We start from the raw sequence: 144,179 nt of genomic DNA on the forward strand, positions 1-144,179 counted from the left end.
CAGCCTCTTTTATAATTAAGAATGTTGTCACCTGCTAAAGTGTAAAGGGCATGCACAGAGAAAATTTGTATAAATCCTAGTAAGCCTCTGTTTCATTTAAACTGTAATCAGAAGCTATTATTTTATACATACAGTTGTGGCCAAAAGTTTTGATCATGAAACAAATATTATTTTTTACAAATTCTTCTGCCTCAGTTTTTATTCTTGCAATTTTCATGTATTGACAACATGCCAGGCCAAATTGCAAAGATTGACTCTGCATGAACTTGTATGTAAAAAAAAAAAAAATTTAATTGTCAATAAAAGTTTTTGACACTTACAAAAATGCTTGTAATTATAATAATATTATACAGTAACTGAAAAAAAAAAATTGAAAAACACTAAAGCAGAAGACCATGGTCTTCCTTGACCAAAAGGACATTCCTTGCCCATTCCTTGCCCTTTTGGTCAAAGCTTAGTGAGGTGAGCCGAAATGTTACTCTGTAAGGGCTCAAACAGTGCTGCACAGCAACTCATTTGATCAATGTTCTAATCAGCCAATTGTCCAGCACAGCAGTGCAAAAAATAATACAGGATGGGACCAGAAGCTTTAGGTAATATTCACTATAATCTTAGAATATTACAATTAGAAAGTAAATTTTACCCTTGCACACCTGTAGTGGCAGATGAGCTTGAAACAGATTTCAGTATCTGCTGATTTCCTGGGTTCTTCACATGCATTGACTTCAGTTACTGCCTATTACTACCTTCAGTTATAGCCCAACCCTTGACAGGTGCCCCGAGTGGGTGCACACAAGAACTAGGGTTCAAGACAAAGGGTTGTCAATGCTGCAGACCATCACAGGTAAATTGGCCATTTGCACACATCTTGTATTGTACACATGTTGATTGATTAAGTATACTGTTATGTAGACTTTTAAATCAATCTTAAATCTTTGGTACTGATTAATGATTAATAAGTAGTAAAATTTTGTGTATTGTCCCAAGGACAAAAGGGGGAATTGTGATGGAAATTTTTACTAAGAAGCTGTTTGTAAGGGTCTGACCACCTGTGTTTGTGACTAGAAGTTGTTTGTGACTACACATTCTATACACCATTAATCTTGGACTGATGATACAAAGTATTAATATTAATATTTGGCTGTAGCAGGAGGCAGGTTGTTCACAGAAGGGCTATAGTGCGGTACAATAATAGTGTCTACAGCAAAGCAAGTTGGAGGTTCCTTGCGAGTTTGGGGCTACATTTCAGTAAATGGAGTTGGAGATTTGGTCAGGATCAATGGTGTTAATGGCTTCAATAATAGGCAGATACATAAGCATCATGCAATACCATCAGGGATGTGTCTGATTGGCGCCAATTATATTCTGCAGCAGAAAAATGACACCAAACAACCTGTAAGTGATGGTTTTCCCCCACAGAGCCTTGATCTCAACATCATCTAGTGTGTCTGGGATTACATGAAGAGACCGAAGGATTTGAGGCTGACTAGATCTACAGACAATCCAAGATGCTTGAAGCAAACTACCTACTGATTTCCTTCAAAAAATATATGCAAGTGTATATAGAAAAAATTATGCTGTTTTTAAAAGTGTTCACACCAAATATTGATTTTATTTGGATTTCACTTCTGTTCATTTACTTTTCATTTTGATAATTGATAAATCTAAACTATTAACACTTAGATTTTTGAAAGTAGTCTTGCTTTACAGAATGTTTTCATGCATACGTAAAAATCTTTGTAAAGTACAATATATATAACTTTAGAGGAGAGGAAACAAAGTGAGGTGCACTATCTTCAACAGAACACTCGTTTACAGTTCATGATCTACAAAAATAAAATAAAAAATTTGTCGTGTGTGTGTGTGTGTGTGTGTGTGTGTGTGCGTGCATATATGCAATGTGTGTGCATTTGAATATGCAAGGTCCAAACAAACACAATAAGATTAATTCTGTGCTCACCAAAATAATCATTGATAGATGGCAAATCCCCCAAACAGTGTAAACCATCTGTGTTAATCCCATGGGTGAGTGTGGGAGTTATATACCAGACAATAAAGGGTATTTAATCCTTACTTTTTACGTCACTCTGGATAAGAGTTTCTCCCAAATGCTGTAAACGCAAATACACTCATGATTAACAGAAAGAATGCAGCGCAAACTCCAGAAGACTATGAGTGCCCCCATAATAGATCTTATTGATATAAAAAAAATACATACTGGCAGTTTGCTAACTATACTGCTAGAAGGACTACAAATTAATCAAGTTGTGTGTATTTGCATTTACATTTATGACATTTAGCAGACACCCTCATCCAGAGCAACATACAAAAGTAAGGTTTAAGTGGTTTGGGGTATTTTTATATATTTAGCAGGTAATAGGAGTCTCAGCACAATATACACTTTTTCTGTTCTCTTATTTTCTCTATTTCTCTTCAGAAATTCCTTTCACTTATCACCAGGAATTTTTCTATGTTCTGTTTTTTGTCTTTTGTATTTTCTCTCATTTGCTACTTAACTCTGCTCTTTTTTTAGAGCAATGTCTTTATCAAGGACAATCACATGCAAACCCTAAAAACCCCAAAACTTTATCAATGTGCTCCAACAATGAGTGGATTCTCTCAGACTTCACCTGCATGTGTCCCACAGGAACAACACTATTCTAAACAGTCTACCCGACCTAGACTCTAACTGTAACATTAGTAAAGGTACAATGAATCTCTCTGATAAGACTTGCCAAACTAAGGTACTTTGCTACACAAAGACTATTCATACTTAACAGATGCACCTAAACAATTTAAAATTTTATGCAATTGCTGATACTTAATCACTGTTTAGCATCACAGTTACCATTATTCCTCTTAAAGTGAAATGATACTCTAATCCTGCTATCGAATTCCTATAGGCTGTTCTTTACCAACTTTACCAATACTGCATACATTTCAAAACCTGAATTACTTATTATTAAACTGGTTACTCATTTTTCTCATTAATTTCCTTTTTACTATTCACAGATAAGGATAAAAATGATGACATCCTGACCGATGTTGGCTGCAAAACTGATCCAGTATAGGCCTCAACGTGTTCACTGTCCATATGCCTCCAATTACAAAAAATCACAGTATTATTCTGCTTGTATTTCACTCATGTGTTGTATTCTGGATATTCTAACTAGATATTCATACTTTTTGCACTCTGTTAGTGGCAAAGTCAATAATGTATTCAAATAACATGACTAGTCCCATGAATATGAATTCTTAATTTGTTTTTCATTCTGTTAAAAGCTCAGTAAGCTTATGTTTTAAACAACTTTTACAATTGCTTACTATAAAATTAAAAATAACACACAGTTAGTGAAACCTGATATTCAAGGAGCAAAACCTCTATAAGCCCAGATCTGCACAACTATAAGCATAGTGTCACATCATCCATCATCCGCCAACCCTCATCCGAAAACTAACACTTCTGGGTTACTCAAATTTGTTCCTGTTTTTAGTTATTTAAGCCATGCTAAATCTAAGCTAGGTGACTAAGTATTGTCAGTTCATCTGCTCTACCAAACCTTTTCCACTGTTCTTTGCTGTAGTGTTTCTGTTTATGATTCTTTGCTCTGTTTTCTGGTTTCCGGTCTCCCTTGTTGCTTTTTCACCTTACTCTACTCAACACTGCATATGAATTCAGCTTCCGCCTCCTCTAGTCAGGCAGGATCCAGCAGGTTTTCAAATACTTAGTGGAAGGAAGGGACATCTCTGTTCAATTACTGCAGTGGAGTCAGGGGGCAAGAACTGCGGCAGAATACACAGTTCAGTTCCGGACCCTCGTCATGCAGAGTGGGTGGAAGGACATGAGTCTCAGTCTACTTGCTGAATTACAAGGCAAGGATGCTTTTGCCTGTTAATTCGAGCACTTTCCTTTCCCAGTTCAATTCAACTACAATTCAATTCTGTTTATTTGTATAATGTTTTTAACAACCCATATTGTTTCAAAGCAGCTTAGAAGGATAGAAACCAGAATAAAAAAATAAAATTTAAAGTTTAAAATTAAGTTGCTAATAACATCTATCCCTATCCCTAATGAGCAAGATGGAGGTGACAGTGGCAAGGAAAATCTCCCTAAGATGATATGAGGAAGAAACCTTGAGAGGAACCAGGATCAGAAGGGAGCCCATCCTCATTTGGGTGACACTGGACAATAAATAATGTAAATTTAAATAATGTCCTTTCTAAACAGTTTATAGACTGCAAGAGCACCTGGGGGAACTCATGGGTCAGCACAAGTTCACCATATACCCCACACTGATTCCTTCATGCTAAAGTCTTCAAATGATTGCTTCAAATGATTGCCCATCCACAGCAATCCCATGAGTCACTGGCTGACCATGCAGATGAAGAAGTTTCGGAAGAAGAAGCAATGAGAGAGAGAGGGGAAGGAGGTATTAGGTATGAATGTAATCATGTGACGGACAATGTGCATTATGTACAAAGAGCAGACAGGGACTCTGGCCATACTAGCTATGACAGCATAAGTAAAAGGGATTGCCACAAGGTGACAGTCATGAGAGCTTCCTGGGACGTAACGTGTCCTACCACTCCACAGTCAGCAAATCTGAGCGACTTGGGTAAGGTGACAGCATCCAGACAGTCCAGTTCACCAAACACTCCATGCACATGAGCCCTCCAGATCTACTCCTTTACATAAGAAAAGCTATTCATAAAAAGCTAAACAAAACAAATGTGTTTTCAGCCTGGACTGAAACTGTGTCTGAGTCTCGAACACTAATTGGAAGGCTGTTCTTTAACTATGGGGCTCTGTAAGAAAAAGTTCTGTCCCCTGTTGTAGCCTTTTGTACTGTACTACCAAATAACCTGCACCTTTTGATTGAACGTAGGTGTGACAGATCATATAAAACCAAAAGATAGCCTAGGTGCTCTGGTGTGAGACAATTAAGTTCTTTATAGGTTAGTAATAGTATTTTATAATCAAGGTCGATGCAATGTGGGTAAGATAGGTGTGATGTGTTCGTATATTTTGGTTCTAGTTAGGACTCTAGCTGCTGCATTCTGGACTAACTGGAGCTTTTTTATGCTCCTACTGGAACATCCAGACAGTAAGAGGTAACAAATTAATGAACGAGTGTTTCTGCATCATGTAATGACATCATATTTCTTATCTCAGCAATATTTCTGAAAGAAGGCTAATTTTGTGATGTTATTTATGTGAGCTTCAAATCAGAGACTGGTTTCAATAATTACACCAAGGTCTTAATAATCACACCTTTTCTGCTGCACATGATGAAATAGAGAGACCATCCATGACCATTCATACTTTTGGCTGCATGTAAGTCAAAGCACTTTCCTCTTGTCAGAGTGAAGCAGAAGAAAGTTAGTAAGCATCCTCAGTCTTCAATCTTATTTAGCTGGTGTCTCACATCTGACTTAGATGTATAACAGTGGAAGCTAATACCATGTGTTAAAGTAAGAGCACTCTTATCATTTTTATTATGGTTATGTTTGAGGACATCATGCTGCTACGTCATCAGGTCATTATATTGTTTATGTTGAATCAAATCCAGGCATGTTCTTTTGCCATGTGAGTTAATAAAACAGCGGAAGTGGTAAAATGCAGAAGTGGTAAAAGTTATTGTGCAACGTTTGTTTGTTTTCCACATGAGTAAATGGTAAAACTGCCTAGTTCAACAGGTTATTGGCCCAGGAGAGGAAACAAGCGAACGTCTTGAGTAAGTCTGTTACGCAACGTATTACACGTTATTAAACTTAACAAAGAAAGCACATTAGTGAAAGTCTGAGAGTTTACAAAATGTCAATTAGGAAGACAGGAGGTCTGGCACCACAGCTTTTGTTTGAAGGATGCGAAGATAAATATGACCTTTGGGAAACAAGATTAGCCGAAGACAAAAAGCTAGCCGAAGACAGACGGAAAAATGCTGATTGCTATGCTGAGTTAATAAGACTGATAGATGACAAAAGCCTATCTCTGATAAGACCTGAAGCTGCTGATGATGGCCGGAAAGCACTGAAAATACTGAAAAAGCATTATTCAGGAAAAAGTAAGCCACGCATAATAAATATGTACACATCATTAACCAGTGGTGTCAAAAGTATTCACATTCATTACTCAGGTAGAAGTACTAGGGTTTAAAAATACTTTTGTAGAAGATGAAGTATCAACTTGAGCTTTTTACTCAAGTAAAAGTACTGGTTTCAAAACTATTTTAAAAGTATAAAAGTAAAAGTAATGCAAGGAAAAAATGCCCTTAAGGACAAACGCTTAGGCTGTGCCACAGGGGCCTATTGTGCACTACCCCACCTCCTCAAAAAACATATTTCTAAAGGCCATAATGACTATAATGTTATATTAATATGATAATGTTGAAAAATTTGGTATGCACTAGGCTACCTGTTTCAGCCGCATACTGTATTGAAAAAGAAAGCATTTTAGTACAATGCAAATACATTAAAGAACCATATATGTGTAATACTGGGCTGTGTTTCATGGAGCGGAATATATTTGGCTATAAGTATTGTAATGGTGAAAAAAGTCAAACTTCAGAAGCATGTCATCAATAACTTTTATTGAAACAAACACATTGGACTTAAACAACAACAACAGTTTAAACAACATGCGACAGAGTTACTAATATGCTTTGTTCATCCACAAAAGCAGCTGGTTCTCAAAGTTCTTTGAGCCAATGCATGCTCTTCTTGGCCTGAAGATCAGCCCTGCAACACTAAACAGTCTTTCACAGGCTGCTGAGGCAGGGAGTTCCGTACTTGTATACAAATGTTTGAAAAATATCTCCTGGCACTCACTGCTAATGAGATGCCAGACAAGCGGAAGCGTGCGCTGCTGCTTCATTGTTTGAGCACAGAAGGTCAGCGGATTTTTCTTACACTTCCGGATGTCAGTACATCTTACAAGTCTGCATGTGATGCTTTACAAGCCTCCGAAAGTGAACGTGGTTGGGGAGAGGAATAAATTTCGTCAGCGTGCGCAGAGGCACAGCGAATCTACCGTTTACGGGATTTGCTTTTGAACTGTGATTTTGGCACTCTCGCTGATGGGATTAGGGATCAGATTATAGAGAAAACGTCCTCCGAACGTATTAGAGAACGTCTACTTTTAGAATCGGATCTCACACTACAGAAAGCTATTACAATTTCGTCCCAAATTGAAACTGCAGTGACTGAGGCGAAAGCAATGGCTCCCGCAGCTCAAGCTACGGTCAAACTCGTTCAATCGAGAGGTGGTGCTGCCATACACAAACGTAGACCGACAACGAAATCAAATGCAACACGCACACACAATGGCCTGACTCACACTGCCCAATGCAAGACTTGTTACCGTTGTGGATCCAATTCACATTTAGCCAACAACTCAACATGTGCTGCTAAACATGCAAAATGCAAACAATGTGGGAAAATAGGACACTTTGCCAAAGTTTGTCGCAGCGCAGCTTCCACATGCAATGTGCAAGAAGTTACTGTGCCAGATCTTACAGTCTTAAATATTACTCCTATTTCAACTGTCACAGACAAAACGTCTTACCTGTACTGTCTCTTCATGTAAAAGATGGACAGTTACTTACCACAGATTTGCTTGTAGACACAGGTTCAGCAGTTTCCATTCTTCCAGAGCATGTTTACTGCCGAACGTTTCTGCATATGCCCCTTAAAAAGCCTACAGTACGTCTAGTGACCTACATGAAGAAACCTATTCCTGTCCTTCGATGCCTTCACCTTACTGTTACATACTGCAACCATAGCACGCAAACAGACTTCTACATTGTCCGTGATGGGACATATTTGCTCGGAATGGATCTTTTCACAGCTCTGTGCCTTCAAATTCAAGATGGACACGTTGAACCACCTGCTTCACCAGCAGAGGATTGAACTGCTGTCAACAACACTGCTACTGGATTTACCCACAAAGTTAAAATGCGTTCAGATGTGCCCCCAGTTCAGCAGAAACTTCGCAGACTGCCATTTGCTGTTCGTTATGCTGTTTCAGAGGAGTTGAAAAGACTCGAAGCAGAAGGCGTCATAGAGAAAGTGGACTTGTCTGCCTGGGTGTCTCCTCTGGTGGTCGTGAAGAAAAAGACTGGTGGCATTCGTCTTTGTGTGGATTTACGTGAGCCAAACGTGAGGTGGTGATAGACAGTCACCCTTTGCCACACATTGAAGAAGTCTTTACTGAGCTCTGTGGTGTTTCTCTATGTTTTCCACAATCGATTTGCAAAATGCCTACCATCAAGTCCAGTTACACCCAAGCAGCAGAGATCTTACAGCGTTTATAACGCATGAAGGACTTTTTCATTTTACAAGAGTTCCATATGGCTTGGCCTCAGCACCTAGTGCCTTCCAACGAATGATGTCTAAGATTCTGGCAGATAAAAAAGGTGTGCAATGCTATCTAGAAGACATCATAGTATACAGTGAGATGCCTGAGAGATGCCTGAACTTCATGACACAAGACTGAAAGCCGTACTTCACTGCCTACAAGAGAGTGGGTTGAAGCTGAACACAGCTAAATGCCATTTCAGGAAGTCTGAGTTGTCCTTTCTTGGGCATCTCATTTCTGCCTCTAGCCTACAACCAGACCCTGGCCATGTTCAAGCTGTGGCTCAAGCCCCCCCCCCCCCTCCCTACCTTCTTTTCTTGGCCTGACTGCTTGGTATTCAAAGTTCATTCCCAATTACACCACACTTGTAGAACCTCTTCGTGCTCTACTTCGAAAGTCTACTGTTTTCCATCGGACTGAGGAGGCTCAGGAAAATTTCTCCCAAGTTAAAGACATCATAGCTACAAGCCCTGCTCTTGCCTTGTTCAATCCTTCCTTGCCGACAGTCGTCACAACTGACGTGTCAGATTACGGCATTGGCATTGTGCTGACACAGATCCAGGGCCATACAGAACATTTGCCTCTAGAGCACTGACCGAGTGCGAACGCAAGTACTCTACAATTGAAAAGGAGGCCTTAGCGTGTGTCTGGGCGACTGAAAAGTGGCACACTTACTTGTGGGGTCGTCACTTTACTTTAAGAACAGACCACAGCCCTCTGACTACCTTGCTCTCAACCAAAGGCCTTGGACGTGCAGGCATGAGAATAGCCTGATGGTCTGCTCGTCTGTTGTGTTTTAACTATAATATTGAATACAAAACCAGGGCGAGAGAATGTTACAGCAGATTGCTTGTCACGTCTGCATCTTCCCATTACAGAAGAACATCAAGATCCTGAGCTGGAGATGGTGGCTGTTGTGTCAGCTGACTTTGCAGCTGTCACTGCTGAAGAGCTCTCAAGAGCCTGTGATGCATGCCCTGTGCTACAGAAGGTGAGACTTTACATTTCTAAAGTATGGCCTGGGAGTGCAAAAAACCTAGACCCTGTCATCACACCTTACTTTCGTATCCAGAATGAACTGGCTGTGCAGGATAGTTACATAATTCGTGGCACTCATCGTGTGATTGTACCTCAAGCTCTGCAATCAAAGCTCATTCAGTTAGCTCATGCCACACACCAAGGGATCGTTCGCACGAAGCAAAGACTGCGAGACTTGTATTGGTGGCCTGGCATAGATTCACAGGTTGAGTCTGCCATTAAATCATGTCACCTGTCTGCAGCATGACAAAACTGCCATCACCCGTGCTGCCCCACTACAACCTGTGCCTACTCCGACTGCAGCCTGGGAAAAGGTAGCTGTGGATATCGTGGGACCTATTCAAACTGCACCTCCTGACTTCCGGTTTGCGATAACTCTCATTGAATACTATAGCCGATGGCCTGAGATCGCCTTCAGCTCAGGTATTACCTCAATGACTGTTATGAACTTTCTTGCCACTGTGTTTAGTAGGGAAGGAAATCCACTCGAACTGGTCACTGACAATGGCCCTCATTTTGTTTCAGCTCAGTTTGACTCTTTCCTTGCTGACAGAGATATCAAGCATTGCCGCAGCTCCGTGTATTACCCACAAGCAAATGGGGAGATAGAACGTTCAACAGAGTATTCAAGGACTGCTTACAGACAGCCAACATCGAAGGTAAACCTTTGAAAGCCTTGTCACTGAGTTTTTACACACATACAGAGCTACTCCAAATGGCATGACCTCAGTGTCTACTGCAGAGCTACTTCATGGTAGACCACTCAATACAAAGCTGCATATCAGAGGTCTCCACTCCACATTGCCTCTTACAGAGCACACAAACCTGAAACAGAACATCCAGATGAAGCAACAGAAAACAAAAAGGTATACGGACAAATGACGTAGTGCAAAACCATCCACTTTCCAAGTTAGATCTTCTGTCCACGTCCGCAAGCCTGGGTTCATTGCAAAGGGATGTTCTAAGTTTACCCAACCTTTTAAAGTGGTAGCCCAGAAAGGTCCTGCTACTTACTTGTTATCCGATTGAAATGTGTGGAATGCCATCCACCTTGCACCTACATCCCCCACCACTTCAAGTGTTCCTACATCACAGCCTTGATGTAGATGCTTGTTTGCTGCCAAGCACCTATGAATCACCTGAAACTGTGCAATCCCTTCCCCTCTCTCCAAGAGTCCCAAGGATGTGTCCAGTATGGTCCAGGGACTATGTGATTAAAAAAAAAAGATAAAGTGATGTGAACATGTTTATTCTGTCTCTGTTCCCTGAAGATTGTATCTACAGTTCATTTACTAGCCTATTTTGTAATAAGATTGAATTGTGACACTAATTAGACTTTCTGTTTACATGCTTGTCGAGATTTGACATACCTATGGATTCTGTTATTTACTTCCATTTTCAGGTCATTATCGATATTATGACTTACATTTCTACAGATTTTGTTTCATACTTACTTGCCATGTGATCACATGTGAGATTGTTATTTTCTACAACTTGTGCTACTTACGGAAAAGACATGCTTCATGTTGTTTCAGTTTACATATATTGTTCATGAAGTTACAGTACAGAGTTTTATTTCTTACAAGAGAGGAATATGTGGTATAGTGCAATACACCTCCTGCCCAGTTAGTGGCATGATGCAACCTATGTTGTTAAACAGAGTACGTATGTATGCAGAAGAGCAAGAGAACTGTGTGTGTGTGTGTGAAGAAGTTTGGAGTAAAGAAGTTTATAGTTAACCTTGTCTGTGACTGCTTTGTTTTTCTACTACACACGCAACAGCATTCAACTGCTGGGTCGTTTCAAGAAGGCTGGTCTTCTTCACAGAGGAAAAGAAGTTTATTAGAATAAAGAAATTCATACAGATTTAAAACAACACTAGGATTAGAAAATGTTGACAGATTTTTTCTTTTTGGGTGAACTATCCCTTTAAAGTTGTTTTAGGACCACAAGCAGCTGCTGGTAAGACTGAAAATTAGCAGTAAAATCATTTTAAACAGCATTTGGCTAGTTGTCGGGCCTATTACCTCTTTACAAGGACCCATAGGGCCCCATACAGCTGCGTGCACTCTCATACACAGACAGGATCATGACTATCTTTAGTACATACCTTATCAACCAGCTGTATATTATAGCTTTGCACAATTAACTTACAAATATTGCATATAGTAACAATATAAGCTCAGATAACATTTGGTTAAAGTTGAATTTCAAATCTCACACCAAGCCACCAAACTAGTTTGCAATGTTGAATCATAGCCTGCTGGTAGCAAGCAAACCATTGGCATCTACCCAAGTTTGCCACAGCAAACATTGCAAATGTAGCATTATTAGTATGTTACTAGGTCACTACAATATTGTCAATAATCGACTGATAATAACAAAAACTATAGTTTTGCACAATTAACTTACAAATATAGCAATAATTTAAGCTCAGATAACAAAATTTCAGCTTACCTCAATATGCTTTTTTAAATTAGACGGCAAGTTTTTGAAAGCCATTAGCTCGTGGTATTTGGGTGCGCATAGATTACAGCGCATGCGCAATGACTTATTTTTCCATCCAACCATTTAAAACATTCTTCTAGGTATGGCTAGATGTATTGGGGTTGGTTGGTCTTCCTGGCTACCAACTTCCTCACTGGTGCTGGTGCTGGTTGTTGAGACATTGAGTTTTGAGCCTCTGCCACAGACACCTTCGTACCTGGCTCCGTCTGCTATGTCCAGCATTGGGTAACTGAAGTGTCATGTGATTTGTGTCATGTGCAGGTGTGATGGGTCGCGTACAAACCAATAGGGTGGCGGAATGGTATATGTTTATACTTCTCATCTAACCACAATCAAATTCACTCTATCCGGATGGCGCAATTTATCTTGATAGGTTTTTTGAATGATGTCAAACCGAAATGAAAACAAGCCGAAATGAAATAGGAGTTATGAGGCTATTTTTAAAATGTAAGGAGTAGAAAGTACAGATAATCGCGTGAAAATGTAAGGAGTAGAAGTAAAACGTATGCTAAAAAATAATTACTCTATTAAAGTATCTTTCATCTTCTTTCGGCTTTTCCCTTCAGGGGTTACCACAGTGAATCATCTCTCTCTACCTATCCCTATCTTCTGCATTCCCAACACTTGCACCCACCAGCTTCAAATCCTCATTAATTACATCCATATACCTCCTCTTTGGCCTTCCTCTTTGCCTCCTGCCTGGCAGCTCCATGTCCAACATTCTCCTACCAATATACTCACTCTCCCTCCTCTGAACTTGTCCAAACCATCTTAATCTGGCCTCCCAAACTTTGTCCCCCAAACGTCCAACATGAGCGGTCCCTCTGATGTAATCGTTCTGAATCCTGTCCAATCTTGTCACTCCCAAAGAGAACCTCAACATCTTCAGCTCGGCTACGTCTAGCTCTGACTCCTGTCTCTTTTTCAGTGACACTGTCTCTAAACCATACAGCATGGCCGATCTCACCACTGTCCTGTACACCTTCCCCTTGATTCTCGCTGATATTTTCCTATCACACAGAACTCCTGACACCTTTCTCCACCCACTCCAACCTGCCTGAACTTGCTTCTTTACCTCTTTCCCTATTGACGATTCGCATGGTTAAATTTGGCAATGTTTTACGCCAGATGCCCTTCCTGACACAACCCTCTCTATTTATCCGGGCTTGGGACCGGCACAGAAGTTCAGACCCTCATGGCTAGATTAATTACTCTATTAAAGTATAGATACTCAAAATTTCTACTTAAGTAAAGTATCGAAGTATTTGTACTTCATTACTTGACACCTCTGTCATTAACCCAGCTACGCATGATGGACAACAAGAGTGTTGCCGACTACTTAATAAGAGCAGAGAACATCATTACAGCTCTGAGAGATGCAGGAGAAACAATGAGTGACGGACTAACCATAGCTATGATTCTCCGCGGACTACCAGACTCTTTCAAGCCGCTAGCCATACACATAACACAAAATGAGGACAACGTTACATTTATTGACTTTAAAAGAAGATTACGGGTTTACGAGGAGGCGGAAAATTTGAAAAACACAGAATCTACAGACAATGTGATGAAAGCACACATGAGGCAAGGACGAGGCCCTTTTAAGTCACACATCAAAGACAGAAAAGATGAAGATATCAATGTGACATGTTATAAATGCAGAATAAAAGAACACAAAGCAAGAAAATGCTACAAAATAATATGGTGCAATCATTGTAAAAACAGTACACATGCAGAATTTCTGTGCAAGAAAAAGGGAGACAAAGATGGTGCTAGAAATGTCGCAGATGAACAAGACAGTGACCAAGACCATGTCTTCAAAGCAGAACACTCAGAATATGGAGGACCACCAGATAATGTAAAGAAGAAAGGCATAATGGTAGATACTGTAGCGACATCTCATATTGTAAACGACATCAAAATGTTCAAAAGTTTTGACAGCTTTTTTCAATCTGAGATCAGTGGATCTAGCACTAGAAATACTGGATTTTTTATTTTCTGGTGCCGGTCCCAAGGTGTGATTCCCCCCTGTTGAGATTTTCACAGTTCTTCAGCCCTGCTTTTGTTGTGCAAACGGCCCCATCACCTGTGAGGCCTGGCTCATTTGCATTTGTTCACTCAGAGTAGCTCAGATCCAAGGCAGGCCAAACCTCTGTCTGTGACGGAAACCTTCAAGGCCTATCTATACAAAATAGTCTGTTTAATTTATATAAAAAAATTGTGTGCTAAGGTTTGTCATTGCCATAGTACATATCATATTTATACAACCCTTGTGCAGACCTGGGGTCTATTTGACTCATCTGGAAAGTTTAATGTGTCATAACTTGGGTTTCCTTCTACATATTTGCCTGAAATTTACCAGGATTGTTCCAAATTATGAACTCTGCAAGTAAAATTAATCTTGTCTTCCCGGGTCAATTTGACCCGGCCACATTTAGTGGGGCAATTGGTCACACTTTTACCCTTTTCAGCGCAATGAACATACATACCTGTACAGACACAAAAATGCACACATAAAATGTCCACTAACACACGCACCCAAAACACACACACACACACACACACACACACACACACACACACACACACACACAAATTGGGCATTGCATTTCATTATGCCTTTTGATACACTTTTGCTATGCCTTTGCCTAGCAGAGGAGTGTGTATGAGACATGAGGAGTGTGTTTGGAACAGTAAGAGTGTGTATGAGACATGAAGAGGAGTGTTTATGAGACATCCCTTACTTGGGAAAGAATGAAAAGTTGCTAATACATGAATAAAATGAAAACTTGCAAACACTTCAGTCTCCAACATATGTTTGTAGACAAATGTCATAAGCTGAGTGAAGTTATGGTCCATGGCTTTTGACATGTTCTTACACATACAGAATAAAATGATGTAATTTCATTTTCATTGGCCATCAATGAATTATAACACCAAAAGTGAATTTTGAGAACAAAAACCCAACATGCCTCCACAGAAGATGCACCGTGGTATTGGGAAGCCCTGTCTGAGCCAGACGACAAAAGACGCCACTGTGTGGGTAGAGGAGGACATTGGAATGTCCAGTGCAGTAGCAAATCGCTTGTGATTCACTGCGCAAGCTGGACCCTGGGCGACTGGGGTACTTTCCCAAGTAAGGAGATGCATTGCAGACATATTTGGTCTCCAAATCCGTGGCCATCCAGAACTTGATCCCAAATTTGTCTGGCTTGGTTGCGATATACTGTGTGAATGGACAACAAACCATGGTAGGGAACAGTTGTTCATCTATGGTCATGTGTTTTCCTGGAGTGAAACTCTCAGCACAGTTCTTGTTGAAGCATGTCCAGATGTCGGAGACCGCAGCAAATTTGTCTGTTAGAAGGTGTTGTATAATTGAAATGAATCAATCTCTTGGCAATGTCTCTTTGAAAGCCAGGAGATTGTTTTGAAACCATTTTGACCATTTATAATGTCAGTAAATAATAAAACCTGTTTTTTCCAGGTCAAATTGACATGAATGCTTATAAAGTAAAAATTCTACAATGATCACCATTCTGTGTGATCAGCTTACATTTTGAACATTTTACACTTATGTCTATTTTGCCTACCAGATGCCATCTGATCACCCAAAAACGGGCTACGCACACACACACACACACACACACACACACACACACACACACACACACACACACACACACACACACACACACACACACACACACACCACTCAAAAACTTGGCATAATTTATTGTGAATAAAACTTCCTTTACACCTCTTATGCTTTTTATTATATTTAAGTTATAAACAATAAACCTCATGATATTATGCCATGATTTTAAGTAAAATAAGCAGAAATTATTAAATATTATTTTGGATAACCACTGGCTGGTGTATGTCAAACATCCCCAGGTCAAAGCTGACTGAAGCAACTAAATTCATGAATAAAACAGAGAAAACAAATATGATTTGAATATGAAAACACAACATCTGTGTGTGTGTGTGTGTGTGTGTGTGTGTGTGTGTGTGTGTGTGTGTGTGTGTGTGTGTGTGTGTGTGTGTGTGTTTGTGTGTGTGTGTGTGTGTGTGTGTGTGTGTGTGTGTGTGTGTGTTTCGGCAGATCATATTTTGCCCTGTGCTTTTCAAAGGCATTTCAAAAGTGAAATATTTACAAATATGTAGCTTTTTTTTCTGGAGGCCTAATGAGATGCAATGCCCAATTTGTATATATGTGTGTGTGTGTGTGTGTGTGTGTGTGTGTGTGTGTGTGTGTGTGTGTGTGTGTGTGTGTGTGTGGTGTGTGAGTGTGTGTTTTGGGTGTATGTGTTTTTTGTGTCTGTATGTATGTTCATTGCGCTGAAAAGGGCAAAAGTGTGACCAATTGCCCCACTAAATGTGGCCGGGTCAAATTGATCCGGGAGGACAAGATTAATTTTACTTGCAAAGTTCATAATTTGGAACAATCTTGGTAAATTTCAGGCAAATATGTGGAAGAAAACCCAAATTATGACTCATTAAACTTTCCAGATGAGTCAAATAGACCCCAGGTCTGCACAAGGGTTGTATAAATATGATATGTACTATGGCAATGACAAACCTTAGCACACAATTTTTTTTATATAAATTAAACAGACTATTTTGTATAGATAGGCCTTGAAGGTTTCCGTCACAGACAGAGGTTTGGCCTGCCTTGGATCTGAGCTACTCTGAGTGAACAAATGCAAATGAGCCAGGCCTCACATGTGATGCGGCCGTTTGCACAACAAAAGGAGGAAAACAATGGAGCTGTAGGGGTGCTGGTAGGTGTGAGGTCCAGGGATTTTACGCAAAATTGCGCAGGTTTAGCAAAGCTAGTGCTAGCCGATGGGACAAAATGCAGTGGAATAGCACAACAACGCGGAACAGCAGTTGTTTATTTCCTTGACATCGCTGGACGACACCACAGAGCACAACTAATGGACGGACTATACATGCCTTCGTACCCAAATGACATCTTCTCAGTAGGAAGAGGAAGGGGAAGGAAGGAAGAGGAGCAGCAATCACCTCCAAAAGAGGGAACAGTCACATGGTTACCAAAGACGGCAACAGGTTTGACATTCATGAAAGTGGAAAATTGTACTATTTGCCGACTATTGAAAAGACTGTTGACCAATGCAAAGTGTGTCATGATTTACAAACCTGGCATGCGATTTTGGGACATTGTAACTATAACTAAGACATACAAAAGTTGTAGTTAAAGGCATGGATATAAAAGGAAACATAAACAGACCAGATCAGTTTTGTGAAGTGTGTACACAAGGAAAATTTACTCAGAAAAGGAACAGGGAGCCAGACAGAAAGGCAAAGAAACCCATATGCCCCTTTTCCACCAAGGCAGTTCAAGTGCTGGTTCGGAGCCAGAGCCTAATTTAGAACCAGTTCTTTCTGTTTCGGCCGCCAAAGCACCGGCTCCGAACCAGGAAAAGTGGTTCTTAAGTAGCACCAAAACATTGCTGGTCTAGACTTAAGAACCGCTTGGGGCGGGAGCTGGGGGCTACTGTTAGCACATTTGATAATGTACCTTAAGTATACTAATGTTTAATACACTTTTACTTTACCGCGATATGATATATTATCAGCACACATGATAGTAGGTAGCTACATGCTAAGGCTAAATTTTTTTCTGTGTTAACGAAATAACATTATGTACTTTATCGATTACAACCTCCGTTTATACAGATTACACGGAGATGCATGTACACGTTTTATTCGCCGCGTTTGGATGCCAATGTAGGTTCGCAAAGGCATGAGCATTAACAGTAAAGCAACATCCGCCATTGTTGTTGTGTTTGTGTTTGCCGCTGCTGCGCTAACGTTGCTGGGACACGTGACACGTATACAGTGACGTCACACTCGGCGCTGTGATGGCTCTCTAGCCGGTGGAAAGGCAAACCTGTTCTTAGAAGATTCGCCAGTGGAACCAACTTTGAACCAGCACTAGCGCTAGCTCTGAACCAGCACCCGGTTCTTTCCGGTGGAAAAGAGGCATTAGAATTGATCCACACTGACTTGGCTGGACCTATGCCAATACAGAGCAAAGAAGGACACAAATATGTCTTTTACAGATGACTACTCAGGTACTATGTTAGTGTATTTCTAAGTCTAAAGGTGACACGCTACAAGCTACAGAAACGTTCCTAGCAGACATAGCACCCTATGGAGAAGTCAAGTGTATTCATTCAGCCAATGGCACTGAATTTATGAATCGAGACTTTCAAGCTCTATTAAAAAAGAATAAGATACGACATGAGACATCTGCACCTTATTCACCTCACCAGAATGGCACAGCAGAGAGAGGTTGGAGAACTCTCTACAACATGAGCAGATGCTTAACTGATAGAAAGTGAGTTACCAGATAACTTATTGAACTATGCTAGGCAAACATCAGCCTATGTGAGAAACAGGTGCTACAATAGACGTACAAAGAAAACACCATATGAGTTATTCATAGGCATAAAGCCAGATGTTTCCAAAATGCCGAAATTTGGATCAACATGTTTTGCTTACAAAGATGAAGGGTTTTCATCGGCTATGACAAAAACAGCCCGGCTTACCTAGTGTACCTAGCCTAGGACAACCAAAGAAAGAGAAACACAAACATCTGAAACCCACACAGAATATGTGGATATAACTCCTAAGATCATTGGCAGGGAGAAAAATGTTGATGAAGATGATGAAAATCCAAGCCAAGGCATTCAGAGTGGTTTTTCCCTAGACTTTGCCTGAACAGACGGAACCTACACAGCCAGGAAAACCATTTGAGACTATAATTAAAAGGAACCCACCATGGATGAGGCGGAGACCAACTTATTTACAGGATTATGTATTTACAGGATTATGAGATTGAGAATATGGAGGACAAACTGCAAACATGCATAGACTTTTGTTATAGAGCTGTATGCGATATGCCGATAACCTACCAGGAAGCCATAACATCAACGAAATCAAGGCAATGAAAGAATGCCATGGACAAAGAAATGCAATCGCTGGAAGAGAACAAAACCTTCACACTTAATTGCCACCAGGAAAACAACCAGTTGGAGGCAGATGGGTGTACACAATTAAAAGAGACATTGATGGATCTGAAAAGTACAAGGCAAGATTTTTTGCAAAAGGCTACAGTCAGAAACAAGGGACTAACTATGATGAGACATTCTCACCCACAGCAGATATGACAAGTGATGCTGACGTGCAAGCGGATGCTGAAGTGGTAAAAGTGTATTGTGCAATGTTTGTTTTCCACACGAGTAAATGGTAAAACTGCGTACTGGAGTTCAACACCATCTACAAACTGATAGCAATTCATACAAATAAGACCTGAGCCAGGAGAGGGCTGTCCCTTTAACACTAAAAACATGTTCTAGCCTATCAAGTAAAATAAGGCCAGCCACAGGTCATTTATAACTTTAACAATGCTGTCTCTGTGCTATAATGAGGCCTGAATCCTAACTGATACATTTCATGAATATTATTTCTATGTAGGTATGAGCACAATCATTTAAAGGATCTTGATATTGGCCTATAGTTGGACAGCTGGCTTGAGTCGAAATCAGGTTTTTAATCAGAGGTTTGATAACCGCTAGCTTAAAAGTTTTGAAAGTTCTATCCATCCATCCATCCATCCATCCATCTTCTGCCGCTTATCCGGGGCCAGGTCACGGGGGCAGCAGTCTAAGCAGGGACACCCAGACTTCCCTCTCCCCAGACACTTCCTCCAGCTCTTCCGGGGAATAACGAGGCGTTCCCAGGCCAGCTGAGAGACATAGTCCCTCCAGCGTGTTCTAGGTCTTCCCCAGGGCCTCCTCCTGGTTGGACATGCCGGAACACCTCCCCAGGGAAGCGTCCAGGGGGCATCCAGAACAGATGCCCGAGCCACCTCAACTGACTCCTCTCGATGTGGAGGAGCAGCGGCTCTACTCTGAGCTCCTCCCGAGTGACCGAGCTCCTCACCCTATCTCTAAGGGATCGCCCAGCCACCCTACGGAGGATACTCATTTCGGCTGCCTGTATCCGGGATCTTGTCCTTTCGGTCATCAGACAAAGCTCATGACAATAGGTGAGGGTAGGAACATAGATCGACTGGTATATAGAGAGCTTCGCCTTGCAGCTCAGCTCTTTCTTCACCACAACAGACCAGTATATCGACCGCATCACTGGAGAGGATACACCGATCCGCCCGTCGATCTTCTGCTCCATCCTTCCTTCACTCGTGAACAAGACCCCAAGATACTTAAACTCCTCCACTTGAGGCAGGAGCTCTCCACCAACCTGAAGGGGACAAGTCACCCTTTTCCGGCTGAAAACCATGGTCTCGAACTTGGAGGTGCTGATTCTCATCCCTGCCGCTTCACACAAGCTGCAAACCGTCCCAGTGCATGCTGAAGGTCCTGATTTGAGGAAGCCAACAGGACAACATCATCTGCAAAATGCTGAGATGAAATCCTGTGGTCCCCAAACCCCAAACTCCCTCTGACCCCCGACTATGCCTAGAAATCCTGTCGATATAAATAATGAACGGGACCGGTGACAAAGGGCAGCCCTGCCGGAGTCCAACATGCACCGGGAACAATTCTGACTTACTGCCGGCAAAGCGAACCAAACCAAATCGGTCATCTAGGCCCCGGACCCCATACTCCCAGAGTACCCCCACAGGTCACAATGAGGGACACAGTCAAATGCCTTCTCCAGATCGACAAAGCACATGTGGACTGGATGGGAAAACTCAAATGAACCCTCCAGCAACCTGGAGAGGGTATAGAGATGGTCCAGTGTTCCATGACTGGGACGAAAACCGCATTGTTCCTCCTGAATCCGAGGTTCGACTATCGGCTGAATTCTCCTCTCCAGTACCCTGGCATAGACTTTTCCGGGGAGGCTGAGGAGTGTGATCCCCTGTAGTTGGAACACACCCTCTGGTCCCCCTTCTTAAACAGAGGGACCACCACCCCAGTCTGCCAGTCCAGAGGCACTGTCCCCAGCCACCACACATTGTTGCAGAGGCGTGTCAACCAAGACAGCCCAACAACATCCAGAGACCTGAGGTACTCAGGGTGGATCTCATCCACCCCCGGTGCCTTGCCACCGAGTAGCTTCTCAACTACGTCAGTTACCTCAGCTTGGGGGATCGACGAGTCCACAACTGAGCCCTCAACCTCTGCTTCCTCAGTGGAAGACATGTCGGTGGGGTTGAGGAGATCCTGGAAGTACTCCTTCCACCGTCCGAGGATGTCCCCAGTCGAAGTCAGCAGAAACAATGTGTGCAGGGCACTGCTTCCCCCTCCTGAGGCGCTGGACAGTTTGCCAGAATTTATCCGAGGCCAACCGATAGTCCTTCTCCATGGCCTCACCGAACTCCTTCCAGACCCGGGTTTTTGCCTCCGCAACCACCTGGGCTGAAGCTCGCTTGGCCCTCTGGTACCTATCAGCTGCCTCCAGAGTCCTTGTTCAGCATGACAGCATGCCTTACTTCTGGGGTCCACCACCGGGTTCGAGGATTGCCGCCACAACCTTACAGCCACGGCTCTGAGTGCCCGTGTCGACAATGGAGGTGGAGAACATGGTCCACTCGGACTCAATGTCTCCAACCTCCCTCAGGATCTGGTTGAAGCTCTGCCGGAGGTGGGAGTTGAAGATCTTTCTGTCCGGAGGCTCTACCTCACAGTACGTTTGGGTCTACCAAGTCTGTCCAGCTTCCTCCCCCGCCATCGGATCCAACTCACCACCAGGTGGAGATCAGTTGAAAGATCATCAGTTGAAACTCAATCTCGGGAAAACTGATCATCCCAGTTGATTCATCCCCATGTCATAGCTCCCAACCTTGGGGTAGACATGGACAATCAACTGTCCTTTTCCTTGCATATTGCTAATGTGACACACTCATTTCAGTTTCTTCTCTACAACATCAAAATTATTCAGGCATTTTTGTCTACACAGGCTGTTTTTGTCTACACAGGTACTATTTCAGTCTTTTGTCACTGCAAGACTGGACTACTGAAACTCACTGCTGGCAGGTCTACCTATGAACCCAATTGGTCCTCTGCAAATGATCCACTGTGCAGCTGCACAACTTGTTTTCAGCCTGCTCACATACCAAGTCACTAGCTATCTTCAAACAACAAGTTTACACCTACCTCTTCCTGAAATACTTAAACTAGCACTTTTGCCTCTTTGACGTGATTATTTAAAAAAAGTAAAAATAAAAACAGTCAGGACAGGTGGGAAATGTAGGTGTTTTATTTTTAATAATTGCAAAGTGGTGGCAGTGCAGCTGGAATGTGGTGCGTTGGTGCTGCGGTACTGTGGAGCTGGAGCGGCAGCATCAACCCTGTAGCGGCATTGGCTGGCATGCGGGTAAGGCATCACATCTTCCCGTTGGGTCGGGGGTAAACAGAGGGATGGCGAGAGAACCACCATTAGTTTATCCCCATGAAAAGTAAAGCTTATCTCTCATAGACCTGAGCTAGCCTTCTCTACAGTAGTTCACCTACTCCCGGAGTGTAATGAGTTGGAAGCCGCTTCTGATTGGCTCCTTGGGGTTTGGCATGCTTTCACTGCCCTACCTTGCAGCCACCCTCAGCGGTGCTGTCCATGGGGCTGAAGTGCTGCTGTTTCTTCAGAACCACAGGATACGTGAGGTGAATTTTTTTGTTCAGCTTGTGTGCAGAGTGTTAATCCAGTGTGTCTTAACCCAACTAAGTCTTTAACCTAGTGAATCAGTGTTAATGTATTTATGAATAGAGACTTAAAAGCACTGTTTTAGGTTGCTCTGGATAATGGCGCTAAATGAGGTAAATGTAATGTAATGTAATGTAATGAGTCTAAATTATCATGAAATGCAATAAACACCAATGGTGCTTTGGCAGACTACATTGGATAAGGTAGAAAAATAGACAGGCTAGCAAATTTCATAGTGAAGTGGATAGCTAGAAGCCTTAGCTATGGCAGTGGCAAATAGCTTTAGTTTTACATTTAATTTGGTTACATTCTTGTTTAAGTTGAGAAATATTTTAACTGCATTTATGTAAAGGGAATACTTCTGTAAAAAAGCACCTTATTTGTTTTAAGTGTTTAGAAACCGAATGCTTTTGCACTTATAGCAGTAAATAAAAGTGCACAGTACACTTCATTTGAATTTACTATTAAATTTTGTGCATAACAATGTGATGAACTGCAGAAAAATCATGCGATTAATCACAATTAAAAAATTTAATCATTGCCCTGCACTACTAAAAAGGTTGCCTGTAAGGAAATTTACAATTACAGCATTTGACAAACAAGCTAAAGTAAATAGTGCGGTAGCAGTTTTATGAGTATCAGTTTGATCAAGTAAGTTTATCAATTGGTTTGTCTGTGTTGAGTGATTTCTTAAATGACCTGTTTTATCCACTTCAGTCAAAGCTGTTGGTTATTAATCAGCACCAACAATAATGGAGACTACAGCAAGGGACAGAGATTCTTCCTTCATAGCCTCCCAATTAAGGGATCGCCTTCCCTTAAGACTCAGACATAGTCACACATATTCCAACATAGACACCATTTAAGCTGAATACCTGATTTAGTCAGGCAGTTCATTAGGTCACTGGGGGTTTCATATGTACAGAGACAAACTGGAATGTTTTGATGCTGCCAATGTAGTAAAAAATTTATTGTAATGTAACTTTAAAGAAAAAAAAAGAAATATAAAAGTAAAATATAAAAAAGACCAAAACAAAAAAAAGAAAACAGATAAAAATACAAATGATACAAAATCAAATGTTCTGATTACTCAGTAAAAATGAGTAAATTCTTTGATACAAGGTTGTAGTCTTAGGATGTCCTAGGAGTTTCTAGTGACTTTGTGCATGTCTTGTTTTTCTTTTCTTCACCATATGTCAGAAAACATATTAGATTGAGATTAATGAGTCAGTCAGGAGCAGTCAATGCTGTGTGGTAGCTAAGAGGCACATCCAATCCCACCACAGGTCCTACCACGCTCAGCCATGTGGCAATGTAGTTTACTTTCCTGTAAAAACATAAAAACATGAAATGGGAAAAATATACACTAACTTAGTAGCCTGTTGGGGTTGTTAAGATGTTTCAGCACAGTCCTTATAGTACACCAGAAAAACATTTTTTCTAGAAACACTGTATAATATTAGTAACCTATTATATTGGTGATATAGGAAAACACATGGCAAAGCACCAGGATCAGGATTTATACAGTGCTGTGGAGGCAGAATATATATGGCTGGTCAGACAATGTAGCCTCTCACCCACCCCATCTGTCATAGACTCTCCCTTTCTTCATGCAGGGTGTGCGCATGGTGCCACACCTGTGACAAATCCAACAACTTAAGATCTAACAAATGTATCAAACAATTCTAGCTCAAAGTGGTAAGTACAGTATTATTAATTAACAAGAAAAATTTAATCAACAAGAAAACTTTAGCAAGAAAACGTAATTAACAAGAAGTCACTTTTATTGTCACATCACCACAGCACATGTGCCTTGGTGAGTAAAATTCTTAGGAGCGAACTCCAGAAATTGCAGAAACAATTAACATACAGATAATGAAATTAACAGGTGAAAATGTGCAATATGCTCATACAGTCATATAGTCAGTACACACAGTGTACTATTAGACATGCTTACAGTAGCACTACACATCATATGCAATATGTACTTATGTATATATATAAATATATATTATATATAAAATATGATAAGGTGCAACAGATTGTACGGATACAGAAGTGTCATGGATGTGCATCCAGTGGTAACAGATAGATTATTGTATTAATTGCAGTGTCTGTATTGTCCAGTATGTATAAATGCATTGTGTATGTATAGTCCAGTGTTGAACTGTTGAAGGTAAAGTGCAGTGTGTGGCATACCATATTGTGGAAGTATGCTGTAAGGTGTATTAGTTTTGACTGTTAATTAGTCTGACAGCCTGAGGGAAAAAGCTATCCCTCAGTCGACTAGTGCGGGATCAGATGCTGCGGATACGTCTTCCTGAGGGAAGCTGAGAGAGAAGTCTATGGGACGGGTGGCTCGAGTCATTGATGATCCTCCAGGCTTTCCTTATACACCGCCTGGTGTAGATGTCCTGGAGAGAGGGAAGCTCACCTCCAACAATGTGGCTGGCAGTTCGCACAACCCTTTTCAGAGCTTTACGGTTGCCAGCGGTGCTGTTTCCAAACCAGGCAGTGGTGCAGCCCGTCAGGATGCTCTCTATAGTGCAGGTTTAGAATGTTCTGAGGATGCTGGGGCTCATTCCGAACTTCCTCGGCCTTCTCAGGAAGAAGAAGCGTTGATGTGCCGTCTTCAGCACATCAGTGTGTATGGTCCAGGTGAGATCCTCACTGATGTTAACACCGAGAAACTTAAAGCTGCTCACCCGCTCCACAGGTGTCTTGTCAATGGGGATGGGTTTGTGCTCTCTGCTCCGTCTCCTGAAATCCACCACCAGCTCATTGGTCTTGTCAATGTTGAGTGAGAGGTGGTTCTCCTGACACCATTTAGTCAGGGTGCTCACCTCTTCTCTGTAGGCCGTCTCATCGTTGTCGGTGATCAGGCCCATCACCATTGTGTCGTCAGCGAATTTGACGATGACGTTGGAGCTGTGTGTGGCTGTGTACAGGCAGTACAGGAGTGGGCTGACGACACAGCCCTGAGGAGCACCAGTGTTGAGGGTCAGCAAGGATGAAGTGTTGCTGCCCATTCTTACCACCTGACTTCTGCCTGTCAGGAAGTCCAGACTCCAGCTGCACAGATATCTGTTTAGTCCCAGAGTCTGGAGCTTCGCAACAAGTGTGGCCGGCACTATGGTGTTAAATGCTGAGCTGTAGTCCACAAACAGCATTCTCACATAGGTGTACTTATTTTCCAGGTGGAAGACAGCAGTGTGTAGAGTGAAAGCAATAGCATCATCTGTGGAACGGTCGTTAAGATATGCAAATTGTAGCTGCTGACTGCCTCACTGGATCCGCTACAATTTGCATATCTTATTTCCCAGAGCAGATGTAATCTCAGATGAGTCTCTCAAAACACTTGCTGAAGATCACTTGCTTGGGTGTGAGAGCAACGGGCCTCCAGTCATTTAGGCATGTGATTTTGTTTTTCGTTGGTATGGGCACAATGGTGGATTTTTTGGAACCACAGACAAACTTATTACTGTATGTTGGCTTTGTAGAAGCCAACATTCTGATTTCCGTTATAAGCTTAATAATGGTGCTTGCAAAGAATCATTATTGTGATTTTGCATACTTATTATTATTATTATTAATGGTGCTTACAAAGCATCATTAATGTTATTCTGCATACTTATTATTAGTGCTTGCAAATATGTATAATAATAAGTAGAATTCCATGAAATGTCAAAACACTTAGTAGTCACTTTTGTCCAAAGTATTCGCACCCCACGGGGTATTCACGTGACGTCACATGTAGCCCCGCCCCCAAAACACTGTTCTATGCAGTATAATAAGTAGAATTCCATAATGACTGCAGTTTTGACATGAAATGTCAAAACACTTAGTAGTCATTTTTGCCCAAAAGTATTGGCACCCCACCGGGTATTCACGTGGCGTCACGTGTAGCCCCGCCCCCAAAAAAAGCGAAAACATAAATTTTGCACAACATGAACGTGCCATATGTCAAAACACTCAGCCCAATGAGGAGAAGTGCCTCACGTGGGTTTTGGTGACGTCGCGTGACGTCACGTGTAGTCCCGCCCCCCAAAATACTGTTCTATGCAGTATAATAAGTAGAATTCCATAAAGACTGCAGTTTTGACGGTATTCACGTGACGTCACATCTAACCCCGCCCCCAAAATACTGTTCTATGCAGTATAGTAAGTAGAATTCCATAGTGACTGCAGTTTTGACATAAAATGTCAAAACACTTAGTAGTCACTTTTGATCAAAACATGTAGCCCCGCCCCCAAAATATGTGAAATCATAACTTTTGCACAACATGGACGTGTCATATATCAAAACACAGCCCAATGAGGGGAAGTGCCTCACGTGTGTTGTGGTCACGTCACGTGACGTCACATGTAGCCCCGCCCCCCAAATGAGCAAAATCATAAATCTTGCACAAGGACATGTCATATATCAAAACACTCAGCCTGATGAGGGGAACTGCCTCACGCGTGTTTTAGTCACGTGACGTCACGTGTAGCCCCACCCCCGAAATAAGTGAAATCAAAAAGTTAGCACAACATTGACATGTTATATATCAAAACACTCAGCACGATGAGGGGAACTTGCCATGTACAAGCACCATTCACATTTTCTTCAGGAAATGTACATTCTACTTAATGTGCTTGCAAAGCACATTCTTATTCTCTTGCATACTTATTATTATTATTATTAATGTGCTTGCTAAAGCACATTCTTATTCACTTGCATACTTAATAATAATAATAATAATAATAATAATATTAATGTGCTTGCAAAGCACATTCTTATTCTCTTTCATACTTATTAATGTGCTTGCAAAGCACATTCTTATTCTCTTTCATACTTATTAATGTGCTTGCAAAGCACATTCTTATTCTCTTGCATAATTATTATTATTATTATTCTTCCAGACACTTTTTCGGTGCGTAACTTGTCCCACAGCTTTTGTCCTAGACCCATAAATGAGGTGTCAAATCGACCGGCTCATTGAGGAGAGGTGTGCTATGGATTTTATAAGCGATCAGAATTCCAGTGTGAGAGCCGAAAACAAAGGACGGACGTGGATTGTTGTTTACACATTTCGGTCAGAAACGCATTTTGGATTAAAGCGTTTTGGATTAAAAGGCTTACATATTCCAGTTCCTTAGACTTAAAAAATCTTGGGGATTTTTTACAAGCATTTGTTTTGGAAAATATTACCCCAGTGAAGAAAGGTAAGCGCCGCCTATTTCCGGTGACTATCAACTTGGATTAAATTAGTATGATGGCTATAAATCATATTATGCTTTGTGTGTGGGCTTAATAAAATCCTGAGAGTCTAAGCTTTCAAACAATATAACATTTAACTGTGTATTTAATGCTTAAATCTAGTGGTTGCATGCCTTGGACAGCACGGCGGTCACAAATGTTGTTGTTTCTGCCATTTGTATAACTTTTTGTTGTTTTTCAGTGTAGTTTTTATAATTTTTTATTTCACTTTGAACTAATGTCCTTTTAAGAGCAGCAACGGCTCTTTTAAGAGCCACCCATTAATTAAAATTAAGCACATTTTTTCTTTGTCTCCTCACATTACATAATTATTTTTTAAACATATGACACGTATATCACAAAGAATGATAAGAATGACTTTAATATAATAAAGCTTGGGTATTGTTTAAAAAATTCACATTAGTGAATTAATACATAAAACCGCAAAGGCTTCCTCGTCTTCCTGGATGGCCTAGTGGCAAGCGAATCTGTTTAGCATGCAGACATTCGGGGTTCGAATACACCCTTGGGAAGTTTTTTTTTCCTAAAACTTTATAATAAAGGTTCATTAGTTGACATTAGTTACCACATTACTTAACATGAACTAATAATGAACTGCACTTCTACAGCATTTATTCATTTTGTTAATGTTAATTTCAACATTTACTAATACATTATTAACACCGTGTTAACATTACTTAATATACTGTGAACTAACATGAACAAAGAATAAACTTTATTTTAACAAAGATTACAAAATACAATTATTTATTGCTCATGCTTAGTAAATGTTAGTTAATACATTAAATTTGAACTAATGATCCTTATTGTACGTGATTATATTTTTTCCCAGTAAAATCTCTGATTGATGCTTTAGTTCAAGATCTTCATGGCGCTTGTTTCAGGAAAAGATAAATGGATTTTCAGGTGTGCTCTTTTGTTGCAGGTGAGAAACTAGTCTGCAAATATAACCATAGTAACTGTGTAGCCATACCCTAGCAACCATGTAGTGCACCTTACGAACCATATTGCAATATAAAGAAGCCATATCTCAGTTACACAACATAGAACACAACACGATGAGGGGAACTGACGTCACGTGTAGCCCTGCCCCCAAAATAAGCGAAATCAAAAATTTAGCACAACATGGACATGTGACATATCAAAACACTCAGCACGATGAGGGGAACTTGCCACGTGCAAGCACATTCACATTTTCTTTAGGAAATGTACCGTTCTAGTTATTATAATTATTCTTCTAATTATTCGTAACCACTTTTTGCCAAAAGTATTGGCACCCCACCGGTTATTCTGGTGACGTCACTCGACCCCACGTCACGTGTAGCCCCGGCCCCAAAACAAACGAAATCAAAAATTTGCACAACATTGACATGTGACATATCAAAACACTCAGCACAATGAGGGGAACTGCCCCACAGGTATTCTGGTCACGTCATGTGGTGCCGTTCATGTGGGGTCACATCATGTGGGGCAGTCACGTGACATCACGTGAAAATTAAAAATGAGGGGAACTGCCTCACGGGTATTCGGATCATGTCACGTGCTCATGTCCGCTCGCCTCCAAAAGTATTTGCACCCTAGCAGTCCAGTAGCTTTCACAATTTTTCTGTCCACTTGCCTCCAAAGGTAACACTGACCCTTATGTCACTAGCCTCCAAAAAGCACCGGCCTTTGCGAATACTTGCAACTTCCAACATCAAAGTTTGTCTCAACGAACTTTACAAATCTAGTTGCTAACTTGTGGTTATACAATTTGCACAACTATATAAATTATGGCAGTAAAATTTTAACAATTTTAGAGCATTGAGCCATGAGTGACTTAACTACCACCGGGTAGTTTGCTAATATTAGCTACTCCATCATGGTAATTAAAGCTATGTTAGCTTAGGTTGCTAATGTACCAACTAAAAAAATCTGGTAAACAACAGTCATCAATTACACTTAACACATTTCATACTAGAGTATTTCAGAATTTAAGGTCTGACTACTACATAAACAGTATGTAAGTTTTGGTGTTTGAATGTTCAGAGTTCAGTCAAATTCCACTGAACCCAAGGTAGTTTTATGAGCTTTGAGACTATGGGTGCTTTCACACCTGCCTTGTTTAGTTCGGTTGAATCGTACCAGAGTTCGATTGCTCATTTGGTGCGGTTCGTTTGGGCAGGTGAGAATGCAGCAATCAAACTCTGGTGCACACCAAAAGCAGACTAAACAAGCGGACCGAGACCTCCTTGAAGAGGTGGTCTCGGTACGCTTTCAAACAAACTCTGGTACAGTTCGTTTGCGGTCAGACCTGGAGTTGCGAGGAGGTGCGAAGCCTCATAGAAATTTGGTCTGATGAACATATTAGATCACAACTTTCAAAAACTCACAAGAACAGCACGATTTTCTCTTTATTTAGCAAACAGCTCAGGGACAGGGGGTTCTGAAAATTAAGACTTTGCATAGAGTGCTGTATACAAGCGATGTAGTAGATTACAACCACGAACATAATTGCAGCGCACAGTCGTCTCTCCATGGTGTATTTTCCTGTAATTTCCTCTTTTTGTTTACTTCCGGACTTTCGTTGGAATTTCCCACACGTTTAATTTGACCAATCGAGAAGCAGTTTAGGAAATACGCTCAAAGACATGTGGCCAATGAGTGATGTGGATGTTATCACATGACTGCATTTTGGTTCGTTTCAACTGGTGCGTAACAGAACGATCAGTGTGGTGTGAAAAGGAACCAAAACTGCTAAAAAGCTACAATGTATAATTTTTTGCTTTTGGTCTGGACCAAATGAACCGAACTATAGATGTGAAAGCACCCTTAGATACTGCAATCAAAGATGACTCAATCTTTGAAGCAAACATAACCAGAGACCTTGTTTTTCTTACACCATAAATTTGTTAAAAGATTACATTATGACTTCAATAGTGCTCAAAACTTTAAAGTTAAGGACTTGTAACTTGACTTGGAATTTGCCTGTCTTGACTTGGGATCATAAGAATTTGGTAAAGGTAAATACAAAAAAGGCTTACATTTTAGCAGCCAGTATGGATATGACTGGTGCAACTCTTTACTCCCATAACCTCTGGTAAGTGTTAAGCTTATTCACTTATAGTGTTAGTATGCAGTACCAGCTGCTGCATGTTCTCAAGCCAACTCAAGTGCTTTTTAAATCAAAATTTATATATTTTTAGGTCTTCTCAGCCTTTGAAGGCTTGTACCTATGCATCTATAAAGGATAGACAGCTTTCCCTCTGTGATTATGATGCTTTTATGGTTTTATGCAGAACCAGCTGCCCCCAAGCCAGTGTCCCCAAGCCAGCTTCAGTACTGATTTTGTTAGCAGATTTTTTTAGAATTTCTGAGAAGAAATGAAATTTGAGCTTTGCCGGGACAGTATTAATAGTTCTTCTCAGCTTATAAAGACTTGCTACTATGAAGAATGGAATCTTGTGAATATAATAATTTGTTGTTCTCCACTGTGATGAAAATCCTGAACAGAACAGCCAGGTTGTTCCTGAAGCCCTCCTTAGCATCCCACACACACCTTGGGCCACCCATTCAAATGAAATAGAGCACACTCAGGTTACCCCATATGTCACTAAACTTCATCCCCAGTCTACTGTAAACAGTATCCACTATAAAGAGAGAGGAAAGAAATAATGGGTGACATCATCCAATCACTCCTTTCAGTGGGAATTCTTGCACCATGTTTGTCTCCTTACAACATATTAGGTTTCCAGACAGGGTTGACTAAGTATCCTTTTAGGTCATGGATGGTGCTTTGGGTCCAGCGGAGTCCTCTCCAGCTGCCTAATAGCCCCCTGAGATTGTATATATTTGCTATTATTTCATAATCTGTCTTAAGATATTTTATTTAATTGTACCAACTCTTTATGGTATATCAATAATTTGATATGCTATGTCCAGTATAAATTTTGTTTAGAAAAAAATTCACTTAAAATTTGAGTTTTATTTTCTACATTAAGATTTATAATGTCACAAAGTCACAAAGTTCACAATGAAGGCTAAAGTTGAAGTAAAGAAAGTTGCGTGTTCAAATGCAAATGATTACACCTTATTTAAAAAAAAGATTTTTGTATACAAGTGAGCAGCTTTGACAAAATAGCTAAGTAACAATGCTGAGCCAAAATAAAGTACTGTTAGTTAAATAATAATTTAATGCATTAAATAGGATTAAATAATATGCAATATGAATTGTTGAGTTATATGCATCTCATTTTGTAAAACAATGTGAAAACCTCATGTGATATAATTTTGCAACCAAGCTGCAGTTTTCCTAGGATAATTTCAGATCATACCAGCCATAACCAACACAGACAGTAGCAAAATATTACCTTTTTTTGGTATTTTCCATTTTCAAAATGGGTCTCATGAACTCTTCAGTGTGACAAGGATGGAGCATAAAGAAAGGCTGGCCTAGTAAAGGGTGTTCCTGCACGCGCACACACACACACACACACACACACACACACACACACACACACACACACACACACACACACACACACACACAGAGATTTTTAATAACAAGTTTGATTATCTGCAAACTCACTGTGTTCTTTCTTGAAGATAAAACATTTCCATGTCCACATAAGCAATCAATCATTCAATCAAGCAGATTCCAAACTCTCCAACATGGGCAAGACCAAGGATGCCAGGGACAAAATTGTAGACCTACACAAAGCTGGCATGGGCTACAAGACCATTGCCAAGCATCTTGGTGAGACAGTGACAACAGTTGCCGGTGCAGGTGCAATTAATTACAAATGAAAGAAACACAAAATCTCACTTCATGTTGTTTTAATGATCATGAGAATGGTGAGGCAACTGGAACAATAGTCACCAAGAAAACAATTGCTAACACACTACACCTTGAAGGACTGAAATCCTGCAGTGCCAGCAAGGTCCCTCTGCTCAAGAAAGCCCTCTGCTCAATGTACAGGCATATTTGAAGGGTGCCAATGAACATCTGAATGATTCAGAGGAGAACTGGTTGCAAGTGTTTTGGTCGGATGAGACCAAAAACAATCTCTTTGGCATCAACTCAACTCACTGTTTTTAGAGGAAGAGGAATGCTGCTTATAACCCCAAGGGGACAGGACAACTTCACCACATCAAGAGAACCTCCTTCCCTCAGCCAGGGCATTGAAAATGGGTCGTGGATGGGTATATTCTAGTACGACAATGACCCAAAACACACGGACAAGGCAACAAAGGAGTGACTCAAGAAGAGGAATATAAAGGATCATGAGATAAAATCATGAGATAAGGACCAAACATAAAACCTTGTAAAAACATGTACTTCTAGTTTGGTTCAAATCTATATGACAAATCATGAATTATTTGAATAAAACCACTCCACCATTAAAATTGATGAATAACATCTGTTTTAAATTATTAAGATAGGACAAAAATCCTAGGAAAAGTTCTCAGAAATAAGTTTTGTATAATATGCAAATTACCAAAAATGGATGGTGCTAAAGGTATTCAAATTTATTCAATTCAACTCAAGTATATTTGTATAGTGCTTTTTACAATAGACATTGTCTCAAGGCAGCTTTACAGAACAAAAACATAGAGCAGGAGGTAAACATAAGGAATAATAAAAAAAATAACGAATAATAAAAGAAAAGAATTAACAGAATAAAAAATTCAAGATTATATATATATATATATATATATATATATATATATATATATATATATATATATATATATATATATAGTTCACAATCTGTATGTATTTATCCTCCTATGAGCAAGTCTGAGGTGACTCAGGCAGCACTGGCAAGGAAAAACCTCCCTTAAACTCCCTTAACATTTAGGGGTTAAAGAGAGAAGGCATGGGGATCTATTATACCTTACTGTACAGGGTTAGGGTTGAGGGATTGTGCATCAAGTTAAGAGCCATGCATCCAAGTTGTGTGACGATAGCTGTTTTACAATCTTGTCAAAATGCTTGACTAAAACTGATTGCAGCCAAGTCATTTCTGGTATCCAAATCATCATTATTATTATCATCATCATCATCATCAAACACCCACTTGCATATTATCATAGAGATGCAGTATATCAAGCTTTTGGGAAAACCCAAAAAATAAAACGACTCTCTTCAGTGCTCTTAAAGGAGTTGGATTTATTTCAACCAACTGAACTAGATACCAAATTTTGTCTTGGTCCTGGCTGCCTATGATCTAGCAACACATAAGCAACATAATCAGCTGTACAATTTTTTATTCAGGAAATGCACTTTCAGTGAAGGAATGGTCTCCTCAGGCTATGGACACTCTAATAATAATAATAATAATAATAATAATAATAATAATAATAATAATAATAATAATAATAATAATAATTATTATTATTATTATTTATTTATTTCTATAATAAATGCTTTAATTGCAATTGTCTAAAAAAACTGTTTGTTTATAGATCTACTAATAAATCATATGCTGTGGGATCAAACATAACCCCATTGCATTATCATAATGTTGCCAAGCAATAGTGTGCCCAGATTATTAGTCTTTGAATATTTGATTTTTTTTACTCAGGCCCTCAAAAATAAGAAAATATGTTCTTTTATGAAAACAAAGTACCAGAGGACATGGAAGCTAATGTCACACAGTTAATGATATGAATGTTATATTAACATTGCTACCTGTTGAGTCAGTGTATCCCAAGGTCCTTGTAGTAGTCTTTGTCTGTAGTTTGGGTGAATATTTTTCCAAACCTCATCAAGGGACAATGGCTGTCCATCTGTACAATGGGAGAGAAAAGAGCAAATAAAAGCTAACCAGACAACTGTAAAAAATCCTATGCAGCTCCTACCCATTCCAAATTAATTAAATAATTTGCATGAGGTAACAATATACCTAATGTAGATGCTCTGAAGTAGAGTGTTGGCACCTGATGACCAAAGGAGTATAAAACATGGTATTCATAGTGCATTAAAACTTGGCTTTGGCTTTCACATTCTTTATAAGCCCCAACAGCATCATCATCCAACTAGATAGAGAAAGAACAAATAGATGAAAGCAGAAGAAAAATTTAATTCTAAATTTATTATTATTAATAAAATTGGTTGTGGGATATATTTTGGGTGTAGGTTGTGGGATATTTTTAGGCCTAGAAGAATTTGTGAAATTGCAAAAGATCAGGTGGCATAAAAAGTAGTTTTGAGCACCATTTCTGTTATTGAATTAATATAGTAAGGTAACATGTCAAGTAGGAAAAAATGTTTTGCTGCATCTGTTAAGCATAAATCGGCTTTGTGTAGCTTGTAAACTAACAATAACATCCTTAGTTAAGTGTAGTAGCCTAGTGTTTAAGGTGTTGGGCTACTAATCGGAAGGTTGTGAGTTTGATCCCAGGTCCACCAAGCTGCCACTGTTGGGCGCCTGAACTTAACCCTCAATTGCTCTGTTGTATAAAAAGAAATCAGATAATGTAAGTTGCTCCGGGTTAAGGGCATCTGCCAAATGATGTAAATGTAGTTTGGCAAATATGTTATGGAAATGTAAATTGCCCAAAGAAACAGCAGGTGAAGCGTTTTGACTCTGGGAATTCATGATGAAGTCAAATCAGATACCTCTATATTTAAAAATGTGAAATCCATGAAAATCCTGCAAATTCAAGAAAAAAAAATGCATCATACTCCTTGTCCCAAGTGTTTGTAAACATGTGTAAACAAGCAGCTGCATGTATGCACCTAGTTGAAATTGGACTGACAACTTCACACCAAAGTTCTGAGGAGAGTTTTTGAAATCTAGCAATCACAATTTGGATCTTGGATAACAAGATAATCAATATTATTCATTTCACCTGTCTGTAAATTTGATGTTCTATGTCATTTAACACACCTTCATAAATACAGTGGTTCATAGACAAGCCTTCTCTCCCCACAATCCTCTGTCTGGTACAATTCCAAAGAAGACTTGCAGCAGCTATACAGTGTATTGCAGCTTGTTGTGTACTGAATTATAGGGTGTACTATTTTTTCCCCAAGGTTTTTGAATGCTGGGAAATTTTGTTGGTCAATGACTACATAATGAAATTCACAGTTTTTTGCTGTCACTTGAGATTTTTATTTTTATTTCATAATTATGTACATGCCTACAGTGTACATAATAAGCTTGCTTGGCATGCGTTGGATATTGGAAGACTCAAACATTGGATGTTGGACGAGATAAATCTGAGTTTGAGTTTCACCTTGAGTTTAAACCTTTCTGATGGGCAACACAACTGCAAACTGAGTACATATTCCATAAAGAAGCCAAATCATTCCAACCACTAGTGGAAGCATCAGCAGAAAACAATGCTTTACATACTAATTCAGCATCACAAGAAATACTTTATTTTCTGACTGTGACACACTGGCAGAATCTGCTACAGTTGCCATTAAAATGGTATAATAAATTCTTGGCTGTATTTTAATGTAAAGTGTTTTGTGTTTCATGCTTAGGAATTTATTGTTTTAAGCTTCCAATCTTGTTCCAAGGCTCTTAATAGTGTTTTCACTATATTTAGGAAATTATCACTGGTAATAATACACACAGAGCTCATATAGACTATATAGAATTATATAGAGAACATATAGAAATTCAACCTATCAGTGAGAAAGTTTACCAGAACTACTCAGATAGTTGAAATGTGGCCACATCTATATACACAATTGTTTGCGTTTTCACAATTATAAAAGATAAGGAAAAGCTTCTAATATTTTTTTATTATAATTATTTTTATGCAATATTCACTAGGGGTGTAACCTATTAGGACAATAGGAATGGAGAATAAGTAAAACCTAGAAAAAATCATATTTTAGTGAAAATCATATCACTTAATGTATGACTTCAGGTCTGGAGACCGGGGGGCCTACAGCATCGCCAGAGCCAATCTGAGGAGGGGAATCTGCAAAGCCAAACATGCTTACAAACAGCAGACTGAGGAGCATTTAAACTCTGCTGACCCCTGAAGTATGTGGCAAGGAATACAGGCTATCACTGACCACAAACCACCCAACACCTGCAACCAGTTCTGCCTCACTCCCCAACGAGCTTGACCTCTTCTACACTCGCTTTGAAAAGGGGAACATGGAGCCCTTGCTCAAAACAAAGCCGTTACCAGGTGAGTAGCCACTTACACTCTCCACCTCTGAACTCTGCGCCACCCTGGGAAGGGTGAATGCAAGGAAAGCAGCTGGCCCTGATGGCATCCCTGGTCATGTACTCAGAGCATGCGCGGGGCAACTGTTCTTGGCCCAGGCAATCGTCCCCACCTGCTTCAAGTCTGTAACCATCGTGCTGGTGCCAAAGCACTCCACTGCAACAGAAATGGCTGACTTTCGTCCCGTCGCACTCACACCTGTCATCGCTAAGTGCTTCGAAAGACTGGTCCTCACCCACTTTAAAGCCTGTCTGCCAACCAGCCTGGACCCTTACCAATTTGCATATCACCCAAATAGATCAACTGAGGACGCCATTTCCACGGTACTTCATTCTGCCCTGACTCACTTGGATAAACCTGACACCTATTCCAGGATGCTGTTTGTTGATTTCAGCTCAGCTTTTAATACAGTTAGCCCTTCCAAGCTAGCCCTGAAGTTGGAACAACTTGGCATCAGCACACAACTCTGCAATTGGACTCTGGACTTCATTGGATCACAGTCTGTTCGTCTGAACACTGTCACCTCCTCCAGTCTCACCATCAGCACTGGGGTCCCCATGGGATGTGACGACACCACAGTGGTAGGCCTGATTGAAGGTAACAACGAGATGGCTTACAGAGAGGAGATCCAGCACCTAGTAGAATGGTGTGAGAACAATAACCTGGAACTTAACACCAAAAAGACCAAGGAGGTCATTGTGGATTTCAGATGTGCTGGCAATCACACTCATCCTCCAATTCACATCAACGGAACTGCTGTTGAGCGTGTAGCTAGCTTCAAGTTCCTTGGAATACACATCTCTGAGGACCTCACCTGGTCTCTGAACTCCTCCATCCTGATCAAAAAGGCACAACAGCACCTATATTTTCTGAGGAGACTTAAGTCTCGTCTGTGCTACAGGATACTGGAGACCGTTTACCGCTGTACCATTGAGAGTATTCTCACAAGCTGCATCTCAGTGTGGTATAACAGCTGCACTGCTTCAGACCGTAAAGCCCTTCGGAGGGTGGTGAAAACCATTGGTATTAAACTACCCACCTTGGAGGACATTTTCAAAAAACGCTGTTTGCAAAGGGCGAGGGGCATCATCAAAGATCCCTCTCACCACAACCACGGACTGTTTACACTTCTCCCATCGGGCAGACGCTACCGTTGTCTCAGGGCCAAAACAAACAGACTGGAAAATAGCATCTTTCCCGTGGCTGTTTCTGCACTGAATAGCTGATATGGTGTTAACAATCACAATTGTACTGTCATTTTTCTTCTGTGTTTTGCACTATTTTGCACCACTTTAAAATAATGCATCCTTGCACCACCCAAAAACTATCATTACACTTATGTATGCCCATCCATATTTATTCTGCTTATTCTGTGTATATGTATATTTGTGTGTGTGTGTGTGTGTGTGTGATATTATATATATATATATATATATATATATATATATATATATATATATATATATATATATATATATATATATATATGCATAATGACATTCCTTTTGTACAGCTATCTGTCATACCAGTTCATACTGTAACATACTTGTATAAAAACAACACTATATTTACCCTTATTCAGTTAATGTACATATTACTACAAATTCTGTATAACCTCATACCCTTATTTATTACACTGCCACTTGTAAATAAGCCATCTATGCACCTATTCTATTCTATATTCTATTCTGGTTAAATGCTAACTGTATTTCATTTCACCTTGCACAATGACAAAGTTGAATCTAATCTAATCTAATGAACAATTAATAAATATAAACTTAAAAGAACTGGATCACAATATTCATACTTAATAAATATACAAAAATGACATATGGACATTGCTGAGAGCCAAGAGAGGCATCTTGATGACTTGATGGGTTTTTTTGGGGTGGTGTTGATTATTTAGCTTCTGTAACCTAAATGAACACAGAAACAAGCAGAACACAGAAATTACTTTTACCTCATCAGCTCCAGTCAGAGCACTGATCCCATCATCAGCTTTCTGGTTAAGCAAAGAAGACAATCTTCCAGGTATTATAGCAGTTTTTTTTATGTAGTCCTCTTCACCACCCTGAATCAGAGAAAGATTTTTCCATTAATCATACAATTTAAACAATGTCTTAAAAATATATATTAAAAAATTGCAGGCTATTTAATTTCCATGTATGCTATAAAATTCCTATATTAAAAGGAGAACTTAACCACACCTTGACCTTTGCCCAACTCCATCCATCTTTGATGACAGCTGAGTGTTGTAGAAATAGCTTGCAGCAGATATAGAAAGCCTTCTCATCTAAGTAATACTTAGAAATGTTTGACTCTTCTCCACTTGACATCTGAAAGGGACACAATCCTTTGAGACATAGCCTTTTACCTTTTTATCGAAGGAAAATTATGAATAAATCCATTCCAATTTATGTATATGGATGGGAGATATATTGTGCAAATAAAATGTATACTTTGTCTTTTCTACATTATAACAAAATGCAAATTAAAAAATACAAATCATTTTGAAAGTTACAGCATGACCATACTGAGTTTTTGCACAAATCGAGGTCAATAAAAACATGGTATGACAAGTTTGGTATGGTGGAACTCCAGTGGTCTTCACCGCATTGCAACTTCAATCCCAGTGAACACTTTAAGTTGACTCGGAACAGCAATTGTGAGCTAGGCCTTCTTATTCAACATCAGAGTTTATGCTCTTTTAACTAAATTGTGACAAACACAGACATACTTTAAAACCTTCCCACTAGAGTGAAGGCAGTCGTAGCTCCAAAGGGAGCATATTAATACCCATTAATTCCAAAGACGTTCATAAAGGTGTCCACATACTTTTGGTCATATAGTCGATTTATATTTAAAACAGCAAACTGTAAGGTCGATGATATACTTTTAACAAACAAGGTCAATGTTGATTTCTTCAAAACTAAATATTATTAAAATATATTTTATTTACTTTTGACAGTGTGAGTGACCATGTAGATCACATATGCTGTACTTGGGGCTGAGGGCCAACATTTTGAGTAGCACTTTAAATTTGAGGGGCTTTACCCTGTCAAAGGTCAGAAATCTTTGGCATGTGACTTCCTACTGGGTAGTTAATGGACTGTATGATGTTTCTTTCCTGTGAAGCTGTCCTATATGCCTACCAAATTTGGTGTATTCTGGTGAAGTATGACCTGCATAACACAACCTACACCACTCCCATATCCAAGCTTTTTCAGAAACTAATGACACAGAATGTTACATAGCTCAGAGGCACACACTAGCCACTCCGTTTAAGAACACAGATACACTTTTTTGTTTATCCAATCATGAAATCTGCATAAAATTTTGCAGATACATATCAAGAGCTCCAGTTCAGCTCAGAGAAGGAATGTAATGTAATTGACTTTTATCATGGTTTAGTGCCAGATGGGCTGGTTTGAGTATTTCAGAAATTAAAAGATTACTTTTTTCCCCATTCTGATCTTTGATCTGATTATAAATGGAAGATCTTTACTCTTATCTTAATGATTTGATGCACTGCACCAACCAGAGATATTTGTTAGTGCAATTATATTTCATGCAGTAAATTTAGTGTGGCCTGTAAGGACATACAGAGAATAATATGTTGATGACTGTATATGACAGATGTATCTTTCATTTATGATTTACTAAGCTGATTTTATGAATATATTTCCCATATATGAGATAGTGTGATCATGTCATCTACACTTCAGAAATGCTTGTTCAACCTATCTACTCTGCAATATTTGTGCATATATATTACACATTGCAAATATAAACTGTAAAATGCCGTTTATTTCATCTTAATTTAACATATGTTACAGGAAAGGATGCATAGGATAAATGTACCAACAGAATACAGTGTGAACATAGCCCTCAGAGCGAGCCTATGTTTGCTAGAAAAAAGTCCAAAAATTGAATCCAAAAATACTGAGAGTCATGTCAAGTAAAGTCATTCTCCTGTGCCTTTAACACCATTTGTCAGACAGAGTGGTTTGCAACACTGGAGCTCACCAGGGGACTGTTCTGTCTCCTTTCCTCTTCACCCCGTACACTGTAGACTTCAGATACTGCACAGAGTACTGCCATCTTCAGAAATTTTCTGATGACTCGGCTATAGTTGGTTGCATCAGCAGTGGTGAGGAGATTGAGTACAGTATTATTGAGTGAGTGGAACCATCAACAGCTCAATGTGACTAAAAACATTGAAGCTAGTGGTCGACCTGAGGAGGACTAAGGCACCTATAATTCCTGTTTCCGTACATGGGGACATGGTGAATGATTACAAATACCTATTTAATCCAGGTGTCTAACAGGAGTTCTTTGGACATGATGATGGATGATGCATGTTTTGCCTAAGAAAGGAGGAGAATACCATCCAACTGTCAATCACGGCTGTGGTCACACCATGCTATAGGGATGCTTCTCTGCAAGTGGTTCAGGCAACCTTTTTAAGATAGATGGTATCATGAAAAAAGAGGACTCTCAAATTTCTTGATGAAAATCTGGTGGCTTTTGCACACAAACTCAACCTACTAGAAAATTGGACCTACCAGCAGAATAAATACCTGACGCATATGGCACGAGTGTTCAAGCAAAGTTTCAGGTACAACAACATAAATGTTCTGGAATGGCCAATCAGAGCCCTGACCTGAACCCAAATGAGAATTTGTGGGGAGAGATGAAGATCTGGGTCAGGGCTAGGAGGCCTTCCGATCTCCAAAAACTGAAGGCTTTTGCAAAGGAATAGTGGGGAAATGTTCCACAGGAGACCTGTAGAAATCTGGTAGAGACCTACAAGAAGCATTTGCAGGCTGTCATTAAGATCAATGGCTTTCCTATTGATTATAAGAACATTGTAATATAAAGGGTATGAATAATTCTGAACATGGTGATTTTAGAATATAGCATAGAAACAGCACTAATTAATGTTGTAAATTACCTGTTACTGGCCTCTGATCAGGGTTGTGTATCCTTGCTGGTGTTACTTTATCTTAGTGCAGCTTTTAAAACCATTGACCATGCTACTCTACTTGATAGGCTAGAGCATGTTGTTGGTGTTAAGGGGACAGCCCTCTTCTGATTCAGGTCTTATTTGACTGATAATCATCTCCTGGTGTAATTATTCATAAACATGGTATTAGCCTCCACTGTTATGCTGATGACATGCAGTTATATGTTTCAGCCAAATCAGAAGATAGACACCAGCTTATTATGATTGACGAATATGTAAAGGAAATTAGACAGTAGATGCTTACTAATGTAAGTACCTAATACCTGAGCTAATACCTTTTTGTTTTTTATGATCAATCACCCCTACATTGAGCAAAAGGTGCAGGCCATTTGGTAGTACCTTAAGCAAGGGGCAGAGCTTTTTCTTACAAAGCTGAAAACACATTTGTTCAGTCTAGCCTTTCATAAATAGCTTTTCTTTGGTAAAGTAGCAGATATGGAAGATTCATGAGCATAGTGTTCGGTGAACTGGGATGTTTGGATGTTTGTATGTTGTCAGGGTGGCGTCGAGGAAACTTTTATTTTATAACGTACTCACGGCACAGAACCTTTTGTAGACTAAAGCGGGTATTTCAATATATTAAAAATGTATGGTAATTTCTGCACACAGTATATAGTGGAAATTTTAGTTATGATTAACATTCCTCGCTTAATTGTGATGGCGAGGACATTTCACACTCTGAACCTGTTTTCCTCGTATTTACTTCCTGGTGCCAAGAGAAATTTACCAGAGTATACCAGTCTTACTTACCGTGGACTTCTTCAAACAAAATTCTTGACAAAATAACTTTTAGAAACGCAATTCTGTTAAAAGAACAGTACCAACTTGCGTCGGCCATTTACTTCGGCCATTGTACAATTTTGTTTACCTAACGGCATCCCATGTAGGTGTCTGCGCATAAACGGAAGTGCGAATAGCCCCTGACATGCGATATGAAATGAGATAGGCTACCATTGTTTTCAGATACATCTATAAACATAAATGTTAAATTCCAACAGCCTTAGAAAAAATGTAATTTAAAAAATATCTTCCGATGTCATTTTTGAACGGAAGAAAGGCGGGATATATTATTATTTGAGCTACATCTCTGAAAGAAAAAAAGTCCCCCGTTACCCCCTTTAAAAAATCATGACGTTTTCACAAACGCGCCATTTTGAGCAGCTACTGTGTGTTTGTGTGTGTGTGTGTGTGTGTGTGTGTGTGTGTGTGTGTGTGTGTGTGTGTGTGTGTGTGTGTGTGTGTGTGTGCGTGCGTGCGTGCGTGCGTGTGTGTGTGTTTAGGCATTCACTAAATTCCAGGGGCCAGTTGTTCAAAAAGTTTAATCTGGATCAAAATGATCCGGATTTGGAAATCCCATTTTTTCTTATTCAGGATCAGGTAATCCTTCTTACTTTTATGCCGGTTTTTCAAAGCAACATTGGTTTGGATCACCCTGATCCAGATACACCGTTTACAAGATTACCAAATCCGGATTACCTGTGCTCTAAATGGGACAACATCACAAAGTGGGCTACCAGCTATGTAAAGAACAGGTTGAAGAGCCAACATGGGGTCACTGTAAGAGTTTTTTATTTTGAGACAAAACCCAAAAATAACATAATTTCTTTTATGACCCCTCATCTGAGTCATAAAAAATAAATATACATTAACAAATACATTGTGGATATTTTGAAAACATCTTAAAAAATTAAAATGGCTAAATGTCCAATAGTTAACAAAATAAAGAATGTTCAGGGTTCTTTTTCATCTGAGGAGGAGAGATCAGCATTTCCAAGCTCTTCTTTTAGGATGCGGATCTGAAGTTTTGTTTTGAAGTTTTGCTTCAATAAAAGTATATACACTAAATGATACAAATGTATTATTTGACCCATTTTAAAGTTTTACTACATTTTTCTCCTGGAATCTACCTTGAAATCCTACCCCCTGTTGGGATCAGGATAATCCTGTTTTTTGGATCAAAGTTATCAAAATCCCACTGACAAGTTTTGAACAACACATACTGATGGTTTGATCCAGATTAAAACTAGGATTGGATTCTGTAATCTAATCGGATTTCAGATTCGTTTTTTCCCTTTTGAACAACCCATTTTCAAGATTTGATCCAATCCGATAACCAAAATCCGATCAGCTTACCTTTGAACAACTGGGTTTCGTTACCACGACGTAAAGTGGGCGTGTTTCCAGAGGTCTTGGAAAAACGCCCTCTTTCAAAAAAAAAACAACAACAAAAAAAAAAACAGCTACGGAAGGAAAACATACTACGGAAAGACAAAACAGTCATACAGGTAGATTTATTTTAGAAAACAAATACAGGTCCGTAGCCAGCCTATTGAAAGGGGGGGTTCTTTTTTTTTTCAAAAAGTGGACCTTTTTGCAGTTTTTCTCCTCCTTTTGTATTTAATTATATATATTTTATTAATTCTAATATTATTCTTATTGAAAGTATAAAAATATATTTGACCCCCTATGCAATGTGAACTTAATACCACAATACAGAATACAGGACAATATTAACAAATGTGTGTTTAACCCTCCTATTGTTCTCCTATACAAATTAGGAGCGCTGAGTCAACTTGACTTTGACTGCTTATAAAAAATGAAGTATATACGATAGCCCTTTTTTTCACCTTTTTAATCTAACTTGTTTCCAACATAACATATATTTTGCAAAACAAAATAAAAAATATATATATTTGGTATAATAAACCTTATTTATATACAAAAATGCCTCATTTTTTAGGAAAAAAAACAGAAATTTTGAATTATTTTCACTATAGAGGTACACTGTAAATTATTTGACTGTAAATTCACAGTAAATTACAGGCAACTAGTTGCATTACTTTCACAGGAAGTTACTGTATTTAACTTCACAGTAAATTACTGTCAAGTTGTTACTGTACTTTCACAGTAAAGACTTGTGAAATGACAGCTGCTTACTGTAACCTCACAGTTAGGCCTTCGTAATACTGTGATTTAGCATTTTGATCCTGTAGTAATATGTTATTTTACTGTGAAATTACAAGTTATGTCTTTTAGATTACAGTAATATAGCATTATTCCATATAATAATTGCATTTAGTTGTTAAGTTACAGTTAATGTAATGCAGTTTAGAATTAGTCTGCTGTAGATTTACAGTGCACACTGTAATAGTACTGGCTATACCAATAACTTAACATTAAAACAATGTTAAATTCAAATAAACACAAAAACAAAAATTTCATACATTTATTTCATACATTTATTACATTCATACATTTATTTATTATTCAATGACTATCTCGAAAAAGATTTTCCAGAACTGCTTATACGTTACACTGTAAAAACCTGCACTTACATTTTTAAATTTAATTAACTTGAATTTACTATTAAATTTCACCTTCTTGACCAACAAGGAGTTGCAATAAATTATAAAAATGAATTCTAATTAGCTTAAGTTATTTTAAGTTTATTTTTATAATTAATAGCAACTCCTCACCTGTCAAGAAAGTTTAAATGAATTGTAATTTCAAGTTTCAAGGCTTTTTACAGCATAGACTGACATTAACATTGAACAAAGAGACCATATAGAACATAGTAAGTTTATAAAGTGCATAACTGCCTCTAGCTAAACAAAGAACAAATATTTTGGATACCACTAGACTGACATCCATTCAAAATCAATAAGTTTTCTTATGAGTGTACAGACTTGCTGGTTGATGAGTCCTTTCTGCTTCATTGTCTTTGTGGCTGTCTCCGGGTTAATGCCCAAAAAAGCACCTATAAACAAAAAGGCAGAGAGAAAAACTGTTAGTTTCTTTCAAATGGGATGAAAAAGTAGCCTTCAGGTAGTCAATGCTTCAGTACAGAGCAAAACTAAAGTTAGCTCAGTTCGAACAAGGTGACATTACTTTGGTCCAGTTAAACCCCAAACATTTAAATAAATAATTTTGGTATGGATTTTCTCCTAAATAAAATTTTATCAATTTGCTTGAATTTGCTCCACCCAACAGGAATAATGTGCCAATGACATGGATCACAGAGTGCCTCCTAATGTATGCTTCAGTTTCATAATTTTTACATTCTGACTTTCATAATTTGCAATGTGTCAAGTTGCATCTTTATATGGGATGTAACAGTATCAAAAATACACGGTACAATAGTATTTCAGTATGATGATCTCAGTACTGTATTTATTAGCCCATTTACAGGAAGGAAGACCATTTACATCCTTATATGCTAACAGTTTTTATAACCTTTCTTACAGTTGTTACAGTACTACATTGCACATTACAAAACAATGAATTGAAAAGATATGTTCACATCATTTGGACACTGCTGCCAGTACTGCTTTTATACTGCACAAAAAGTTATAAAGTAACATGATGCACATAAAGTGCTTATTGCAGCACATCTTAAACACATTAGTTAAAGTATAAAACTAAGGGACAAGACAACTAGGGTGTCAACCCTAAAATGAACGATGTGTGTAACTTAGAAAGCTCACCACCCCACTACTGCTCATAAATACAAACAAGATGATTAAAAGCCAATAATTATAAACATATAAATTACGTTCAGCTAAAAATCACAGAAGGCTAACGTTCGTGTACTTGCAAGCACTAGAGTTTAGCTTAGTCTAACAGTGAGAAAACTTAACTTTCCAAACATAAGAACAGAAAAACAGTAGTATGTTTTGTTGTCTTAAATGCTTGCCAGTCTTCATTAAAAATTCTTTTGACCTGATGTCTAAGACTAATGGATTTTGATGGTTTTGATAAGGTTTTCAAATTTAAGCTAATTATCAATTATTATAACAGAACTGTTATTTGTTTCTTAAAAGAAGAATGTGAATGTGTATCAACTGTACAGTGTAACATATTTCTTATTAATCTTTGTATAATTAACATTTTGTATTAGTTTTATGTTCTGTAAAGCTGCTTTGAGACAATGTCCATTGTTAAATGTGCTATACATATAAATTTGAACTGAATTGAATATTTCTTAAACCTACAGCTTGTGTTGTTTCACAGAAATTCATTCATTTATTGGGGCTATTTAAAATTAAAAAAATGGCTAAATGAATTTAACATATGTTTTTTCCTGCAGTTGAAAGTTTTTGGTCTGTTTTGTGAAGTAATTACAGGTTTTAATGGTAATTATTAGAATATAAACCTTTAAACAGTTCTGAGCTGTAAAAAAAGATGGTTACGAACCGTAATTATTACAATGAGCTATTACATTGAGCTATTACATTGAGCTATGAAATGTATTTATATGTATTATGTATTTATAACAACATAAACATGTAAATTAGACTCTTATGAACTGTAAAGAAGACAATTAAAATCGAAGCATATACAACAGATGGTGCCATCCGATATAATCAAAAGCATTGCCGCCATATTTTTCTGTAAAGTTCTTTTTTATTTATTGTAAGATTTTCAGGTTATTTTTTATAGTGAAAAAATGTGGTGGCATTAGTTTTCTTTTACAGTGTGATTTTTATTTCTGTTTTTCAAATACTATTATATTGTAAGTTAATTTTCAAACAAAATTTTAGCCCACAGAACATGTAGAACAATAAATCTTTACATTTATTCATGTACAAATATAAACATTTGTCAACAGACATCTACAGTATATCCCTATCCCACAATGTATACATATATGTTTTACAACCAGAAATGACACTTAAATGCATGTGGTTTATACTGAACATGATAGTCACATATACATAGCCTTTTCTTTTGTTTCTTTTAAACAGATTAATAGCTCTCCCCAATTTTCCCTGGCTTTTATCATCTCATTGAACTTGCAAATAGAGTATTGTATACATGTCAGTGGTGTATGATGAGTAAAAATCTCCTAATCAGCCTGAACATTATTCAGCTTCTCTATAAACAATGGGATCAGGAGGTGCCTTTCAGCTATCACATTCAGCTCAATCTTAAAGTCAAGGCCTCACACAAGGCTGCAGAATGATTCGCTCACTGTGCATGTGATAAATTATTTTTATCATATGATTCTGTTCTATAATGTTACTATAATTAAACTACCACTACACTCATTCATTTTCTAACTGTATGTTGATATATTTCAGGAGTTGTTTTTGTCCTATGCATCTGAAATACTGCAGATATCCTATAAGGAGAAAATGATTACTAATGTAGTGACAAAGATTTAAAGAGCCAGAGTCATCCAGGAAACAGTCCTATTTTAATACCTAAATGTAAAGCTCTCACTTCTTACTAATGAATTGATCCAAAGGCCTACCCTGCCTGTGGGCTTCTCCAGATTTTTCAAGGCTAAAGGGAAATTAAAGAAACTAAATGAGTAAAGATTAATGACTAAAGCGTAAGCAAGAAGGAGCAAAAAATGCAGTGAAGTATAATGGACATTTTACTGTATACCCTAACTATGTTTTTTCTGTTCTCACTGACATAGTATTATTGAAATAGTAACCAATTGTAAATAACACTTCAGTAACTGATTTAAATCTAATTTAATATGACAATGGTGGGGTTGTGTCATACAGACAACAATGAGTGTTCTATTTTGAGTCGGCACTCAGATCTGCCTCAACACCATGAGCTAATACCATAGTGCATGCCTTCATTGCTATGAGCATTAAGCTGAACAAGATTTTAAAACAAGTGTTCCTGGATATGACATACATATTTGAGTAATACTGTATACCTCCTGACTTTCCTGCATGATGATTACACATAGTCTCTCTAAGCAAAATGACTTGCTGCCACTAAAAAAACAATCAATTTAAAATAATTAATAGAGGCAAAATCATTCACTAAATGATGCATAATTTTATTGTAATAAAGACTTAGTTAGAAGTTAAGTACAATTCTTTCTTTTTTTAAATGTCAAATAAAATAACCCTTAATATAAAGAAAACAAAACCTGTACATATATATTATGGGACCAAAACACTTTTATTAATGTCTAAATAAGAACTGTTTCTGTTCAGTTGTTCTGCTAAATCATGTGTTAATCTCGCTTTTGATTGTCAAAAAGGGTTAAAAATAACGTTTCTGGTGTGTAGAACACAATAAAGAACATTTGTGAGATGAGAAATATAAAGAACAATAAAAAACAAAAAGTGAGGAGTGCTTGATTCCATCTGTTAAGCATGGGAAAGAATAGTCTGGAGTGCTTTGCTTGTGCTAAAGTGGGAAATTTAGACGTGTTAAAAGGGATCAAGGAAGGCTATAACTTCATTTCACAATGCCAATTGAGAGCCAAAATAACAGCAGAACAATAACCTAAAGCACAGGACTAAACTCGTTAGAGAAGAAATAGTCAGCTTGTATTCAATCACTGTTATAAACTGGCCTGTTTGATGACCTGGTTGGACCTGATTGTTAGCCTGCTAGGCCATTCCAATTTATAGGAGGTGATGCATGAACAATGGGGTAAAATTTCTACAGATTAGCTCAAATTGACAGCCATTATGGCAACTGTCTGTATGGCTATAATTGCTGCAAAAAAAAAAAAAAAAAAAAAAAATTCTAACCAATGTCCTGGCTATTTTCTGTATATTTTTTATATTTTATAAGAAAACAGTTTTTTTCAAATAAAATGTAAAATTTTCTGGGTGACCCCAAAATTTTGACTGGTAGTGTATGTGTAAAATAAATCAAATGTATAATAGTAACACACAGGGTACCAGTGATAACTAGAGCAAAGAGAAGTGTAGGACAAAAGAAGTAAAAAGCCAGATAGAGATAGTAAACCTTTACCATTTCCTATTAATGTTTGTGCTTGAGATTTATTTGAAGACCATAAGGATTGCAAACATGTTCTAGAAACAAATCTTTTTGCAAAAAAACAAAACAAAAAAAAACCCAGATGAAATGGTCATTTATTTTGAGACAGAGATTTTATAAAAATTATTCTGAATCAGTCATAGGGAGGATCATACATTTAATGAAGCTGAAAAACCTGTAGAAATAATAAAAAAGCCTTGTTAAAGAAGCAAAAATTTGTACTTATATTTTATATACTAGTTTATAACTTTTTTTTTTATAATAAATTACAGCAAAAATCAACAATAGGTGGTTTTAGAGAAAGGCATAGTTGCAGAGAGTGTGGGGGTGGAAGGAGAGAGATTAGACTGATTGGCATTAATATCCATCTGCAAACTCTGTGGCCACTGTAGTAAGACCGTTTCACTTGCATTCAATGATCCAAATAGAAAATTCCAAAACAGCTGTGCAGTGCATTAAATCATGCAGATACAAATCAAGACTGTCAGTCAATGTAAATTTTAATTTTTACACAAAATTAAATTTTTTCACCATCAATAATCAGACTGCCACTACATTATTGGCTGATTGGGTAACTGCATGAATGTGCAGAGGTACATGTATTTCCATTAAAGTGAATGGTAAGTAAATTATACCTGAAATATATCCTCCCAAATGCTCTCTTGAAACAAAACAGACTGTTTAGTACACCACCACTCTGACTTTCTTGAGTGACACGTGTGCCACAGGAACACTGACGTCCTCATGATCCGCACTGATTTTGTTGGACAGGCGACCAAGTGTGATGGATTTTGCTGCAAAGTCAGAGAAAATTTAAAATACATACAATTTTGTTCCCAAATTTAAAAAAAATACAGAAATACACCAAACACAATTAAAATTAATTCATTGCCTATTATGTACTGTAAAACTTAAATAATATAGATCATGAAGTGTTCTAATACAGTAGAAGGTGCTGGTACCCAGTAAGTGAACAGAAAGAAATTGAGTATTTTTGTAGTACTGCAGTTTTAGCAATTAATACAAGTTATCTATTAATTATTAGATGTGAAACTTCTTCATAGAACTTTTTCATCTTTTGGCACCTTTAGTCCAATAGCAATAGTGTTTTTTTCCACCTTACATACTTACTCATAGCTGTTAATATTAATAATAATATTAGTTAAATAAAAAAAGTAAATTCCAAATATATTTAAGAGATGATTAACTAACATGAGGTTTGATGATCTGGGCAGTCCTTCTGGAAGTGTTCTACTGAGCCACAAATTCGACAAGAGCCACCTATGAAAGAAAAAAAAAAGGATTGAGGAGGAGAAAACTGGATCCATGCATGTAATAATTTTTTATAACTTATTATATTACTGAACTATTTATTCTTGAGCTTGTTCTTTATACTTATTCTTTATTCTTGTTGTTTTATTGCACATTTCCATTTTCAAATACACAAAGCACAATTCACAGAAACAGTTCTGTGTCCTCAACTCTCTCCCTTCAGCTGTTATCTCTCCTGCTGTTCTAACCCATTCTACAGTTTACTGTAACAGAGTACAATCATTAATTCAATTCAGAATAGATCGGTAATCCCTACATCCCTCAGCTCCGCCCTCCATTCAAAAAGTTATTTCAAGTTTATTTGGGTTAAATCCTACCCCATCACAAAAAAATGGGTGTGTAGACTTTACATCCATTGTATATGCTAAACAAGACACTTATCTGTCATTTTAAAATATTTATTTCTGCATAAATATTCAAACAAGTCCGAAATGTAAATAAGGTGGACATCATCAAACAAATGAGACAACAATATTATACTTTATTTAGTTACTGAGAAAAATGATCCAGCATTACATATCTGTGACTTGCAAAAGTATGTGAACCTTTGCTTTCAGTATATGTTGTGAGCCCTACTGCACAATTTTTTATTGCTATACGGTGCCTCCCAGAAAACAATGCACGGTGGGCAAGTGCATCAAGTGGGTAAATATCAGTGGACTATTTTATGTTGTTACTGACCCATTTGGGGACTGTAGGTAAATGAAACCCCACATTTTAGACAAACAGGGGCGCTAGTGAGCCACTTAAGAGACACACCTTTGTCCGACCTTTTTGTCCACACTTAACAGCCGACGAACTTGATGTATGTGTCAAATTTCAAGTTAATCTAAGCACACCAAAAGCCTTAAATATGCCTGAAATAAAAGTAAACTTTGACATGATGCCATGGCAACGGTGTTTGAGATATCAAAAATCCCTTCGCAATTTCGCATTAGATTCAATCGCATGAATCCTCTAGGAGGAGTATTTAAAAGTTCATTGCATGCAACTGTGAAAAAAATTCACTTTTGTGACTGACACACTTCCTGGCGCCTGTTGGTGGCGCTATGTCCGAGATTCACAATAGGCACATCGATGCGATCGGAATCCTTGGCTGAACATACACACCACGTGTCATCACAATAAGAATTTTTTGCTTTAGATATTAGATTAGATATTTCCTGTTTCTCTGAATTCGCCATGGCAGCACCGTTCGAGATATCAATAACCCCTTCGGAATTTAGCAAGTGCAATGTCTCGGCATCATGTTCACCACGTTTGATGTCAATTGCATGAATTCCCTAGGAGGACTACTTAAAAGTTCACCGCATGCAATTATGAAATAATCCAAAATGGCCGACTTCCTGTTGGGCGGAGCTCATAGTTTAGAGCATGAAAGTTGTTCGGGTAGATGAGATCTATATGCGTACCAACTCTCGTACACGTGCGTACATAATTGCCCGATCTGTGCACAAATGTTTGTTTTTTTCATTACAGGGGGCGCTACAGAGCCCCCCTGCCACGCCTGTATTCCACCCTTTGCCCGAGCCTAGCGTCATACGACTCTGACATGTGTGCCAAATTTCAAGAGTTTTCGAGTATGTTAAGGGACCCCAATTGGCCAATGTGTGCAAAAAAATATAAATAAATAAATAAACCCGAGCAAAAACAATAGGGCTTCACACCATCGGTGCTCAGGCCCTAATAAACAAGAGCAAAAACAATAGGGCTTCGCACCATCGGTGCTCGGGCCCTAATAAACCCGAGCAAAAACAATAGGGCTTTGCACCATCGTTGTGCGGGCCCTAATAATCATTCTTTGGGAGACAGACTTGGGTGCTTGTGCTCGTTGTCTTGGTGTATGACCCATTTTTTCTTGAGATTCAGTTCCTGGAAAGATGTCTTTCGATTTGCCTTTAGAATTAAACTGGTATAATTCTGAATTCATTGTTCCATCAATGATGACAAGCTATCCTGGAACAGATGCCTGGACTTATAAAAAGTTATAAAAGCTTCTTGACTTGACTTGCATAAAAGTAACTGGACTTTCTGAACTAAAGCTGAAAGACCTGTTCAATAAGTATCACAAAATTCCAGGACTAAAAAACTTTCATTGTTTTGAGTTGATATCCACAAGGACTACACAATGTTTCTTTACAGCTGCTTCACAAAAGTCAGAAGAATATGCAGTGATAAAATTTGGCCCAGTCCTTTGGAATAATGAATATGGTGCTTGTGTCTGTGAGGACTACTGGTGGCTAGGCTTGGTTGCAGACATCAGAGTAAAAAACTGCTATTTTTAAGATATTTTTAAGATTATGATAAGCGGTAGTTAATGGATGGATGGATTGAAGCTTGTTTTGAAGCACCTGGAAACTTGTGGCCATTGAAACTACAATAAACTCCTTTAAAACCTTAAAGCCACCCGTCCATCAGCTTAAACTGGGCTAAATTGGGTTTGGCAAAAAAAAAAAAAAAAAAGAGAGCGACAGCCAAGTCAAAGTCCTGGCCTCAAAAAAAACTGCAATGTTATGGCAGGATCTTACCAGAGCTATGCATAAACAAATGCCCTTAAACAACAGTGAAGAAACATTGTAAAGTAGAGATTAATAAATTCCAACAGAAATGTTCAAGTTATTGTTGTTAACAGTGGTTCTACATTTCTGAATTATAGAGTGTAACTTCCTAATTTCTAAATATTGGTTAACCTTTTACAAAATGTCTGGTTCAAGATATGGAAGGCTATGGTAAAACAAATAAAGACGGTGGTGTAAAAAAAAATAAATCTGAGGAAAATCTAGAGAAGGGAAGGAACTGCAAATAAACCTACACCACTTCATCTTATGTTCTAACAGTGTCATAAGTGTCATTGTCCAATGTCAAAACACATTGGACAATGCTTCACACTGTGGATGGACAATGACCAAACTCATAATTTGAAAGCAACCAAAGAAGTGTAATGTTCTGCAATGACCAAAACAATTACCTAAACTAAATGCAATTGCACATTCATTTTCTAAAGACCAAATACCCCAAGATCAATGCAGTAAACCTGCATTAAGAGAAAGAAAGAATAGGGAAAAAATGAGTTTGAAACTTTTTTAATGACGCACCTGCAGCATAAAGGCCTTTTGGATTATCCTGGCAAGATTTGGATAAGTGACCAGTCTTTCCACAAATGAAGCATTTGGCATATGGATAATCACCTGCAAAAGACCCAAAATTTAAGTTAGTACACAGTGCATTGAAAGAGTTTGTCCTAAGAAAATAACAACAAACAAATTGCACTGTGCATTCCTCCATAACATAACACAGATCATTTGTTGGATCCTTCACACAAAATGTCAAATGACCATCTTGGTGAGTATTTACATAAAGTGTTTACATATTACACAAAGTTAGATTTAAAACATTGCACTTTGTGTAAGCTATTGTGCAATAAAATTATAACTTTTTAAATACAAACACACTGACTGAGCAGACATTTAGGTTAAAACTGTTGACAAAACAGTTGACAGTGAAATATTACAATGGCTTTCTGATTTAATACACTTTAAAATATAATGTATTTCTGTGATGCAAAGCTGAATTTATCGGCCATTACACCAATGTCACATGGTCTTTCAGAAATCATTCTAATATGCTGATTTCTCAGTTTCAGAGTTGATGTGCTCCTCATAATTTTAACACCTGTTATTTTTTCAGGATTTTTTGCTTAATACAAGTTAAAATTTAAATTGTAATATTTCACAATACTATGTATTTTATAATGATCAAATAAATCAGGATTAAATGATCATAAGATACTTCTTTCAAAAATGTAAATTTTAATTTGTCCAAACGTTTGACTGAAATTTTATATACTAGGTTTTATATGATATAGCTTATATTACATTTACCCAAATTTCTAATTAATTCCCATAAATTCCCGTTTAGTTTCCAACTTGGAATATTTCCAAAATTCCCCAGATGAAGTTCCCATGGAAGGTTTCTGTAAAGTTACTGTAAATTTTATGCCCCTTTGAAACCCTATTCTGGATACAGATTCACAGTGTTTGGAAAAGAAAACAATCATGAAACAAGGAGATGTGTTCCACAAGGTATACTCAGGATTTGCATGATAGATTTAGAACTAGCCTTTGCATTACTTTGCAAAGTAAAAGTACTTTGGGTTTTATGTATTTGAGAGGCTTTAAACCAGCAGGTTTAAAGCCTCTCAAATATCACATAAAACCCAAAGTTTTAAATATTGTTAAAACAACAATTATCATTTTTCTGTCACTCTATGTGACAAAAAATATTATTTAAATTGTACATTCTTACCCATTGCAGGGTCTACTTTAGCCCTGCACCTCTGTATGTCATGTTCTGTAGACCCACAACGAAAGCAGATCCCTCTACCCATTTCCTCATCAGCTTTTGGGCAGTCAGCCAATCCATGGCCAGGCTTCCTACAGTTAAAGCACACCTGCATATAAGAGGAAAAATTCATATATTTTGGCCGTCACAAATACGGTTTGGCAATATATCAATGAAAAAAAATAATTATATATGATATGCCAATAAATTACTATGGTTAAAAACTGTTTTAAAGAAGTTGCAAATACAGATCACGATACTCATTATCCAAGAAGTGTTATGATACAGTATATGGTCATATAACCCAGCCCAAATTTCAATCACCATAAATTCCTTATGCTACACACCATGTTGCTCTTTATAGCCTTCTGTCTCTTTATCCTCCGATTTTCTCTTCTTTTGTTATTTTTTAGAGAAATGGCTGCTACTTCTCTTATGTCCTGCTCCTCTGGGGCCACTCCTCGCCCTCCATTATGTAATGGTTGCCTTTTGTGTTTCATATATTCCATGAATCCATTCACATCATGTCTGTTTTTGTTAGCTCTTTTTCGATCAGGGTAATGAAGTGATGCATCATCTTGCAAACGGCTGCCTGAAGAGTTCCGTCTACCTGATATGCCTGCCCTTAATTGGCTCCATGATGCAGCATCCATTGTTTTGTGTTTACTGACATTTTTCACCCAGCGTGTCATTTTTTCCCCACACTGTCTGTGGAGAGAAACAAAGTATTTTAAGTTTTATAACTGTAACAATGAATTAATAAACCATATCATATTGACTGATGCATAGTCACAAAAAAATCTGAATTTTTCCCACAACTAATGTAAAACTACAATTTACAACATTTAAGTAAAATACAATAAGACATTTATTTAGGTGGAAAAAACAACCTAATTGCATATCAAGTCAAGTCACCTTTATTGTCACATCACATGTGCCATGGTGAGTGAAATTCTTGGGAGCGAGCTCCAGAAATTGCAGAACCATTTACATACAGTAGTTAAGAAACAGAAATTAGAACAATTTACAAACAGGTTAAAAAAATGTGCAAAATGCTTAGTACCAGCTGAAATGTGCAAATGTCAGTACACACAGTGTACTACTAGACATATTTACAATGCACTACCCATTATATACAGTATGAATTATATGTGTGTGTGTGTGTGTGTATGTGTGTGTAATATATATATATATATATATAAATAAAAAAAATGTGTGTGTGTATATATATATATATGTATAAGTATAAATAATATATACAAGTATTATATAATACATGTAATATATATGTGACGTGTAAGGTGCAACAGACTGTACAGATACAGAAATGTCCTGTGGTACCGATAGCTTAGTCAGATAGATTGTTATATTAAATTAAATGCAATGTGTGTGTATAGTCCAGTGTGTATAGATGCAGTATGAATGCAGTGTGCGTGTGTGTAGTCCAGTGTTGAACTGTTGAAGTTTGATTGCAGTGTGTAGCATACCATATTGTGGAAGTATGCTGTATGCTGTGTTAGTTATGGCTGTTAATTAGTCTGTTGGCCTGAGGGAAAAAGCTATCCCTCAGTCGACTAGTGCGGGATCGGATGCTGCGGAGACGTCTTCCTGAGGGGAGCAGAGAGAGCAGTCTGTGGGATGGGTGGCTGGAGTCATTAGTTGGAGTCATCACTCGGTTTTTCTCCGAGCTTTTCTTATACACCGCCTGGTGTAGATGTCCTGGAGGGAGGGAAGCTCACCTCCAACAATGTGGCTGGCAGTTCGCACGACCCTTATCAGGGTTTTACGGTTGCCAGCGGTGCTGTTTCCAAACCAGGCAGTGATGCAGCCCGTCAGGATGCTCTCTATAGTGCAGGTGTAGAATGTTCTGAGGATGCTGGGGCTCATTCCAAACTTCCTCAGCCATCTCAGGAAGAATAGGCGTTGGTGTGCCTTCTTCAGCACTGCGTCAGTGTGTGTGGACCAGGTGAGATCCTCACTGATGTTAACCGACTCCATTTAGTCAGGGTGCTCACCTCTTCTCTGTAGGCCGTCTCATCGTTGTCGATGATCAGGCCTATCACCGTTGTATCATCAGCGAATTTGACGATGACGTTGGAGCTGTGTGTGGCTGTACAGTCGTGTGTATAGAGGGAATACAGGAGTGGGCTGAGGATACAGCCCTGAGGAGCACCGGTGTTGAGGATCAGCGGGGATGAAGTATTGCTGCCCATTCTCACCCCGCATATGTAAGTACAGCTGTAAATTAATACATTTTTGAAGTACCTTCTGCTATTTCACCACTCAGTCTTTTGGGGTAAGAGTCAGTATAACACATCTTCAGTTGGTAATATCTAGATAGGGCATCACCAAATGGCGGACCGCGGTCCGGATCCGGACCGAGTGACGGGTCTGCCCGGACCCGTTAAAATTGTAATATCATATTAAGCATCTCATTATAATCTAATATTTTCACATTATATAAGCTCTTTGATATTAATAAAAAGATAAATCTTTCGTTCATGCGCAGTTAATCTAGTTATTACGGCAGGAGCGTCATCAAAAGCCAAGCCAAAAACATATTGTTTCTGTTCCATACTCCAGAGCAGAAGATGGCAGTAATGCACCTAATTATGGAGTAAGGAGAGGTGGAAAGGAGAGAGGAAAAAGGGAGCTGCTCAAAACTCTGCACTTTTCTTTTATTCAGTAAATTCTGCCCTGTTCTATTTTACTTGAAATGTTCTTTTGCCTAAGGTTCCGGTGTTATTAATGTAGTTAATGTTTAAAAAAGGGGCAGCTCAAAAGTCTTTTGTTTAATTTTTTTCTTAAAGATTAAAAGCACTTATTTTATTCAAAAGATTCTGAATGTTTTACATTACTTGAAATATAGGCCCTAAGTTCAGGCTGCTCAAAGCTGTTTTTGCACTTTTGATTTTTTATTCAGAAGAATTTCAGTGTCTGTTACTTGACATGTAGTAAAGACAACTACAGTATTGTTTTCCATTCAAGTGCCATACAAGTTTGAAATTTAACAATAAATTATATAGAAAGGTATGTCCTTTATTGAGTTTATTAACATGAGGGTACACTGTTTTAAGTGACAATATAAGATTCGGACCTTTGCTGGGAGGAAATTTTAGTAACTGGACCTCTTTGAATTTTAATTGAATACCCCTGATCTAGATCCATCATATTCAGATAAGGGCTCTGTAGTGCTGTAAGATTCCTATTCCTCTTTTCATCTACTAGCAGACATCATAAGGTTTGCACTAATATCAATATATTTATCCTTATGGTTTGTTTCAACTGACCACAGAAAACTCCACCAAAAGATGGATGTTCACCAACAAACCTCAGCAAGAATTTGGGAGGTTTTTCTGAATTTGCTGATGCCTTCAACTCCTCCACTACGTTCTTTATAGCTGTCTTTAATTTCAACTGAATGTTTTGGACCAAAAAGATCCCCTTTTATATTCGCATATAATTGCGTGGTAAAAAGGGCAAAAAGGAACTGGCTCTAAAAGTATGCCCTTTTACCCACGATGGTGCCCCAATCTGGATTCTCCAAGCTGTATAAAAATAATCGCCGAGATTTGTGACCTCTTGTATGTAGAAGTAAAGCTTTTTATAACATGCACTGCAGCATCATAAGATACGTTGAAATCTGTCTTTATGTGGGTCTGTAGTGTTTGGTAGATCCCGTGGGTCTTGGTCGTTTGTCTAGTAAGCATGTCTCTAACATGTAATCAATCATAACATCACATCTAGTGAGACTGAATATGTTTTTGCCTAGGTGTAAATGTACTGTGGCGAAGATAAGCAAACACGACGTTTTTAACAGTAGTTGGCCTGATACAAATATTAGCTAAGATAAAAGGTATGATTAGAAGAAATACTTCAATAATTAAATGCACTTACCTATCTGGAAACTCACGTGTACTCCCTGGTGTCCCAATAACTACTCACATCCGTCGCACAAAATAGCCGACTGCGGAAAACAAGCTCTGCCTCTTCTTCTTCTTGCTGGTTTTATTGGCTGTTAGCAAACAACGATATCACCGCCACCAACTGGTAAGGGGTGCATCACCGCCACCAACTGGTATTAGGTAATTTTAATGTTTCTTAGGTTTGTATTAGCTCCTTTCTTTCTTCTTCATAACCCAGACAGTCTGAAATTTCGTGTCCCATTTTCTCTTTGTCCACAATAAATGTTTTCTTATTTTAAATACTGTACTGTAAAGTTTAGTATTTCCAAATCTAATTCTTGATATAATTGTCTCTCCTGTTTCTTCCTGTGCATCTCTTAATTCCAACTTTTCTTTGAATTGGATAAAACCATTGACCTTTTCTAATTTTCTCCCATTGCTTTTGCCATCTGTTAATTATACTCTTCAGTGTTCAGTGCTCTGTTTGTTTTTGGGTTCTTTTCCTACCTTGTTTGTTTTACTCTATCCCATGGTACCCACACAAATGTTACACTTAGTCCGATAAATGAATTCTATGTATTGATTGTTGGATTTTTATTCCTAAATCTGTTTTACTATCTGAATAACTGGTCAATGATGAACTTGAGTCTGAGGAAACAACTGACTTACATTGTTGTGTATCCTTTATTGAGTGTAGTGTTAATTGTATTGCCAAAAGTTCCCCTGTGTAAACTGATAGACCATCATTGATACTTCCCCCAAAGTAATATTAAATTCTGGAACATAAAATGCAGTCTTGTTAACTGCATTCACATCTGTGTATATTTGATTGTACTTGTGATAATTCTTTATATATGTTTGTATGTTATGTGACTCATCTCTCTAATAATCTGAAGTCAACTATGGTGCCTGGGAGTATCCATGGGTGTTTGGTTGGCAATGGTATTATTAGACAGATTTTCAGTTTAGCTATTCCTAGTTCTCTTATTTCTGTTCTTCCATCTACCCACAGAATTTTATTTCTTTCACCTCTTTTCCCAACAAAGTTAACTAGCTCATGTTACTTCTGGGTAAAATAATTCTTCTTCTTACATTTACGGCATTTAGCAGACACCCTTATCCAGAGTGACTTACAACTGAGCAACTGAGGGTTAAGGGCCTTGCTCAGGGGACCAGCCCTCCTCCTCTTCTTCTTCTTCTTCTTCTTCTTCTTCTTCTTCTTCTTCTTCTTCTTCACACAACACCTAATATTTGTACTATGTATACCTCAGGTGCCCTTGAGCAAGGCACATTTCACAATTGCACATGTGTACATACAAATTGTATATATTGTATACCTAAATTGCACATTTCTCACACTTGCAAATTTGTACATACAAATTGTCTATATTTGTATATATATATTTCATATGTATATTTAAACTGCACATTTCACAAATGTAAATGTGTACATACAATTTCGTCTATACTGTATATGTAATTCTGTTACACTGTGGAGCTTCTGGCACTAAAACAAATTCCTCGCATGTGAAAACATGCCTGGCAATAAAGCTGATTCTGATTCTGATTCTTCTTCTTCTTCTACTTCCACTTCTTCTGTGAACCCAGCAGTACAGTATGCTGCTTCTAGTCATATCACTGCCCTCCACAGGACATGCATTTATTGATGCTTTGCATATAGTTTTTTTTTTTTAATTGAACCAATTGTAAGCAAACAAACAAACAAGGTACACAGTCAAATCACAAAGTAACATTACAATAATCAGCCACAGGTTGAGAACAAACTGACAAATAAATAAATAAATAGATAGATAGATAGATAGATAGATAGATAGATAGATAGATAGATAGATAGATAGATAGATAGATAGATAGATAGATAGATAGATAGATAAAATAAAAGAATACTAATTGGTAAATGTGTGTTTAACTAATTTTAAAGATTCGCACAAGAGTTTAAACTCATTCATCCACTGGTTAAAGTTAGGTCTAGATTTAAACCATCTGCACTTATGAATGAAAAACTTCAAGACATAACAAAAAATTACAAATAAAATCAAACTCTTTGTTTTCCAAAAAAAAAAAAAAACCCAAACCTAATTATCTTTATAGTAAGGGGAGGGATTTCAACCTCCCTAGACCATAACCAGTTTTGCATATCTCTCCAAAAAGGTTGTACCTTATCACAAAAAAGAACACATGTTCTAAATTTTCAATATTTGTTTCACAAAAAATACAATTATTCATATCAAGATTAAATTTCAAACTTAAAAATTCGTTGGTGGGATAAACCTCATTTAAACTTTTGAAATTCACCTCTTTAGCTTTAAGGGGGAGGGGAAAGACAATTTTTTTTTCTTATTTTTTTATTTCAGAGTTATCAAAATCCTTAAGCATGTAGCCCATTTAATAGGGTTTGGATAACAAGCATGTAAAATTAGTTTTCTAATGACTCTGTTTGTGCATATTTTGTCACAAAAGTCACAACCTTCTAAGGAGAGCTGTCACAATTCTGGGAATACCTTGGAGAACAAAATGTCTTCTCTAACCATTAATCTTACAACAACTGGAATAGCTCTAATCATTCTATTGTAAACATTAACAGAGCACTGCAGTTGGTATTTCTCACAAAACTCTCTGTACAGTAACAAATTTCCATTATCATCTAAGAAATGGGCCCCCGCCCAAATCCCTTTGGCTTTCCATTCCTCAAAATATACAGATTTTCTGCCTAACCTTATATATCTGTTATTCCAAACTGGAGTGTTGTGAGGAGTGAAGTTATGTTTGAACAATAGTTTCCAATACTTGCTGATGAAAGGTTGAAAGTTTAACTGGTAACGAGGTACACTCAAAGTCACAGCGTAAAAAAAAAATGTATTCCACCCAATTTGCTAAAAATTGCATTGGGGACAATAAACCAAAAGGAGTGACTATTTTGAATAAAGGACTTTAAACACTTCAATTTCAAAACCCCATTCACAATGTCAAAATCAATCGCATTCACACCACCTTCTTCATAATTTTTAATCATATCTCCTTTCTTATATAATGACATTTATTCCTCCAAATAAAATTAAAATTCACCCTATTTATTAATTTAATCATTCGTGTCGATATGGGCAAGGAGAAGGCTGTCAAACTATCCATTTTATTTGTATAGTGCTTTTTACAATAGATATTGTCTCAAAGCAGCTTTACAGAACATGAACATAGAGCAGAAGGTAAACATAATTAATGATAAAGGAAATAACGAATAATAAAAGTAAAAGAATTGACAGAATAAAAAATTCTAGATTATTATTAGATATAAATAGTTCACAATCTGTATGTATTTATCCCCCTATGAGCAAGTCTGAGGTGACTCAGGCAGCAGTGGCAAGGAAAAACTCCCTTAAATTGGTAAAGGAAGAAACCTTGAGAGGAACCGGACTCAAGGGGGACCCATCCTCATATGGGTGACACTAGGGGTGTGATTGTAATATACAGTCAGATAAATGTTGTATTGGTGTAAGGATCATGGACTTCGGATCTCCTTAGTATAATTCATATGATTAATCAGTATAGAGGCAGTTCTTAGCACTCTCTAGCTTACTTGCAGCTTTAAAGCTTTAATCTCAGCTAACAGAGCAGAGCATGGCTGGTGAAGTAAGGCCTCCATGACCATGCTAAACGCAAATCGTGGACCACCTATATGAATCAGCCTTCTTGACAGGGAAGATCAGCATGTTGCAAGGGTTTTTAAATTTATAACCTTCCCTCGCTTTTATAAACAGTGAATAAGGCCTCTGATATGGTAATCGTATGTTTAGCTTTAGTTGGATTATAACTAAACCTCCTGCCAATTTCATCACAAGTGTCCAGTACTACCTGCAATTTTCCTCTTTCCTCTTCCTCACTAGGCTCAAAAATAGCCATGTCCCTACTTGCCTGTGATGTCTTCAGTGTCATCAGTTCTGATGTCTTCAGTGTCATCAGTTCTGCATGCATAGCTATTATATAGCCTACCACTACCTGTGATATGTGTACTGACTATCTTATGACCTGTGTAGATAAGGATTTTCCATCAGAATCTATTCTCCCACCTGCTCTGTCTCTATATCCATTGGCCATAAATCTTGGAATTCAAATTTATTTGTGATCATGAGGGACACATTGGGGCAGCTCCCTTCCCCTGATACCAGTTTTATATCTTATTTGGGAGCTGCACCATGGAAACCGCTCCTTGGGGTCCACTTATTACAGTAATACCTCGAGATACGAGTTTAATTCATTCCGTGACCTTGCTCATATCTCAATTTGCTCGTATCTCAAAGCAATTTTCCCCATTAATCCGTTCCAGCTCACAAAATTGCACAATGAAAAATATTGTATAAAAACATACAGTAATAAAAGATAATGTTGAAAAAATAAACTGGTTTTACTATAAAGTGTATTATTTACCTTGGAGACTTGAGCTATCAGAAGACGCGCATGGAGGTTGAGGGAGGAGTAAACAGGCGAAGGAGTTAGGAGGAATTTTGTCTCGTACCTACACTTTCACTTTCGTTCACTTACCCTCTACTGTACACTCTTAAGGCTACTTTATACTTAAATGGAACTTAACTAAACTTCCCTAAAATTAATGAACTTAACTGAAATTCTCTCAACTTAACTGAACTTAATTGCTACAATTTCTGTTTTCTTTACATTAATTTTGCTTCATTTTCTTCATCGCTTTTCTCTTCACTAGTTTTTGCCTTTTTTGTCACTCTTTCCTCACTAACATCTGCCGGTCATTTTAATAAAAACCTGTCCAAGGAGGTTTGTGTCTTCCTCCCTTTTATTTACTCCCGGATATTCGTATCTCTTATGTGGTTGTTGGGGATCTTTGTTTCGGCGGCGGCGGCTCGGAGGCTTATATCTCAAAAATTTGTTCGTATCTCGAGGTATCACTGTATTATCTGTTATTGTAATATTATCTAGGGTCTTTAGTTCCATTCCACCTGTCCTTCCCAGATCTGTGCAAAGACTGCATACATTTTTGCGTATCATCCCTGATGGTGCAGTGCAATGGCATGTCTCTGTCATTGAAATTGGGACGCATGTACTTTAGCCACAAATTCCATTCCTCATATTTTTCCCATAAATTAGATTTTTGTTCCCAGAGTATGCAAATTCCAACCAGTACTTCTTATATGGTGTCATGTGTTGTAACAGGAACTGGTTGGCTATGTCTCAGAAAATGCTACCCACAACCCTGTGGCTTCACAATTGATTTTTTTCCCACATTACACAATGTACCTATTCCTAGTAAGCTCAGTGGAGCTCATGGAGAATAAAACATTGGCATCTGTCAGTCCATTAGTGTGTTACTTCTTGAGGTTCTGTAAAGCATAAGGTTTGTACATTATAAAGTCCATTGTTTGTATTGCTTTGGGTGAGGGGAAGCAGGGTGTCACGATGTGACACGGTGAGACAAAGGCGAGTGAGGATCCAAATGCAGTTTAAAGTTTTTACTAAACAAAACACGAACAAACAGGCAGGCAACGCGGAACAAACAGGAAACGGGAACATGGACATGCACACACCAACACCAAAAACGACCAACAACATTGAAGTGAACAGACAGAGTATATATGGTGAACGAGAACCAATCCCAAAACAGAGACAGACAAGGACTAAGACAAAACACCTGGGGAAGAGAATGAATGTAATTAGTGTCCATGGTAACAGATAGGTGGGCGGGGTCAACAATTAACATCAGGGAGAGACGGCAGACAGAAACAAGGGGAAAACACAGACAGACACATTACAGAGCCCCCCCCCTACGAGCGCAACCAGGGTGGGAGGGCGGGTCGGGTTCGTGTAGTGGTGGCGCCCGCCGAGCGGGAGGCCGGGGTGGCGCCAGCCAAGCCGGAGGCCGGGGCGGCGCCGGCAGAGCCGGAGGCCAGGGCGGCGCCGGCAGAGCAGGAGGCCAGGGCGGCGCCGGCAGAGCAGGAGGCCAGGGCGGCGCCGAGAGAACAGGAGGCCAGGGCGGCGCCGAGAGAACAGGAGGCCAGGGTGGTGCCGGAGGCAGAGCCAGAGACCAGAGCAGGACCGGAGACCAGGGTGGTGCTGGAGGCGGAGCCAGAGACCAGAGCAGGACCGGAGACCAGGGTGGTGCTGGAGGCGGAGCCAGAGACCAGAGCAGGACCGGAGACCAGGGTGGTGCTGGAGGCGGAGCCGGAGGCCAGAGCAGGACCAGAGACCAGGGTGGTGCTGGAGGCGGGGCCAGAGACCAGAGCAGGACCGGAGACCAGGGTGGTGCTGGAGGTGGAGCCAGAGACCAGAGCAGGACCGGGGACCAGGGTGGTGCTGGAGGCGGAGCCAGAGACCGGAACGGAGTTGGCAGCCAGGGTGGTGCTTTGGGCCTATGAACAGGGACAGGAGGTAGAAGGGCTGGCAAGTCCAGCGAAGCGAAACACAGGAAAACAGAAACATGCATAGGTTCAGGCCAGGCAGAGAGTTCAGGTAGTTTGGGTGTCATGATGTCGACCGCGTTCTCTGACTCAGTCATTTCGGTCGACCCGGCCGATTCGGCTGGTTCCGTCAGCTCGGCCGGTTCCGCCGACCCGGTCGGTTCGGCAGGTTCCGCCGACCCGGTCGGTTCGGCAGGTTCCGCCGACCCGGTCGGTTCCGTCGACCCGGACGGTTCGGCAGGTTCCTTCGGCCCGGTCGATTCCGTCGACCCGGACGGTTCGGCAGGTTCCTTCGGCCCGGTCGGTTCCGTCGACCCGGTCGGTTCGGCAGGTTCCATCGACCCGGTCAGTTCCGTCGACCCGGTCGGTTCGGCAGGTTCCATCGACCCGGTCGGTTCCGTCGACCCGGTCGGTTCGGCAGGTTCCATCGACCCGGTCGGTTCCGGCGACCCGGCTGGTTCCGTCGACCCGGTCGGTTCGGCAGGTTCCATCGACCCGGTCGGTTCCGGCGACCCGGTCGGTTCCGGCGACCCGGTCGGTTCGGCAGGTTCCATCGACCCGGCAGGTTCCGTCGACCCGGTCAGTTCCGTCGACCCGGTCGGTTCGGCAGGTTCCGTCGACCCGGTCGGATCCGTCGACCCGGTCGGTTCGGCAGGTTCCATCGACCCGGTCGGTTCCGTCGACCCGGTCGGTTCGGCAGGTTCCATCGACCCGGTCGGTTCCGTCGACCCAGTCGGTTCGGCAGGTTCCATCGACCCGGTCGGTTCCGGCGACCCGGCTGGTCCAGCTGGCGGCTTAGGGATGCCGGCCGCCCGAGCCGACCTCATCGGGGTATCCGCCAGTTTGGAGACCAGCCGGTTAGCACGGACCTCAGCCGAGCTCGCCGGTACGGTAGCCATGGGAACTGGCTCAATCACGGATGTGCACGGGACTGGTCTGGGCGGAGGCACTGTGGAGCATTCGGGCGTCCGTGGCTGATTCCACTCTGTGGCCCACGGATCCCGATGCTTGCTGCCCCCCCCCCAAAAAATACTTACGGCCGGCTTCTGTCTCTACAGTGCTCACGCTCAGCGTGGACCCGTCCAGGAGCAACGCCAAGTTGACGAACTCCGAGAATGTCTTTATTTCTCTGGTAGACGGCATCAAATACCGCAGGATCTCCCTTAGTCCGTGCTTAAAAATGTCTTTGAGCGCCTTCTCATCGAAGTTGACCTCGCTGCACAGGTCCAAGAATACCTCCGTGTACTCCTCAACTGGGGCGTCCTCCTGACGTAGGCAAAACAGGAGTTCTGCTGGATCCATTGGTGGTTGGTCGTTCTGTCACGATGTGACACGGTGAGACAAAGGCGAGTGAGGATCCAAATGCAGTTTAAAGTTTTTAACTAAACAAAACACGAACAAACAGGCAGGCAACGCGGAACAAACAGGAAACGGGAACATGGACATGCACACACCAACACCAAAAATGACCAACAACATTGAAGTGAACAGACAGAGTATATATGGTGAACGAGAACCAATCCCAAAACAGAGACAGACAAGGACTAAGACAAAACACCTGGGGAAGAGAATGAATGTAATTAGTGTCCATGGTAACAGATAGGTGGGCGGGGTCAACAATTAACATCAGGGAGAGACGGCAGACAGAAACAAGGGGAAAACACAGACAGACACATTACACAGGGAGTCTTCTGTCCCAATGCTCGAATATGTAGCCCCATTGTCAATCATGAAGGGATCCTTTAGCTCCCTCCTGACCGACACCATGACGGTTAATTCCTGTTCTGGGTGCGGTGTGGTGATGTACTGCATCAGCTATGCATCTTTTTCCTTTCAGTACTTGAGTAATTGTCCATTCTCAGATCCCCATAAGTACTACTCTTTCTCCATGAGCCTTCATCCATGTGTTCCATCAATTGCTCCCTTCTAGTATGCCATGCACCTTTACTCAGCTAGTATCCATTCATCCCCTTTCATTGCCACATTTTTATACATTCCACATAGAGATTCACTGCATGGTCTCTTTTCTTTCCTCTTTCCCCCACTTCTCATCTGACTTTATTTCAAATCAAATCAAATCAAATCAAATTTTGTGCAAGATTCAAAAAATGTGAGTAACACCAAATATGAACCTGACTTGGGTTCCCCTAAACTGTCACTGATGATTTGGGGTTTGTTGAGGATGATAAGAAAAAAAATTGTATATCCTGTGACTGAGGTCAAGCAAAGTAATCAAAACTATCAACAAAACTATCTTTATCTACCTTGTTCCTAGCTAGTGGTTCTGGGTTCTGCATTCACACGTCCTTTTGTATCCTTAGACTTACGTGCACCTGTATTTAAACACAATAAAAAGCATTATGTAAGCTTTAACATATTTGACATGGAAAGAATGTTCAAATAAAATTAAATCAAAGAACATTTAAATTTTTAAATCAAAAAATATGGAGGCGTATTTCATATGACTTTTGTCCTATTCCCTTTCAGTCGTGGTCTTTGTATATTAACTATCTTTTGATTAAAATCATAATGGGTCACTAGTAACACTTGGGCATAGAAAGTTATTATACTGTAACTAATGTGATCATGATTGCTTATTCACACACTGTGGTACAACAGCATACCAGTGTCTTCTACAGTGGGAGCTAGAGGTTTTCACAGGTCCACTTACCGTAGATCCGAAAACACGAGGTCCGACCCGAGACCCGGGTTTGGGTCTAAAAGTTTCACATGTGACTCGGACACGGGTCGGGTATAATAATAGCGGCATCGGGTCTCGGGTAATTTAAAATGAATGTGTTTTTACCAAACGGGCCTGAGAAGACCCGAACTACTGTATCTCGCGTGTGTGCATCGACTCAAGTCCTTTTCCAACCTCTCCTCTGTTTGCCAAGACCGCTTGCAACATCGCGCTGCTGACGGTAAGTTAATTTTCATTGAAACAGATCTGTCAATCAATTTTGAATCAACGCTGTAGCGATTACTTTTCTGTCTGACTGGTGCGTGCAGGGCTGCATCAGTGTGTGCAACAATCGGGTCCAGTCGGGTTAAAATAAATTGCCAACTGGTCGGGTTGGACTCAGGTCTAAATTTTTTGGGTTTGTCTTGGGTCGGGCCTTTCTTAAAAACAAAAATTATGCACATCGAGTTCGGGTAAAAAGTGATTCGGGTCACTTCAGGACGGGTACATATCTTTAGACCTGGGAAGACCTCTAGTGGGACCTCTAGTTCTACCTGCCCTTTCTGGTGTGTTGGGCTCATGACTGGTGCTTGGTAAAGTTACTGAACTTGGCTCTTCACTGTTAGCAGCAAACTGCACTAGAGGCTGCTGCTGCTGCTGAAGAGCTACAAGAAAAAAGTTTGATACATAAACATAAAAGGTGGTTTGCAGCCAACGTTGTTTTGCACTAGCTTAAAGTCAGCTTACCGTCCGACTCATCATCTTCATTTGTTCGCTCAATGGTTTTAAGGTTTTAAATATGTATTCAGCTTAGTACATTTGGCCACATCAGTTTTGAGAGCTTCTTTTTTTCAATTCTAGCCTTTTCAGCAAAACATTTGAACTTTTTACTAACTACAAGCCAGCTTCAAAGGCCTGTGATAATGATGCCTTAATCCCAGATGAGCTGAACGACTTCTATGCTCAGTTTCAGGTGCAGAACAATATAGTAGCAACGAAGACCATCCCTCCTCCCAACAATCGGGTACTCTGTCAATCCACGGCTGAGGTGAGGAGAACTCTATGCAGAGTTAACCCACGGAAGTCTGCTGGACCAGAAAACATTCCTGGGAGGGTTTTCAAGAAATGTGCAGAACAGCTAGCAGATGTTTTCACTGACATCAGCATTTCCCTGAGCAGTGTTGTTCCACCATGCCTCAAGACAACCACCATCATCCCCGTGCCAAACTTTACAGTGTACAGATGGTGATTTTTTTTTTCTTTTTCACGTTTGTTACACTGTGGTTTATCACACCTGAGTTCAATTTCTCTATCCACACCCAGGCCTGATTACTGCAACACCTGTTTGCAATCAAGAAATCACTTAAATAAGACCTGACTGACAAAGTGAAGTAGATCAAAAGATTCAGGAACAAATGAGAAAGTAAGTAAGTGAAATCTATCAGTCTGTAAAAGGTTATCAAGCCATTTCTAAAGCTTTGGGACTCCAGCGAACCACAGGGAGAGACATTATCCACAAATGGCGAAAACATGGAACAGTGGTGAACCTTCTCAGGAGTGGCCGGCCAACCAAAATTACCCCAAGAGCGCAGTGACCACTCATACAAGATGTCACAAAAGACCCCACAACAACATCCAAAGAACTGCAGGCCTCACTTGCCTCAGTTAAGGTCAGTGTTCATGACTCCATCATAAGAAAGAGACTGGGCAAAAATGGCCTGCATGTTCTAAGACAAAAACCGCTGCTGAGCAAAAAGAACATAAAGGCTGTCTCAGATTTGCCAGAAAACATACTGTTAATCCCCAAGACTTTGGGGGAAATACTCTGTGGTGTGACGAGACAAAAGTTAAACTTTTTCGAAGGTGTGTGTCCCATTACATCTGGCGTAAATGTAACACTGCATTTCAGAAAAAGAACATCATACCAACAGCAAAATATGGTGCTGGTAGTGTGATGGTCTGGGGCTGTTGCTGTGATAAATAGAACCATGAAATCTTTTAAAAATTCTGAAGTACAGTGTGCAGCCATCTTTTTGTGATCTCAAGCTGAAGATAACTTGGGTTCTGAAGCAGGACAATGATCCAAAACACACCATCAAGTCTGCCTCTGAATGGCTGAAAAAAAAAAAAAAGAAGACTTTGGAGTGGCCTAGACAAAGTCCTGACCTGAATCCTATTGAGATTTATATAATTGTCTGAAAGCAGCTTTACATATGTAAAAAAAATTAAAGTTTAAAATAAACTATACATTACATTTACATAACTATATATTTCTAACATCTTTCCCTAATGAGCAAGACGGAGGCAATGGTGGCAAGGAAAAACTCCTTGAGATTATATGAGGAAAAAACCGTCAGCGGAACGACGCTTAGAAGGGAACCCATCTTCATTTGGGAAATAATGGACACTAAATAATGTCAATGTAAATAATATCCTTTCTACAACAGTTTCTAGTTTAGTGGAATTAAGCAACCAAGAGCTCCCGAGGAACTAATATATGAAAATAAAAGATCTGAACTTAAAGAAAAGTTACCCACTATGCAAAGTCTTCTAAAAAAAAAAAAGAGTGAGTATAACAGAATTTAAGTTTTACATATACTTTTTTTTTAACTTTCTTTTGGCGCTATTCCCTTCTATCCTGTTGGTGGCGGTAATGCAAGAAAGCTGCTAATAAACCTAAAAGGAAGAAGAAGAACAACAAGTAAAAGCAGTGCCTGAAACCCAACCAGGAATACGACTATACGCGAACAATAACATGCTCGAATTGTATCCTTTCAGAATAATTATGGTTTGTAGTTTAGTATGTTACTTCAGATTTGTATACGGGTTGCTAAACCCTGCGAGCAAATTGAATCAGTGCGTTGAAGTACATAAATGAAAGGTATAAGGGTTTAATGCCCTCTTCAGTGTACAATATATATTTTATGTTATTATATTTACTGTTTTACATTTTTGTCTCAGTATTTGGGGATGATTTTGAGATTTGGGAACCGATTTTAAAAGCACATTTAAAACAGAAAAAAATATAATGTAATGTAATGTAAAAGATAAAATGAAAATATATTTTACCTCATTGAAGTGATATACAAAAATAGATCTATTGTTGTATTTGTAAGCATGATGTGTATTTCACCTGCTGCATTAAGTTTTATGATGATACACATAATTATAATTCACCATGACATCTCCATTTATGGAATTGGCAGATGCTCTTATCCAGAGCAGCTTGCTGTGTGCTATAGCTGCGTCGCCATCTTGGATCATTTTAGTTGCCAGGTGAATTATAACCACCAGGATACAGACACAGATCAGGACTGGGTCAGTAATCTTGTATTATCGTCTGCCACCCTGTATACAACATAGCCTTGATGTCTATAATTATTTTGAGGATTATTTTTCCTTTACAGTATGTCAGAACTTTAGAAGTTCCTTTACCTTCACAAAAGGAGGTGTCCATTGCACTCCGGTCCTTGTCCCCTGATCATGAGCCACGGACAGGAGCAACCATAAAAAGTCTGAGTGCTTCAGCCAATGCCCTCTCTGTGTAAGTTTTAATACAAAATCAACATTTCAGATAGATGTAACTTGTATCTTAGGTTTTATTTTTAATTATTTTGCAAAGAAACAGAGACCTTAAACCTATAGATTTTAGACAATATGAACGTTACAAATTTATTACATTGATTGTTGCTAAATTGCAATGAAAATTGCAGAACGCTGTGCCCAAGGGCATTGGCACTCTCAGTAAACCTGACCTCTCAGTAAACCTGACATTATTTAACTGCAAATGCAACTGCTAAAATAATAGCAGTAATAATTAGAATAAACAAATAAATCAAATTAAGTTGAGTAGTTTGAGTTTGTATTTATTATTTTTAATTTATTAAGGCACATTGTACTTTAATGGTTAAACCATGCTGTTCTGCAATCTATGTTAAATATTTCACTGTCATTTGGGTGTAATATCTTATTTCACATTTATTCTACTTAAAAACTATGAAATACAAAATATTAAACATTTTACAATTATTGCCACCCTTCATGAAAATAAGCAACAAAAAAAATAATAATGTGTGTATAAAGATGTCATTTCATAGTCAAGCTCAGGCATACAAGACTATTATAGCTTTATTCACAAACTTCAATTGATTTATTCATATAATACATCAGGAAATTAAAAAACATCAAAGACAGAAACACACAAATGAAAAACTATTTAGTCAGTTATTTATGTAACCTAGAGAAATTAGAGTCCTAAGAGGCCATGCATTATTATATACATTTTCCTTTCTTGTTTTATCATGATCTCAACTTAAGCTGTTTTTTGTAATCTCAACATTTTTTTACTACATATTTTTTCTGTGTATTTGGCATAAGAACATGTGTAACACATCATCATGGGTAATCGCATTTGCTTTTACTTTGACACACTCAAACTGAAATTGTTCTATGTCTGTCAGTGATTGACAATGTCCACATAAGTTTTTGACACATGAGAATGAAAAAAAAATTTCAAGCTTGGCCAGTACCTCCAGGATTTTGCAGACATTTATCATATGACTAGCAGTGCTTCTTGTGCAGAAAATATTTGAATTAGCTATATTTCAAGCACCAGATTTTTCTTGTAAATGAAGATGCATGTATTTCTGTGACAGCTGTACTCCATATTTGACATGTGAATAGAAGAGGGCTTTGCCTGAATGTATATTATGGTGAGCTCATGAATTTTTTCATCAGAAAGTACAGAAAATCTGTGGTAATTTTAAAAATTTCAAGCTCCTCTGAATATCATTGGGTTAAAGTTTGTGTTCATTACTGTGATTGCAAAATCCTGGAAAGACTGCTTTGTCTAAAGTGATAAAGGCAGGAAGGGTCAAGGAAAACGGTTTTTCAACATTAATTACAATGTACATCTTATTTCTAAAATATCATCATATGAAGGCCCTTAATAAATAAAAAATAGTTGCATTCTAAGCATCAATAGACACATTCATGCACTGTTTTCTAAATTATGGAGCTTGACCTCTCTCCCAAATGTAAGATATATGAAATCTGTAAGAATACTTACAAAACCCCTTCTTGCAAGCTGAAAGGGTTAAAATTTTGTGCTATTTCATACATACAGAATTACTAGGTAAGATTTTTTATTTTATATATGTGGCCCTGCCAAAGCATTGGAACAGCAAGGCCAACCATATTGTTTTCCCTATAACCTGAAGACATTAGTATTTAAGACAAAAAAAAAAATTAATCAGAGATGATGGATATGAATTTGAGGTTTCATTTTCTTATATTTACATGAATATATTAAACATGGCAACTTAGGTGGCAAACCACCCAGATTTTATGTGGGCAAAAGTATTAGAACAGATCATCAATTTATAAATTTAAGAATCATACCTGAAGTACAAATAAACAAGCATTTTGTAAAACCTAGTAACACATCGTCTCCCCACTTCCATAAGCCAAGGGTCTCTCAGACTGATGTGCGCTATAGCATTCAGCGAAGCTCATGTGACATTCAATAAGGACCTCTATTAAATTTTACCTATCCTAACCATCGGGGCAATAGATTAATATCCACATAACTTCTTGTGTGTTCATACATATGCCAAGACTTTACTACAGTCACATAGCAACAATATGATATAGTATTATGTTATTAAATAACTTGATGCTGGCTTTCATTCCAATTATTACAGTAGTTTGAGTTGATAAAGATATACAGTTTGTTCTGTGTTCTGAGCAGATATCTTTTTATGATGGGTGCTGATAGAATACTGCAAATATGTATGTGTAAATGCAGTCAAGCTAACTCATTCATTTTATAACAATATCTTCTGTATCTATTTTGCATGTTAACTGAAGCTTCATAATGTATTTTCAGAAAATGGAATGCTGTTGAGGCTCGCAGTCTTCGTGTATCAGTAGGCTCATTTTTAGATCACTTGGCACTTATAATGGAAACTATGGATTCATTTGGACAACCAGATCTACAGTGAAACTAATACATCATGCTGATGGAAAATGTGACCAGATTATATTCAGGGAGATTAATTCTGTACTATTTAAAAATAGTGTATTTTGTCTGTTTAATAAACATTTAAAAACTACTTGGACCAGTTAATTACTTTGAGAAAAAAAATGACATCCTTAAAAAAAGAAAAATCTGTGGATGTACTCTACAAACCAGCACTGTTATAGCATTAATCCGTGATGCAGATGTGTGACCTTGTTCCGCCATCGGTTTTCTGTTTTAAGAAACTATTTAATTATACTAATTTGTCAGATTTAATAAACTAATGCTAGCCTACAAAGCTAAAAACAGACCAGCTGTAACCCAACACCCACTTACCTCAGATCACTTAACACACCCTGCATTGCACCATGCTCCCTCCAATCCTCCGACAATGCTCAATTGGTCCTATCATTTTAGAGATTGAAAACTATCCAGTCTATGGTATGAAAGAATGATCCAACCTTTGGTGATATTGGGAATTTTCTTTTAAAGCTCTAGTGTTAAATAATATATTTTTAAAAAAATTCAAAACATAGTTGCTTTTACCTTAATCTGCCATACAAACCCCTATTACATGTGCATAGAAAAATTATGAATAAAGATAAACCATGGAAGAAAGCAGAGATCATTGGTGTTTCTGGTTGTAGCTAGTAAATTAAGTTTTTTGCTGCTAATCTGCTAATACAAAGCCTGGCATATGACACATCAAACAACTGGTTTTCACATTTGTTCACTTTGTGAATCATACACAAAATCGTGCTTTAAGTCATACATCATGGCTATTATCCTTTCTCAACACAACAACAGTAGCAGTCACTTCATGCCCACAGCCTCTGTGTTCAAACACCTTCAATGTCTCCAGCTGCTTGGCCACAAGAAGCTCATATTTTGGTCTTTATTTTTTTATTTTTTACAGAAATAAAGATTGCAATATTCTTTAAATATTGGAAAGACATTAAACAATCTACTTTCTGCATACCTCCCTACAAATTATCAAGCACAAAGCTTAAAGCTCTCCCTCATTCCCCATCACACAACAGAAACTCAAAAAATTGGCCACATTTTAAATATAGCATCATCAATCTTGATTACTAAAGACTGTTTAATCTGGTGTCTGCACTCCATTGTCCGTAGTGTGTGATTGCATGAGTGAATTAGTGTGTGTCCCCTGTGATGGGTTGGCACTCCATGCACGGTATATCCTGCCTTGATGCCCGATGACGCCTGAGATAGGCACAGGCTCCCCGTGACCCGAGAAGTTTGGATAAGCGGTAGAAAATGAATGAATGAATGAACTTTCATACCCACAGTTGCCTCACTTTTGCACCAACCAGTAGTTTGTACCTACCACTGCTATATATAGCATTCTCTTGTCATTCTGCTCTCCATGACCATATCCATTGTCTCTCTTTGAAACCGTCCCTTAATTGGCCAACATTTCCATTTAGGTCATTGTGCTTCACTGTGCTCATGTGGATTTGGAGCATCTATATTTTCTCAGAAATCAGTTTGCAAGCCAAATCCTGTTCCTGTTTCCAGCTGGCAAAATGTGAGAGTGGTGATGGGGCATTTGCCAGCCAGCCAGCCAGCTAAGCCTATTGATGTAACAAAATAGTGTCAACATACTAGACCTTTATTTTAGAGTTTAAGAGTTTAATATTACATTTTACAGCAGCTGTGTTTACAGGTATATATTATCTCAGTTGTTCAATCTGGTTTTGCTTAATTGTGTTAGCCCTTGGGTTTTTCCTTTGCTTATCTCAATATACACACATGGAAAGACTTGTTGGTATCCTTCCATTAAAGAAAGAAAATCCCACAATGGTCCCTGAAATAAAATTGACAAAATTATGCTAATGCTAGTTGTCTCAGGAGATTAGAAGGAAATTTATAGACAAGCATATTTAAGGTAAAGTCTATAAGACCATCCCCAAACAGCTTGAAGTTCCTGTGACTATGGATTAAGAATTATTATTAAGAAGTTCCACATGACTGTAGAAAACCTCATGTAACTTCCAAAGAGATTAGAGGTGAACTCCAAGGTCAAGGTACATCAGTGTCAGATTGCACCATCCATCACTGTTTGAGCCAACGTGGACTTAATGGAAGACAACTAAGGAGGACTCTACTGTTGAAAGCAATAAATAATAATATTAAAGCAAGAATAATAAAGCAAGAAATAAAACAGCGAGACTTGACGTTCAGCAAGCTCTGGGTTCACAAAATGAAGCATACAAAGAAAAGAACACTACTGTGTACCTGCTGTGAAACATGGAGGCTATGTTCTGGGGCTGCATTCGGATAATGACCCAAAACACGCTGGAGCAGTTTACTGGGCCACATACCTGTCAAAATGTGCAGAAGTCTCATTAAGAGTTGCAGAAATTGCTTGAGTGCAGTGAATGACTCAAAAGGTTGTGCAAAAAAATATTAATTTAATTTTTGTCCCGGCCAGTTTCATTAGTTTTTTTTAATGCTTCTGTTGAACCACAATTCATAAGCAATGTCTGATTTTCATTAGTCACTTTTCATTATATTTTTATTAATTACTACTTTAGTCAGTTTTTTAGGTTAATTTCAGTGACTATTGTTTTTCTTTCTTAAATGGAAGTATACACACAATTGTGTCCACATGTGTATCTGCACTCCCATACACCATTTTGTCTCCTCTGTAACACTCAGACATAACATTTTCTCCACTTGTTGATATTGTTGTTTCAAACTACATTTATTGTTTTGGAAAATTATTTTGTACCTCTCTCCAGATTAATACCTTTCAACAATTAGATCCCTCATTGTGTTCTTTGTTAGCTCTTCATGGACCATGGCTTCAGCAGCAGTATGAAACCAAGAAGTAAAAAAATAAAGTCTACAGAAACTTGATTTTCACGGTTTAATCAGAATAACTTTTTTGATGACAGGTGTATGATATTTACTTTTGAACACAATTTCGACGGTTAATTCTGAACACTGCCCTAGTATAAAATAATGTGCACACTTATGCAGCCAGGTTGCAATATTTCATTTTCCGCTTGAATTGTATTCCCCTTGAATACTGGCTAGACTAAACAGATGTGAAATTTGAATCCACAAGTGTACTTAAACTTAAAGCCCATTTCCCCCTTTTTCATATAAACTCTTAAAGATTTGAATTGAAACTTCATCCTTAGAAATCATCATCATCACAGATGTCAAGATAGACATCAAAAGCCTCCCGATTACAGTTTCCATCGTAGGTGAAGACATATTTATGGAATGTTCCGTCAACACATATAGCTGAAAGAGATGAGGGGGAAAAACTTTAACAAACAAGGACATTTATTTCTTAGCTTAATCACTAAGAGATAAAATATATTCTCTTAATTGTCTCACCAATGACAGAGTTGACATTTTTGGAAGTGTTCTTCCCAAAGGCACAAATGCAAGCACATTCAGCTGGCACAGTAAAACTGGCCAAAGACCACTGACTGTCTACATATTGTCCAATGACTGGTCCGACTTTTCCCACCCGAGCCAAACTGAAATGGATGACATGATCACAACTTAATGTAATATTTGTTTTTTGTTTTTTTACAATTTAACAGTTAAGTAATTAATTGAATGTATGCTTGTATAAAATCAATGTAGGCTTTACGCAGAGCGTCGATTCAGTCTTGTATCCTTCAGTGCAAAAATGTGAACAGTGCCTTTGTCACTTGAAGCACACAGGAAGGATGAGTCATGGCTGAAGTTGATGCTGTAAAAAGTGTAAAACTGATATGCAACAATCTGACAACAGAGAATCAATCAATTTTACATTACAATTCTGGGTATTTATTACTTTGAAAACTATGCTTTGGACATTTTTATAAATTAAAAAATTTTCAGGAAAAACAAGAACAGCTATGATAATCCAGGAATAACACAGTTTATCCAATGTATTACAGAAAAAAAAATCCTATGCAGGATTTCTCTAACTAGTGTAAATTGAGCAGAACCGAGCAGTGTGCGTGCGCGTGCGTGTGAATCTCTCTTCAGGTGCACTTTCATGGTGGGAATCTCCCATTCTACCACATCTAAAAGATATTCTATTGGATTTAAATCCTTTGACTTGTAATGCTCAATTTGAAATTTTTGCATTGTTGCATGCTGCATTATCATGCGTAAATTAAAGGTAGGGTCTCCGATGTTTGAGAAATGCTTCAGAAAATGAGTCGGGACGACAAACTAAACGAAAATCAAAACAAACGTGTAGCCAATGAGCTGAAAAGGGTATGTCTATGGGTGGACGGAGTGTTGTGTGCATGTGTGACATTAGCAGCAAGCGGTTTTAACGTTGACATGGAGAATAAAAACAAAGAAAGAAAGCGAAGAAAGGCTTACGATAAGGCAAGAAGTAGGACCCATGTTAATATAGGATCAGCTTTCCAGCGCTGGTAGGAACTGAAGGAGCGGGAAGTTGGCCACATATTCACAGATTCGAGTTTCCCGAGTCAATAACTCCTGAGCTAAACGCTGTTACTACACAAATAAAACCTCTTTTCTAATGTAGGGAGGCAGCTACAACTGCGTTTTGCTAGTAACAGTGTTTAGCTCAGGAGTTACTGACTCGGGAAACTCAGATCTGTGAATATGTGGCCAACTTTACTAAGACGCCATGGTTGCTTTTTTACTTTTTGCTAGGTGAGTAATGTTGGATTTGCTTTGTTTTACAGAACTAACATATGATTATGCTTGTGTCATTTTTGCTTGTTTTTTTTTATCTGCAATCGTATTGTTCTTCCCTTCAGCTATGATAAAGACTTTTCTTTCCATTAGTTGCCTGGGTTACATACTGTATGTATGTGTGGGCGGAGCTATCAATACAGGGCTGGGACCCATTTGGGTTAGGGGTGTGTTTGTTTTGGTGATTTCAAATGTCAATGGATTCACATACTTAGCAATAATACTGAAATATGCTGTGGAATTCAGTTGTTTGATTGGTATTAACAGGTTTGTTATGATTAGCATGATTGGTTTTAACAGGCCCAAGAAAAAACACCCCACACCATTGCACCACCTCTACCAGCCTGGATAGTTAACACAAGGCAAGTTGGCTTTGGTCATGTTTCTGCTAACCATAAGTGTTTGTATGCCTGAAAGAATTATTTTTTATAATTTCAAATTCACTGGAACACAGTCTTTTTGGGTAAGAGCCTATCAGCATTACACATCTTGGCAATGTTTTCCACACTCTTTCTTAAAAAACAATTGTAAAAATCTTTTGGAAGCACATCTGGAGAGTTTTGTTCTTGTCCTTTCATAAATTTTGTTGCAACATCCTGTTCTTGGTGAGATCACTGTGACACTGCAATTTCTCCATAAGTTGATGATGGCTTTTATGGTGCTCAATCGTACATCTAATATTTGGGTTTCTTTTTTTTTTTACCCCTCTCCTGATCTGTCTTTTAACAAGTGACATACCATGCATGCTTTGCAAGCTCTTTTTGGACCCTGACTTCAACAGTTGAATGAAACCAGGAAAATCCTACAGCAACACTTTTTTTTTTATTTTTTTACAATTGCTAACACCTGTAGGATAATTACTTTTGAACATGAGATTGAATGTGGTTGGTTCATACTAAAAACACAGCCACATCCACAATTACATCATCTGCACATTTATGCAGCAGGTCCTACATTTTTTTTTTAATTCCAGATACAGTGTCGCTTGAAAGTTTGTGAATTTCTATATTTCTTCATAAATATGACCTAAAACATCATCTGATTTTCACACAAGTCCTAAAAAGAGACAAAGTGAACCCAATCAAACAAATTAGACAAATATATTATACTTGGTATTTTTTTTATTTAGGTAAATGTTCCAACATTATATCTGTGAGAGACAAAAGTATGTGAACCTCTATGATTAGCATTTAATTTGAATGTCAATTTAGAGTCCATCTGTTTTCAATCAATGGGATGACAATCAGGTGTCTGTGAGTGCCCTGTTTTACTTAAAGAACAGGGACATATCAACTCTGATATACATGACTTCAGGAAAAGAGTTATTGCTGCTCATCAGGCTGAAAAAGGTTAAAAAAAATCATCTGTAAAAAGTTTTGACTCCAGAAGTCTCTGGTCAGACAGATTCTGCACAAATAGAGGGAATTTCAGACCATTGCTACCCTTCCTAGAAGTCATCAACCAACAAAGATCACTCCAAAAGCAATACACAAGTAAAGCAAGTAATAGTCTGTTGGGTCAGAATCGAATACAGGGTAATGTCTAATCAACTAAAGGCCTCTCTTACACTACTCTATTAATCTAATGTTATAATGTTTGTGAGTCTGCCATCAGGTGAACACTGAACAACCTCGGTGTGCATGGCAGCGTGGCAAGAAGAAAGTCATTACTCTCCAAAAGGAACATTGCTGCCCATGAAGTTTGCTGGAGATCATGCGGACAAGCAAGAGAACTACTGGAAACATTATTTGTGGATGAATGAGATCAAAATAAAACATTTTGGTTTAAACAAGAAGAGAAAGAAAAATGCTGCATTCCAGCATAATAACCTTATACCATCTGTGAAATATGGTGGTTATAGTATTGTGCTTTTGGCTTTATTGCTGCCATTTTTGATGGAACAATGAATTCAAAATTACACAAGTGAATTCTAAAGGAAAATGGCAGGACAGCTGTCCATGAACTGAAACTCAAGAAAAAATTAGTCGTACAAAATGACAATGAGGGGAAGCACCGACGTCTTTGAACCAAAGAATGAATAAAGAGGAACAAAGATGTTTTGGAATTCCCAAGTCAAATTCCTGACCTTAATTTTAAAAAAATAAAGTTGTGTATGTACTGAGGAATGGGATACAATTCATTCTACCCATTGTGCAGGACTGATCAACAGTTACAGGAAACTTAATTGCTCCAAATGTGGGTAACAACAGATACAAAAGCAAAGGCTGACATTTTGCAAGTCACGGATTTGTAATGCTGGATCATTTTTATAAATAATTAAATTAATATGTATAATGTTTTTGGGTAATTTGTTTGATTCCATTAAGTTGTTTTTTTTAGGACTTCTGAAAATCTGATGATGTTTTGGATCATATTTCTGCAGAAATATAGACATTTCTAAAGGGTTTACAAACTTTCAAGCAACACTGTATATATAAAAGGGTGGGAAACATTGACATGATTTATCTGTGTGGGTTTTTTTTTTTTTTTCACAAATCACAAAAACAGCTCATTGAAACAGTTAGAAAGTTATTCACCAATATAATGTGGCAGGATCAGTTCCTCTTCGTAGCTCCACTAGTTTATCCCTTGTAGTAGTGTCAAAGAGACGAATCAAAGTACCCTTCTGTGATGCAGAGGCTACCACACTGCCAGGCTGGTTCAAAGCCAAACAAGCTATTTCACTCTGATGAGCATTGATAGTGAATGGTGCAGATGATGTACCAGGTTTTGTGTTAGAAAGTTCCTATGAAGATGAGAAAGTTTTAATCAAGTATATCTTTTTGTAAATCATATTCCATAAACTTTCTTTAGGATTATGATTACAATATAATTTGTTGCCAAAAAAAAAAAGCTGCTACATATGTGTATGCCCTAAAAGGTATACTGATCAGTTGACGTCTGAGAACTGGCTGTTCATACAATAGGTCAAACATGTTTAATTATAAAAAGTACACATTTTTCCCCTCATGATACATATTTTGCACAATATTTAGGCAAACTTGCTTCTATAGGACAATAAAACATATAGCTACAATCCCTTCTGAAAGTTTTAGAACGGTAAGGCCATGTTTTTTATTATACTGAAGACACATGGGTTTAAGATCAAAAGATTAATATTAAACAACAGATCTGAATTTCAACTTTTATTTCTAATATTTATATCTAGGTGTGTGACCACTTAAAAAAAAAAAAAATCACCCAGATTTTTGGGCATTGACAAAGTTATTGTTAAATATAGCATTCTTTATTCGTGTTGCCACTTTTACAAAGGACCAAAAGTAACTAATTAAGAAAATAATACATTAAATTTTAATTTTTAATACTTGGTGGCAAATAAATTAAATGAATTTTTCTTCAGGAATGAATGCTTCAGTCATCAATGGGCACTTTTTTAATGGACATAACTAGCTTAATCTGACTTAATTATGCTTTGAGAGTTGTTCTTTAAATTGGATTCCTCCAAGTGAACATGCAACATGTCACATAATCAGAATTTTAACATATTGCCCAAATTAAGCTATTCAAATCCTAAGCTTATACCCTAAGGTTACCATCATTAATAGAAGCGTTTACCATTCCTACTTCTAACACATAGCAGCTATAAATGTGTGTTAATCTGTAAAATATGGTCCAGAATATAGAGTAATGATAGGCCGAAATGCTTTTGCTACTTACCACCAACTGTAAACTACCACACTTGTGTCCAGGGAAAACCAATAATTGCTTTTCCATACTGGGACACACATTGCATAGTCCTAAAGAAGTAAAACATTGGATTTTTTAGTTATAAAATCTACTAAACACTCAGAGATTGCTTTAAATTCAAACAAATAAAAAATACCTTTTGGATTATCTCGAGTGTCAAATTCAAAGAGTTTCACAGGGTTGACTGGGAAACTATATACATATATCCTGTTCTTCAAGACAATGATGATTCTTAAAAATGAAATAAAGACATTTAGCCATATATCCACAATGTTGTACACTGAAATGCCCCAGTATAAAGACCCAAATAAAACAGACTTGACTTGTTCTTACTTGTCGTGCCTCATGCGCACTGCCAAAACTGGCTTTGTGAATGTGAACTCTAGGACTAATTTATCCTTGGCATCTCTGACCTCTCGAGCATCATCCCAGATTAACACTGCATTAAGAAAATGTTAGATAAGACATATGTCCAATAAATTTCAAAACCTCAAAAAAAAACAAAAACAAAACAGAACTGTATAGAGGTGTAAACACGCGAAAAACGCAGATAAGCATACCAGATATCTCTGAAAACTTGGGGTTAACACCACCACCCACCACAGCCAAGAGGTTTGACCGATGTAGCATTGAACAATGATTAATGCTGCCAACCTGTTCATGGTCTATAACAACAACAACAACAATAATAATAATAAACATTAGTGAAAACAAAAATAAGTAACAAACAAAAAATAAATCACAAGGTGAAAAATAGAGCTCATCACCTAGGTGTCCTTTTTCCATTAGGGGTTCCACATTGTAAATTCGAACTCCAGTCTCCATGGCACAACAGAAACAACCTAACAAGGAATAACATTACAAAAGCACATTTGCACATATTTGGCCTATAAAAAAACTCATTTAACAGTAAGAAAGGAAAAACAATATAATGAGCTTGCAAGCAAAGTACAAGAAATTGCCTAAAGAAATTTTTATATTTTTAGCAGATTTCTCCCACACATCCAAGCTATGCTGTAACAAAACAAATAATACACCCCTGGGAAGTAATGTTAATTTTGCTTGGTGTTTGAACATATCAGATTATTCTTAATGAATTGTCAGAAACTGGATGTGACAGGAAATGAGATGCAACCATCCAAAAGACACAGGCTAGACTAAAAGGTTTCACAGTTTATTTGTACTCCTGTGCAACAGAACAAAACACTACTCATAAAACATGAAAGAGGAAAGGCATCGATCATTCATTACACTGAGTTTTTATTAAAATGATTCAACACCAAATAGAAGAAAGGAACTCGCTGTTCATCTACTGTTCAGGTTAACCTTACCAAGAAGCTTGGTCATGTTGACATCTGGGGAATTTAGAAGACAATACCTTAAACTCTGTCATGTTCCTCAAACCAGTCCTGAAAAATTTCTGCAGTGTGGCAGGAGTCATTATCCTGTTGAATGAAGCCACTGCTTCACTGGGAATACTGTTGCCATGGTCTGCAACAATGTTTAGGTAGGTGATATGTGTCAAAATAAAATGTTTTCACAACAAAAACGCTGCTAAGAGCATCACACCAGCTCTGCTGGTTTGCCTTCTTCCAAAAGTATATCCTGATGCCACAGGTTACAGGTACTCAGCCATCAACATGATGTAAAAGAAAACATGATTCATTACTGATACTTACATTGTAGGTTCTATCAGTGGTGTTCAGGTGTCAGCATGGGTACCCTGATCCAGTTGTGTGTGTGTTCTGACATTTAATATATATATATTATATTATATTATATTATATTATAACAAGTATGAAGTTCACAATATCTACTTTTTTGGAGATGCTTCACTTGTCAGAGGTTTTAATGTTATAGCAGTGTATTTCCAATCATTTAAGCTGTAATTTCTCACATGAGACTCACACATGCGAACATGCACATGCATGCGTGCACGCACACACGCACACACACACACAGTATAAGCAGCTGTATCAGTAAAGTAAATATATGAGAGATCCTTTTTTTTTTTTTTTTACTGTAGCTGAACATGTAACTAAATTATTCAATGAGTGTTAAACATTAATGCGAACAAAATCAAAAACTTGGCAATTATCAGAGCATGAGAAGCAGTATTGTGCATGGTAGAAAATATATGACAGAATTAACACGTAAGTATGTATAATTAAAACACACACACACAAACGATTTCAATGAATTCTACATTTAAAACTAATCATAATAAACGAATAAAACATTGGTGATTATTTAGTTTTTTGTTCATGATTAATCTTAGAAGAAATGGTTTTGGAATTTTAAGCATGTTAATGTGTAGTCAGTTTTACTCAATCTGTTGTGATGAATCTGCTCCTTACAATATTAATATATTGTGATGTATTTGTGTTAGATATATTTTTAACTACCTGATACTAAAATGTGATTTATCAGTACAGTGAATAAATATTATGCATGTTTTAACTCATCACTGACGAGTAAATAAAACACAAGATTCTAGGAAAATGTGTGTTCAAGATTACAAACAAAACAGGTAACGCCATTGCTTTACGGTGTAAACAGAAGCACTTTCCCTTCATATATATGAAATAGAAATATACCGTGCGTTGGGGGTTTTTTATGGCATGAAAGCTTACACAAGATGGACATTTAAATTCATTCAGATATTTAATATATCTAAGTTAATTCAAATCTGGCTTTTAATCCAATTTCTACGATTAAACAATTAAACGGTCACATATAAATGTATTTATACATGAAAACCTTCTCACTTATAAATACTGATTTACACACACATTTTATATTGTCTATGTTTAGTGCACTACGTTGGAACAATTGTCTTTGAGTGTTGTTTCCGCCGACGGAACTAGGAAAACACCAGGCCGTCAGTAATCGTCGGTTCAGAACTTCATATTGAGCAGGTTTGTACAAAAACATATTTTAGCAGAGTAACTCAGCAGGACCTAGGATTAACTGACGGATTAAGCGACGGAAATTAGCAGCGTTTGTTTAAATAAAGCTGCCTTGTCGAGTTCGCTCGCCTTAAACGTAGCGCCAACCAACGCGGAAAAGGAAAAAGAGTCAGGAGCGTAAAGATGAATCACACCAAATAATACATTTTGTCAGATTATCTATTCTGTCAAATAATTTTATAAACTAATACTAAAAAGGCAATAAAAAAGCTTATAGAACTTGACTCACTTTGGTCTTGATTGAACTGCAGACTGTTGACTCCCCGTTGATGCGCCATGCTTTTAAAAGGATTTATGGCGTACGAAAATAAAGTTAAATGTAACTGCTAGTGATTGAACAATAAAGCTTTGGGGTTGTGTTGAACAACTAGAAGCAGTGTTTACTAAAGCAATGTGCTTGATTTGCCTTGGTCACGTGATCGTTGACGTCCAACGCTTCGTTCGAGACACCCACTCACGTGACTGGCTGTTTTTTTTGTCTTGTTTTTTTACATTAACCAACACAGGGAAATGCAGTGTTACATGCAAAGGAGAAAGGATTGTGCCTTTTGAAAATATTTTCTTTTTTTCACAGCTTTCTTTATCAGAATGTATAATAAGAAATTATTCATTAATTTAATTTACCACTACACCAAGGGCGTAAGTTTGATTTTGACATTGGTGGGGAAACAAATAAAATTGGTCTGCAGAGCCGCATTGTCGCAAAAGTATAAAAGCTTATCGCTTTTTACTTGAACAATAATTAAAATAGTGTAAACAGTAGAGTTTCCTCTAACTTTTGCAAAACATCTAGATCTGGTTGACTGAACCTGTCCCTAAGCTGAACATCAACACTATCTAGCATTTTATAGAGCTCTGTTCTGTAATGCACCACCGTGACATGACAGCTGCAGCTGCTTTATTAAAAACCTCCTGAAAACGTTCCTCATTTATTTTGGCTTGTAAAGTGGACTTGATGCACTCTATTGCACTTATTCCTGCAACAGTTTCAGTCTGTTTTTGCAGAGACTTGTTCAGACACTCCATTTCCTCAATTACTTCTAATGGCAGTAAGAGTTCAAGCACAGTTTTACCCTATTCAAACCTCTCTCGCAGTCCCTTTGCCCTCAAACCTGTGTTAGATCCATTTGATGCCATCTCCTCCAAGCTTGATAAAACACTCTCATACTGAGACAGCACTGTTTTGATTGCTTTTCCTCGCACTGTCCACCTGGTTGGACACAGTGGTCTGAGTGATTTTGATTGTCTGTGATATTACAATATTTAAAGTGACTTATAGATATACAAAAATTCATACACACTAATGTTTAAATTTGCAACTAATCTGGTTACAGTTTTTTCTGATTGCTTAAGCACATTTTTTATAACTATTGGCTATTTTTGCAAAACTCTACACACAAATAAGAAAACCTTTCACCCAATTATCAAAACATTGTAGTTCTCTTGCAAAAGCGAACACAGCTAGATAAACTCTTCACACCTTCATAAAAATTGTGTTTTTGTATCAAACAGTAAACACAAGCCATCATCTACTAAGCACACAATGTGCCAACTACACACTGATGGTATGAATACAAAACACATCTGGCTTTTGCTTTCTCTGTGTACAGAAGTCAATTTGAGGTCATACTTTTGTCCTAGTGTCATGTAAACATACAAGGATCCAAACTTCAAGTATTGGTGTTTATTCACACTCATCAAAACCAAGACAAAGTCAGAACACAAAATAGTAATTTCACAAAAAAAAAAAAAACAACAACAATCAGCCTACATCATGTCGTCTTTCTGGGTCCGGCCACAAAATTTCGTCTACGTCGCATGCGATATCCTCCAGTCCAAGGCACCGGAGAAAATATCTCCTTGAATGAGCATGTCATGTAAGGTGTCCAGGAATGCAATAATGTGTGCAGTGTTGTATGGGCCTATGGTTGCATGATAGTGAACAACACCATTTTGGCTTATAGCTGCACACATGGTTATGTTACCACCACGTTGTCCTGGGACATTGATGATGGCATGGTGTCCAATAATGTTCCTGCCACGTCTCCTGGTTTTACTGAGGTTAAAACCGGCCTCATCTACAAAAAGTAGCTCATGTCCCATGGCATCTGCTTCTAGTTCCATCACTCTCTGGACAAGACAAAACAAATGCAACACATCGGGCCCATGCACAGCACTACAGTATGCACTTCCAAATTCAGAACCAATGACACTATAGCTTACCTGCACATAGTCATATCGCAGTTGCGTTACACGTTCTGTGTTTCTCTCGAAAGGAACTCTGTAAATTTGTTTCATTCTTATTCTGTGGCGCGCAAGTACACGACTTAGTGCAGAAATGCTTACACTGTGTATATTTTGAAAGATGGTGTCATTATCAATTATGCGCTGCTGAATTTTGCGCAGTCTTACAGTATTGCATTATTGGCAATCACCATGTTCACTATATGGGTCTCTTGCTCTGGAGTGAACATTATTCCTCTGCCCCCAGCATCTGGATGTCTAGCAATTCTGTAAAGTAACAGTTTCAGTATTTTTGCATGTATGGTACTGTTGTGTTTCTCATTAGAGTATGACAGGGCCACAAAGTACTTACCGATTCTCATTCTGAAATGTCCTAATGATGCTTGCCACAGTGTAGCGGCTCAAATTAGGCTGAACCCGTTGGCCAGCTTCCCTCCGGGTCATCCCATGGTTGATGACATGGTCCACTATTGTAGCTCTGATGTCATCAGTTATTCCATTTCTTACTCTTCTTACCCTTCCTCTTTCCCCTCCTCATCCTCTTCTTGCTCCTCCTTGTCCTCTTCCTCCAACTTCCTCTAACCCTCTCACTTCTACACCTCCACATCCTCTTCCTCCTCCTCTTCCTCCTACTTCTTCACCTCCGCGTCCTCTTCCTCCTCTTTCTTCACCTCCACCTCCTCTCCCTCGGCCTCCTCTGATTCTCACTCTTCTCACTCTTACTGCTCCTTCCATCATACTCCACACAGACAGCTTACCTGTGGCTTATTTATAGTGCTTAGGCTGATTGCAAAGTGAACTAATTATCTAAAACAGTTTTCACATGTGAAAGTGTGCCAGACAGTTGGCAAAATAGTGTTAATGATAGCCATACATGTGTATAATTTTGCTAGGAGTGTGTTGGAAATTTGGTAATTGAGTGTAAGCAGTGAGTTGTGTTTAAAGTTTTGCAAAGTGTGTGTTACAAAATTGCAAACTGAGTGCAAAGCAGTGTTTATGTTTTTAGTTTTGCAAACTCATTGAGTGGTTTTGCTATACGTATTAATAGTTTTAGAAATTGTGCTACAAGAATCACGATTAGCGCTTAAGCATTCAGAAAAAACTGTAATATGGGATTGTAATGTACTGTGAAAAACACTGCCCCTGAATCGATGTGTGACACAACATTCCCCGTACTTTGTGCAAAAAACTGTTGTTATAAGAATACTTTCTTATACGCTCACTACGCAAGCTGCTTAGGGCCCCACAAATTACGCAAGGCCCTGCCTCCCCTGCCTCATTTTACAGCGCGTGTTAATGTTTACTGTTTAGATGACAATATGAAGTGGAGCTATCCATCTGGCCATAAAAAGAAAAAAATGAAACAAAATGAGAGTGAAATGCGAGAACAGCAATCAGGTAAACTTGTGTTCTCTTCAAGTTTGATGTCAGCAAGAGCAAATAACAGTAAAGTTAAGTTGATGTGATTCTGTCTCTAGTCTCTATCTGACTAGCTAAATTAGCTGTACAGTGCTGCCAGTGCATCTCGTGACCTGTCTGTCTGTCACACAACAATTTATTGCGTGAACATTCGCGTGAATAAACGCCCAAGTGAAACGGAGTTTATAAACGGCAGCTCGATTACCGCGCCGCGCGTGAACATGACGTGCGCTTTCCAGCAGCAAAAAAGTACAAAAAGTAGCGTGATAGCACTCCTAAATGACAATGTTTATAGTCTCTCAATCAAGTTTACAACAATGTTAATGCAATATGGAAACCAATGGATTTACATTGGAGTGGGCATAATTCCAGGTCAATATGAATGCACATCCCTCAGTAAATAATAACCATCAGGGATCAAGTATTGCTCTCATGCATAATATAAAACACATGTGATACGGTATGGCAAGCTATTTTAGCTTTTATACATTCACATGATATGGATTTTTGATATCAAGAATTCAGTTTTCAATACTTAAAATGTAAATATTAAGTGTGATTTCTAGTTTTTACACTAGTAAAAACGTAATTTCTGATATCTGCTATTACATAATATTCACTATTTGAATATTGCAAGAGCCAAGTCATATTATAAATAGTATTTTATATTTGAAAATGGATAAAGAGGAATCTGAGAGAGGCAGTTTAAGTGGGTCCTAATGCAAAAATCCAAAGCTGTGTTCTATTTCTTATATATATATATATATATATAAATATTTTGTTATATTATTATTTTCTGCTTATTTAAGATAATTTTAATATTCACTTTAAATTCAATTGCCAATATTCAACTCAAAATTCTATTTAAAATATTCCATTCAATAAAGATTTGTTTATACCTCATTCAATTCTGTAATGTTTTACTCTTTGACCGAGCGATGGAGCAAACTTTCTTTAAAAGGAGGGAGGTTTGTAATGGGAGCAAGTGGGGTGTCAAGTGTGAATGTGTGGCAAATGGTCACGGGTCAGGTAGGAGGGCCCCTTAGCAGAATTTTGCTTAGGGCCCCAGGGAGGCCAGGATCGGCTCAGGTTCTTACTCACATACCGGTAGCCTGCATAATCACGTTGTATATTGCTTCATACAATGGAATATAGCTGCAGCCTACCTCAACACATTAGCGAGAAAGACAAAGCCAATCAAACAGCGACGTGGGTTAGAGAGGCAGGACTCAAAAAAGGCAAAGGCCAATACTTTTAGAGAGGTGAGTTACAGAGGCGGGACTCATTGCAGGGGGTAGATCTGTTAACCTTGTAAAATATTTTTCATCTTATTTAATGATTCCTGGATAAATGTTAAATGAAATAAGTAAAAAAGCACAAGACACAGACGGAAATCAGTGGTTATGTATATATATATATATATATATATATATATATATATATATATATATATATATATATATATATGCTTGGTTGAATTATGTTCAACCTCTCATGTTGCAAATGTGACTCGCTCATGTCGGTTTCTTCTCTACAACATTAGAAGGATTCGGCCATTTTTGTCCACACAGACTGCCCAGGTACTTGTTCAGTCTCTTGTCATTTCTAGACTGGATTACTGCAATGCACTGCTGGCAGGTCTACCTATGAACGCAATCCGTCCTCTGCAAATGATCCAAAATGCAGCTGCCCGGCTTGTTTTCAACCTGCCAAAGTTCTCGCATACCACCCCGCTGCTGCGATCCCTCCACTGGCTTCCGGTAGCTGCACGCATCCGGTTCAAAACACTGATGCTGGCCTACAAAGCCAAAAATGGACCAGCCCCCTCTTACCTCAAAGCCCTCATCATTCCTCGCACTGCACCCCGTAACCTCCGATCTACCAGCACTGCTCGACTGGTTCCACCATCTCTCAGGGTAAGAGGCAAGTATACTACAAGACTCTTCTCTGTACTGGCACCAAGGTGGTGGAATGAACTTCCCATAGAGGTCCGGACAGCCGAGTCACTGGCTATTTTCAAGCGGCGGTTGAAAACCTACTTATTCAGGAAGCACTTCAACTAGCATTTTCCTTATCCTTTGCATTTAAAAAAAAACAAAAAAAAAAAAACCTTTGACACTTTTTCATTGTAACTTTGAACAAATGTTTTAAACTTGTGGTATCTTAAGTATGTAACCTAGTGAACCAGCATTAATGTATTCAGTGTTAGAGATTTAAGCACTTATGTACGTCGCTCTGGATAAGGGCGTCTGCCAAATGCTGTAAATGTAAATGTAAATGTAATTATTGATAGGGACAATTGAGTGTTCCCTGGATATTGGTAGGGACATGTCCCTACCCTCCCTACCCAAATCGACGCCCTTGCACTATACATAGGGTTGTGGGGAGGTTTGAGCCTTTTCTAGGGAACTTGGGGTTCAGTAAAGCTGCTCTATTTCCCTAATGTAGGAAGTAAGTAAGAGCTGAGCGTTTATAAGGATCAGCTAACGGCTATATTATCCAAATTTTGTGAAGTTTGTGGTATAGACTGATTAATTTACACAACATAATTAAATAAACATTCTATGGTTGCATGCTGGTCTGTTTTGTAGGGAAATTGACTTTATATTTTAATGCCCCATAACGTTATGCTGTAGTCCAGACTCCAGACCTTCTGCCATCAGTCTGAAGGTAAAGCTTTGCAAGACTAGGGCCACCTAGGATGGGGTGTCAACTTACTGCCATGTACAATCATGCGATCACTCATACACTATAAACAATTTAGTACGTTTTGGATTAAAAAGCTTACATATTTCAGTTCCTTAGACTCTTGGGGATTTTTTACAAGCATTTGTTTTGGAAAATAAAGTGAGAGCCGAAAACAAAGGACGGAAGTGGATTGTTGTTTACACATTTTGGTCAGAAACGCTTTTTGGATTAAAGCGTTTTGGATTAAAAGGCTTACATATTCCAGTTCCTTAGACTCTTGGGGATTTTTTTACAAGCATTTGTTTTGAAAAATATTACCCCAGTGAAGAAAGGTAAGCGCCACCTATTTCCGGTGACTATCAACTTGGATTAAATTAGTATGATGGCTATAAATCATATTATGCTTTGTGTGTGGGCTTAATAAAATCCAGAGAGTCTAAGCTTTCAAACACTACAACATTTAACCGTGTATTTAATGCTTAAAACTAGTTGGTGGCGTGCCTTGGACAGCACGGCGGTCACATATGTTGTTGTTTCTGCCATTTGTATAACGTTTTGTTGTTTTCAACTATCAGTGTAGTTTTTATAATTTTTTATTTCACTTTAAACTAATGTCCTTTTAAGAGCAGGAACGGCTCTTTTAAGAGCCACCCATTAATTAAAATTAAGCGCATTTTTTCTTTGTCTCCTTACATTACATAATTTTTTTTGACGATATGACACGTATATCACAAAAAATTATAAGAATGACTTTAATATAATAAAGCTTCTCGTGTTCCTAGATGGCGTAATGGATAGCGAATCCGTTTAGCATGCAGAGATTCGGGGTTTGAATCCACCGTTGGACAGTTTTTTTTCTAAAACTTTATAATAAAGGTTCATTAGTTGACATTAGTTACCACATTACTTAACATGAACTAATAATGAACTGCACTTCTACAGCATTTATTCATTGTGTTCATGTTAATTTCAACATTTACTAATGCATTATTAACACTGTGTTAACATTACTTAATATACTGTGAACTAACATGAACAAAGAATAAACTTTTTGATTATATTTTTCCCAGTAAAATCACTGATTGATGCTTTAGTTCAAGATCTTCATGGCGCTTGTTTCAGCAAAAGATAAATGGATTTTCAGGTGTGCTCTTTTGTTGCAGGTATGAAACTAGTCTGCAAATATCACCATAGTAACTGTGCAGCCATACCCTAGCAACCATGTAGTGCACCTTACGAACCATATTGCAATATAAAGAAGCCATATCTCAGTTACATAACATAAAACACTCAGCACGATGAGGGGAACTGACGTCACGTGTAGCCCTGCCCCCAAAATAAGCGAAATCAAAAATTTAGCACAACATGGACATGTCATATATCAAAACACTCAGCACGATAAGGGGAACTGACATCACGTACAAGCACATTCACATTTTCTTTAGGAAATGTACCATTCTAGTTAATGTGCTTGCAAAGCACATTCTTATTCTCTTGCATACTTATTATTATTAATGTGCTTGCAAAGCACATTCTTATTCTCTTGCATACTTCTTCTTCTTCTTCTTCTTCTTCTTCCGGACACTTTTTCGGCTCGTAACTTGTCCCGCAGCTTTTGTCCTAGACCCATAAATGAGGTGTCAAATCGACCGGCTCATTGAGGAGAGGTGTGCTATAGGTTTTATAAGCGATCTGAATTCCAGAATTCCCAGTATGGAAGCTCAAAGGGATGTTTTTTCCCCATAGACTTGAATGTGGAATCTCTCTGTAGATGTGCTAACATCCAAAAGAGGGCAGCAGACACCAGTGAATCTGTGTAAAGGTCTTTAAAGCTTGTTGCTATATTTCACAGTTCGGACGGAAATGAACTTCATTTTACATTTGTGAGGCGAGCGTTTTGGATTAAAGCGTTTTTGGGTTAAAAGGCTTACATATTCCAAGGGAAGTGTTTGTCCTTTTAAGAGCAGCAACGGCTCTTTTAAGAGCCACCCATAATATGTGAGGCGAGCGTTTTGGATTAAAGCGTTTTGGATTAAAAGGCTTACATATTCCAAGGGAAGCGTTTGTCCTTTTAAGGCGTTTGTCCTTTTAAGAGCACCAACGGCTCTTTTAAGAGCCACCCATAACATTTGTGAGGCAAGCGTTTTGGATTAAAGCATTTTGGATTAAAAGGCTTACATATTCCAGTTCCTTGGACGGAAGTGAAGTTTCGTTAGCGTTTTGGATTAAAGTGTTTTGGATTAAAAATCTTACATATTCCAGTTCCTTAGACTCTTGGGGATTTTTTACACAAGCATTTGTTTTGGAAAATATTACCGACGGTTTAAATGTAAGTAAACATCAATGACTATCAACTTGGATTAAATTAGTATGATGGCTATAAATCATATTATGCTTTGTGTATGGGCTTAATAAAATCCTGAGAGTCTAATCTTTCGAACAATGTAATGTACCGCAAAGGCTTTCTCGTGTTCCTGGATGGCCTAGTGGATAGCGAATCTGTTTAGCATGCAGAGATTCGGGGTTTGAATCCACCCTTGGACAGTTTTTTTTTTCTAAAACTTTATAATAAAGGTTCATTAGTTGACATTAGTTACCACATTACTTAACATGAACTAATAATGAACTGCACTTCTACAGCATTTATTCATTTTGTTCATGTTAATTTCAACATTTACTAATACATTATTAACACTGTGTTAACATTACTTAATATACTGTGAACTAACATGAACAAAGAATAAAATTTATTTTAACAAAGATTACTAAATACAATAATTTATTGCTCATGGTTAGTAAATGTTAGTTAATACATTACATTTGAACTAATGATCCTTATTGTAACGTGTTTATATTTTTTCCCAGTAAAATCACTGATTGATGCTTTAGTTCAAGATCTTCATGGCGCTTGTTTCAGCAAAAGATAAATGGATTTTCAGGTGTGCTCTTTTGTTGCAGGTTAGAAACTAGTCTGCAAATATCACCATAGTAACTGTGCAGCCATACCCTAGCAACCATGTAGTGCACCTTACGAACCATATTGCAATATAAAGAAGCCATATCTCAGTTACATAACATAAAACACTCAGCACGATGAGGGGAACTGACGTCACGTGTAGCCCCGCCCCCAAAATAAGCAAAATCAAAAATTTAGCACAACATGGACATGTCATATATCAAAACACTCAGCACGATGAGGGGAACTGACGTCACGTACAAGCACATCCACATTTTTTTTAGGAAATGTACCGTTCTAGTTAATGTGCTTGCAAAGCACATTCTTATTCTCTTGCATACTTATTATTATTAATGTGCTTGCAAAGCACATTCTTATTCTCTTGCATACGTATTATTAATGTGCTTGCTTGCTTTTTGTCCTAGACCCATAAATGAGGTGTCAAATCGACCGGCTCATTGAGGAGAGGTGTGCTATAGGTTTTATAAGCGATCAGAATTCCAGAATTCCCAGTATGGAAGCTCAAAGGGATGTTTTTTCCCCATAGACTTGAATGGGGAATCTCTCTGTAGATGTGCTAACATCCAAAAGAGGGCAGCAGACACCAGTGAATCTGTGTAAAGGTCTTTAAAGCTTGTTGCTATATTTCACAGTGAGCTTCAGTTTCATTTTATATATATATTGTGGGATCGCACACTATTTTCATGATTTTCGTTTGATTCGTTAGGCCCTGGACTACAAATCTGACGACTCAGTGTATTTTTTTAAGCCTCCTAGGACAAGTGAGAGCCGAAAACAAAGGACGGAAGTGCTGTGTGTTTCGGTCAGAAACGCATTTTGGATTAAAGCGTTTTGGATTAAAAGGCTTACATATTCCAGTTCCTCAGACTCTTGGGGATTTTTTACAAGCATTTGTTTTGGAAAATAAAGTGAGAGCCGAAAACAAAGGACGGAAGTAGAATGTTGTTTACACATTTCGGTCAGAAACGCGTTTTGAATTAAAGCGTTTTGGATTAAAAGGCTTACATATTCCAGTTCCTTAGACTCGGGGATTTTTTACAAGCATTTGTTTTGGAAAATATTACCCCAGTGACGAAAGGTAAGCGCCGCCTATTTCCGGTGACTATCAACTTGGATTAAATTAGTATGATGGCTATAAATCATATTATGCTTTGTGTGTGGGCTTAATAAAATCCTGAGAGTCTAAGCTTTCAAACAATATAACATTTAACCGTGTATTTAATGCTTAAAACTTTATTTTAACAAAGATTACTAAATACAATAATTTATTGCTCATGGTTAGTAAATGTTAGTTAATACATTACATTTGAACTAATGATCCTTATTGTAACGTGTTTATATTTTTTCCTAGTAAAATCACTGATTGATGCTTTAGTTCAAGACCTTCTTGGCGCTTGTTTCAGGAAAAGATAAATGGATTTTCAGGTGTGCTCTTTTGTTGCAGGTGAGAAACTAGTCTGCAAATATAACCATAGTAACTATGCAGCCATACCCTAGCAACCATGTAGTGCACCTTACGAACCATATTGCAATAAAAGGAGCCATATCTCAGTTACACAACATAAAACACTCAGCACTTTTTCGGCACATAACTTGTCCCGCAGCTTTCTTCTTAGACCCATAAATGAGGTCTCAAATCGACCGGCTCATTGAGGAGAGGTGTGCTATAGTTTTTATAAGCGATCGGAATTCCAGAATTCCCAGTATGGAAGCTCAAAGGGGTGTTTTTTCCCCATAGATTTGAATGGGGAAATCTCTCTGTAGATGTGCTAACATCCAAAAGAGGGCAGCAGACACCAGTGAATCTGTGTAAAGGTCTTTAAAGCTTGTTGCTATATTTCACAGTTGTTAGAATTGTTGAGCTTCCAGTTTCATTTCATATATATATTGTGCGATTGCCCCCTATTTTCATGATTTTCGTTTGATTCGTTAGGCCCTGGACTACAAATCTGACGCCTCAGTGTAGTTTTATAAGCCTCCTAGGACAAGTGAGAGTCGAAACAAAGGACGGAAGTAAACTGCTGTTTAGAGTTTTCGGTCAGAAACGCGTTTTGGCTTAAAGCATTTTGGATTAAAAGGCTTACATATTCCAGTTCCTTAGACTCTTGGGGATTTGAACTAATGATCCTTATTGTAACGTGATTACATTTTTTCCCAGTAAAATCTCTGATTGATGCTTTAGTTCAAGATCTTCATGGCGCTTGTTTCAGGAAAAGATAAATGGATTTTCAGGTGTGCTCTTTTGTTGCAGGTGAGAAACTAGTCTGCAAATATAACCATAGTAACTGTGTAGCCATACCCTAGCAACCATGTAGTGCACCTTACGAACCATATTGCAATATAAAGAAGCCATATCTCAATTACACAACATAGAACACTCAACACGATGAGGGGAACTGACGTCACGTGTAGCCCCGCCCCCAAAATAAGCGAAATCAAAAATTTTGCACAACATGGACATGTGACATATCAAAACACTAAGCTCGATGAGGTGAACTTGGCACGTGCAAGCACATTCACATTTTCTTTAGGAAATGTACCATTCTAGTTATTATACTTCTTCCGGACACTTTTTCGGCACTTAACTTGTACCGTAGCTTTTGTCCTAGACCCATGAACGAGGTGTCAAATTGACCGGCTCATTGAGGACAGGTGTGCTATGACTTTTATAAGAGATCGGAATTCCGGCATTCCAGGTACGGAAACTCAAAGGGTTTTTTTTCCCCATAGACTTGAATGGGGAATTCTTAAAACTCTTTTGGTCTCTCTGTAGATGTAAAGGAGACTGTCAATACATGTAACTATCAACTCCACACTATCAATCCAATGATTCAACAAGTATTGGCCCCCAGTCAATACATTTTTGTCCAAAAGTATTGGCACCCCACCGGGTATTCACGTGATGTCCTGTGTAGCCCCACCCCAAAAAAACTGTTCGATGTTCAATTTTTTCTGTTCGATGTTCGATTTTTTCCCCATAGACTTGAATGGGGAATTCTTAAAACTCTTTTGGTCTCTCTGTAGATGTAAAGGAGACTGTCAATACATGTAACTATCAACTCCACACTATCAATCCAATGATTCAACAAGTATTGGCCCCCAGTCAATACATTTTTGTCCAAAAGTATTGGCACCCCACCGGGTATTCACGTGACGTCATGTGTAGCCCCACCCCAAAAAAACTGTTCGATGTAGTATAATAATAAATAGAATTCCATAATGACTGCAGTTTTGACAAAACACTTAGTAGTCACTTTTGTCCAAAAGTATTGGCACCGCCACCGGGTATTCACGTAACATCACGTTTAGCCCCGCACCCAAAAAAGTGTAATCATAAATTTTGCACAACAATGACGTGTCATATATCAAAACACTCAGGTCAATGAGGGGAAGTGCCTCACGTGTGTTTTGGTCACGTCACGTGACATCACGTGTAGCCCCGCCCCCAAATTAAGCGAATCCAATAAATATATATATATATGACAAAATATATGACATTAAATGTTACACTGAATCGTATAATTGCCCAATGATGAGTGAAGTTATAAATATAGGCTTCACAACAAAACCATATATATCCACCTTATTGGGCAAAATCAAATGAAAGTGTTCCTACATTTCAGAACGCGATCTTTTTGTAACAGGCTCCATTGACATCTCGCAACAATAAACTCTCCTAAACTCACTACACAGTAATAGATTCCATGTAATACTTCAATGCAACACACGAGGCGCGCCACGTGTCACGCACAATTTTAAACCTTTGAATCAGATAAGGAATCAGTCACGTGGTTGTTTGTGAAACAAAGCTTCGGACGTCATTGGTCACGTGATTCTGCCAGAACGAATCAAGCTTTGATACAAAGCTTCAGTGAAAATCGGTTCTTTTTTTGACACATGCCTCGGAGCTTTGGTGTCACTGGTAACATCAATACTTGCCATGTCAGACTATTTACTTAAATCCAAACAATTATATAACTAATAATGTAGATAATAATATACTGTTTCTGATAAGCACTTAAAATGTTTTAAAACCCTTTGATAGACTGATTCAATCTTACAAATGTATTTTTAAATAATAAATAACCCATTGCTAGCCTCTCATAATCGTTGTGTCTTTCTACTGGTGTTACTTCATCTTATTGCAAACTGTTTTTGGTGTTAAGGGAAGAACTCTCTTCTGTTTCAGGTTTTATTTCACTAATCATTATCAGTTTGTAGATCTAAATGGAGACTTCTCTATCTATGCATACTGAGGTTATGTTGGGTGCTCTGTTTTAGGCCCACTGCTTTCTCCTTATATATGCTACCTCTTGGTGTAATTATTCATAAACATGGTATTAACTTCTACTGTTATGTTGATGACACACAGTTATATGTTGCAGCAAAGCCAGATGAGAGGCACCAGCTTAATGAGATTGAAGAATGTGTAAAGGACATTATCCAGTGGATGCTTACTCCTCCTGCTTAATTCTGACAAGACAGAAGTGTTTGTTCTTGGAACACATGCACTCAGAAATAAGATTTCTGATTACATCTAAATTCTGGATAGCCTTTCTGTTTCAGCAGCAGTAAAAGACCTTGCTGTATTATTGACTCCAGTCTTTCATTTGAAGCTCATGTAGATATAATCATGAGTGTAGTATCAGAAATATTGCTAAGATAAGACATATAATATCACTACACGATGCAGAAATAATAGTTAATTTTTTGTTACCTCATTATATTGTATTTGACCTCATTGTCAAACAGTGTAACTTTGTCTTACAGGTCTTTAAGGATATTTTAATAACATCTTGGTGCCATTCAGAGGTCTTGTGTGTGTATCTTCCATCTTTAAATTTGCCAGTTTTGGTAATGTGTTTTGATTTTGGTGTTATGTGTTTTTTTATTATTACATGTTGTGTTATGAATTTGCTGTTTGCTGTTGAATTTTTTAGTTTGTTGTTTTTGTTTTGTGGTGCTTCTTTTCATTCTGAAGCATGGAGAGGGTAAGAAGTGAAAAAAAGAAAGAGTTCAAATGAATATAAGTGAACACAGACAAATTAATCTTATTCTTTGTGTCATAAATTCTGCTGATCAGGCAAAGAAAAAACATGATAAGAATACATGTTTAAGTTCAAGAAAAATATGTAAAAAAAATAACTAGGTTATGGGAGAAAATCAAGAATGATTTCTTACAAATGTCAACCCCAATGAACACCTTGAATTGAGCACCAACTCAGACATCTGTACCCAACATTTTGTAACTGAATGGGCACAATCCGCATACCCACAGTCCAAAATTAGAAAAGTGAAGGCTGTTTTAGCAAACGGGGTAATCGTTGGTTTTGGTATGGAAGGATCAATAATCACCTGTCCACATAATTCTTCTGCTGTAGCTCTTCATGTGTTAAATATGATTATACTAATGAACTAGTACTAGAAAAAAGAATAGAGATTTATGATACAATTTGTAAAAATAATGGTAAACTGAATTAGGTACGGAATTAATGATAGACCAAACAATGTCTAGCAATACAGCATGACCAAAGCACATGTATTGCAAGGGAAACGGGGAAATTTGTGTAATAAGTGATAAAATGTGAAATATGTAAATGATACTAAAGTATACCAAAGTATAGATAATGCAAATAAACAACCTATGACAACCTATGTTGCTGTGAGACCACCATATAACACCAGATAACATTGTTTAAATAAATATTAAATAATTTGTACAAATTAAGCAGAGTAGTTCAAATATTTTAAGTGTCAGAAACCACATAAGCAAGTATGTTCGACATTATTTGTTTATTTAAAGGAAGTGCATGATATTACAAACTGCTATATGCAAGATGCTAAAATATAGTCAGAGGTTTCTATAACTTTTTTTTTTTTATGTGGTGCAGCACTTATAAAGAAATATTTTGGATACCATATATGTCATGGCTGATTGACTATATTTGTGCTAGGTAAAAAAAAAACTTCGGAATTATTTCATTTTAATAGGTTTAGCATCTTGGTGTTCAGTGTCTCTTCTTCAACTGAGCGTTTCCTGGCAAAGAGGTGATTTGGTTCCCTGTTGTGCAAATCAGGTTGGATCTTGAACAGAGGTGCTCCCATGGGCCAGCGGAAGCCCTCCAGGCCTTCCATACCAGCAGTACTATGACCAAAGTCCTGGGGACAGGGCTTCTTTTGCAACAGTTGAAAGAGTGTGAGCATTTCAGGGCCAATCCTACCCACTAGCCCAGAGCGGACCACTTCAACTGTCTCCTCATCACAGTCCAAAAGGCTTTGCAGCAGTGTGCTGTAGTACCTATAATGCATAGAGCTGAGAGCTGAGTATTTATTCCATCCAATCATTTTACAATATTTGTAGCATATTTCAAGGTAAAATAAAAAAGCCTGTAAATAATTTTCAAAAATAACATGTTTAATGTTTGTTCTTTGTGAGCTAGGTTCATAAAATAAAAATAAAATCAATTTCATGAGAAAAAAATAGCTTCACCAGCTCTAAACATGAAAATGTGTTTTCTAAATATAAAAATTAACAATTTACAATTGAGAATATTGAGAATATGGCCTAGAAGTATATACAACGAATATCAGATATTCAAGAAGAAAAACAACAATGAGAAAAACAACAACAGTTTTGAATCCATTTGAAATACCTAGTGTCCAAGCATGAAGGCTATGTGAAATTCCTCCTGAAATCTGATTGGCTGAAAGCAGCCATTATTTGGAAATAATTAAGCAGGGATAAGCAGATTGTGTCTTTTAGTAATCATGATCCTTTGCAGATGTCCTCAGAGCTTAGAACATCTCTTTTAAATCAGTTTATCTCCACATCACCAATCATTAATTCCAGAACAATCAGCTACTCTATGTAAGTCCTCCAACTCCATGACCTTAAAATTATTTTATGTATGGTGGACATATTGTTTACAAATGCCAACATGCTTTTAATAGTTTTTGAGGTTCATACTACGATACCACCAAAAGATGGGCCAAAATTCCAAAGGCTATTATCACAAATTGAAGCATACATATTTAGATATGATATTAGGCACCGAAAGGCAAATTTAGAATGGAATATAACATGTTAAATCAACAAAAAAAGAACTGATTTTATTAATCAAAAATTTTTTATTGTACTTGATGTTCTTAATAATTATTGAGCTTCACAATCTTTGAGTAGTTTGAAACTTTGAAACCAAGTTAATGGAGGATGCAAAAACAGTAGTATTAATTTATAAAAATAGGTTTTGTATAGTATGCAAATTAGCTAGATATTGGGTGGCGATAAACCCTATGAATATAAATAGGGATAGGGTGCCCAGTGGCCAGTTTGATTGAGACTTCATATAGGCACTATAGGTGACTCCCTGAAACTACCATTCAATTTTCATGAAAATATATTAAAATGGAAATACCTGCTAAATAAAAATATACTTTTTAATGTTGACCATGTTTATTTTTTTAAGTAATTAGGGAATATAACAAGCCATCATGCATGTTGTATACAACATGCATACAAGTTGCTTTCTTTCTGACAGAGAAAGGATGCTAGTTGTTGGCTTGTGTCTTATTTAAATATGTGACCAGGTAAGCAAAACTCTGATTTGTGCTGTCAAGGCACCATAGGAGTACAGTAATGGAGTCTTTCCTGTCCACCTTGTGAGGATGAGACATGCAGAGGAGGGTAGAAAAAAATAATGTGATTGATATCCTGCTGTATGTTTTTCATGCTCAGAGAAGGAAGATGATAAAGCAGAATGGAGCCGTACTCTAGGTTCTCATTTGTCAGTGGCTAGGTTAACAAAAATTTAGATATATGAAAAGAGTATTCCATCACAATTTAGTAGTGAGGACTTCATGAATTTCTTCACTGAAAAAAAATTGTAAACATCAGGAATACAACTGTGGATGTTCAGCCACTGACCACATCTCGTTATCTAATCTCACCTAAAGCTCCACAAGTTAGAATATAAGGGTTTACAAGTATAGGACAAGAAGAGCTATATAAACCTATCACTACAGCTAAGTATGTTAGACATGTATGTTAGACCCTTTTCCAACCAAATTACAAAAATAAGTGTTCCATACAGCTGGAGAACTTCTCCTGAATATTACTAAGTCCTCTTTATCTTAAGGTCACGTCCCTAATCCCTTCAAGTTGGCAGTTATCAAGCATCTTATTAAGAAACCTAATCTAGATCCTTACAAATTATCAAATGACAGACCCATTTCAAATCTTCCATTAATGTCTAAAATATTAGAAAAGTTTGTGTCTGTTCAATTATGCTCCTTCTTACAGAAGAACTGTATTTTTGAAGCTTTTAAGCCTGGTTTCAGGCCCCATAATCACACAGAAACTGTGCTAGTTAAAATTACAAATGACCTGAAACAAATGATGCATCCTGAGCAGCTGCATCACTGTCTGGTTTGGGAACTGCACTGTCTTGGATTGCAAGACTCTACAGCAGACAGTGAGGACAGCTGAGAAGATAATCAGCATCTCTCTTCCCTCCATCATGGACATTCATAACATATGCCACATCTGCAAAGCCAACAGCATTGTGAATGATCCCATATTTCTCACACACCTGCTTTACCCACCTGCCATCTGGAAAAAGGTACCATATCATTCAGGCCAGAACAGAACTACAACGGCAGATCAACTACAACGAACACACATACACACTCAACTGTGTGAACTACACTGACTGTATAAATCAATCACTCACTAAATTGATGTTTTTGCATACAACATTTCAAAATCTCATGAAACTGCTACTGGTACATAAGTTTGTATATGTTACAAATGCTCTGGTTGCACAATGTACTTTATAATATACAGTATGCACACTGAACAGTTCTATTTTGTGTTGTCTGTTTACACTGTCTTTTGCCTCACATAGCTAAGGACGAGTCAGCATACAGAGAGAAGTAGAGTAGGTTGCCTACGTTGCACTATATGTGGCTAGGACTTAAGTCCTTAGCCCCATGTTGTTTTATGTACTTATGTATGTATTTTTATGTAGCACCATGATCCTGGAGAAACATTTTATTTTCTGTGTACTACATCAGCTATATATAGTTGAAATGACAATAAAAGAGTGCTGCATTCAACACTATACTGTATACTGTGGATGTTCAGCCACTGACCACATCTCGTTATCTAATCTCATGTGTATACTGACATTCTCCTAGATCGGTTAAAAAATTTGTTCATTAGGACATCTATTTTACTAATATACAGTACATTCTTCTCTTAAGAAACATTATCAGAAGGCATGGGATTAACTGCCATTGTTATGCTGACGGTACCCAGATATATATCTCATTAAAACCAGATGAAATATCTAAATTAGGCTAGGATAACTGAGTTATACAAGATATAAATGACTGGATGACATAAGTTTCTATTATTAAATTCTGATAAGACAGAGATATTACTTATTAGTCCAAAAACCAGTTCATGGAAACTTTCGCAATTCAAGGTACTGTACATTTAGAAGGGTGTAACATACCTGGGTTTTATAATAGACAGCAACTTAGAAATTGCCAAAATTGCCATTGTTTCTTACCTTCTCTGTATCTGATGTAGAGAAGCTAGTTCATGCATTCACGATCTCCAGAGTATTATAACGCATTACTAGGTGGTAATACTGTATCTTCAATAAACAAGCAAGTTAGTCCAAATGTAGCCACCAAAGTTCTTACCAGGTCAATTAAATATGAACATATAAGCACAATTTTATTATCCCTACACTGGCTACCTGTTAAGTTTAGAATAGATTATAAACTGCTGCAACTTACATACAAGGCTCTAAAGGGTTTAACTGCCATGCACATAACCAGTCTTTTCACATTCTATCACAAAATTTTGGACTTCTATTAGTTACAAGAATTTTTACAAGTTACAAGAAAATCTAGTAAAGGCTTTTAAATCTAGGTAGAACATTTTAGTATAACCTTGTGCTTCAGAACATCTGATCAAATGGACATCTAGTGCTTGTGAACAGCAGCAACGCTAATTCCTGCCCACTTGCTTCTCTTTTTCTGCCCATACTGTTATAGCGATGGTTCCAGATGTGTTCTGCTTCATGAATATTTCAGACCTTTAAAGAAAAGAGGCCAACCACATGAGGATCTCAAGGCATCTAGAGATGTACCAGCTCCAGTTGAACAGGGCTACAATTTACTGGAAATGTTAAAAAACTCTGTTGGGCATGACTCTCATTCTTATTAAGATGACAGTTGGGTTAATGATTTCTTTACGCCATTGTCTATCATGATTCGGAACTTCGGAACTAAAGAAGCCAAATCCTTGAGACTCACTACTGTGAGATAAATGTATTACTTTGTCCTTTGGTTAATATGTAATATATTTTTGATGGTTTGCATTGCCTAATGTATTAATGTGTTCATTGTTTGTTATTTGTGAATGCTAATTTACGCATGAATTCATTTTGCAAATGCTGCAAAAACATTTGATTGTTTTAAGTGTATTTAATACATGCATAGTGTAGCTGTTTTGCTTGATTAGCTAAAGTATTTTTAACAGTAGCAGTAATGGAATTATTTATGTTGTATAAATTAACACAAATAATTTAATATGAATCTTGCAATAAATATTATTTTTTTAAGTTTTTTAATCTAAACTTTTTAAACACATAAATACATTCAAGAAGTGTAAAACCAAACTTAAAACCAAATTTTTTATATACTGATTCAGCAATGAATCACAATTTTTCCCTAATTTCATTATATATAATCCATCAGTTTTATGGGTTTGTGATAAAGGCCATACATTCTACATTGTAGAATGAATTGCATTCAATTCTAGTAAGGTCATTGTAAATTACCAATTTTATTTAATCTCAGCACCAGTTATTTCAACCGACATTATATTATCATCCATTTAAATGGGATGCCAGGCTATCATAAGACTTAAAATAAATCAATATTTGTGCTTGTGCTATGTTGAAAAAACATCCTTGAAGAATACTGATCAGATATATTGACAAATTTGATAAGATTTACCTGTTTGGAAAATGTCTGGGCACCTGCACCACTTCTCCAATGGCATCACCGTTTGAGCGGGCTACTCCACAGATGTCCAGTTTTTTGTAACATTCCTCTTGCACATCAGTAATCATTTTCTGGAAGGTGCCACAGCGTCGGATGGTCTGAAAAATCTTGGCGGTGACACCATTGGCAATGCACTTGATGCTCTCCTTGACAAAGGTCTTACCCTATATATGAGATTCAAATTATTTTGTCATTACTTTTCTCATATATTTAATGATCAAATTATTATATGTTTTTACTCATACAAGATCACTTGTTTTATTTTTTACCTCTGTGTTAAAAACTGCTGCTGCATGGAGAAAGATGTTACAGATGTCATGCATACCATCAGTGTCACAGGTAGAATTTTCCAGGCAAGAGAATGTGCTACAACCTACTTGTGGAGCATTGTTCAGACAGCGGACCACTTCAGCTAGATCATATAAAACGATAGCTTAAACACTTTTTAACAATATAAATAAAATATTCTAGTAAATCTAGTAATCTCTGTAAGCAAACTGAGCAAAATTTATTACACATTTTGGAAACTCGATGGAATACTTACTTGGACTGTTGGCTGCAAAACGAGTTTTTCTTATTGTGGGTGCATGCTGTTCTCTTTCAAAGGCAGATAAAGCTGATGCAAGAAATATCAGGAAACCAATTCTTAGGAGCATGTTTGTACCTCTGGACAAATGTGTTTCTTCCTACTAATTATTTTTCTATTTAAGGCTAGAAGGAAAACCACTGATATATATAGTTTGCTAGTTTTAGATTAACAGGTCATTAATTCCTAATCCGGTTACCTGTTTATTCAGAGATAAGTATCTCACTGGTGGTTCAAAACTGAACAGATCCAAAAACTTTCCACAGTCTTATAAATATTCATGTCTTAAATCAATCTCTTGTAGTTTCCGCTGAGTCCAATACGTCTGTTGTGCCTACATTTTGCCCAATTGTCCCTTTTCAGGTCTTCCTGATTAATGCTTTCACTACACGACATTCGATACAGCTACAAACAAAACACTAATCTTTAGATATATTTATGGGTTGAGTTCAGAAGAATATGTAAATTTACTTTCCAAGTGAAGATTGTTTAAATAGGTTAACGGAACAATTCCATTCCTAGTGCATCCCCTCAGGCTAACAATGTCCCAGATAGTGGCAGGAATGCTTTTCAACAGCCTCTGATTTTACAAGAATGAAAAGCCTACCCCATGGAATAATTTGTTCTTTTATGTCTGATAGGGTATGATTCAAGTTTTCAATTCAAGTTTATTTGTATAGCGCTTTTTACAACAGACATTGTCTCAAAGCAGCTTTACAGAACATAAACATAGAGCAGACGGTAAACATAATTAATGATAAATTAAATAACAAATAATAAAAGTAAAAGAACTGACAGAATAAAAGTTCTAGATTATTATTAGATATATATAGTTCACAATGTGTATGTATTTATCCCCCTATGAGCAAGTCTGAGGTGACTCAGGTAGCAGTGGCAAGGAAAAACTCCCTTAGATGGTAAAGGAAGAAACCTTGAGAGGAACCCGGACTCAAGAGGGAACTCATCCTCATATGGGTGACACTGGGGGTGTGATTGTAATATACAGTCAGTTAAATGTTGTATTGGTGTAAGGATCATGGACTTCGGATCTCCTTAGGATCACAGAGTCTAACTGGAGATGTCTCAGGATTCTTAGAGTCTGCCTCGGCTCAGTGGACGTCCAAAGGCTTTGTCCCACAAAGGACGTTGGGAGCTGGTACAGTGTCTGGATGCCACGGGATGGGTACAAAGAGAGAAACAGTGGAAAGGGATTAACATATCTGCTGTTCATAAAAATGTGGAGGACTGATGTACTAGTGCTTGATACTATAGGATGTATTATGTGTACGCCTGACTAAAGAGATGAGTTTTTAATCTACGTTTAAACTTGGAAAGTGTGTCTGAGCCCCGAACACTATCAGGAAGACTATTCCAAAGTTTGGGAGCTAGATAAGAAAACACTCTACCACCTTTAGTAGACTTAGATATTCTGGGAACTACCAAAAGTCCTGAGTTTTGTGATCTCAGAGATTGTAACGTGTTAGAAGACTAGTTAGATACATGGGAGCTAAACCATTAAGAGCCTTGTACGTAAGTAGCAGCAGTTTATAATCAATTCTAAACTTAACAGGTAGCCAGTGTAGAGATGATAAAATTGGAGTTATATGGTCATACTTTCTTGTCCTAGTGAGAACTCCGGCAGCTGCATTTTGGACTAACTGTAACCTATTTATTAAGGATGCAGGACAACCACCTAGTAATGCATTACAATAGTCCAGTCTAGAGGTCATGAATGCATGGACTAGCTTCTCAGCATCAGATATAGACAGGATGTTTCTCAGCTTGGCAATATTTCTAAGGTGGAAGAAGGCTGTTTTGGTAGTATGATTATATGATTATGATAATATGATTTTTAAAAGACAAGTTGATGTCTAATATAACAGCGAGGTCTTTCACTGTCGAGCTACTACTAACAGTACATCCCTCTAAATGGAAGTTAAATTGTGAGAGTTTCTGTGCACTGGTTTTTGGACCTATGAGTAGTATTTCTGTCTTAACGGAGTTTAACAATAGAAAGTTGCAGCTCATCCAGTCTTTTATCTCTCTAAGGCATTGAGTTAATTTGGACACTGTGGCTATCTGGTATCTGGTTTTGATGAGATATATAACTGTGTGTCGTCAGCATAACAATGGAAACTAATGTCTTCTAATAATGTTCCCTAATGGAAGCATGTATATAGAGAAAAGCAGAGGTCCTAGAACTGATCCTTGAGGGACCCCATAATTAACTGGTAATAAACTGGAGGATTCACCATTTAATTCTACAAAATGGTATCGGTCAGACAGGTAGGATCTAAACCAACTTAAAGCCTGACCATGAATACCTGTGTAATTTTGTAAGCAATCTAGAAGAATGTTGTTGTCTATAGTGTCAAATGCAGCACTAAGGTCAAGTAGAACTAATAGTGACATACAGTCTTGGTCCGAAGCTAAGAACAAGTCGTTTGTAACTTTAACAAGTGCAGTTTCTGTGCTATGATGGGGCCTGAAGCCTGACTGAAACTCTTCAAGGATGTTGCTCTCCTGTAAGAAGGAGCTCAGTTGAACAGACACAACCTTTTCACAACGGTATGATAAGCCTTTTTATAAATATGAACTTCATTATTCCACTAGTAGTCATATGATGTATATCAAATAGGATAAGTATGGTTAGCATTTTGTATTTTATGACATGATATCCTTTACATTCTCCAAAACCCAAAAAATATAGTTATGTTATGTTATGGTGGCGTTATAAGCTTATTCTTATTCTCTTGCATACTTATTAATAGTGCTTGCAAAGCATCATTATTGTTATTCTGCATACTTATTATAAATGGTGCTTGCAAAGCATCATTATTATTATTATTATTATTATTATTATTATTATTATTATTATTAATGTGCTTGCTAAAGCACATTCTTATTCTCTTGCATACTTATTATTATGCTTGCTAAAGCACATTCTTATTCTCTTGGATACTTATTATTATTATTATTATTATTATTATTATTATTATTATTATTATTATTATTATTATTATTATTATTATTATTATTATTATTAATGTGCTTGCAAAGCACATTCTATTTCTCACTCACTCATTTTCTACCGCTTTATCCGAACTACCTCAGGTCACGGGGAGCCTGTGCCTATCTCAGGCGTCATCGGGCATCGAGGCAGGATACACCCTGGATGGAGTACATTCTTATTCTCTTGCATACTTATTATTATTATTATTATTATTATTATTATTATTATTATTATTATTATTATTATTATTATTATTATTATTATTATTATTATTATTATTATTAATGTGCTTGCAAAGCACATTCTTATTCTCTTGCATACATATTATTATTATTATTATTATTATTATTATTATTATTATTATTATTATTATTATTATTAATGTGCTTGCTAAAGCACATTCTTATTCTCTTGCATACATATTATTATTATTAATGTGCTTTTTAAAGCACATTCTTATTCTCTTGCATACTTATTATTATTATTATTATTTTTATTATTATTATTATTATTATTATTATTATTATTATTATTATTATTATTCCGGACACTTTTTCGGCATGTAACTTGTCCCGCAGCTTTTGTCCTAGACCCATAAATGAGGTGTCAAATCGACCGGCTCATTGAGGAGAGGTGTGCTATAGAATTTATAAGCGATCAGAATTCCAGAATTCCCAGTATGGAAGCTCAAAGGGGTGTTTTTTCCCCATAGACTTGAATGGGGAATCTCTCTGTAGATGTGCTAACATCCAAAAGAGGGCAGCAGACACCAGTGAATCTGTGTAAAGGTCTTGAATTAAAGCTTGTTGCTATATTTCACAGTGGGCTTCAGTTTCATTTCATATATATATATTATATATATGAAATATATTATAATATATAGATATTGTCTGATCGCCCCCTATTTTCATGATTTTCGTTTGATTCGTTAGGCCCTGGACTACAAATCTGACGGCTCAGTGTATTTTTTTAAGCCTTTGAGAGCCGAAAACATAGGACGGAAGTGCTGTGTGTTTCGGTCAGAAACGCATTTTGGATTAAAGCGTTTTGGATTAAAAGGCTTACATATTCCAGTTCCTTAGACTCTTGGGGTTTTTTTTACAAGCATTTGTTTTGGAAAATATTACCCCAGTGAAGAAAGGTAAGCACCGCCTATTTCCGGTGACTATCAACTTGGATTAAATTAGTATGATGGCTATAAATCATATTATGCTTTGTGTGTGGGCTTAATAAAATCCCGAGAGTCTAAGCTTTCAAACAATATAACATTTAACCGTGTATTTAATGCTTAAAACTAGTGTTGGCGTGCCTTGGACAGCACGGCGGTCACATATGTTGTTGTTTCTGCCATTTGTATAACTTTTTGTTGTTTTCAACTATCAGTGTAGTTTTTATAATTTTTTATTTCACTTTAAACTAATGTCCTTTTAAGAACAGCAACGGCTCTTTTAAGAGCCACCCATTAATTAAAATTAAGCGCATTTTTTTTTTGTCTCCTCACATTACATAATTATTTTTTGACATGATATGACATGTATATCACAAAGAATGATAAGAATGACTTTAATATAATAAAGCTTGGGTATTGTCAGAGGCAAATAATATTATTATTATTATTCTTAGACAAAAATTTATTTAAAAAAATGGTTCGAGCCACATGCCGCAAATTCGGATATGTCAGCCACTTTGAGCTTCCGTACCGAGAATGCCGGAATTCCGATCGCTTTGAAAAATAGGCATCCTGGTCACGCCACATGACGTCACATGACGTCACGTGATGTCACGTGAAAATAAAAAATTTGCACAACATGGACATGTGACATATCAAAACACTCAGCACATTGAGGGGAACAGCCCCACGGGTATTATGGTCACGTCACATGCTCATGTCCGCTCACCTCCAAAAGTATTGGCACCCTAGCGGTCCAGCAGCTTTCACAATCTTTCTGTCCACTCGCCTCCAAAATGCACCCGGCCTTTGCGAATACTTGCACTGTCAAAGCCAAAATCAAAGTTTGTCGCGACGAACTTTACAAATCTAGTTATGTTGGCTATGTAGAAGCCAACATTCTGATTTCCATTATAAGCTTATTATTATGTTGGCTATGTAGAAGCCAACAATCTGATTTCCGTTATAAGCTTATTATTATTATTATTATTATTATTATTATTATTATTATAATTATTATTATTATTATTATTATTATTATGTTGGCTTTGTAGAAGCCAAGGCGTTCGAGCCACATGCACCAAATTCGAATATGTCGTAGACCCTGGTCTGAAGTTTGTTGCTTCTATTTGTCTAAGCGATCGGAATTCCGGCATTCCCGGTACGGAAGCTCGAAGTGGCATTTTTTCCCATAGACTTCCATTATAAACTTTTGAGGTTTGTAACTCGGCAAGTTTTCGAGCGATTTACACCGAACTCGGACAGGTTCTTTAGGACCTTATCCAGACGAAGTTTTTATTTCGGAGTTCAGACGGAATTTTCGGTTTTCCCGTAGTCGACGATCGAACATCCCATAGACTTGAATGGGGAATTCCGAAAAGTCCTCTAAGCTCTCACACACAATACATCCAACATTAAGAATTGCATGTACTGTTCTATGTAGTATAATAAGTAATGACTGCAGTATTGACATGAAATGTCCAAACCCTCAGTAGCCATTTTTTGCCAAAAGTATTGGCACCCCACCGGGTATTCTGGTGACGTCACTCGACACCACATGACGTCACATGTAGCCCCGCCCCAAAACAAGCACAATGAGGGAAACTGCCCCACGGGTATTATAGTCACGTCACGTGACGTCACGTATAGCCCCGCCCCAAAACCAGCGAAATCAAAAATTTGCACAGCATGGACATGTGACATATCAAAACACTCAGCACATTGAGGGGAACTGCCCCACGGGTATTCTGGTCACGTCACGTGACGTCACGTGTAGCCCCGCCCCCAAAACAAGCGAAATCAAAAATTTGCACAACATGGACATGTGACATATCAAAACACTCAGCACAATGAGGGGAACTGCCCCACGGGTATTCTGGTCACGTCACGTGACGTCACGTGTAGCCCCGCCACCAAAACAAGCTAAATTAAAAATTTGCACAACATGGACATGTGACATATCAAAACACTCAGCACAATGAGGGGAACTGCCCCACGGGTATTCTGGTCATGTGACGTCACGTGTAGCCCCGCCCCCAAAACAAGCAAAAAAAAAATTGCACAACATGGACATGTGACATATCAAAACACTCAGCACATTGAGGGGAACTGCCTCACGGGTATTCTGGTCACGTCACGTGACGTCACGTGTAGCCCCGTCCCCAAAACAAGGAAAATCAAAAAATTTGCACAACATGGACATGTGACATATCAAAACACTCAGCACAATGAGGGGAACTGCCCCACGGGTATTCTGGTCATGTCATGTGATGTCACGTGACGTCACGTGAGGTCACGTGAAAATTTAAAATTTGCACAACATGGACATGTGACATATCAAAACACTCAGCACAATGAGGGGAACTGCCCCACGGGTATTCCGGTCACGTCACGTTACGTCACGTGTAGCCCCGCCCCCAAAACAAGCGAAATCAAAAGTTTGCACAACATGGACATGTGACATTTCAAAACACTCAGCACATTGAGGAGAACTGCCCCACGGTTATCTGGTCACGTCACGTGACGTCAGGTGTAGCCCCGCCCCCAAAACAAGCAAAATAAAAAATTTGCACAACATGGACATGTGACATATCAAAACACTCAGCACAATCAGGGGAACTACCTCACGGGTAATCGGATCACCTCACATGGTCATGTCTGCTCACCTCCAAAAGTCTTGGCACCCTAGCGTTCCAGTAGCTTTCACAATCTTTCCGTCCACTCGCTTCAAAAATGCACCAGCCTTTGCGAATACTTGCACCGTCAATGCCAACATCAAAGTTCGTCGCGACGAACTTTACAAATCTAGTTATTATTATTATTCTTAGACAAAAATTTATTTAAAAAAAAATGCGGCCTAGGGCGTTCGAGGCACATGCACCAATTTTGGATATGTCGTTGACACTGGTCTGAAGTTTGTTGCTTCTATTTTTCTAAGCGATCGGACTTCCGGCATTCCCGGTCCGGAAGCTCAAATTGGCCTTTTTTCCCATAGACTTCCATTATAAACTTTTGAGGTTTATAACCCTTTATCATAGCTGAAGGAAGAACAATATGATTGCAGATAAAAAACAAGCAAAAATGACACACAAGCATAATCATGCAAAGGACGGCATATATTAGTTCTGTGAAACAAAATAAAACCAACGTTACTCACCTATCGAGAAGGGAAAAAGCGACCTCTGTGACAAGTAAAGTTGGCCACATATTCACAGATTGGAGTTTCCTGAGTCAATAACTCCTGAGCTAAACGCTGTTGCTAGCAAAACACGGTTGTAGCTGCCTCTCTACATTACTCTACATTGCATCATAGTAGATGTGGCTTGTAATTGTTCTTAAATTAAGTCCAAGGCGTTTGATGGATCAAAACGCTGTTAATGATACACTAAAAAACACTGGGTTGTTTTTTCAACCCAAATGCTGGGTTGAGACCACTTGGTAGGACTTTGAGTTGTTTTAACCCAAGTTTGGTTTGAAAATTGTCTTGAGCTATAGAAGCGTTTTGTGTAGTAACAGCGTTTAGCTCAGGAGGACTCGGGAAACTCCAATCTGTGAATATGCGGCCAACTTCCCGCTCCTTACTATATTAACATGGGTTCTACTTCTTGCCTTATTGTAAGCCTTTCTTCGCTTTCTTTCTTTGTTTTTATCCTCCATGTCAATGTTAAAACCGTTTTCTGTTTTTTGTTTATTTTTCAGCCCTACTGAAGCATTTCTCAAAAATCTAGACCTACTTTTAAATCCCTACCTTTAACTCAGAGTCAGTCAATTTAAAGTTGATAAAACTAACTCATTTCAGCTGTTTTGTAACCGAACACTACCCAATGTTCATCATTTTTATATACTTCTTGGCCTCTTCTGCAGAAATAAAGTCTTTTTCCACCCTCATATATGTGATCTGCAGAAGAGCCGGAAAGAAAAGACCATAACGAACCCCTTCCAGGCTGCACAGTTGCTTCCTGACCGCAAAGGCGGCTCGATCCCGGGGAAACTTGGCCGTGTAGTCGGGGAAAACGGACAACTTGTTCACTAGACCCCATTCCAACTAAATTACTGAAAGAAGTGTTACATAAAGCTGGTGAGCCTATTCTTAATATTATTAACTCCTCGTTATCTTTAGGTTACGACTCTAAGTCTTTCAAGTTGGCCACTCATCAAAAACCTAAATGAACTATCAAATTACAGACCTATTTCACACCTTCTGTTTATGTCTAAAATGCTTGAAAATGTTGTGTCTGTTCAACTGAGCTCCTTCTACAGGAGAACAATATCCTCAAAGAGTTTCAGTCAGGCTTCAGGCCCCATTATAGCACAGAAACTGCACTTGTGAAAGTCACAAATGACTTGTTCTCAGCTTCAGACGTAGACTGTATGACACTATTAGTTCTACTTGACCTTAGTGCTGCATTCGACACTATAGATCACAACATTCTAGATCGCTTACAAAATTACACCGGTATTCATGGACAGGCTTTAAGTTGGTTTAGATCCTACCTGTCTGACCGATACCATTTTGTCGAATTAAATGGTGAATCCTCCAGTTTATTACCAGTTAATCATGTGCTTCCTCAAGGATCAGTTCTAGGACCTCTGCTTTTCTCGATATACATGCTTCCATTAGGGAACAACATTAGAAGACATGGGATTAGTTTCCACTGCTATGCTGACGATACACAGTTATATATCTCATCAAAACCAGATGACTTAGCCAAAGTGTCCAAATTAACTCAATGCCTTAGAGAGATAAAAGCCAGTATGAGCTGCAACGTTCTGTTGTTCTGATAAGACAGAAATCCTACTTATAGGTCCAAAAATCAGTACACAGAAACTCTCACAATTTAACTTCCATTTAGAGGGATGTTCTGTAACTAGTAGCTCGACAGTGAAAGACCTGGGTGTTATATTAGACAGCGATTTGTCTTTTGAAAATCTTATCGCCCATACTACAAAAACAGCCTTCTTCCACGTTAGAAATATTGCCAAGCTGAGAAACATCATGTCTGTATCTGATGCTGAGAAACTAGTTCATGCATTCATGACCTCTGGACTGGACTATTGTAATGCGTTACTATGTGGCTGTCCTGCATCTTTAAAAAATAGGCTTCAATTAGTCCAAAATGCAGCTGCCAGAGTTCTCACCAGGACAAGAAAATATGACCATATAACCCCAATTTTATCACCTCTACACTGTTAAGTTTAGAATTGATTTCAATTAATGGTTCTTAATGGTTTAGCTCTCATGTATCTAACTAGGCTTCTTAACACGTTACAATCATTCACGCTCTCTGAGATTACAATACTCAGGACTTCTGGTAGTTCCCAGAATATCTAAGTCCACTAAAGGTGGTAGAGCCTTTTCTTATTTAGCTCCCAAACTTTGGAATAGTGTTCCTGATAGTGTTCGGGGCTCAGACACACGTTCCCAGTTCAAAAGCAGATTAAAAACTCATCTCTTTAGTCAGTTGTATACACACACAATACATCCCATAAAAGTATGCACCATTACATTAGACTTGCACATTTTTATGAACAAAAGATATTTAATCCCTCTACACTGCTTTTCTCTCTAGCCATCCCGAGGCATCCAGACATTGTACCAGCTCCGATCGTCTTCCGTGCGATGAAGATTTTGGACCTCCACTGACTCTATGAGAATCCTGAGACATCTACAGATCTACCAGCTCCAGTTGGACTCTATGATACCAAAAGGAGATCTGAACTCCATGTGATCTTTACAACAATTCAACATTTGTTTGACTGTATGTGTGTAATCACATATGAGGATGGGTTCCCCTTTGAGTCTGGTTACTACCAAGGTTTGTTCCTTACCAATTTAATGGTTTTTCATGAAATCTTATATAAGCACACATCTGATAAGCTTGAAAAGGGCTGTTTCACCTTGTTTCCATGAATCATGATAGAACACATTGTGTTAATCATTTTAATGCAATCATAGGTATCAGCATGTGTTTTGAGTGAAAGGCCAATATGTTGATAAAGACATGATTTGTACTCGAAAATCTGATGATTTGTGTGTACTATGATCATTTTAATGCAGTCATAGGTGTTTTGAGTGAATCCCTGCATGCATGTCCAAAAGTGCTTCTCAGGAGCTGAAATGCCGTTTGCCGCAGTCTCAGCGCTCTAGCGCCTTCCTTTAATGTTTTTTCGTTAAATCTTATATAAGCACACATCTGACAGGCATGAAAAAGGCTGTTTCACCTTGTTCCTATGAAATATGAATGATCACAGTGTGTTTCTGTCAGAAATCTCTGAAAAACGCTTTTTTACATTATTTTATTTGAGATAATATAAAATATAACAGTTCATATTAAAGGCCAATATGTTGATAAAAGACATGATTTGTACTCGAAAATCTGATGATTTGTGTGTACTATGATCATTTTAATGCAGTCATAGGTGTTTTGAGTGAATCCCTGCATGCATGTCCAAAAGTGCTTCTCAGGAGCTGAAATGCCGTTTGCCGCAGTCTCAGCGCTCTAGCGCCTTCCTTTAATGTTTTTTCGTTAAATCTTATATAAGCACACATCTGACAGGCTTGAAAAAGGCTGTTTCACCTTGTTCCTATGAAATATGAATGATCACAGTGTGTTTCTGTCAGAAATCTCTGAAAAACGCTTTTTTACATTATTTTATTTGAGATAATATAAAATATAATAGTTCATATTAAAGGCCAATATGTTGATAAAAGACATGATTTGTACTCGAAAATCTGATGATTTGTGTGTACTATGATCATTTTAATGCAGTCAAAGGTGTTTTGAGTGAATCCCTGCATGCATGTCCAAAAGTGCTTCTCAGGAGCTGAAATGCCGTTTGCTGCAGTCTCAGTGCTCTAGCGCCTTCCTTTAATGTTTTTTCGTTAAATCTTATATAAGCACACATCTGACAAGCTTGAAAAGGGCAGATTCACCTTGTTTCCATGAATCATGGTAGATCACATTGTGTTTATGTCAGAAATCTCGGATAAAACCTTTTTTACATTATTTTATTTGATATAAAATATAATAGTTCATATCAAAGGCCAATATGTTGATAAAGACATGATTTATACTCGAAAATCTGATGATTTGTGTGTGCTATGATCATTTTAATGCAGTCATAGGTAACAGCATGTATTGAGTGAATCCCTGCATGCATGTCCAAAATTGCTTCTCAGTAGCTGAAATGCCGTTTGCCGCAGTCTCAGCGCTCAAGCGCCTTCCTTGAATGTTTTTTCGTTAAATCTTATATAAGCACACATCTGACAGGCTTGAAAAAGGCTGTTTTACCTTGTTACTATGATCATTTTAATGCAGTCATAGGTATCAGCATGTGTTTTGAGTGAATCCCTGCATGCATGTCCAAAAGTGCTTCTCAGGAGCTGAAATGCCGTTTGCTGCAGTCTCAGTGCTCTAGCGCCTTCCTTTAATGTTTTTTCGTTAAATCTTATATAAGCACACATCTGACAGGCTTGAAAAAGGCTGTTTTACTCTGTTACTATGATCATTTTAATGCAGTCATAGGTATCAGCATGTGTTTTGAGTGAATCCCTGCATGCATGTCCAAAAGTGCTTCTCAGGAGCTGAAATGCCGTTTGCCGCAGTCTCAGCGCTCTAGCGCCTTCCTTTAATGTTTTTCGTTAAATCTTATATAAGCACACATCTGACAGGCTTGAAAAAGGCTGTTTCACCTTGTTTCTATGAAATATGAATGATCACAGTGTGTTTCTGTCAGAAATCTCTGACAAACGCTTTTTTACATTATTTTGTTTGAGTTAATATAAAATATAATAGTTCATATTAAAGGCCAATATGATGATAAAGACATGATTTATACTCGAAAATCTGATGATTTGTGTTGCTATGATCATTTTAATGCAATCATAGGTATCAGCATGTGTTTTGAGTGAAAGGCCAATATGTTGATAAAGACATGATTTGTACTCGAAAATCTGATGATTTGTGTGTACTATGATCATTTTAATGCAGTCATAGGTGTTTTGAGTGAATCCCTGCATGCATGTCCAAAAGTGCTTCTCAGGAGCTGAAATGCCGTTTGCTGCAGTCTCAGTGCTCTAGCGCCTTCCTTTAATGTTTTTCGTTAAATCTTATTTAAGCACACATCTGACAGGCTTGAAAAAGGCTGTTTCACCTTGTTTCTATGAAATATGATTGATCACAGTGTGTTTCTGTCAGAAATCTCGGAAAAACGCTTTTTTACATTATTTTGTTTGAGTTAATATAAAATATAATAGTTCATATTAAAGGCCAATATGATGATAAAGACATGATTTATACTCGAAAATCTGATGATTTGTGTTGCTATGATCATTTTAATGCAATCATAGGTATCAGCATGTGTTTTGAGTGAAAGGCCAATATGTTGATAAAGACATGATTTGTACTCGAAAATCTGATGATTTGTGTGTACTATGATCATTTTAATGCAGTCATAGGTGTTTTGAGTGAATCCCTGCATGCATGTCCAAAAGTGCTTCTCAGGAGCTAAAATGCCGTTTGCTGCAGTCTCAGTGCTCTAGCGCCTTCCTTTAATGTTTTTCGTTAAATCTTATTTAAGCACACATCTGACAGGCTTGAAAAAGGCTGTTTCACCTTGTTTCTATGAAATATGATTGATCACAGTGTGTTTCTGTCAGAAATCTCGGAAAAACGCTTTTTTACATTATTTTGTTTGAGTTAATATAAAATATAATAGTTCATATTAAAGGCCAATATGATGATAAAGACATGATTTATACTCGAAAATCTGATGATTTGTGTTGCTATGATCATTTTAATGCAATCATAGGTATCAGCATGTGTTTTGAGTGAAAGGCCAATATGTTGATAAAGACATGATTTGTACTCGAAAATCTGATGATTTGTGTGTACTATGATCATTTTAATGCAGTCATAGGTGTTTTGAGTGAATCCCTGCATGCATGTCCAAAAGTGCTTCTCAGGAGCTGAAATGCCGTTTGCCGCAGTCTCAGCGCTCTAGCGCCTTCCTTTAATGTTTTTTCGTTAAATCTTATATAAGCACACATCTTACAGGCTTGAAAAAGGCTGTTTCACCTTGTTCCTATGAAATATGAATGATCACAGTGTGTTTCTGTCAGAAATCTCTGAAAAACGCTTTTTTACATTATTTTATTTGAGATAATATAAAATATAATAGTTCATATTAAAGGCCAATATGTTGATAAAAGACATGATTTGTACTCGAAAATCTGATGATTTGTGTGTACTATGATCATTTTAATGCAGTCAAAGGTGTTTTGAGTGAATCCCTGCATGCATGTCCAAAAGTGCTTCTCAGGAGCTGAAATGCCGTTTGCTGCAGTCTCAGTGCTCTAGCGCCTTCCTTTAATGTTTTTTCGTTAAATCTTATATAAGCACACATCTGACAGGCTGTTTCACCTTGTTTCTATGAAATATGATTGATCACAGTGTGTTTCTGTCAGAAATCTCGGAAAAACACTTTTTTACATTATTTTATTTGAGTTAATATAAAATATAATAGTTCATATTAAAGGCCAATATGATGATAAAGACATGATTTATACTTGAAAATCTGATGATTTGTGTGTACTATGATCATTTTAATGCAGTCATAGGTATCAGCATGTGTTTTGAGTGAATCCCTGCATGCATGTCCAAAAGTGCTTCTCAGGAGCTGAAATGCCGTTTGCCGCAGTCTCAGCGCTCTAGCGCCTTCCTTTAATGTTTTTTCGTTAAATCTTATATAAGCACACATCTGACAGGCTTGAAAAAGGCTGTTTCACCTTGTTACTATGATCATTTTAATGCAGTCATAGGTATCAGCATGTGTTTTGAGTGAATCCCTGCATGCATGTCCAAAAGTGCTTCTCAGGAGCTAAAATGCCGCTTGCTGCAGTCTCAGTGCTCTAGCGCCTTCCTTTAATGTTTTTCGTTAAATCTTATATAAGCACACATCTGACAGGCTTGAAAAAGGCTGTTTCACCTTGTTACTATGATCATTTTAATGCAGTCATAGGTATCAGCATGTGTTTTGAGTGAATCCCTGCATGCATGTCCAAAAGTGCTTCTCAGGAGCTGAAATGCCGTTTGCCGCAGTCTCAGCGCTCTAGCGCCTTCCTTTAATGTTTTTTCGTTAAATCTTATATAAGCACACATCTGACAGGCTTGAAAAAGGCTGTTTCACCTTGTTTCTATGAAATATGAATGATCACAGTGTGTTTCTGTCAGAAATCTCTGACAAACGCTTTTTTACATTATTTTGTTTGAGTTAATATAAAATATAATAGTTCATATTAAAGGCCAATATGATGATAAAGACATGATTTATACTCGAAAATCTGATGATTTGTGTTGCTATGATCATTTTAATGCAATCATAGGTATCAGCATGTGTTTTGAGTGAAAGGCCAATATGTTGATAAAGACATGATTTGTACTCGAAAATCTGATGATTTGTGTGTACTATGATCATTTTAATGCAGTCATAGGTGTTTTGAGTGAATCCCTGCATGCATGTCCAAAAGTGCTTCTCAGGAGCTGAAATGCCGTTTGCCGCAGTCTCAGCGCTCTAGCGCCTTCCTTTAATGTTTTTTCGTTAAATCTTATATAAGCACACATCTTACAGGCTTGAAAAAGGCTGTTTCACCTTGTTCCTATGAAATATGAATGATCACAGTGTGTTTCTGTCAGAAATCTCTGAAAAACGCTTTTTTACATTATTTTATTTGAGATAATATAAAATATAATAGTTCATATTAAAGGCCAATATGTTGATAAAAGACATGATTTGTACTCGAAAATCTGATGATTTGTGTGTACTATGATCATTTTAATGCAGTCAAAGGTGTTTTGAGTGAATCCCTGCATGCATGTCCAAAAGTGCTTCTCAGGAGCTGAAATGCCGTTTGCTGCAGTCTCAGTGCTCTAGCGCCTTCCTTTAATGTTTTTTCGTTAAATCTTATATAAGCACACATCTGACAGGCTGTTTCACCTTGTTTCTATGAAATATGATTGATCACAGTGTGTTTCTGTCAGAAATCTCGGAAAAACACTTTTTTACATTATTTTATTTGAGTTAATATAAAATATAATAGTTCATATTAAAGGCCAATATGATGATAAAGACATGATTTATACTTGAAAATCTGATGATTTGTGTGTACTATGATCATTTTAATGCAGTCATAGGTATCAGCATGTGTTTTGAGTGAATCCCTGCATGCATGTCCAAAAGTGCTTCTCAGGAGCTGAAATGCCGTTTGCCGCAGTCTCAGCGCTCTAGCGCCTTCCTTTAATGTTTTTTCGTTAAATCTTATATAAGCACACATCTGACAGGCTTGAAAAAGGCTGTTTCACCTTGTTACTATGATCATTTTAATGCAGTCATAGGTATCAGCATGTGTTTTGAGTGAATCCCTGCATGCATGTCCAAAAGTGCTTCTCAGGAGCTAAAATGCCGCTTGCTGCAGTCTCAGTGCTCTAGCGCCTTCCTTTAATGTTTTTCGTTAAATCTTATATAAGCACACATCTGACAGGCTTGAAAAAGGCTGTTTCACCTTGTTACTATGATCATTTTAATGCAGTCATAGGTATCAGCATGTGTTTTGAGTGAATCCCTGCATGCATGTCCAAAAGTGCTTCTCAGGAGCTGAAATGCCGTTTGCCGCAGTCTCAGCGCTCTAGCGCCTTCCTTTAATGTTTTTTCGTTAAATCTTATATAAGCACACATCTGACAGGCTTGAAAAAGGCTGTTTCACCTTGTTTCTATGAAATATGAATGATCACAGTGTGTTTCTGTCAGAAATCTCTGACAAACGCTTTTTTACATTATTTTGTTTGAGTTAATATAAAATATAATAGTTCATATTAAAGGCCAATATGATGATAAAGACATGATTTATACTCGAAAATCTGATGATTTGTGTTGCTATGATCATTTTAATGCAATCATAGGTATCAGCATGTGTTTTGAGTGAAAGGCCAATATGTTGATAAAGACATGATTTGTACTCGAAAATCTGATGATTTGTGTGTACTATGATCATTTTAATGCAGTCATAGGTGTTTTGAGTGAATCCCTGCATGCATGTCCAAAAGTGCTTCTCAGGAGCTGAAATGCCGTTTGCTGCAGTCTCAGTGCTCTAGCGCCTTCCTTTAATGTTTTTCGTTAAATCTTATTTAAGCACACATCTGACAGGCTTGAAAAAGGCTGTTTCACCTTGTTTCTATGAAATATGATTGATCACAGTGTGTTTCTGTCAGAAATCTCGGAAAAACGCTTTTTTACATTATTTTGTTTGAGTTAATATAAAATATAATAGTTCATATTAAAGGCCAATATGATGATAAAGACATGATTTATACTCGAAAATCTGATGATTTGTGTTGCTATGATCATTTTAATGCAATCATAGGTATCAGCATGTGTTTTGAGTGAAAGGCCAATATGTTGATAAAGACATGATTTGTACTCGAAAATCTGATGATTTGTGTGTACTATGATCATTTTAATGCAGTCATAGGTGTTTTGAGTGAATCCCTGCATGCATGTCCAAAAGTGCTTCTCAGGAGCTGAAATGCCGTTTGCTGCAGTCTCAGTGCTCTAGCGCCTTCCTTTAATGTTTTTCGTTAAATCTTATTTAAGCACACATCTGACAGGCTTGAAAAAGGCTGTTTCACCTTGTTTCTATGAAATATGATTGATCACAGTGTGTTTCTGTCAGAAATCTCGGAAAAACGCTTTTTTACATTATTTTGTTTGAGTTAATATAAAATATAATAGTTCATATTAAAGGCCAATATGATGATAAAGACATGATTTATACTCGAAAATCTGATGATTTGTGTTGCTATGATCATTTTAATGCAATCATAGGTATCAGCATGTGTTTTGAGTGAAAGGCCAATATGTTGATAAAGACATGATTTGTACTCGAAAATCTGATGATTTGTGTGTACTATGATCATTTTAATGCAGTCATAGGTGTTTTGAGTGAATCCCTGCATGCATGTCCAAAAGTGCTTCTCAGGAGCTAAAATGCCGTTTGCTGCAGTCTCAGTGCTCTAGCGCCTTCCTTTAATGTTTTTCGTTAAATCTTATTTAAGCACACATCTGACAGGCTTGAAAAAGGCTGTTTCACCTTGTTTCTATGAAATATGATTGATCACAGTGTGTTTCTGTCAGAAATCTCGGAAAAACGCTTTTTTACATTATTTTGTTTGAGTTAATATAAAATATAATAGTTCATATTAAAGGCCAATATGATGATAAAGACATGATTTATACTCGAAAATCTGATGATTTGTGTTGCTATGATCATTTTAATGCAATCATAGGTATCAGCATGTGTTTTGAGTGAAAGGCCAATATGTTGATAAAGACATGATTTGTACTCGAAAATCTGATGATTTGTGTGTACTATGATCATTTTAATGCAGTCATAGGTGTTTTGAGTGAATCCCTGCATGCATGTCCAAAAGTGCTTCTCAGGAGCTGAAATGCCGTTTGCCGCAGTCTCAGCGCTCTAGCGCCTTCCTTTAATGTTTTTTCGTTAAATCTTATATAAGCACACATCTTACAGGCTTGAAAAAGGCTGTTTCACCTTGTTCCTATGAAATATGAATGATCACAGTGTGTTTCTGTCAGAAATCTCTGAAAAACGCTTTTTTACATTATTTTATTTGAGATAATATAAAATATAATAGTTCATATTAAAGGCCAATATGTTGATAAAAGACATGATTTGTACTCGAAAATCTGATGATTTGTGTGTACTATGATCATTTTAATGCAGTCAAAGGTGTTTTGAGTGAATCCCTGCATGCATGTCCAAAAGTGCTTCTCAGGAGCTGAAATGCCGTTTGCTGCAGTCTCAGTGCTCTAGCGCCTTCCTTTAATGTTTTTTCGTTAAATCTTATATAAGCACACATCTGACAGGCTGTTTCACCTTGTTTCTATGAAATATGATTGATCACAGTGTGTTTCTGTCAGAAATCTCGGAAAAACACTTTTTTACATTATTTTATTTGAGTTAATATAAAATATAATAGTTCATATTAAAGGCCAATATGATGATAAAGACATGATTTATACTTGAAAATCTGATGATTTGTGTGTACTATGATCATTTTAATGCAGTCATAGGTATCAGCATGTGTTTTGAGTGAATCCCTGCATGCATGTCCAAAAGTGCTTCTCAGGAGCTGAAATGCCGTTTGCCGCAGTCTCAGCGCTCTAGCGCCTTCCTTTAATGTTTTTTCGTTAAATCTTATATAAGCACACATCTGACAGGCTTGAAAAGGCTGTTTCACCTTGTTACTATGATCATTTTAATGCAGTCATAGGTATCAGCATGTGTTTTGAGTGAATCCCTGCATGCATGTCCAAAAGTGCTTCTCAGGAGCTAAAATGCCGCTTGCTGCAGTCTCAGTGCTCTAGCGCCTTCCTTTAATGTTTTTCGTTAAATCTTATATAAGCACACATCTGACAGGCTTGAAAAAGGCTGTTTCACCTTGTTACTATGATCATTTTAATGCAGTCATAGGTATCAGCATGTGTTTTGAGTGAATCCCTGCATGCATGTCCAAAAGTGCTTCTCAGGAGCTGAAATGCCGTTTGCCGCAGTCTCAGCGCTCTAGCGCCTTCCTTTAATGTTTTTTCGTTAAATCTTATATAAGCACACATCTGACAGGCTTGAAAAAGGCTGTTTCACCTTGTTTCTATGAAATATGAATGATCACAGTGTGTTTCTGTCAGAAATCTCTGACAAACGCTTTTTTACATTATTTTGTTTGAGTTAATATAAAATATAATAGTTCATATTAAAGGCCAATATGATGATAAAGACATGATTTATACTCGAAAATCTGATGATTTGTGTTGCTATGATCATTTTAATGCAATCATAGGTATCAGCATGTGTTTTGAGTGAAAGGCCAATATGTTGATAAAGACATGATTTGTACTCGAAAATCTGATGATTTGTGTGTACTATGATCATTTTAATGCAGTCATAGGTGTTTTGAGTGAATCCCTGCATGCATGTCCAAAAGTGCTTCTCAGGAGCTGAAATGCCGTTTGCTGCAGTCTCAGTGCTCTAGCGCCTTCCTTTAATGTTTTTCGTTAAATCTTATTTAAGCACACATCTGACAGGCTTGAAAAAGGCTGTTTCACCTTGTTTCTATGAAATATGATTGATCACAGTGTGTTTCTGTCAGAAATCTCGGAAAAACGCTTTTTTACATTATTTTGTTTGAGTTAATATAAAATATAATAGTTCATATTAAAGGCCAATATGATGATAAAGACATGATTTATACTCGAAAATCTGATGATTTGTGTTGCTATGATCATTTTAATGCAATCATAGGTATCAGCATGTGTTTTGAGTGAAAGGCCAATATGTTGATAAAGACATGATTTGTACTCGAAAATCTGATGATTTGTGTGTACTATGATCATTTTAATGCAGTCATAGGTGTTTTGAGTGAATCCCTGCATGCATGTCCAAAAGTGCTTCTCAGGAGCTGAAATGCCGTTTGCTGCAGTCTCAGTGCTCTAGCGCCTTCCTTTAATGTTTTTCGTTAAATCTTATTTAAGCACACATCTGACAGGCTTGAAAAAGGCTGTTTCACCTTGTTTCTATGAAATATGATTGATCACAGTGTGTTTCTGTCAGAAATCTCGGAAAAACGCTTTTTTACATTATTTTGTTTGAGTTAATATAAAATATAATAGTTCATATTAAAGGCCAATATGATGATAAAGACATGATTTATACTCGAAAATCTGATGATTTGTGTTGCTATGATCATTTTAATGCAATCATAGGTATCAGCATGTGTTTTGAGTGAAAGGCCAATATGTTGATAAAGACATGATTTGTACTCGAAAATCTGATGATTTGTGTGTACTATGATCATTTTAATGCAGTCATAGGTGTTTTGAGTGAATCCCTGCATGCATGTCCAAAAGTGCTTCTCAGGAGCTAAAATGCCGTTTGCTGCAGTCTCAGTGCTCTAGCGCCTTCCTTTAATGTTTTTCGTTAAATCTTATTTAAGCACACATCTGACAGGCTTGAAAAAGGCTGTTTCACCTTGTTTCTATGAAATATGATTGATCACAGTGTGTTTCTGTCAGAAATCTCGGAAAAACGCTTTTTTACATTATTTTGTTTGAGTTAATATAAAATATAATAGTTCATATTAAAGGCCAATATGATGATAAAGACATGATTTATACTCGAAAATCTGATGATTTGTGTTGCTATGATCATTTTAATGCAATCATAGGTATCAGCATGTGTTTTGAGTGAAAGGCCAATATGTTGATAAAGACATGATTTGTACTCGAAAATCTGATGATTTGTGTGTACTATGATCATTTTAATGCAGTCATAGGTGTTTTGAGTGAATCCCTGCATGCATGTCCAAAAGTGCTTCTCAGGAGCTGAAATGCCGTTTGCCGCAGTCTCAGCGCTCTAGCGCCTTCCTTTAATGTTTTTTCGTTAAATCTTATATAAGCACACATCTTACAGGCTTGAAAAAGGCTGTTTCACCTTGTTCCTATGAAATATGAATGATCACAGTGTGTTTCTGTCAGAAATCTCTGAAAAACGCTTTTTTACATTATTTTATTTGAGATAATATAAAATATAATAGTTCATATTAAAGGCCAATATGTTGATAAAAGACATGATTTGTACTCGAAAATCTGATGATTTGTGTGTACTATGATCATTTTAATGCAGTCAAAGGTGTTTTGAGTGAATCCCTGCATGCATGTCCAAAAGTGCTTCTCAGGAGCTGAAATGCCGTTTGCTGCAGTCTCAGTGCTCTAGCGCCTTCCTTTAATGTTTTTTCGTTAAATCTTATATAAGCACACATCTGACAGGCTGTTTCACCTTGTTTCTATGAAATATGATTGATCACAGTGTGTTTCTGTCAGAAATCTCGGAAAAACACTTTTTTACATTATTTTATTTGAGTTAATATAAAATATAATAGTTCATATTAAAGGCCAATATGATGATAAAGACATGATTTATACTTGAAAATCTGATGATTTGTGTGTACTATGATCATTTTAATGCAGTCATAGGTATCAGCATGTGTTTTGAGTGAATCCCTGCATGCATGTCCAAAAGTGCTTCTCAGGAGCTGAAATGCCGTTTGCCGCAGTCTCAGCGCTCTAGCGCCTTCCTTTAATGTTTTTTCGTTAAATCTTATATAAGCACACATCTGACAGGCTTGAAAAAGGCTGTTTCACCTTGTTACTATGATCATTTTAATGCAGTCATAGGTATCAGCATGTGTTTTGAGTGAATCCCTGCATGCATGTCCAAAAGTGCTTCTCAGGAGCTAAAATGCCGCTTGCTGCAGTCTCAGTGCTCTAGCGCCTTCCTTTAATGTTTTTCGTTAAATCTTATATAAGCACACATCTGACAGGCTTGAAAAAGGCTGTTTCACCTTGTTACTATGATCATTTTAATGCAGTCATAGGTATCAGCATGTGTTTTGAGTGAATCCCTGCATGCATGTCCAAAAGTGCTTCTCAGGAGCTGAAATGCCGTTTGCCGCAGTCTCAGCGCTCTAGCGCCTTCCTTTAATGTTTTTTCGTTAAATCTTATATAAGCACACATCTGACAGGCTTGAAAAAGGCTGTTTCACCTTGTTTCTATGAAATATGAATGATCACAGTGTGTTTCTGTCAGAAATCTCTGACAAACGCTTTTTTACATTATTTTGTTTGAGTTAATATAAAATATAATAGTTCATATTAAAGGCCAATATGATGATAAAGACATGATTTATACTCGAAAATCTGATGATTTGTGTTGCTATGATCATTTTAATGCAATCATAGGTATCAGCATGTGTTTTGAGTGAAAGGCCAATATGTTGATAAAGACATGATTTGTACTCGAAAATCTGATGATTTGTGTGTACTATGATCATTTTAATGCAGTCATAGGTGTTTTGAGTGAATCCCTGCATGCATGTCCAAAAGTGCTTCTCAGGAGCTGAAATGCCGTTTGCTGCAGTCTCAGTGCTCTAGCGCCTTCCTTTAATGTTTTTCGTTAAATCTTATTTAAGCACACATCTGACAGGCTTGAAAAAGGCTGTTTCACCTTGTTTCTATGAAATATGATTGATCACAGTGTGTTTCTGTCAGAAATCTCGGAAAAACGCTTTTTTACATTATTTTGTTTGAGTTAATATAAAATATAATAGTTCATATTAAAGGCCAATATGATGATAAAGACATGATTTATACTCGAAAATCTGATGATTTGTGTTGCTATGATCATTTTAATGCAATCATAGGTATCAGCATGTGTTTTGAGTGAAAGGCCAATATGTTGATAAAGACATGATTTGTACTCGAAAATCTGATGATTTGTGTGTACTATGATCATTTTAATGCAGTCATAGGTGTTTTGAGTGAATCCCTGCATGCATGTCCAAAAGTGCTTCTCAGGAGCTAAATGCCGTTTGCTGCAGTCTCAGTGCTCTAGCGCCTTCCTTTAATGTTTTTCGTTAAATCTTATTTAAGCACACATCTGACAGGCTTGAAAAAGGCTGTTTCACCTTGTTTCTATGAAATATGATTGATCACAGTGTGTTTCTGTCAGAAATCTCGGAAAAACGCTTTTTTACATTATTTTGTTTGAGTTAATATAAAATATAATAGTTCATATTAAAGGCCAATATGATGATAAAGACATGATTTATACTCGAAAATCTGATGATTTGTGTTGCTATGATCATTTTAATGCAATCATAGGTATCAGCATGTGTTTTGAGTGAAAGGCCAATATGTTGATAAAGACATGATTTGTACTCGAAAATCTGATGATTTGTGTGTACTATGATCATTTTAATGCAGTCATAGGTGTTTTGAGTGAATCCCTGCATGCATGTCCAAAAGTGCTTCTCAGGAGCTGAAATGCCGTTTGCCGCAGTCTCAGCGCTCTAGCGCCTTCCTTTAATGTTTTTTCGTTAAATCTTATATAAGCACACATCTTACAGGCTTGAAAAAGGCTGTTTCACCTTGTTCCTATGAAATATGAATGATCACAGTGTGTTTCTGTCAGAAATCTCTGAAAAACGCTTTTTTACATTATTTTATTTGAGATAATATAAAATATAATAGTTCATATTAAAGGCCAATATGTTGATAAAAGACATGATTTGTACTCGAAAATCTGATGATTTGTGTGTACTATGATCATTTTAATGCAGTCAAAGGTGTTTTGAGTGAATCCCTGCATGCATGTCCAAAAGTGCTTCTCAGGAGCTGAAATGCCGTTTGCTGCAGTCTCAGTGCTCTAGCGCCTTCCTTTAATGTTTTTTCGTTAAATCTTATATAAGCACACATCTGACAGGCTGTTTCACCTTGTTTCTATGAAATATGATTGATCACAGTGTGTTTCTGTCAGAAATCTCGGAAAAACACTTTTTTACATTATTTTATTTGAGTTAATATAAAATATAATAGTTCATATTAAAGGCCAATATGATGATAAAGACATGATTTATACTTGAAAATCTGATGATTTGTGTGTACTATGATCATTTTAATGCAGTCATAGGTATCAGCATGTGTTTTGAGTGAATCCCTGCATGCATGTCCAAAAGTGCTTCTCAGGAGCTGAAATGCCGTTTGCCGCAGTCTCAGCGCTCTAGCGCCTTCCTTTAATGTTTTTTCGTTAAATCTTATATAAGCACACATCTGACAGGCTTGAAAAAGGCTGTTTCACCTTGTTACTATGATCATTTTAATGCAGTCATAGGTATCAGCATGTGTTTTGAGTGAATCCCTGCATGCATGTCCAAAAGTGCTTCTCAGGAGCTAAAATGCCGCTTGCTGCAGTCTCAGTGCTCTAGCGCCTTCCTTTAATGTTTTTCGTTAAATCTTATATAAGCACACATCTGACAGGCTTGAAAAAGGCTGTTTCACCTTGTTTCTATGAAATATGAATGATCACAGTGTGTTTCTGTCAGAAATCTCTGACAAACGCTTTTTTACATTATTTTGTTTGAGTTAATATAAAATATAATAGTTCATATTAAAGGCCAATATGATGATAAAGACATGATTTATACTCGAAAATCTGATGATTTGTGTTGCTATGATCATTTTAATGCAATCATAGGTATCAGCATGTGTTTTGAGTGAAAGGCCAATATGTTGATAAAGACATGATTTGTACTCGAAAATCTGATGATTTGTGTGTACTATGATCATTTTAATGCAGTCATAGGTGTTTTGAGTGAATCCCTGCATGCATGTCCAAAAGTGCTTCTCAGGAGCTGAAATGCCGTTTGCTGCAGTCTCAGTGCTCTAGCGCCTTCCTTTAATGTTTTTCGTTAAATCTTATTTAAGCACACATCTGACAGGCTTGAAAAAGGCTGTTTCACCTTGTTTCTATGAAATATGATTGATCACAGTGTGTTTCTGTCAGAAATCTCGGAAAAACGCTTTTTTACATTATTTTGTTTGAGTTAATATAAAATATAATAGTTCATATTAAAGGCCAATATGATGATAAAGACATGATTTATACTCGAAAATCTGATGATTTGTGTTGCTATGATCATTTTAATGCAATCATAGGTATCAGCATGTGTTTTGAGTGAAAGGCCAATATGTTGATAAAGACATGATTTGTACTCGAAAATCTGATGATTTGTGTGTACTATGATCATTTTAATGCAGTCATAGGTGTTTTGAGTGAATCCCTGCATGCATGTCCAAAAGTGCTTCTCAGGAGCTGAAATGCCGTTTGCTGCAGTCTCAGTGCTCTAGCGCCTTCCTTTAATGTTTTTCGTTAAATCTTATTTAAGCACACATCTGACAGGCTTGAAAAAGGCTGTTTCACCTTGTTTCTATGAAATATGATTGATCACAGTGTGTTTCTGTCAGAAATCTCGGAAAAACGCTTTTTTACATTATTTTGTTTGAGTTAATATAAAATATAATAGTTCATATTAAAGGCCAATATGATGATAAAGACATGATTTATACTCGAAAATCTGATGATTTGTGTTGCTATGATCATTTTAATGCAATCATAGGTATCAGCATGTGTTTTGAGTGAAAGGCCAATATGTTGATAAAGACATGATTTGTACTCGAAAATCTGATGATTTGTGTGTACTATGATCATTTTAATGCAGTCATAGGTGTTTTGAGTGAATCCCTGCATGCATGTCCAAAAGTGCTTCTCAGGAGCTAAAATGCCGTTTGCTGCAGTCTCAGTGCTCTAGCGCCTTCCTTTAATGTTTTTCGTTAAATCTTATTTAAGCACACATCTGACAGGCTTGAAAAAGGCTGTTTCACCTTGTTTCTATGAAATATGATTGATCACAGTGTGTTTCTGTCAGAAATCTCGGAAAAACGCTTTTTTACATTATTTTGTTTGAGTTAATATAAAATATAATAGTTCATATTAAAGGCCAATATGATGATAAAGACATGATTTATACTCGAAAATCTGATGATTTGTGTTGCTATGATCATTTTAATGCAATCATAGGTATCAGCATGTGTTTTGAGTGAAAGGCCAATATGTTGATAAAGACATGATTTGTACTCGAAAATCTGATGATTTGTGTGTACTATGATCATTTTAATGCAGTCATAGGTGTTTTGAGTGAATCCCTGCATGCATGTCCAAAAGTGCTTCTCAGGAGCTGAAATGCCGTTTGCCGCAGTCTCAGCGCTCTAGCGCCTTCCTTTAATGTTTTTTCGTTAAATCTTATATAAGCACACATCTTACAGGCTTGAAAAAGGCTGTTTCACCTTGTTCCTATGAAATATGAATGATCACAGTGTGTTTCTGTCAGAAATCTCTGAAAAACGCTTTTTTACATTATTTTATTTGAGATAATATAAAATATAATAGTTCATATTAAAGGCCAATATGTTGATAAAAGACATGATTTGTACTCGAAAATCTGATGATTTGTGTGTACTATGATCATTTTAATGCAGTCAAAGGTGTTTTGAGTGAATCCCTGCATGCATGTCCAAAAGTGCTTCTCAGGAGCTGAAATGCCGTTTGCTGCAGTCTCAGTGCTCTAGCGCCTTCCTTTAATGTTTTTTCGTTAAATCTTATATAAGCACACATCTGACAGGCTGTTTCACCTTGTTTCTATGAAATATGATTGATCACAGTGTGTTTCTGTCAGAAATCTCGGAAAAACACTTTTTTACATTATTTTATTTGAGTTAATATAAAATATAATAGTTCATATTAAAGGCCAATATGATGATAAAGACATGATTTATACTTGAAAATCTGATGATTTGTGTGTACTATGATCATTTTAATGCAGTCATAGGTATCAGCATGTGTTTTGAGTGAATCCCTGCATGCATGTCCAAAAGTGCTTCTCAGGAGCTGAAATGCCGTTTGCCGCAGTCTCAGCGCTCTAGCGCCTTCCTTTAATGTTTTTTCGTTAAATCTTATATAAGCACACATCTGACAGGCTTGAAAAAGGCTGTTTCACCTTGTTACTATGATCATTTTAATGCAGTCATAGGTATCAGCATGTGTTTTGAGTGAATCCCTGCATGCATGTCCAAAAGTGCTTCTCAGGAGCTAAAATGCCGCTTGCTGCAGTCTCAGTGCTCTAGCGCCTTCCTTTAATGTTTTTCGTTAAATCTTATATAAGCACACATCTGACAGGCTTGAAAAAGGCTGTTTCACCTTGTTACTATGATCATTTTAATGCAGTCATAGGTATCAGCATGTGTTTTGAGTGAATCCCTGCATGCATGTCCAAAAGTGCTTCTCAGGAGCTGAAATGCCGTTTGCCGCAGTCTCAGCGCTCTAGCGCCTTCCTTTAATGTTTTTTCGTTAAATCTTATATAAGCACACATCTGACAGGCTTGAAAAAGGCTGTTTCACCTTGTTTCTATGAAATATGAATGATCACAGTGTGTTTCTGTCAGAAATCTCTGACAAACGCTTTTTTACATTATTTTGTTTGAGTTAATATAAAATATAATAGTTCATATTAAAGGCCAATATGATGATAAAGACATGATTTATACTCGAAAATCTGATGATTTGTGTTGCTATGATCATTTTAATGCAATCATAGGTATCAGCATGTGTTTTGAGTGAAAGGCCAATATGTTGATAAAGACATGATTTGTACTCGAAAATCTGATGATTTGTGTGTACTATGATCATTTTAATGCAGTCATAGGTGTTTTGAGTGAATCCCTGCATGCATGTCCAAAAGTGCTTCTCAGGAGCTGAAATGCCGTTTGCTGCAGTCTCAGTGCTCTAGCGCCTTCCTTTAATGTTTTTCGTTAAATCTTATTTAAGCACACATCTGACAGGCTTGAAAAAGGCTGTTTCACCTTGTTTCTATGAAATATGATTGATCACAGTGTGTTTCTGTCAGAAATCTCGGAAAAAACGCTTTTTTACATTATTTTGTTTGAGTTAATATAAAATATAATAGTTCATATTAAAGGCCAATATGATGATAAAGACATGATTTATACTCGAAAATCTGATGATTTGTGTTGCTATGATCATTTTAATGCAATCATAGGTATCAGCATGTGTTTTGAGTGAAAGGCCAATATGTTGATAAAGACATGATTTGTACTCGAAAATCTGATGATTTGTGTGTACTATGATCATTTTAATGCAGTCATAGGTGTTTTGAGTGAATCCCTGCATGCATGTCCAAAAGTGCTTCTCAGGAGCTGAAATGCCGTTTGCTGCAGTCTCAGTGCTCTAGCGCCTTCCTTTAATGTTTTTCGTTAAATCTTATTTAAGCACACATCTGACAGGCTTGAAAAAGGCTGTTTCACCTTGTTTCTATGAAATATGATTGATCACAGTGTGTTTCTGTCAGAAATCTCGGAAAAACGCTTTTTTACATTATTTTGTTTGAGTTAATATAAAATATAATAGTTCATATTAAAGGCCAATATGATGATAAAGACATGATTTATACTCGAAAATCTGATGATTTGTGTTGCTATGATCATTTTAATGCAATCATAGGTATCAGCATGTGTTTTGAGTGAAAGGCCAATATGTTGATAAAGACATGATTTGTACTCGAAAATCTGATGATTTGTGTGTACTATGATCATTTTAATGCAGTCATAGGTGTTTTGAGTGAATCCCTGCATGCATGTCCAAAAGTGCTTCTCAGGAGCTAAAATGCCGTTTGCTGCAGTCTCAGTGCTCTAGCGCCTTCCTTTAATGTTTTTCGTTAAATCTTATTTAAGCACACATCTGACAGGCTTGAAAAAGGCTGTTTCACCTTGTTTCTATGAAATATGATTGATCACAGTGTGTTTCTGTCAGAAATCTCGGAAAAACGCTTTTTTACATTATTTTGTTTGAGTTAATATAAAATATAATAGTTCATATTAAAGGCCAATATGATGATAAAGACATGATTTATACTCGAAAATCTGATGATTTGTGTTGCTATGATCATTTTAATGCAATCATAGGTATCAGCATGTGTTTTGAGTGAAAGGCCAATATGTTGATAAAGACATGATTTGTACTCGAAAATCTGATGATTTGTGTGTACTATGATCATTTTAATGCAGTCATAGGTGTTTTGAGTGAATCCCTGCATGCATGTCCAAAAGTGCTTCTCAGGAGCTGAAATGCCGTTTGCCGCAGTCTCAGCGCTCTAGCGCCTTCCTTTAATGTTTTTTCGTTAAATCTTATATAAGCACACATCTTACAGGCTTGAAAAAGGCTGTTTCACCTTGTTCCTATGAAATATGAATGATCACAGTGTGTTTCTGTCAGAAATCTCTGAAAAACGCTTTTTTACATTATTTTATTTGAGATAATATAAAATATAATAGTTCATATTAAAGGCCAATATGTTGATAAAAGACATGATTTGTACTCGAAAATCTGATGATTTGTGTGTACTATGATCATTTTAATGCAGTCAAAGGTGTTTTGAGTGAATCCCTGCATGCATGTCCAAAAGTGCTTCTCAGGAGCTGAAATGCCGTTTGCTGCAGTCTCAGTGCTCTAGCGCCTTCCTTTAATGTTTTTTCGTTAAATCTTATATAAGCACACATCTGACAGGCTGTTTCACCTTGTTTCTATGAAATATGATTGATCACAGTGTGTTTCTGTCAGAAATCTCGGAAAAACACTTTTTTACATTATTTTATTTGAGTTAATATAAAATATAATAGTTCATATTAAAGGCCAATATGATGATAAAGACATGATTTATACTTGAAAATCTGATGATTTGTGTGTACTATGATCATTTTAATGCAGTCATAGGTATCAGCATGTGTTTTGAGTGAATCCCTGCATGCATGTCCAAAAGTGCTTCTCAGGAGCTGAAATGCCGTTTGCCGCAGTCTCAGCGCTCTAGCGCCTTCCTTTAATGTTTTTTCGTTAAATCTTATATAAGCACACATCTGACAGGCTTGAAAAAGGCTGTTTCACCTTGTTACTATGATCATTTTAATGCAGTCATAGGTATCAGCATGTGTTTTGAGTGAATCCCTGCATGCATGTCCAAAAGTGCTTCTCAGGAGCTAAAATGCCGCTTGCTGCAGTCTCAGTGCTCTAGCGCCTTCCTTTAATGTTTTTCGTTAAATCTTATATAAGCACACATCTGACAGGCTTGAAAAAGGCTGTTTCACCTTGTTACTATGATCATTTTAATGCAGTCATAGGTATCAGCATGTGTTTTGAGTGAATCCCTGCATGCATGTCCAAAAGTGCTTCTCAGGAGCTGAAATGCCGTTTGCCGCAGTCTCAGCGCTCTAGCGCCTTCCTTTAATGTTTTTTCGTTAAATCTTATATAAGCACACATCTGACAGGCTTGAAAAAGGCTGTTTCACCTTGTTTCTATGAAATATGAATGATCACAGTGTGTTTCTGTCAGAAATCTCTGACAAACGCTTTTTTACATTATTTTGTTTGAGTTAATATAAAATATAATAGTTCATATTAAAGGCCAATATGATGATAAAGACATGATTTATACTCGAAAATCTGATGATTTGTGTTGCTATGATCATTTTAATGCAATCATAGGTATCAGCATGTGTTTTGAGTGAAAGGCCAATATGTTGATAAAGACATGATTTGTACTCGAAAATCTGATGATTTGTGTGTACTATGATCATTTTAATGCAGTCATAGGTGTTTTGAGTGAATCCCTGCATGCATGTCCAAAAGTGCTTCTCAGGAGCTGAAATGCCGTTTGCTGCAGTCTCAGTGCTCTAGCGCCTTCCTTTAATGTTTTTCGTTAAATCTTATTTAAGCACACATCTGACAGGCTTGAAAAAGGCTGTTTCACCTTGTTTCTATGAAATATGATTGATCACAGTGTGTTTCTGTCAGAAATCTCGGAAAAAACGCTTTTTTACATTATTTTGTTTGAGTTAATATAAAATATAATAGTTCATATTAAAGGCCAATATGATGATAAAGACATGATTTATACTCGAAAATCTGATGATTTGTGTTGCTATGATCATTTTAATGCAATCATAGGTATCAGCATGTGTTTTGAGTGAAAGGCCAATATGTTGATAAAGACATGATTTGTACTCGAAAATCTGATGATTTGTGTGTACTATGATCATTTTAATGCAGTCATAGGTGTTTTGAGTGAATCCCTGCATGCATGTCCAAAAGTGCTTCTCAGGAGCTGAAATGCCGTTTGCTGCAGTCTCAGTGCTCTAGCGCCTTCCTTTAATGTTTTTCGTTAAATCTTATTTAAGCACACATCTGACAGGCTTGAAAAAGGCTGTTTCACCTTGTTTCTATGAAATATGATTGATCACAGTGTGTTTCTGTCAGAAATCTCGGAAAAACGCTTTTTTACATTATTTTGTTTGAGTTAATATAAAATATAATAGTTCATATTAAAGGCCAATATGATGATAAAGACATGATTTATACTCGAAAATCTGATGATTTGTGTTGCTATGATCATTTTAATGCAATCATAGGTATCAGCATGTGTTTTGAGTGAAAGGCCAATATGTTGATAAAGACATGATTTGTACTCGAAAATCTGATGATTTGTGTGTACTATGATCATTTTAATGCAGTCATAGGTGTTTTGAGTGAATCCCTGCATGCATGTCCAAAAGTGCTTCTCAGGAGCTAAAATGCCGTTTGCTGCAGTCTCAGTGCTCTAGCGCCTTCCTTTAATGTTTTTCGTTAAATCTTATTTAAGCACACATCTGACAGGCTTGAAAAAGGCTGTTTCACCTTGTTTCTATGAAATATGATTGATCACAGTGTGTTTCTGTCAGAAATCTCGGAAAAACGCTTTTTTACATTATTTTGTTTGAGTTAATATAAAATATAATAGTTCATATTAAAGGCCAATATGATGATAAAGACATGATTTATACTCGAAAATCTGATGATTTGTGTTGCTATGATCATTTTAATGCAATCATAGGTATCAGCATGTGTTTTGAGTGAAAGGCCAATATGTTGATAAAGACATGATTTGTACTCGAAAATCTGATGATTTGTGTGTACTATGATCATTTTAATGCAGTCATAGGTGTTTTGAGTGAATCCCTGCATGCATGTCCAAAAGTGCTTCTCAGGAGCTGAAATGCCGTTTGCCGCAGTCTCAGCGCTCTAGCGCCTTCCTTTAATGTTTTTTCGTTAAATCTTATATAAGCACACATCTTACAGGCTTGAAAAAGGCTGTTTCACCTTGTTCCTATGAAATATGAATGATCACAGTGTGTTTCTGTCAGAAATCTCTGAAAAACGCTTTTTTACATTATTTTATTTGAGATAATATAAAATATAATAGTTCATATTAAAGGCCAATATGTTGATAAAAGACATGATTTGTACTCGAAAATCTGATGATTTGTGTGTACTATGATCATTTTAATGCAGTCAAAGGTGTTTTGAGTGAATCCCTGCATGCATGTCCAAAAGTGCTTCTCAGGAGCTGAAATGCCGTTTGCTGCAGTCTCAGTGCTCTAGCGCCTTCCTTTAATGTTTTTTCGTTAAATCTTATATAAGCACACATCTGACAGGCTGTTTCACCTTGTTTCTATGAAATATGATTGATCACAGTGTGTTTCTGTCAGAAATCTCGGAAAAACACTTTTTTACATTATTTTATTTGAGTTAATATAAAATATAATAGTTCATATTAAAGGCCAATATGATGATAAAGACATGATTTATACTTGAAAATCTGATGATTTGTGTGTACTATGATCATTTTAATGCAGTCATAGGTATCAGCATGTGTTTTGAGTGAATCCCTGCATGCATGTCCAAAAGTGCTTCTCAGGAGCTGAAATGCCGTTTGCCGCAGTCTCAGCGCTCTAGCGCCTTCCTTTAATGTTTTTTCGTTAAATCTTATATAAGCACACATCTGACAGGCTTGAAAAAGGCTGTTTCACCTTGTTACTATGATCATTTTAATGCAGTCATAGGTATCAGCATGTGTTTTGAGTGAATCCCTGCATGCATGTCCAAAAGTGCTTCTCAGGAGCTAAAATGCCGCTTGCTGCAGTCTCAGTGCTCTAGCGCCTTCCTTTAATGTTTTTCGTTAAATCTTATATAAGCACACATCTGACAGGCTTGAAAAAGGCTGTTTCACCTTGTTACTATGATCATTTTAATGCAGTCATAGGTATCAGCATGTGTTTTGAGTGAATCCCTGCATGCATGTCCAAAAGTGCTTCTCAGGAGCTGAAATGCCGTTTGCCGCAGTCTCAGCGCTCTAGCGCCTTCCTTTAATGTTTTTTCGTTAAATCTTATATAAGCACACATCTGACAGGCTTGAAAAAGGCTGTTTCACCTTGTTTCTATGAAATATGAATGATCACAGTGTGTTTCTGTCAGAAATCTCTGACAAACGCTTTTTTACATTATTTTGTTTGAGTTAATATAAAATATAATAGTTCATATTAAAGGCCAATATGATGATAAAGACATGATTTATACTCGAAAATCTGATGATTTGTGTTGCTATGATCATTTTAATGCAATCATAGGTATCAGCATGTGTTTTGAGTGAAAGGCCAATATGTTGATAAAGACATGATTTGTACTCGAAAATCTGATGATTTGTGTGTACTATGATCATTTTAATGCAGTCATAGGTGTTTTGAGTGAATCCCTGCATGCATGTCCAAAAGTGCTTCTCAGGAGCTGAAATGCCGTTTGCTGCAGTCTCAGTGCTCTAGCGCCTTCCTTTAATGTTTTTCGTTAAATCTTATTTAAGCACACATCTGACAGGCTTGAAAAAGGCTGTTTCACCTTGTTTCTATGAAATATGATTGATCACAGTGTGTTTCTGTCAGAAATCTCGGAAAAACGCTTTTTTACATTATTTTGTTTGAGTTAATATAAAATATAATAGTTCATATTAAAGGCCAATATGATGATAAAGACATGATTTATACTCGAAAATCTGATGATTTGTGTTGCTATGATCATTTTAATGCAATCATAGGTATCAGCATGTGTTTTGAGTGAAAGGCCAATATGTTGATAAAGACATGATTTGTACTCGAAAATCTGATGATTTGTGTGTACTATGATCATTTTAATGCAGTCATAGGTGTTTTGAGTGAATCCCTGCATGCATGTCCAAAAGTGCTTCTCAGGAGCTGAAATGCCGTTTGCTGCAGTCTCAGTGCTCTAGCGCCTTCCTTTAATGTTTTTCGTTAAATCTTATTTAAGCACACATCTGACAGGCTTGAAAAAGGCTGTTTCACCTTGTTTCTATGAAATATGATTGATCACAGTGTGTTTCTGTCAGAAATCTCGGAAAAACGCTTTTTTACATTATTTTGTTTGAGTTAATATAAAATATAATAGTTCATATTAAAGGCCAATATGATGATAAAGACATGATTTATACTCGAAAATCTGATGATTTGTGTTGCTATGATCATTTTAATGCAATCATAGGTATCAGCATGTGTTTTGAGTGAAAGGCCAATATGTTGATAAAGACATGATTTGTACTCGAAAATCTGATGATTTGTGTGTACTATGATCATTTTAATGCAGTCATAGGTGTTTTGAGTGAATCCCTGCATGCATGTCCAAAAGTGCTTCTCAGGAGCTAAAATGCCGTTTGCTGCAGTCTCAGTGCTCTAGCGCCTTCCTTTAATGTTTTTCGTTAAATCTTATTTAAGCACACATCTGACAGGCTTGAAAAAGGCTGTTTCACCTTGTTTCTATGAAATATGATTGATCACAGTGTGTTTCTGTCAGAAATCTCGGAAAAACGCTTTTTTACATTATTTTGTTTGAGTTAATATAAAATATAATAGTTCATATTAAAGGCCAATATGATGATAAAGACATGATTTATACTCGAAAATCTGATGATTTGTGTTGCTATGATCATTTTAATGCAATCATAGGTATCAGCATGTGTTTTGAGTGAAAGGCCAATATGTTGATAAAGACATGATTTGTACTCGAAAATCTGATGATTTGTGTGTACTATGATCATTTTAATGCAGTCATAGGTGTTTTGAGTGAATCCCTGCATGCATGTCCAAAAGTGCTTCTCAGGAGCTGAAATGCCGTTTGCCGCAGTCTCAGCGCTCTAGCGCCTTCCTTTAATGTTTTTTCGTTAAATCTTATATAAGCACACATCTTACAGGCTTGAAAAAGGCTGTTTCACCTTGTTCCTATGAAATATGAATGATCACAGTGTGTTTCTGTCAGAAATCTCTGAAAAACGCTTTTTTACATTATTTTATTTGAGATAATATAAAATATAATAGTTCATATTAAAGGCCAATATGTTGATAAAAGACATGATTTGTACTCGAAAATCTGATGATTTGTGTGTACTATGATCATTTTAATGCAGTCAAAGGTGTTTTGAGTGAATCCCTGCATGCATGTCCAAAAGTGCTTCTCAGGAGCTGAAATGCCGTTTGCTGCAGTCTCAGTGCTCTAGCGCCTTCCTTTAATGTTTTTTCGTTAAATCTTATATAAGCACACATCTGACAGGCTGTTTCACCTTGTTTCTATGAAATATGATTGATCACAGTGTGTTTCTGTCAGAAATCTCGGAAAAACACTTTTTTACATTATTTTATTTGAGTTAATATAAAATATAATAGTTCATATTAAAGGCCAATATGATGATAAAGACATGATTTATACTTGAAAATCTGATGATTTGTGTGTACTATGATCATTTTAATGCAGTCATAGGTATCAGCATGTGTTTTGAGTGAATCCCTGCATGCATGTCCAAAAGTGCTTCTCAGGAGCTGAAATGCCGTTTGCCGCAGTCTCAGCGCTCTAGCGCCTTCCTTTAATGTTTTTTCGTTAAATCTTATATAAGCACACATCTGACAGGCTTGAAAAAGGCTGTTTCACCTTGTTACTATGATCATTTTAATGCAGTCATAGGTATCAGCATGTGTTTTGAGTGAATCCCTGCATGCATGTCCAAAAGTGCTTCTCAGGAGCTAAAATGCCGCTTGCTGCAGTCTCAGTGCTCTAGCGCCTTCCTTTAATGTTTTTCGTTAAATCTTATATAAGCACACATCTGACAGGCTTGAAAAAGGCTGTTTCACCTTGTTACTATGATCATTTTAATGCAGTCATAGGTATCAGCATGTGTTTTGAGTGAATCCCTGCATGCATGTCCAAAAGTGCTTCTCAGGAGCTGAAATGCCGTTTGCCGCAGTCTCAGCGCTCTAGCGCCTTCCTTTAATGTTTTTTCGTTAAATCTTATATAAGCACACATCTGACAGGCTTGAAAAAGGCTGTTTCACCTTGTTTCTATGAAATATGAATGATCACAGTGTGTTTCTGTCAGAAATCTCTGACAAACGCTTTTTTACATTATTTTGTTTGAGTTAATATAAAATATAATAGTTCATATTAAAGGCCAATATGATGATAAAGACATGATTTATACTCGAAAATCTGATGATTTGTGTTGCTATGATCATTTTAATGCAATCATAGGTATCAGCATGTGTTTTGAGTGAAAGGCCAATATGTTGATAAAGACATGATTTGTACTCGAAAATCTGATGATTTGTGTGTACTATGATCATTTTAATGCAGTCATAGGTGTTTTGAGTGAATCCCTGCATGCATGTCCAAAAGTGCTTCTCAGGAGCTGAAATGCCGTTTGCTGCAGTCTCAGTGCTCTAGCGCCTTCCTTTAATGTTTTTCGTTAAATCTTATTTAAGCACACATCTGACAGGCTTGAAAAAGGCTGTTTCACCTTGTTTCTATGAAATATGATTGATCACAGTGTGTTTCTGTCAGAAATCTCGGAAAAACGCTTTTTTACATTATTTTGTTTGAGTTAATATAAAATATAATAGTTCATATTAAAGGCCAATATGATGATAAAGACATGATTTATACTCGAAAATCTGATGATTTGTGTTGCTATGATCATTTTAATGCAATCATAGGTATCAGCATGTGTTTTGAGTGAAAGGCCAATATGTTGATAAAGACATGATTTGTACTCGAAAATCTGATGATTTGTGTGTACTATGATCATTTTAATGCAGTCATAGGTGTTTTGAGTGAATCCCTGCATGCATGTCCAAAAGTGCTTCTCAGGAGCTGAAATGCCGTTTGCTGCAGTCTCAGTGCTCTAGCGCCTTCCTTTAATGTTTTTCGTTAAATCTTATTTAAGCACACATCTGACAGGCTTGAAAAAGGCTGTTTCACCTTGTTTCTATGAAATATGATTGATCACAGTGTGTTTCTGTCAGAAATCTCGGAAAAACGCTTTTTTACATTATTTTGTTTGAGTTAATATAAAATATAATAGTTCATATTAAAGGCCAATATGATGATAAAGACATGATTTATACTCGAAAATCTGATGATTTGTGTTGCTATGATCATTTTAATGCAATCATAGGTATCAGCATGTGTTTTGAGTGAAAGGCCAATATGTTGATAAAGACATGATTTGTACTCGAAAATCTGATGATTTGTGTGTACTATGATCATTTTAATGCAGTCATAGGTGTTTTGAGTGAATCCCTGCATGCATGTCCAAAAGTGCTTCTCAGGAGCTAAAATGCCGTTTGCT

General features: G+C 37.5%; 5 protein-coding genes across 20 annotated transcripts; 1 reads left to right on the forward strand and 4 right to left on the reverse strand.

Annotated features, from left to right (window-relative positions):
• Window positions 1-23,540: 23,540 nt before the first annotated feature.
• atg10 (ATG10 autophagy related 10 homolog (S. cerevisiae)) lies at window positions 23,541-43,213 on the reverse strand. Of its 10 annotated transcripts, none has more exons than XM_027139378.2 (8): window positions 42,814-43,213; window positions 41,064-41,163; window positions 39,245-39,373; window positions 38,998-39,108; window positions 34,748-34,880; window positions 34,534-34,631; window positions 32,210-32,307; window positions 23,541-23,927 (listed from the first exon to the last, which is right to left on the reverse strand). In XM_027139378.2, exons 2-8 carry the CDS (start codon window positions 41,136-41,138, stop codon window positions 23,828-23,830), a joined length of 744 nt encoding a protein of 247 aa, XP_026995179.1. In that variant the 5' UTR covers window positions 41,139-41,163; window positions 42,814-43,213; the 3' UTR covers window positions 23,541-23,827. The 10 variants fall into 10 exon arrangements, with proteins under 10 accessions (XP_026995179.1, XP_026995178.1, XP_047660831.1 ...); XM_027139377.2 differs by having other exon boundaries at window positions 41,064-41,843; window positions 42,814-42,942; XM_047804875.1 differs by having other exon boundaries at window positions 41,064-41,404; window positions 42,814-42,922.
• Window positions 43,214-45,275: 2,062 nt separating this feature from the next.
• On the reverse strand, window positions 45,276-59,554 carry zcchc9 (zinc finger, CCHC domain containing 9). 4 transcript variants are annotated; one of them, XM_027139372.2, is made up of 7 exons: window positions 59,395-59,554; window positions 55,845-56,205; window positions 55,462-55,606; window positions 54,252-54,344; window positions 51,037-51,105; window positions 50,460-50,618; window positions 45,276-45,820 (listed from the first exon to the last, which is right to left on the reverse strand). In XM_027139372.2, exons 2-6 carry the CDS (start codon window positions 56,187-56,189, stop codon window positions 50,506-50,508), a joined length of 765 nt encoding a protein of 254 aa, XP_026995173.1. In that variant the 5' UTR covers window positions 56,190-56,205; window positions 59,395-59,554; the 3' UTR covers window positions 45,276-45,820; window positions 50,460-50,505. The 4 variants fall into 4 exon arrangements, with proteins under 4 accessions (XP_026995173.1, XP_026995174.1, XP_047660997.1 ...); XM_027139373.2 differs by lacking the exon at window positions 45,276-45,820 and adding an exon at window positions 47,617-49,999; XM_047805041.1 differs by lacking the exon at window positions 45,276-45,820 and having other exon boundaries at window positions 49,902-50,618.
• Window positions 59,555-71,147: 11,593 nt separating this feature from the next.
• On the forward strand, window positions 71,148-74,635 carry LOC113638380 (EKC/KEOPS complex subunit LAGE3). Of its 3 annotated transcripts, none has more exons than XM_027139515.2 (4): window positions 71,148-71,288; window positions 71,729-71,840; window positions 71,930-72,066; window positions 74,410-74,635. In XM_027139515.2, exons 1-4 carry the CDS (start codon window positions 71,278-71,280, stop codon window positions 74,522-74,524), a joined length of 375 nt encoding a protein of 124 aa, XP_026995316.1. In that variant the 5' UTR covers window positions 71,148-71,277; the 3' UTR covers window positions 74,525-74,635. The 3 variants fall into 3 exon arrangements, 2 of the variants coding, with proteins under 2 accessions (XP_026995316.1, XP_026995315.1); XM_027139514.2 differs by having other exon boundaries at window positions 71,167-71,288; window positions 71,720-71,840; XR_003439575.2 differs by having other exon boundaries at window positions 71,247-71,403.
• A 2,785-nt stretch (window positions 74,636-77,420) lies between these two features.
• wdr45 (WD repeat domain 45) lies at window positions 77,421-86,364 on the reverse strand. 2 transcript variants are annotated; one of them, XM_027139509.2, is made up of 10 exons: window positions 86,152-86,364; window positions 83,721-83,795; window positions 83,514-83,618; window positions 83,287-83,392; window positions 83,090-83,184; window positions 82,924-83,003; window positions 81,783-81,991; window positions 78,176-78,277; window positions 77,914-78,059; window positions 77,421-77,817 (listed from the first exon to the last, which is right to left on the reverse strand). In XM_027139509.2, the coding sequence occupies exons 1-10, from the start codon at window positions 86,198-86,200 to the stop codon at window positions 77,708-77,710; spliced, it is 1,077 nt and encodes a 358-aa protein (XP_026995310.1). In that variant the 5' UTR covers window positions 86,201-86,364; the 3' UTR covers window positions 77,421-77,707. The 2 variants fall into 2 exon arrangements, with proteins under 2 accessions (XP_026995310.1, XP_026995311.1); XM_027139510.2 differs by having other exon boundaries at window positions 83,721-84,698; window positions 86,152-86,358.
• Window positions 86,365-101,028: 14,664 nt separating this feature from the next.
• On the reverse strand, window positions 101,029-107,035 carry stc1l (stanniocalcin 1, like). The gene is made up of 4 exons (XM_027139410.2): window positions 106,874-107,035; window positions 106,599-106,741; window positions 106,282-106,493; window positions 101,029-101,548 (listed from the first exon to the last, which is right to left on the reverse strand). The coding sequence occupies exons 1-4, from the start codon at window positions 106,983-106,985 to the stop codon at window positions 101,230-101,232; spliced, it is 786 nt and encodes a 261-aa protein (XP_026995211.1). The 5' UTR covers window positions 106,986-107,035; the 3' UTR covers window positions 101,029-101,229.
• Window positions 107,036-144,179: the final 37,144 nt, after the last annotated feature.

Source organism: Tachysurus fulvidraco, chromosome 20 (genome assembly GCF_022655615.1).
Source record: "Tachysurus fulvidraco isolate hzauxx_2018 chromosome 20, HZAU_PFXX_2.0, whole genome shotgun sequence".
Classification (NCBI taxonomy): Eukaryota; Metazoa; Chordata; class Actinopteri; order Siluriformes; family Bagridae; genus Tachysurus; species Tachysurus fulvidraco.

Bases quoted from the DNA above. Each gene is read 5' to 3' on its own strand.
- wdr45 (XM_027139509.2), bottom strand. From the start codon at position 86,200: ATGGCGCATCAACGGGGAGTCAACAGTCTGCAGTTCAATCAAGACCAA. The intron at 83,004-83,089 runs GTATTTTTTATT...TTACTTCTTTAG, and splicing joins CACTCGAGATAATCCAAAAG to GACTATGCAATGTGTGTCCC. The intron at 78,278-81,782 runs GTGAATAACTTT...CACTTTTTACAG, and splicing joins GATCCTGCCACATTATATTG to CATCAACTTCAGCCATGACT.
- zcchc9 (XM_027139372.2), bottom strand. From the start codon at position 56,189: ATGACACGCTGGGTGAAAAATGTCAGTAAACACAAAACAATGGATGCT. The intron at 55,607-55,844 runs GTGTGTAGCATA...TCTTATATGCAG, and splicing joins AGGCTATAAAGAGCAACATG to GTGTGCTTTAACTGTAGGAA. The intron at 50,619-51,036 runs GTTAGTTAATCA...CTGACTTTGCAG, and splicing joins CCCAGATCATCAAACCTCAT to CAAAATCCATCACACTTGGT.
- atg10 (XM_027139378.2), bottom strand. From the start codon at position 41,138: ATGGCAGTACTCTGTGCAGTATCTGAAGTCTACAGTGTACGGGGTGAA. The intron at 34,881-38,997 runs GTAAAAGTAATT...TTCTCTATCTAG, and splicing joins CTCTGACTGGAGCTGATGAG to TTGGATGATGATGCTGTTGG. The intron at 32,308-34,533 runs GTAGCAATGTTA...GTGCGCGTGCAG, and splicing joins GGGATACACTGACTCAACAG to GAACACCCTTTACTAGGCCA.
- stc1l (XM_027139410.2), bottom strand. From the start codon at position 106,985: ATGCTCCTAAGAATTGGTTTCCTGATATTTCTTGCATCAGCTTTATCT. The intron at 106,742-106,873 runs GTAAGTATTCCA...TATATGATCTAG, and splicing joins TTTTGCAGCCAACAGTCCAA to CTGAAGTGGTCCGCTGTCTG. The intron at 106,494-106,598 runs GTAAAAAATAAA...TCTCATATATAG, and splicing joins CAGCAGTTTTTAACACAGAG to GGTAAGACCTTTGTCAAGGA.
- LOC113638380 (XM_027139514.2), top strand. The intron at 71,841-71,929 runs GTCAGTAATCTT...TTTCCTTTACAG, and splicing joins CAGACACAGATCAGGACTGG to TATGTCAGAACTTTAGAAGT. The intron at 72,067-74,409 runs GTAAGTTTTAAT...ATGTATTTTCAG, and splicing joins TCAGCCAATGCCCTCTCTGT to AAAATGGAATGCTGTTGAGG.